General features: G+C 51.8%; 3 protein-coding genes across 39 annotated transcripts in view; all 3 read right to left on the bottom strand.

Annotated features, from left to right (window-relative positions):
• Positions 1 to 14,239, bottom strand: part of BCL7B (BAF chromatin remodeling complex subunit BCL7B) — a 24,451-nt gene extending 10,212 nt beyond the window's left edge. The window contains exons 1-2 of the mRNA XM_035280105.3: positions 14,045 to 14,239; positions 6,796 to 6,871 (exon numbers count right to left, since the gene is read on the bottom strand). Of these exons, the coding sequence (XP_035135996.1) occupies positions 6,796 to 6,871; positions 14,045 to 14,136 (168 nt within the window). The 5' untranslated portion in view covers positions 14,137 to 14,239. The remainder of the gene's footprint in view (positions 1 to 6,795; positions 6,872 to 14,044) is intronic.
• Positions 14,240 to 23,147: 8,908 nt separating this feature from the next.
• TBL2 (transducin beta like 2) lies at positions 23,148 to 32,946 on the bottom strand. Of its 10 annotated transcripts, XM_078355026.1 has the most exons (8): positions 32,790 to 32,946; positions 32,035 to 32,382; positions 29,311 to 29,441; positions 28,866 to 29,050; positions 28,254 to 28,405; positions 27,779 to 27,905; positions 27,112 to 27,264; positions 23,148 to 26,898 (listed from the first exon to the last, which is right to left on the bottom strand). In XM_078355026.1, exons 4-8 carry the CDS (start codon positions 29,024 to 29,026, stop codon positions 26,433 to 26,435), a joined length of 1,059 nt encoding a protein of 352 aa, XP_078211152.1. In that variant the 5' UTR covers positions 29,027 to 29,050; positions 29,311 to 29,441; positions 32,035 to 32,382; positions 32,790 to 32,946; the 3' UTR covers positions 23,148 to 26,432. The 10 variants fall into 10 exon arrangements, with proteins under 10 accessions (XP_078211152.1, XP_035135941.1, XP_054103512.1 ...); XM_035280050.3 differs by lacking the exon at positions 32,035 to 32,382; XM_054247537.2 differs by lacking the exon at positions 32,035 to 32,382 and having other exon boundaries at positions 28,254 to 28,479; positions 28,889 to 29,050.
• A 13,893-nt stretch (positions 32,947 to 46,839) lies between these two features.
• Positions 46,840 to 98,934, bottom strand: MLXIPL (MLX interacting protein like). Of its 28 annotated transcripts, none has more exons than XM_078354992.1 (17): positions 98,592 to 98,934; positions 70,464 to 70,570; positions 62,938 to 63,020; positions 62,670 to 62,759; positions 62,313 to 62,357; positions 61,208 to 61,409; positions 60,987 to 61,067; positions 53,291 to 53,460; positions 50,463 to 50,994; positions 50,142 to 50,209; positions 49,916 to 50,066; positions 49,616 to 49,731; positions 49,402 to 49,521; positions 49,091 to 49,218; positions 48,886 to 49,009; positions 47,876 to 48,005; positions 46,840 to 47,597 (listed from the first exon to the last, which is right to left on the bottom strand). In XM_078354992.1, exons 1-17 carry the CDS (start codon positions 98,855 to 98,857, stop codon positions 47,479 to 47,481), a joined length of 2,532 nt encoding a protein of 843 aa, XP_078211118.1. In that variant the 5' UTR covers positions 98,858 to 98,934; the 3' UTR covers positions 46,840 to 47,478. The 28 variants fall into 28 exon arrangements, with proteins under 28 accessions (XP_078211118.1, XP_078211119.1, XP_078211149.1 ...); XM_078354993.1 differs by having other exon boundaries at positions 49,916 to 50,063; XM_078355023.1 differs by having other exon boundaries at positions 50,463 to 50,997; positions 98,563 to 98,700.
• Between the last annotated feature and the right edge of the window lie 15,124 nt (positions 98,935 to 114,058).

The following is a 114,058-nucleotide window of genomic DNA, read 5'->3' as shown; positions in this document are numbered from 1 at the left end:
TGAACCCGGAGGCAGAGGTTGCAGTGAGCTGAGATCACACCACTGCACTCCAGCCTGAGCAACAGAGTGAGACTCTGTCTTGAAAAAACAAAACAAAGTAAAGAAAACACAACAACAACAAAAATTAGCTGGATGTGGTGGCAGGTGCCTGTAGTCCCAGCTACTCAGGAGACTGAAGTGGGAGGATCACTTGAGCCAAGGGGACGAAGGTTGCAGTGAATCGAGATTGCACCACTGCAATCCAGCCTGGGCGAAAGACTAAAACCCTGTCTTAAAAAATAATATTAAGAAAAAAGAAAAAAAAAAAAAGAAGCAGAGTCACAGATTGCCATGTGTAAACCAAAAAAAACCCCACAAAAACTGTAGGGAGTTGTTTAATGGATGCAGAGTTTTTGTTTTTCATAAAGCAAATCAGAGACTGGTTGGACAATAATGTGAATTGTGAATGTATTTAACTGTATACTTAATACATGGTTAGGATGGTATATTTTGTATGTATTTTACAATTAAAAATTTAAAAATGAGGCTGGACATGGTGGCTCATGCCTGTAATCCCAGCACTTTGGGAGGCTGAGGTGGGCAGATCACCTGAGGTCAGGAGTTTGAGACTGGCCTGACCAACATGAAGAAACCCCGTCTCTACTAAAAATACAAAAAATTAGCTGGGTGTGGTGGCACATGCCTGTAATCCCAGCTACTCACGAGGCTGAGGCAGGAGAATCGCTTGGACCCAGGAGGTGGAGGTTGCGGTGAGCTGAGATCGCGACACTGCACTCCAGCCTGGGTAAACAACAGTGAAACTCCGTCTCGAAAAAATAAAAAATAAAAAAATTTAAAAAATGAATATAGCCATTACTCTCTAAAAAGTTAAGAAAAGAAAAAAGGAGCAGAAAGGTAGAAGAAACATGGATTCCTAGAGACTGTCAGAGCTGAACCACCATACCACACCTGAATTTCCTCTAAGAAAAGGAATAAAATACATTACTTTCTTTTTTTTTTTTGAGGCGGAGTTTCGCTCGTTACCCAGGCTGGAGTGCAATGGCGCGATCTCAGCTCACAGCAACCTCTGCCTCCTGGGTTCAGGCAATTCTCCTGCCTCAGCCTCCCAAGTAGCTGGGACTACAGGACTTTCTTAAGCCATTGCTATTTTCAGTTTTCTGTCACCCACAGCTAAACCTAATCTTAACATACACAATAAGCAAAAAATGTGAAACAGAGCAAAACAGAATCAAAAGACACACCAGTCAAATTATAAATCAATGACCAGTCACGATGGCTCACACCTGTAATCCCAGCACTTTGGGAGGCTGAGATGGGCTGAGGTCAGGAGCTTGAGACCAGCCTGGCTAGCATGGTCAAACCACATCTCTACTACATATACAAAAATGAATCGGGCATGGTGGTGTGTGCCTGTAATCTCAGGAGGCTGAGGCAAGAAAATCACTTGAACCTAGAAGGTGAAGGTTGCAGTGAGCTGAGATTGCGCCACTGCACTCCAGCATGGGCGATAGAACAAGACTGTCTCATGGCCAGGTGCAGTGGCTCACGCCTGTAATCCCAGCAATTTGGGAGGCCAAGGAGGGTGGATCATGAGGTCAGGAGTTCAAGACCAACCTGGCCAACATGGTGAAACTCCGTCTCCGTTAAAAATAAAAAATTAGCTGGGCGTGATGGCAGGTGCCTGTTTGGCTACTCAGGAGGCTGAGACAGGAAAATCACTAGAACCCGGGAGGCAGATGTTGCAGTGAGCTGAGATTGTACCACTGCCCTTCAGCCTGGGGAACACAGTGAGACTCTGTCTCAAAAAAAAAAAAGGAAAAGAAAAAAACAATTCTCAACAGAAAGGTTAGAAATGGAAATATCAGCCAGGTGCAGTGGCTCACACCTGTAACTCCAACACTTTGGGAGGCTGAGGTGGCAGATCACCTGAGGTTGCGAGTTCGAGACCAGTCTGACCAATATGGAGAAACCCTATCTCTACTAAAAATACAAAATTAGCTGGGTGTGGTGGTGCATGCCTATAATCCCAGTAGGTTGGGAGTCTAAGGCAGGAGAATCACTTGAACCAAGAGGTAGAGGCTGCTGTGAGCCAAACTTGCGCCACTGCACTGCAGTCTGGGTGACACAACAAAACTCAGTCTTGAACAACAACAACAAAAATTAGCTAGGCATGGTGGTGGGCACCTGTAGTCCCAGTTACTTGGGAGGCTGAAACAGGAGAATCACTTGAAACAGGGAGGCGGAGGTTGCAGTGAGCTGAGATCACGCCATTGCACTCCAGCCCAGGCAACAAGAACAAAACTCTGTCTCAAAAAAAAAAAACAAAAAACAACGATAATCACAAAACAAAAACAAAAACAAAAGCAAGAAATGGAAATATCGAGGCATGCATGGTGGAGTGTATCTGCAGTCCCAGCTCCTGGAGGTGAGGGAGAGGCTGAGGCAGGAGGACCACCTGAGCACTGAGCTCATTGCAACCTGCCCACATCCACCTCCTGAGTGGCTGGGACAAATGTATACAAATCCACATAGAAAAAGGTGAAATTAGCTCCTACTTCACACATATACATAAACTCCAGTTGTGTTCTAAATGGGACTAGAAAAACAAGCTTGTAGAAAATCATACGGAAGAGTATTTTCGTGGTCTCAAAGAAGGAAGATATTTAAGACACTTAAAAGTACTAATTATAAAGAAAAGGTTGCTTTATTTACATTACAATCTTGGGGCTGGGTGCAATGGCTTATGCCTGTAATCCCCGTATTTTGGGAGACCAAAGCAGAAAGATCCTTTGAGCCCAAAAGTTCAAGATCATCCTGGGCAACATACCAAGACCCTGTGTCTACAAAACTAGAAAAAATTAGCCAGGCCAGGCTCAGTGGCTCACACCTGTAATCCCAGCAATTGGGAGGCTGAGGTGGGTGGATTACGAAGTCAAGAGTTCAAGATCAGCTTGGCTAATATGGTGAAATCCTGTCTCTACTAAAAATACAAAAATTTTCTTCATTCTTTATTCTGAGGACTGTGTTAAAAAAAAAAAATTAGCCGGCCACGGTGGTGCGCACCTGTAGTACTAGTTATCGGGAGGCTGAGGCAGGAGAATCACTTGAACCTGGGAGGCAGAAGTTGTGATGAGCCAAGATCCTGCCACTGCACTCCAGCCTGGAGCCAGAGCAAGACTACGTCTCAAAAAAAAAAAAACCAGCCAGGTGTGGTGGTGCACACCTGTGGTCCTGTGGTCCCAGCTACTTGGGAGGCTGAGGTGGGAGAATGTCTTGAGCACTGGAGGTCAAGGCTGCAGTGAGCCGTGATTACACCACTGCATTCCAGCCTGGCAACAGACTGACACCCCCTCAAAAGAAAGCAAAACAACTAACAACTTCTGGTATTCAGCACACCCTACAGAGAGTGCAAAGACAAGCCACAGATGAGAGAAGGTATGAATAGCATGCAAGAGAAAGGACTTATGTCCAGAACACAGAGAATTCCCGTTAAGTCACAATAAAAAGACCTTAACCAAATAGACAAATGGGCAAAAGACTGCAACAGGCACTTCCTAAAACAAGAAACCCAAAAGACTGATAAACACGGACTAGGTGCCCAATCTCATCAGTAATCACGTTAGTCATTAAATCACGGCCACACTGAGGTATCTTTACACATGTCTAACACTACCTGGTGCTGATGAGGATTCAGGGCAATGAAAACTCTTGTTTCTGGTGGGAATATAAACTGGTACAACTACAATTTCAGCAAGTAGGTTAGCATCAGCTAGTACAGGTCGAAACATACATAGCCTAAGACCCAGCCACAGCCCTTCCAAGGATATACCCTAGGAAAACTCAAGTACATGTCGACCTGGATTCTGAACAAGAATGTTCACAGAGGCATTGCTCCTATTAGTCCTAGCTGGGAACCACCTCGATGTCTATCTACAGGAGAACCAGAAAAATAAATCCCACTGTAGCCCTGTGATGACGATGCAGCAGAACACAGCACAGGGAGCAGTGAAGAGGAATGAGTAGCTCGGAGGGCAATACGCATGCATTTTGCAAACACAGTGTTGAGCAAGAGAAACAAGACACACGAAAACAGACACCTCATCATGCTGTTTACATAATGATAAAAATCTCACAGCCTGGTGCGGCAGCACATGCCTGTAAGGCCAGCTATTTGGGAGGCTGAGGCAAGACTGCTTGAGCCCAAAAGTTCTAATCCTGTCTGTGCAACAAGGCACCCCCATCTCTAAAAAACAAAAAAGGGTGGGCACAGTGGCTCATGCCTGTAATCCCATCACTTTGGGAGGCCGAGGTGGGAAGATCATTTGATCCCAGGAGTTTGAAACCTATCAGCTTAGGCTGATACAGCAAGCTCCAATATTTATCAAAAAAAGAAAAAGGAAAAAAAATTAGCCAGGCATGATGGCACGTGCCTGTGGTCACAGCTACTCAGAAGGCTGAGGTGGGAGGATTGCTTGAGCCTGGGAGGTCAAGATTCCAGTGAGCTGAGATCATACTACTGCACTCCAGCCTGGGTGACAGAGTGCGATTTTGTCTCTGGAAAAAAATCTCAAAAACAAAGCAGGAGAGTGATCATCTCTAGAGGGGCAGGAGGAAGACAATGGGAAGAGCTGCAGACAGGTCTGCTGGGGTCTTGGCAAAGCTCTATGTTTTGCACTAAGTGGTCTGACAATTCATACTCTATACATTTATGTTTTATATACTTCTCTGTTTTATATTTGAAATTTTAAAAAACAATTCGAAAAAAAAGCTAGAAACAATCTGGGTACTTATCACCCAGAACACTGGTAGATAAAGGTACTCACTTTTAAGAATATATAAGAAATAGAATAAGAAAATACAATGCATGAGTCAAAAGTAATAATTCTATTTATATTTACAGATACATGGAGGGTTCTCAAAACCAATGTTGGGCCAGGCGAGGTGGCTCACACCTGTCATCCCAGCACTTTGCGGGGCTGAGGCAGCGGGATCACTTGAGGTCAGGATTTCGAGATCAATCTGGCCAACATGGTGAAACCCTGTCTCCACTAAAAATATAAAAATTAGCCAGGCATGATGGTAGGTTCCTGTAATCCCAGCTCTACTCAGGAGGCTAAGGCAGGAGAATTGCTTGAACCCAGGAGGCAGAGGTCGCAGTGAGCTGAGATTGTGACACTGCACTCCAGCCTAGGCGACAGAGTGACAGCCTGTCTCAAAAAAAGAAAAAGAAAAAAAAAACCCAAAAAAAAAAACCAAGGTTGAATCAAACAGAATAGAAAGGGGGTCTGGCACAATGCTGTACATGTGTAAGTTTTGTTTAAAAACAAAAATACGCACCGGGCGCGGTGGCTCACGCCTGTAATCCCAGCACTTTGGGAGGCCGAGGCGGGTGGATCACGAGGTCAAGAGATTGAGACCATCCTGGTCAACATGGTGAAACCCCACCTCTACTAAAAATACAAAAAATTAGCTGGGCATGGTGGCGTGTGCCTGTAATCCCAGCTACTCAGGAGGCTGGGGCAGGAGAATTGCCTGAACCCAGGAAGCGGAGGTTGCGGTGAGCCGAGATTGCGCCATTGCACTCCAGCCTGGGTAACAAGAGCGAAACTCCGTCTCAGAAGAAAAAAAAATAAAATAAAAACAAAAATTCACATATGAAACGATGCTATGTATTTTTAAAGAATATGCAGGTATAGGCTGGGTACAGTGGCTCATGACTGTAATCTCAGCACTTTGGGAGGCCAAGGCGGGTGGATCATGAGGTCAGGAGTTCAAGACCAACCTGACCACAGTGGTGAAACCCTGTCTCTATAAAAAATACAAAAATTAGCCCAGCGTGGTGGTATGTGCCTGTAATCCTAGCTACTTAGGAGGCTGAGGCAGGAGAATTGCTTGAACCCTGGAGGCTGAGGTTGCAGTGAGCTGAGATTGCACCACTGCATTCCAGCCTGGGTGACAAGAGTGAGACTCCATCTCAAAAAAAAAAAAAAAAAAAAAAAATGCAGGTACCCAAATACAAAGGCCTACATCAGAATCAGACAGAAAGAGATACATACATATGGTACACACACTACAGTGAGGGGGCTAATTGCACAAGAGCAGATATTAGCAAACTTTTTCTTAAAGGGCCAGATCATAAATATTTTAGGTTTCATGGGCCTTATGACACTCAATCTGCCATTATAATTCAAAAGCAGCACAAACAATAAGAAAATCAGTGGGTATAGCTATGAGTCATGTTCTTTTTTTCTGAGATGGAGTCTTACACTGTTGCCCAGGCTGGGGTGCAGTGGCACAATCTCGGCTCACTGCAACCTCTGCCTCCCAGGTTCAAATGATTCCTCCTGCCTCAGCCTCCCAAGTAGCTGGACGCACCACCATGCCCAGCTAATTTTTTTGTATTTTTAATAGAGACAGGGTTTCACTATTTTGGCCAGGCTGCTCTTGAACTCCTGACCTCAAGTGATCTGCCCACCTCGGCCTCCCAAAGTGCTGAGATCGCAGGCATGAGCCATTGCACCTGACCAGTTATATTCTAACAGAACTACAGTGACAAACACAAGGAATACGCCAGGGCTGTAGTTTGTCAAGCCCTCGAAAAGAGGCTTGGGTTAAGGGAAAGGAATAAAGAAGGAAAATAATAAAGAGAGGCCTTGCATGGACCAGTAACAGGAGGGCCTTGCAGTATTTTCCGCTCAATTCTAGGGAAATAAATTCCTTTAATGAAGAGGCAATCAAATAAAGAAATAAAGAAAACGGTACCTTTTTGAGGTTGTAATTTTCTTCCACACTCACCTCCTTGCTGTCTGTCACAGGAACCCACTTAAATATCCTCAGGGAAGTGTCACCCACAGTCACCCACTTTTTCTCCCTAAAAGAAAGACACAATAAAGCAACGATTTTCTGTTTATCATTTGTGCTCTTCTACTTCTCAGCAGATCATTCCTTCAATCTGGAACCCTTCTGAACTTCCTCTTGGTGGGGTGTGGTAGCTCATGCCTGTAATCCCAGCACTTTGGGAGGCTGAGGCAGGAGGATCACTCAAGCTTAGGAGTTTGAAAACAGCCTGGGCAATTTAGCAAGACCTCATCTCTAAAAAAAATACAGGCCAGGTGCAGTGGCAACACCTGTAATCCCAGCACTTTGGGGGACCCAAGCAGGTGGATCGCTTGAGTCCAGGAGTTTGAGACCAGCCTGGCCAACATGGTGACAAGTAGTTGGGCGTGGTGATGTGTGCCTGTAATCCCAGCTACTCAGGAGGCTAAAGTGGGAGGATTCCTTGAGCCCAGGAGGCAGAGGTTGCAGTGAACTGAGATCGTGCCACTGCACTCCAGTCTGGGCAACAGAGTGTCTGTCTCAAAAAATAAAAAGATGTGGGACATAGGCTGGAAGGCAGCACACACACACACACACACACACACAGCACCATATTCCTTTTTACTTGCACGTGAGTTACTCTGTGTGCTTTTCTCTTTAGCAAATGTACGAGTTCAATTACATTACTATTTCTGTTTGTTTTTTTGAGATAGGATCTCATTCTGCCTCCCTGGCTGGACTGCAGTGGCACAATCATAATTCACTGCAGCCTCAACCTCCTGGGCTCAAGTAATCCTTCCACCTCAGCCTCTTGAGTAGCTGAGACTAGAGGTGCACATCACCACACCCAGCCAATGTTTTATTTTTTGTAGAGATGGAGGTCTCTCTTTGTTGCCCATGCTGGTCTTGAACTCTTGGCCTCAAGCAATCTACCCACCTTGGCCTCCCAAAATGCTTGGATTACAGGCATCAGTCACCACATCAGGCGACCTGCCTCCGTTTAAGGGTCCCTCCAAGGGAAAAACAATCCCAGGAGAGACAGACACCTGCTGCTGGGGGTAAGGTGTGGTGGGTGTGAAATGTTAGGACCCGTTCCCTTTCTGGGTTACTAAGACTGCATAAAGAAAGAGAAAATTAGTCTTAAGAAGTTTTTCAATTTCAATTTTGAAGTTCAAAGCTTTGTATAAATCCTTTTGTCTCTTGCTGTGTTCCAAAGGGGTAAAAATGGCAGAGTTTATCAGTCTGCTACACTCACAAAATAAGCAAAGGGATAAAAGATGTCCAAGTCTTGCCCAAGGTCACTCTCTAAATCACTAAGGCCCCCCAATTGTCTGCAGCAGATTCGAATGCCACTGTCCTCAGCTTGCCCACAGAGTGCCTTCAACGTGCTTCCAGGTCTGCACACGTGTGGGGGACAGAGAACAAAGGAGACTCTAGTTTTCTTTTCTTTTTATGTTTCTTAAATACGGGGTTTCACCATATTGGTCAGGCTGGTCTCGAACTTCTGACCTCGAGTGATCCGCCCGCCTCAGCCTCCCAAAGTGCTGGGATTACAGGTGTGAGCCACTGTGCCCGGCTTCTTCTTCTTCTTCTTTTTTTTTTTTTTTGAGATGGAGTTTCACTCTTTTTTCCCAGGCTGGAGTGCAATGGCGCGATCTCGGCTCACCACTACCTCCGCTTCCTGGGTTCAGGCAATTTTCCTGCCTCAGCCTCCCAAGTAGCTGGGATTATAGGCATGCACCACCATGCCCGGCTAATTTTGTATTTTTAGTAGAGATGGGGTTTCTTCATGTTGGCCAGGCTGGTCTCGAACTCCTGACCTCAGGTGATCCACCCAACCCGGCCTCCCAAAGTGCTGAGATTACAGATGTGAGCCACCGCCTGTTTTTTTTTTTTCTTTTTGAGATAAGGTCTCACTCTGTCATTCAGGCTGGAGCGCAGTGGTGTTATCACAGCTCACTATGGCCTCAAAATCCCAGGCTCAGGTGAATCTCCCATCTCAGCGTCCCAAGTAGCTGGGACTACAGGCATGTGCCACCATGCCTAGCTAATTTTTTGTATTTTTATTAAGGAAAGAGTTTCCCCATGCTGCCCAGGTTGGTCTTGCCTGGGCTCAAGTGATTCTCTTCCTAGGCCTCCCAAAGCGCTGGGATTACAGATGTGAGGCACCGCGCCCCGCCTCTCCTTCATTCCAAGAAGGCTATTTCCTAAGCATGCCAGGCGGAAAACAAATGTGCTTATTTGAAGGGCCACTGATGCCGTAAGAGGTGCTTGCTGTCAGTGGGAGCAAGGGCCAAATGCAGGGAGCTGCTTTATCCCAGATCTGAACAAGCTTCTCAGAGTCAATTCCAAATGTGAAGTCACAAAAAAGCCAAAAAAAAAGGAACTGTTGTTGCAGTTGTGCATGCTGTTCAGCAAATGATGCCATACAGGGGCCGGGCACAGCGGCTGGAGCCCACGATCCACGCACTTCGGGAGGCTGAGCTGGACGGGTCACTTGAGCCCAGGAGACCGAGACCAGACTGGGCAACACAGTGAAACCCTGTCCTCACTAAAAATACAAAGATTAGCCAGGTGTGGCGGCACATGCCTGTAGTCCCATCTACTTAGGAGGCAGAGGCAGAAGGAGGCTGAGGCTGCGGTGAGTCAGGATCGAGCCACTGTACTCCAGCCTGGGCCACAGACCAAGACTGGGTCTCAAAGAAACAACAAAAAAGGACATACTGGGAGTGTAAAGCGACTGTGATGTAACAGAAAGAATGAATTAAAGTCTTAGAAAATAACTAGGATTAATTCCTGAACGGACCACTCCATCTTCTCACTTAATCAAGCAGTTGGTACACGAGAGGCTGTGCGAGGCCCTGGCAATGCAGGGGACAAGCAGTTCCACCGTCACTGCCCTCACAGATCCTGTTATATATCTGGAAACAGACATGAATAGCTCACTTCAATATAGTCAAGCATTAGGTTTAACCATATCGAATTGCGATTTTTGTACGTTAATTAGTCAAATACAGGAGGCCAGGGGCAATAGCTCACAGTTGACACCCCAGCACTTTGGGAGGCTGAGACGGGAGGACCGCTTGAAGTCAGGAGCTCAAGACCAGCCTGGCCAACATGGTGAAATCCGGTATCTACAAAAATACAGAAATTAGCTGGGTGTGGTGGTGTACACTTGTAACCTCAGCTACTCAGGAAGTTGAGGGCGGGAGAATTGCTTGAGCCCAGAAGTGGAGGTTGCAATGAGCGGAGATCACAGCTCTGCACTCCAGCCTGGGTGACAGAGCAAGACTCAGTCTCAAAAAAAAAAAAAGTCAAATATAGGAAATCGCGTATGGATCCACCTAATACAACTGTGGAAAGTTCTATGAAGGGGACTTCATCAGACTGGGAATGTCAAGTGGTCAACCTAATGAAGCAACTTTTGAGCTGAGCTAGGAGTTAACTCGGCAAGGGGGAGGGGAGGAGAGAGGAAGAATGCCAGGCAGGAGGAAGAACAGAGTGACTTCACTGCAAAGAAAGTGGGCATCCTGGGAAAGAGCCAGACAGGTGACGCAGGAAGGAGGGCCTTTTTCAGTATTCATCCTAAAAGCAAGAAGGGACCACTGAAATCTTTCTAGGGGTACTACAATAAGATGTATATTATATATACATACATATATATATATGTGTGTGTGTGTGTGTGCGTGTGCGTGTGCGTGTGTGTGTATATATATATATTTTTTTTTTGAGACAGAGTCTTGCTCGTCGCCCAGACTGGAGTGCAGTGGCTTGATCTTGGCTCACTGTGACCTCTGCCTCCCAGGTTGAAACAATTCTCCTGTCTCAGCCTCCTAAGCAGCTGGGATTACAGGTGCATGCCACCATGCCCGGCTAATTTTTTTGTATTTTAGTAGAGACGGGGTTTCACTATGTTGGTCAGGATGGTTTCGATCTCCTGACCTCATGATCCCCCTCCCTCAGCCTCCCAAAGTACAAGGATTACAGGCATGAGCCACCGCACCTGGCCTGTATTTTTTACAGATGGAGTCTCACTCTGTCGCCCAGGCTGGAGTGCTGTGGCATGATCGCAGCTCACTGCAGCCTCAACTCCTGGCCTCTAGCGATCCTACCACCACAGCCTCCTAAATAAGGCTGTGCATTTAAAAAAGATCACTCTGCTACTTGGAAGAGAGAGTAATAAAATGACTCAGTACAAATTAATGAATTGGGAAATGAGCAAGAGCAGAAGCAGAGAGGTTACAGGGAGGCTGGCAGAGAGTTCCAGGCGACAGAGGATGGCCCTTCAGCCTAGCCTGCTAGGAGCGAGGGGTCAAAGATGGGGAGAAGAAAAGGGTGTGTCTGTTCTTAGGTCTCACCAAAACTTCGGAGGATTAAAGGTGGAGAAGAAAAACCATGAATAATTTAAACTAATATTTATACTGAAACCCATAATATATGAAACCCTCACACATAAAAAGAGAAGGAACTTCCCTTTTGTGGGGACGTGGACAGAGAAACACACGAATAAAGTCCAGGGTACCAATGACTTTTTTTTTTTGAGACGGAGTTTTTTTGTTTTTTTTTTTTTTTTGAGACAGAGTTTCGCTGTTGTTACCCAGACTGGAGTGCAATGGCACGATCTCCGCTTACTGCAACCTCTGCCTTCTGGGTTCAAGCAATTCTCCTGCCTCAGCCTCCCGAGTAGCTGGGACTATAGGCACGTACCACCATGCCCAGCTAATTTTTGTATTTTTAGTAGAGACGGGGTTTCACGTTGTTGACCAGGATGGTCTCGATCTCTTGACCTCGTGATCCACCCACCTTGGCCTCCCAAAGTGCTGGGATTATAGGCGTGAGCCACCGCACCCGGCCGGAGTTTCGCTCTTATTGCCCAGGCTGGAGTGCACTGGCGTGATCTCGGCTCACTGCAACCTCTGCTTCCCAGGTTCAAGTGATTCTCCTGCCTCAGGCTCCCGAGTAGCTGGGATTTCAGGCATGTGCCACCATGCCTGGCTAATTTTCTATTTTTAGTAGAGATGAGGTTTCTCCATGTTGGCCAGGCTGGTCTTGAACTCTGACCTCAGGTGATCTGCCCACCTCAGCCTCCCAAAGTGCTGGGATCACAGGTGTGAGCCACTGTGCCCAGTCCAAATGACCTTAAAGGGGATGAATGGTGAGGGGTGGGAGGGGTTAAAAAAGGCTTCCTGGTAGGAGGCAACATCTACTTGAACTTTTATTTTTTGTAGAGACGGGGGTCTCACTCTGTTGCCTAGGCTGGTCTCGAACTCCTGGCCTCAGGCAATCCACCCACCTCAGCCTCCCGGAGTGCTGGGATTACATGCTTCCCTCTTGCTACCCAGGCTGGAGTGCAATGGCGCGATCTTGGCTCACCTCAACCTCCGCCTCCTGGGTTCAGGCAATTCTCCTGCCTCAGCCTCCTGAGTAGCTGGGATTACAGGCACGCGCCACCATGCCCAGCTAATTTTTGTATTTTTAGTAGAGACGGGGTTTCGCCATGTTGACCAAGATGGTCTCGATCTCTTGACCTCATGATCCACCCGCCTCGGCCTCTCAAAGTGCTGGGATTACAGGCGTGAGACACCGCGCCCAGCCCTTAACTGGGTTTTTAAATTATTGGTAATACTTTGCTAGACAAAAGGGCTGACGAAGTTGGCTGTGAAAGTTGTTTATTTTTGAGATGGAGTCTTCCTCCGTCGCCCAGGCTGGAGTGCAGTGGTGTGATCTTGGCTCACTGCAACCTCCGCCTCCCAGGATCAAGCAATTCTCCTGCCTTAGCCTCCCTAGTAGCTGGGACTACAGGCACATGCCACCACATCCAGCTAATTTTTTATATTTTTAGTAGAGGCGGGGTTTTACCATGTTAGCCAAGATGGTCTCGATCTCCTGACCTTTCGATCCTCCCACCTCGGCCTCCCAAAGCTGTGAAAGTTTAATATGATGACTCTTATACACACCGATACACTGTGTGTATTGGAGTTCCGGATACAAAACGTGCTCAATCAGCGTCTTCCATGAACATTAGTCATGGGGTCTTACTCCGTCGCCCAGGCTGGAGTGCTGTGGCACAATCATAGCTTACTGCAGCCTCCAAATCCCGGGCTCCAGCAATCTTCCCACCACAGCCTCCCAAGTAAGAATGTGCACTTTATTTTATTTATTTATTTATTTCTCAATAGTAGATCCAAAAGGATGTGCACTTGAAAAGGACCACCCTGGCCCGGCGCGGTGGCGCATGCCTGTAGTCTCAGCTACTGGGGAGGCTGAAGTGGGAGGATAGCTTGAGCCCAGGAGTTCTGGGCTGTAGTGCGCTTTGCCCATCGGGTGTCCGCACTAAATTCAGCATCAGTGTGGTGACCTCCTGGGAGCAGGGGACCACTAGGTTGCCTAAGGAGGGGTGAACCGGCCGAGGTCGGACACGGAGCAGGTCAAAACTCCCGAGATCAGTAATGGGATCGTGCCTGTGAATAGCCACTGCACTCCGGCCTGGGCAACATAGCGAGACTCCGTCTCTAAAAAAATAAAAAAAAATAAATCTGAAAAAAAAAAGAGACCACTCTGCTACTTGGAAGTGGGAAAAATAACATCACTCAGTGCAAATGATGAAGGGACTGGGGAACGAGCAAGGGCTGTTGTAGGGAAATTAGAGGGAGGTTGGGACGTAGTTTGCAAAGGACTCTCCTGACAGCCGTCTGGGCAGCAGGAGAAAATGCCTACGAAGCTCGCGGCGCAGGAGCCGGACTGGGGGAAAGGGAGGGTTTCCCTCTGGATGACACGAGGCTTGCTCTCTTGACAGGTAGACTGACCCAGAAACTCAACTTCTGGCGGGCTGAAACAGCAAGGGCTACTCGCTGTTATCAAGGGGCATGTTGGAAACGCCGGCAGGGTCGCGGTCCAGGAAAAGAGGAGGGCGGGACCCCGGCTGGGCCGGGCGAGGGACCTAGGCCCCGCAGCTCCAGCCCGGGCCGGAAGCCGGCATCCCCTACCCTGCGGCGCGCGGCCGCAGCCGCAGCAGGTGGGCGGGCCCGCGAGCCGGGCGGCCCGCTGATTGGCCGCGGCCGGCGCGCCCTCTGACCTCACGCCGACGCTAGAGGCACCCCACTCCCGCCTTCTCCTGCGCACCCCCCAACCAGCGCCGGCCGGCCGGCTCCCACCTGGGCCGCCAGTCCCGCGCTCCTCAAAGCCTGTATCCGCGACCCCCTCCAGTCCCTAAGCTCGGGCCCCTCACCATTTTCGCACTTTCTCGATGGCCGCCATCACCTTCTTGATGTCGTCCTTTGCCCGGCTGCGGGTCTCCGCCCGGACCGACCGGCCCGACATGGCGGCGGCGGGGGCCGGGGCACTGCTCCCAAGACACCGGGGATCGCGCGCCTCACGCGCCACCGCCCGCCCGCCGCCGCCGCAGCGTCACCGCGCGGCCGTCGCCCCCTCCGTGCGCGCGTGCGCGAGGAAGCGCGCGCACCCGCCCGCCCCTTGGGGTTTGCGGCCTCAGCGCGCCTGCGCACCCCGCCCCAGGCGTCCCTCCCGAGCGCCCCGGGAGTTCCCTGGGACCCCTCCTGGACCGGGGTGTGAGGCGGGCCGGGCGCACGTGCTGTGGTCAGGGCGAGGTGCGAGGCGCTGCCGGTGGGCTCCCTGGTTCTTTCCCCTGGGAGTTTGGAGGTTGCCTCCTTCCTGCTCTGGCCAGCATGTTAGGGACCTGACCCTTTGGAATCGCACTCACCCTCCGGCTCTACCGCTGTTCTCCAACCACGCCTTTCTTCAGGATGCCTGCAGGCCTTTGCACACACCTGTTCCTCAGCTAGAATCCTCTCCTGTCTTCACCAGATGAACTGCTTTTCCAACGTTCAAGCCACATTCTTGCCTTTTCTTGGGTATATTGTAGTCCCAAGTATTTGGGAGGCTGAGGCAGGAGGATCAATTGAGCCCAGAAGCTATGGTGTGATCGCACCTGTGAATAGCCACTGCACTCCAGCCTGGGCAACATATGGAGACCCCGTCTCTAAAGTAAATACATAAAAAGATGCCTATTTTGTGCAAGACTCTACCAAAAGCTGAAGACATATGTGGTTTTGGTTTCAAAGAGCTTCCAGTTTGTTTGTTTATTTGAGACGGAGTCTCTCTCTCTCTCCCAAGCTAGAGTGTAGTGGCGCGATCTCGGCTCACCTCCCGGGTTCAAGCAATTCTCTGTCTCAGCCTTCTGAGTAGCTGGGATTATAGGCGCCCACCACAACATCCAGCTAATTTTTCTGTATTTTTAGTAAAGACGGGTTTTCACTATCTTGGTCAGGCTGGTCTTGAACTCCTGACCTTGTGATTCACCCGCCTTGGCCTCCCAAAGTGCTGGGATTACAGATGTGAGCCACTGCGCCCAGCCCAGTTCATTTATGTCGAGATGGGATCTCACTATGTTGTGCATACTGGCCTTGAACTTCTGGTCTCAAGGGATCCTCTCGAAGTGCTGAGATTACAGGCGTGAGCCACCGTGATTGGCTTAGCTTCCAGTTTAGTAGAACATTCAGACAAAAAAACCCAAAAACATTTATTTTTTACTTTTATTTATTTTTTGGTACAGGGCTTTGCTGAAGTGATCGTTCTGCCCCAGCCTTAGCCTCTTGTGTAGCTGAGACTACAGGTGAGTGCCACATTGCCTGGCTTTTTTTTTTTTTTTTCTTTTTTGTAGCAACAGGGTCTTCCTTTGCTACCCAGGCTGGTCTTGAAGTTCTGGACTCAACTGATTCTCCTGCCTTGGCCTCCCACAGTGCTGGGATTACAGATGTGAGTCACTGATCCAGCTTCCCAAAGCATATTTAAAATGCTATTTGATAAATGCTAGCCTAGACTGGGTGAGGTGGCTCACGCCTGTGATCCCAGCACTTTCGGAAGCCAAGGTGGGTGGATCATTTGAGGTCAGGAGTTCAAGACCAGCCTGGCCAACCTGGTGAAACCCTTGTCTTACTAAAAATACAAAATTAGCTACTCAGAAGGTTCAGGCAGGAGAATCGCTTGAACCCAGGCGGTAGAGGTTGCAGTGCGCCAAGATCATACCATTGCACTCCAGCCCGGGCAATAAGAACAGAGCGCTGTCTCAGAAAAATAAATAGGCCAGGCATGATGGCTCACACCTGTAATCCCAGCACTTTGGGAGGCTGAGGCAGGTGGATCACCTGAGGTCAGGAGTTCGAAACTAGCCTGACCAACAGGGAGAAAACCCGTCTCTATCAAAAATATAAAATTGGCCAGGCATGGGAGCACGAGCCTGTAATCCCAGCTACTTGGGAGGCTGAGGCAGGAGAATCTTTTGAACCTGGGAGGCAGAGGTTACGGTGACCCAAGATGGTGCCATTGCACTCCAGCCTGGGCAACAAGAGTGAAACTACATCTCAAAAATAAATAAATAAATACATAAATAAATAAAATGCTATTTAATAAATGCTTGCCTAAGTAGGGTGGGAGAGGGGGGTGTAACGAGCTATGGCTTTTATTCCTAGTCTTCGGTAAAGAAAAAAAAAAGGTGCTATGATAACCCTAATCTTGGAGCTGACCTCTAAAAACAGGGTAGGTCCTGTTAGTCCCAGGCCAGTGTTCACAGACGCTACAGATGCTCATTAAATATTAGTTTGCATGAATGTTGAATTTAGTGCAAGCTCCCTTTTTATTTGCCCCCATCCACTTGGAGGCAGGTATCATCCATGCTTACAGTATGCAGAGAGGGTCCTGTAGCAGCTGTTTCAGGACACAGCTTGGGACAGGAAGCAGGTTGGTAACGGCTGCTCTCACCTGTAGAGAAACTAATTTCCATGTGCCCCAGAGAAATGCCTAGTTAGCCCTGAGCTTGACACAGCCTCTGATTATGAGTCAGCCTTTCATGATCAACCAACATAGGGGGAGCATATGTCATCTTACTGTCGAGGGGGCTAGAAATAGCTTCTGCTTGACTGAGGAGTGCAAAAACGGAACCAGCATGTGGAGTGAAAAGATGATTCTAGAAATAATGGAATCAAAGGTGGCACATCTGTTGTTCAGACCCAGCCGATCCAAAATAACCAAAGACTGCCTGAACACCTGCTCTATGCCCTAGTACTGTGGACACTGCGGGTGATGTGAAGTTGAGTAGGGCACACTCCCTGCCCTTGAGGTGAAGATGAGGAAAGCAGAAGGGCAGAACACCTGTGCCAGCCCTTGAGACTTCTCCAGGTCTGCCCATAAGTCCCCCTGGTCAGGCACACAGCCCATCTGTCACACCCTTGTCCAAATCCTCCCACTTGAAGTTTCTTGTCAGTAGCTTCCCTCCCCTCCACAGCCCAGTGCTCCTCCCAGCTGCACAGGTCCCCTGCATCCATCTCTCCCCCAGCTCACCCAGCCAGTCGCCTTTCTGGGGCAAGGTCTCAGGGACTCCCCCAGTCTTGTTTCCTCCCTACATTTGTCCACCTGGCCCTACATTCCCCACCTCATCTCCCACTGGGGCTCGGTCTGTGTAAGAGAGTGATCAAAGTAGGCACCTCTTACGCTGCCCGAATGCCCTCTGTTGACTCCCTTCCCCGTTCCCCTTTCCCCCTTCCCCCTTCCCTTCCCTTCCTTTCCTTTGATGAAGTTTTGCTCTTGTCCCCCAGCCTGGAGTGTGCAGTGGTGTGATTTCAGCTCATTGCAACCTCTGCCTCCCAGGTGCAAGTGATTCTTCTGCTTCAGCCTCCGGAGTAGCTGGGACTATGGGTACCTGCTACCACGTCTGCCTGATTTTTTTTTTTTTTTGAGGTGGAATCTTGTTCTGTCACCCAGGCTTGAGTGCAGTGGTGTGATCTTGGCTCACTGCAACCTCTGCCTTTTGGGTTCAAGCGATTCTCTTGCCTCAGCCTCCCAAGTAGCTGGGATTATAGGCTAATTTTTTGTATTTTTAGTAGAGATGGAGTTTCACCATGTTGGCAGGCCAGTCTTGAAATTCTGACCTCAAGTGATCCACCCACTTTGGCCTCCCAAAGTGTTGGGATTAAAGGCAGGAGCCACTGCACCTGGCTTGACACCCTTTTGTTAAAAAAAAAATCATACCTTAGCTGGACGAAGAGGATGTGCCTGTATCCCAGCTACTTGAGAGGCAAGGTGGGAGGATTCCTTGAGCCCAGGAGTTTAAGGCTGCAGGAAGCTATAATCACACTACTGCACTTAGCCTAGGCAACACAGTAGGATACCATCTCCTAAAAAATCACATCCTGCCATTTTCTAGGTGAAAAGCTTGTGCTAGATGAGGTGCAGAGGTGGATACAGAGATCCCAGCCCAGATCTCTGCCTTGGGTGATGCATCCAAGGGCTTGGCTTCTTTTCTCACTTTGAGTACAAGCTACAGTGGCCTAGAAGGCCCCATCCATTCCCACACATCATCCTGTTATTTTCTGACCTCACCTCCTACAACTATACCCATGCTGTCTCTGCTCTAAATCCACTGGCCTTCTTGCTCATCTGAAAGCACAGTCCAGCTCCTGCCTCAGGCCTCTGCACTTCGGCCTCCCCTACTGTAGCACCCATGCACCATATATTTGCATGGCTCCCTCCCTTACCTCCTGAAGGTCTTTATTCAAATGTTATCTTCTCAGCCAGGTGTGGTGGCTCACGCCAGTAATCCCAGCACTTTGGGAGGCTGAGGTGGGTGGATCACTTGAGGTCAGGAGTTCGAGACTGGCCTGACCAACATGGTGAAACCCCATCTCACTAAAACTACTAATTAGCTGACAGTGGCCTCTCATGCCTGTAATCCCAGCTACTCGGGAGGCTGAGGCAGGAGAACTGCTTGAACTCGGGAGGTGGAGGTTGCAGTGAGCCAACCTCCTATTAGTTCTGTCCCTCTAGAGAACCCTGACTAATACAACCGCTTAATATCCTATTTTGTTTTTCTGGCCAGGTGCAGTGACCCACTGCAATCCCAGCATTTCGGGAGGCTGAGGGAGTGGATCATTTGAGGTTAGGAGTTCGAGACATGGAGAAACCCCGTCACTACTAAAAATACAAACATTAGCTAGGTGTGGTGGCATGTGCCTGTAATCCCAGCTACTAGGGAGGCTGAGGCAAGAGAATCACTTGAACCTGAGAGATGAAGGCTGCAGTGAGTAGAGACTGTGCCGCTGCACTCCAGCCTGGGAGACAGAGTGCGACTCTGTCTCAAAAAAAAAAAAAAAAAAAAGCCAGCTGATTAGCAACCTTAATTCCTGCTACTGTAATTCCCTGTTGGCATATAACCCAACAAATTCCTGAGTTCCAAGGATTAGGATGTGGATATCTTTGGGGAATCATTACTCTGTTCCCACATCATAGAATTCTTTCCACAGCAGTGGAAAAACAAAGCATATGGTATAGGTATACACAAATATAAATATATATGCGCGTGCGCACACACACACACACACACACACACATTTAAGAGACTGGGTCTTGCTTTCTTGCCCAGGTTGGAGTGCAGTGGCACATAGGTCACTACAGCCTTGAACTCCTGGGCTCAAGTCACCCACCAACTTCAGCCTTCTGAGTAGCCAGGACCATAGGCACATGCTACCATGCCTGGTAGAGATGGGGGGCCCACTATGTTACCCAGCCTGATCTTGAACTCTTGGCCTCGAGCATCCCTCCCACCTTGGCCTCCCAAAGTGCTAAGATTATAGGAGTCAGCCATCGATGGGATTACAGGCATGAACCACAACGCCCAGCCATTTAGTAGTTTTGATTACCCAGCAAACTGTACAGAATCCTCCGTTTCCAGCTGGCAGAAAAGAGTATGGAAAGCCCCAGGAGGGTTTTTGTCTGTTTTTTTTTTTTTGAGACGGAGTCTCGCTCTGCTACCCAAGCTGGAGTGTAGTGGCACGATGTTGGCTCACTGCAATCTCTGCCTCCCATGTTCTGGGTTAAAGGGATTCTGTTGCCTCAGCCTCCCAAGTAGCTGGGACTACAGGCATGAACCTCCACACCCAGGTAATTTTTGTATTTTTGTAGAGACGAGATTTCGCCCTGTTGGCCAGGCTGGTCTCAAACTCCTGACCTCAAGTGATCTGCCCACCTCAGCCTCTCAAAGTGCTGGGATTACAAGCGTGAACCACTGTGGGTTTTAGAGGCAGCCAGAGACTCAACAGATCACTTCTGCGCATATTCCATTAGCCTGAACTCAGCAAAGCGTCTTACCTAACTGCAGGGAAGCCTGGAACATGTAGTCTAGCCTTGTACCTGGGAAAACAAGAAGCAAAATTGGGGAACACTAGCAAGCTTTGCCACTGTGGGCAGGTCCCTCACAGTCCTGGCACTCTCAGTGAAACACACTGAGGTTTTCCTGTGAAAAACACAGGGTTGAGGAAATTGGGGTACAGCACATCAGGAAATTCACTTTTGGCCAGGCCCGGTAGCTCACGCTTGAAAATCCCAGCACTTTGGGAGGCCAAGGCAGGCAGATTGCCTGAGGTCTGAAGTTTGAGATTAGCCTGACCAACAGGATGAAACTCCGTCTCTCCTGAAAATACAAAAATTAGCCGGGCGTGGTGGCATGCCCCTGTAATCGCAGCTACTCGGAGGCTGAGGCAGGAGAATCGCTTGAACCCAGGAGGGAGAAGTCGAGCGAGCTGATATTGCACCATTGCACTCCAGCCTGGACAACAAGAGTGAGACTTCGTCTCAAAAAAAAAAAAAAAAAAAATTCACTTTTGCCCTGGGTTCTTTTGTTTGACTTCTTATTCTAGAGAGATGCCCTAGGTGCTAGATCACAAAAGGCTAACAGTATGCAGGACAGAGGCCATTATTAGGGTGAAATAGAGACCAACAGTCATTACCATCAGTCATCACCTTCAGTATCATCATCAGCTTTATCATTTTTGGGGTTGTTGTTTGGTTCATATTTTTCCTGCCTCGGGGCTCCAAAAGCAACTGAAACATACCTGGGTTGTCAAACCTCCTGGCTGGCTGGGTACGGTGGCTCATGCCTATAATCCCAGCACTTTGGGAAGCCAAGATGGGGTAGATGACTGCAATCTCAACCTCCCAGGCTCATGCGATCCTCACATCTCAGCCTCCTGAGTAGCTGTGCCAGCGTAGGACAGGCTAATTTTTGTATTTTTTGTAGCGATGGGGGTCTCCCTATGTTTCTCAGTCTGGTCTTGAACTCCTGGACTCAAGTGATCCTCCTACCTTACCTCCCAAACTGCTAGGATTACAGCTGTGAGCCACCATGCCAAGCTGGCACTCTTATTTGTATTTTTTAAAGAAATGGAGTATCACTCTGTTGCTTAGGCTGGAGTGCAGTGGCGTGATCATGGCTCACTGCAACCTCCAACTCCTGGACTCAAGTGACCCTCCTGCCTCAGTCTCTCCAGTAGCCCAGCAGCTGGGACTAATGCCCAGCTAATATTAAAATTTTTTGTACAGATGGGTCTCACCATGTTACTCAGGCTGGTTTCAAACTCCTCGTCTCAAGTGATCCTCTCACCTTGGCCTCCCGCAGCACTGGGATTATGAGCATGAGCCACCCTGCACAGCCCACTTTTGGAACTTCGATCATCTCCAGACCTTGGAACCGTTAGTCCCTGGGAGAATCATGCAGAAGCATGTGAATCACAAGATGCAGTGGCCTTGGAAAGTAACAGAATGATTTCTGCTGCCAATGCAACCACGTGGTGCATGCATAAGTGGTGGTCAAAGTGAGCTCATTTGCTGTTGGGCAATCAGTATACAGGTTCATCTTGTTAGCCAGCAAATTGAAGTAGTGGCTACTATGTGCTCACTTGCATGGGTGCAACAGAAAGAAGTACAAGACAGACTCCTAACACTATAAACTCCCTGCCTTCAGAAAGCTTATTTTCTGGCTGGCAAGGTCACAGGCTATAAGGGTGACACTAGGAACAAGCTCGAGCTCTGTCCTCAGACCCAGAGTTGAATCCCTGCTTGCCACTTAATCTCCGCAAACCTCGGTTTTTCCAACAGGGATTATAATTGCTGCTTCACAAGAGCTGTTACAAAGTGAAAGTGAGAGAGTATGTGTCATGGAGGCTATCTAATGCTTTCAATATATCATGTTACCGATTTTTTTTCCTGAGACAGGGTCTTGCTGTGTTGCCTAGGCTGCGATCAGAGCCCACTGCAGCTTTGAACTCCTGGGCTCAAGCAATCCTCCCACCACAGCCTCCAGAGAGGCTGGGTCTACAAGTGTCCATCATCGTGCCTGATTTTTTTTTTTTTTGGTAGAGACGGGGCCTTAGTATGTTGCTCAGGCTGGTCTTGAACTCCTGGCCTCAAGTAATCCCCCTGCCTCAGCCTCCCAAATTGTCAGGATTACTGGTGTGAGCTACCACTCCCATTACCTGTTAATTACCTTCTGGGGTACATGTGTAGGATGCGCATGTTTGTTCCATAGGTAAATGTGTGCCATGGTGGTTTGTTGCATCTATCAACCCGTTACCTAGGTATTAAGCCCAGCATGCATTAGCTATTACTCCTGATGCTCTTCTCCTCCCACCCCCACAAGCCTCAGTGTGTGTTGCCCCCTTCTCTGTGTCCATGTGTTCTCATTGTTCAGCTCCCACTGATGAGAACACGTGGTATTTGGTTGTCTATCCCTGTGTTAGTTTGCTGAGGATAATGGCCTCCAGCTCCATCCATGTCCCGGCAAAGAACATGATCTTGTTCATTTTTATGGCTGCATAATATTCCATGGTGTAATCTACCACATTTTCTTTATCCAGTCTATCACTGATGCACATTTGGGTTGATTCCATGTGTTTGCTATTCTGAATGGTGCTGCACTGAGCATTACATAGGAATTGCACATTCATTGTAGAAAACACAGAAACAAAACTTTTTGTGCCTTTCCCAAGATGTTAGTCTCTGAAACGTGGCTTTACTAGAATAGCTATAATTGTGAAAACATGCCTGTATACAAGGCATTATCCAGGGCTTCAAGTTATCACAGATAAGCAAATTAAAGAGCTGGTTTCTCCGATGCGCCCGTGTGTTGGATGCAGGTGGCAGAAGACCCACCTGCATCCAACCCCCAGGAAAGTAGCCAGGAGGGTGGATTGCGCTGAGGAAGAAAGAGCCCTTGGGAAGTGGCACTGTTGAGTTGGCACCACCATCTTAATCTGTGTATTGCATGTTTTAAATGACTGCAAGCCCCAGCCTGGGCAACATAGTGAGATCCCATTTCTAGAAAAAACAGAGGTGTGATGGCATGTGCCTGTGATCCTGGCTACTCGGGAGGCTGAGGTGAGAGGATCACTTGAGCCCAGGAGGTCAAGGCTGCACCCCAGTCTGGATGACGGAGTGAGACCTCATCTCTAAAACAAAGAAAACACCAACATGGGCTACACACCACATTTAAAATATTTCCCCAACTTTTTATTTTGAAAAATTTCATACCCACAGATGTTGAAATCTTAAGATATGAATACTGCCTTCACATGCAGGATTTTTGACTAAAAAAAAAAAAAAAAACCAATGGTGGCCTCTGTTCTATGTTAATATCCAGACACCTGCCCTGTGGTTTCCAGAGAAGCTTGAGTGAGGGCACTTTCTGTCCTCAGAAAGTCTGTGGAGTGACTTTTTGGTAGTGTTTTATCTCACTGGAAATGCAATGCGGTAAGGAGGGCAGGACAGGATTCATTCTCATCTTACAAAGGAGGAAACGAGCTCAGAGGGGCCGGGATGTACCTGCTCTCAGGCCACCGGATGAGCCGGCTGAACCTGCAACTGAAGACTTCGGTAACTCAGCGCTCTCCACCACTTCCCGTCCTGGGTGTACAACGGGGGTAAGGCCAGAGCTCCTTTTAAAAACAGGCGCAGAGGAAAGTGTTTCCGTCTCACCCTTCTGACAACTGCAGAGGAAATACTCCGCAGGCCTTACGTGCACAGTGGCAGCGGTCTGTCATTAGGATCATGCGAAACCACAACGGAGACTGGCAGTGGGAAGATACGTGGAGATCCTGGGAGGTCTGTGGCTTGCCCCTGGCTTAAGCTGAACATTTACTGAGTGCTTACACTGTCCCTGGTACTGTGCCTGGATCGCAGAGCTGACAGCAAGGCGGTCCAGGAGTCTGCCCTGGTGGTGCTCTCATTTCAGTGCACTCATCAGAGCCAGAAGCTGCAATGAGAGACTGGTGGACTGCAACGGGCCCACGCAGTGTTTTGTTTGGTCCAGATAGTGTTTGTTTTATTTAATTTTTTGTTTAAGTTGCTCACTTCTAGCTTCTGTGAAGCAGACAACTTCTGCCGGATTCCTGAATGAGTAGCAGCCTCCCCTACCTCACGGGCAGGACACAAGCCCTCCAGCTCACTTCCGTCCCCACTCTCTCCTGCCTCACACCCAGGTGACTGTGGCCCCACTCACGCATTTACGGTACCCAGCTGACGTCCATAGCATTTAGGCCAAAACCCCTGTAGCAAACAAATAGCCAAACAAGAGAATTTTAGAGAGCATTAATATAAAAAAAAGAAATTCAGCTAATGTGATGGATGTGATAGGATTGATGGAAAGGGCTACTTCAGAATGAGTGGTCAGGGAGCCTATCTCTGCACTGTAACTGGAACCAAGAACTGAATTCTGACAAGCATGGTAAGTCTGCCAACGGAATAAAGCACTTCCAAGGGGCTGGCCTAAGCACCAGCCCTACCTGAGGATGGAGTAACTCTGCTTGCTCAAGGAACAGCAAGGTTGGGACAGCAGTAAAAAGGTCTGGGAGTGGGGACGAAGGCAGGTTACACAGGACCTTGCAGGCTAAGGTAAGAATTTGGGATTAAAAACATGTTTTCAGTGGGACGTGATGGCTCATGCCTGTAATCCCAGAACTTTGGGAGGCCAAGGTGGGCAGATCTCTTGGGGTCAGGAGTTCAAGACCAGTCTGGCCAACATGGTGAAACCCCATCTCCACTAAAAATACAAAAATTAGCCAGGCATGGTAGCATATGTCTGTAATCCCAGCTACACTGGAAGCTGAGGCAGGAGAATTGCTTCAGCCTTGGAGGTGGAAGTTGCAGTGAGCTGAGACTGCACCACTGTACTCCAACCTGGGGAGCAGAGTGAGACTGTCTCAAATATATATATATATATTTTACTATTTTTGGTTAAAAAATCTTTTGGATTTTAAGTGTGATGGGAAGCCTTGGGGGTTTTAACTAGAGAATAATGTGATCTGATTTACATTTTCAAAAGATCACTCTGCTATATAGAAAAGTAATGAAGCAACAGAGGAAGCAGGAAGATCCATTAGGAAGCCATATTTTAGTGGCCCAGTAGGTGACAGTGGACAGGACCAGGATGGGAACAGGAAAGACAGAGAGAAGCAGCAGACTCGGGCCGTCACGTGGAGTGTAACCAAAAGAACGTTCTGGTGAACAGACAGAGGGGATAATGAATGGGGGTCATCAAGGATAACTCCAAGGTTGTGGCTTGTTCCACTGACAGGCTGGGGGCGACTGGGCAGGTCACAGTTTTCGTGAGCGATCAAGAGTTTGACCAGGGATGAATACATTTTCCCTACACTCAAGTCTTCCTGGATACCTCATTTCCCCTACCTGCCACCTCCAAGCAGTCTTCAAATTCAAAAAATTTAAACTTCTCAATATCGAATCTCTTATCAAATGTACCCCTTCAACTTCAGTGCCCATTGCCTCTGTCCTGCTCTGGTCCTCTCTTGCCGTGGCGTTTACAACAGCAGCTGAGTTAACTCACAGAAAGCACTCAGTGCATGTGTCTGTCTCTCTCCCACCAGCCATCTTAGGTGGCAGAAACCACGTCTTATTCACATTTAATCCCCAGGACATATTTATTTGGGCACAGAGTGGGCCCTCAAACATCTGATGGACTGAAAAGAGGTCTCCTGACAGGATATCATCTCCCAAAGAGATGAGCCCCAACCATACAAAATGCATGATCAAGTCCCAGGAAACTCTGCCTTCCCGAGGAGTGTGTGTCAAATTTGGTTTCAAAGCACACCGGTTCCCATTTTTGCCACGTTAATGACAGTGGACGTAGTATGACTCTTTCCCACTCTTCTAGACCTAGCGACTTTACACTCTCTAAACCCCAATCATCTTTGCAAGCAGGTCACAGACAGGATTATTCTCCATCTTACAGACAGAACTGAGGCCCGGAATGAAATCCCTTAGTGTCTTTTTGATGGAGTTAGGAGCCTTGACTCAGTGGAGATCAGCCTTCCCCGACCCCACAGCAGGTCTGTGACAGGAAGCTATCCCAGTCTCCCATCCTTGCAAAACTGCTGCTTAGTACTGGGTGTTCTCTGGGTTGTTCTGAAACATTTACAAACTTCTTTGGGGGTGAGGAAGTGCTGCCACAAAGCCAAAAATCATGTTCTCTCTCTCTCTCCTCTACCACTGTCCTCCGCACAGGGTGGGGATGGATTCTACCCACTGGGCCTGAGAGGAAGAAAAGCACCTTGGTCACTGGTTGGGGAGGAGTCAAAGCCAGCAAGAAAAGAGAGAAAGATCTAAGTAAGCAAGAGAAGTTTCAACAGGAAAAAGGCCACCAGTAGGAAAACCAGGAGACCCCTTCCAAAAGGCTTCCACCTGGGAAGAAAGGTGGCGGCATCGCTGGGAGCAGGCGGCCAGATCCCTCCTGCTCAATCCTCTGCACCAGGCCCTCCCCATCACTTCTTGAGGGCACCCAGGCTCTTCAGGGCCTCTTGGGCCTGGGTCAGCTGCTGCTGCAGCCTCTGGCGGGTGCTGTCATTGGAGGCCCGCTTCAGGAGGCCCTGCATCTCCTCCACCACGGCCCGGTGGCCAGGCGTGTTGTGAAAGAGCCGCACCGCCCGGTCCCCACAGGAGGCCAGAAAGCGGCCAGTGATGTCAAAGGCCAAGTCAGCGATACACTCGCCATGGGCCCGCTCAAAGCACTCCTCCTTCTCGCCCCGCCGGGTATTGTAGAGATGAATACTGCTGCCACTGGCCAAGGCCAAGACCTGGGCATCAGGGGAGAGGGCCAGGCGGCACAGTGCGGCGCCCGCCGCCTCTTCAAAGCGGCCTGTCCTCAGTAAGTAGGGGTCCTGCTGCTTCTTGTATTCCACATCTGTATCCCACAGTTTCCATGTACCATCCTTGGAGACAGAGGCCATCCTGCGGCACGGAAAACCACAGCTCAAGCCCCAACACACCCTGGCAGGGTGAGCACTGGCTCAACTAGAGTGGCTGCAGCTAGGAAGCTAAGTCTGCTTCCTGCTGAGGGCCAGGCACCCCGCCTGCTTCAGAGCCACGGCACAGACAGGCAGAAGGACCCTGGTTGTCAGGGGCCAAGAGCCACAGGTCAGACTTCAGAGCGGCCTTACTCACCTCCGCGAGTCGTTGGAGAAGGCAAACGAGTGCACAGCCGCGGAGTGGCCCTTTAGTTCAAAGGCTCGCACCACCTCCTGGAACTCCCCCTTCTTTCCAAAGCAGACTTCCCAGACCTTCACATCCGGAGTGAAGCCACACGAGGCCACAAATCTACCAAACAACCAGGAGGCCTTTAGGACTTCACTTTGGGAGCATCTTCTTCCTGTAAACCCCTGAATCTCTTTCCTGAGAAAGCTGGTATCTCATATCTGCATAATATAAACCTTTAAAAAGTTCTTTTATGTATGTGACCTCAGTTTATCCTCTAGCCTTATTCTAAGATATGTAATACCCCACCCTAACCTTTTAAAAACTATAGATGGCTTGGTGCAGTGGCTCATGCCTGTAATTCTAACACTTTGGGAGGCTGAAGCAAGAGGATCGCTTGAGGCCAGGAGTTCGGGACCAGCCTGGGCAACACAGTGAGACCCCATCTCGACAAAAAATACATTAGCCAGGTGTGTAGTGTGTGCCTGTGGTCCCAGCTACTTGGGAGGCTGAGGTGGGAGGATGGCCTGAGCCCAAGTGTGCTCTTCCCACATGATAAAGCTGGCTCTCTGTTCTGTGCCTGCTCCCAAGGCCCAGCCTCTTGTGGTCCCAGATGCCAATGCCCCTCCTTGCCCACCTGCCACAGGGGGATACAGCAGCATGTGTGTTGTTCATCTGGTTGGTGTTGATGGTAGATAGCACCTGACCCTTCAGGCTCCAGATGAGGACAGTGGTGTCACTGGAGGCAGTCATGATGAACTTCCCTGAGAGGGAGGGGAATGATGTGGGCCACGGGCAGTCACCCGACCAGCTGTCATTCTCCAAAGACACTTATGAGGCCTCTGTTGCCGAAGTATATGTGTCCCCTCCCAGGCCAATGGTCGCCACAGATGAGTACTCTGCTGAAGACTGTGGCCCTTCCCCACCTTCCCTAGGGACCTGGTGTGACCCAGGGACTCCAGGGGAGCACAGAGCCAGGTTTTTCAGAGCCAGGCCCCTTTTGTCCTGCCGCGGTTGAGCAGAACTCTCAGGAAGCATTAACTCATTGAGGAAATAGAACTGGATCTTTCCTTCATGTTGTGGGCAGGTGCCGCCCTCTGAATGCCTCTTACCTGTGTCAGCAATGCCAATGTCAATGACAGGTGCCTTGTGCTTTTTAGGGAAGTCCTCTGGGGTGGCTGTGAAGGTGTAGCCCCCATCTTCCCGCTTGGTCATCTTGAAGACACGGAGGGTGTCCCCGTTGGCCAGCCAGACAATGAAGGCTCTAGAGACAGGTAGCAGACAAGTCACTCTCTCACTGGACAAAGAGGCTCTGTGTTCCAGGTCCTGTGCTGGGTTCTGGGGGAAGTCAGTATCTCCCCTCAGGCCCCATAGTCTAGCCTTACAGCTTAAACCCCCAGTTCAAAATCTCATAAAACTACTCAAAGGGAAAGATTCCCATAGCTTTGACTCCTGTAGTTTCTCTCTAGGGTTTAGAAGCCAAGGCTCATCTGGAAGCCAGGCCACGGTATTTCCGGGTAGGAAGAGACCTCCCCATTTCCTTGCTGTGTAGCAGTACAGGGAGCCCCAGGTAGCACTCCAACTATGTGGATGCTCTTTCTGGTACCCCAGTGGAGCCCCTGGATCTGGGTTCCTCCTCCCTCGCTACCTCAAAGCAGATATGGGAGGGCCAAAGCCGGGGGCTGGGCCTCTGCAGGCAAACCTTAGGCTCCGCCCTGTCCCACCTGCAGTCAGGGCTGAAGCGCACCAGGGTGGCGTGGTCCAGCTCCACATTGGCTCTCATGCTGCGGTGCTCCCGCTGTAGGAAGTCCTTGGTGCTCCAGATGCGGACGGTGCGATCATCTGCACAGGTGGCCAGGTATTTGCCATTGCTGCTAAAGTCCATGCAAGATATGTTCCCGCTGTGGCTCTGGGGGAAGGGTGGCAGGAAGTGTGAATGGGAGCTCCTTGGGGAGATGGGGACTCCAAACCTGGAGCCGTGACTCTGGGGCCCTGTTGCCTGGATGAACAGTAAGCTGAAGTGGGGCTGCGGGGAGAGGGGACAGAATTGGGCATCCCCACCGATTCTGATCAGAGGCAGAGGGTTCTGTAACATGCATCGAACACAACAGAGGAAGAGCCTGTGGCGCTGAGTCTCGAGACGCATGCTGTGCTGGGCACCGCACGTACCTTCAGCGCTGCAGCCAGGAGGCGGTGGGTGAAGTTGTGTTGTTGAGGCTTCTCCTTGCGAATCCGCTGTTGCTGTTTCTGCTTTTTGGATCCTGAGGATTTGTCGGATGGAAATCCATTTGCTTTTTGGCCTATAAGGAAGGGCCATGTCATTCATACAGTCACTCACTGATAAGCACTTACTGCCCACCTGTGATTAGCCAAGCACTGAGCAGAACAGCAGATGAACCAGACATGGCCCTCGTCTTCAGAGAAGAGTGAGTGTGATATGGGCAAAAACAGAGGCTTTGGCTGGCCGGGTACGGTGGCTCATGCCTGTAATCCCAACACTTTGGGAGGCTGAGGCAGGAGGATCACGGAGCCCAGGAGTTTGAGGCTACAGTGAGCTATGATCACAACACTACTGCACTCCAGCCTGAATGACAGAACGAGACCCAGTCTCAAAAACAAACAGAAAACAGAAACGAAACAGAGGCTTTGGTATCAGACCTGGGTTTGGATCCTGTCTCCTCTACCACTGACTGACTGAGGAGGCTGTAAGTCCACAGAGCACCTCCATGTTAAGTGGAAAAGGCGCACTCTGAGTGGGGTGGTGCTGCTGAGGGGCACACAGCACGGCCAGTGGGGTGGTGCTGCTGAGGGGCATACAGCACAGCCAGTGGGGTGTGGATCCTTGGCCAGATATCCCTACATAGGGAGTAATGTGCACAATTGATCTGGGGGCCCTGCTTTGGGTCAGTGAATTGCTCTGGACTTTTTTTTTTTCCATTTCTTTCTTTCAGTCTTTTTTTTGGGGAGGAGACAGAGTCTTCTATGTCACCCAGGCTGGAGTGCCATGGGGTCATCTCCACTCACTGCAACCTCGGCCTCCTGGGTTCAATCAATTCTTGTGCCTCAGCCTCCCAAGGAGCTGGGATTACAGGTGTGTACCACCATGCCTGGCTAAATTTTTTATTTTTTGGGACGGGAGTCTTGCCCTGTCACCCAGGCTGGAGTGCAATGGCGTGATGTTGGCTCACTGCAACCTCCCCTTCTCAGGTTCAAACGATTCTCCTGCCTCAGCCTCCCGAGTAGCTGAGATTACAGGCATGCATCACCATGCCCGGCTAACTTTTTGTATTTTTAGTAGAGATGGGGTTTCACCATGTTGGTCAGGCTGATCTGGAACTCCTGACCTTGTGACCCACCTGTCTCAGTCTCCCAAAGTGCTGGATTATAGGCATGAGCCTGGCCGTTTTTTTTTTTTTTTTTTTTTTTTAAAGTAGAGATGTGGTTTCACCATGTTGGCCAGGCTGGTCTCCAACTCCTGACCTCAAGGGATCCACCCACCAAAGTGCTGGGATTATAGATATGAGCCACAGTGCCTAGCCTGACCTTGTTTTTCTTAAAGAAAGGTTGAGAACCAGGCATGGTGGCTCATGCCTGTGATCCCAGCACTTTGGGAGGCTGAGGAGGGAGGACTGCTTAAGCTCCGGAGTTCAAGACCAGCCTGGGTAATGTAGTGAAACCCTGTCTCTACAGAAAACTTTTTAAATTAGCTGGGCATGGAGGCATGGGCCTGTGGTCCCAGCTATTCGGGGGGCTGAGGAGGGAAAATTACTTGAGTCCAGGAGTTCGACTGCAGTGAGCTGTGATTGTGCCACTGCACTCGAGCCTGGGTGACAGAGCAAGATTCTGTCTCAAAAAAAAAAAAAAAAATAATAATAATAATAATAAGGGAGATTGAGTTGGATGAAATATCTACAAAGTGAAAAGCAAAAGTACCAAACACAAGCATTAAAGGCTCTACGGAGACCCGGTGCATTGGGTCCGATTGTAATCCCAGGAATCTGGGAGGCTGAGACAGGCGGATCATCTTCAGGTCAGGAGTTTGAGACCAGCCTGGCCAACATGGGGAAACTGTCTCTATTAAAAGTACAAAGATTAGCTGGGCGTGGTGGCAGGTACCTGTAATCCCAGCTACTTGGGAGGCTGAGGCGGGAGAATTGCTTGAATTCTCCACCAGGAGGTAGAGGCTGCAGTGAGCTGAGATCACACCACTATACTCCAGTACCTGAATCAGGAACTCAGGGATGAGAGGTCAACATGTGTTCAGCCCTGTGCTGGGGAGTGGAGCCAGCACTTTTGCACAAGATACTTAATGGAGTCACAAAGCTGCCATATGTTAAGTGACTGCAGATGCTCCCCAATTCCAACAGGAAAAAAGCTCATGAGCCCTGCACACAACCAGAGCCACACAGAGCCACAAACAGAACCACACAAACAGAGCCTCAAACAAACACACAGAGCCACACAGAGCCACACAAACAGAGCCACACAAACAGAGCCACACAAACAGAACCACACAGAGCCACACAAACAGAGCCACACAAACAGAGCCACACAAACAGAACCACACAGAGCCACACAAACAGAGCTACACAAACAGAGCCACAATCTGTCTTCTGCTTCCTTCTCTCCAGGTTTATCTAACAAGCCCCCTCCTTACACTTAAGTCATACCAAATGCTGTCTGGGGACTCCTTGCCTTCCTGGGTATTGCCATTGGCAGGAATGTCTTTTTTCCTTGGCTGTCTGGCAAATTCTTCTTCTAGAACCATCCTTTGAGACCCCACACTACCTCATGTATCCCTTCTCAGTAATGATTTCCCTAACCACCACCTCCCCCATCAAAGAGCAAGGCTGACCACTCTCCTCTCTGGTGTTTCCCGTTTCTAGTACTAACCTCTTCTATGAAACTTTTTTCAGAGACAGGCTCTCACTCTGTCACCCAGGCTGGAGTGCGGTGGCACGATCGATCACAGCTCACTCCAGCCCTGAACTCCTGGACTCACGCCCTCCTCCTGCCTCGGCCTCCTATGTAGCTGGGATCACACGCTGATAATTTTTCGTAGAGATGGGGTCTTGCTATGTTGCCCAGGCTGGTCTCAAGCTCCTGGCCTCCCAGAGTGCCGGGATTACAGGCACGTGCCACCGCGCCTTGCCTCAATGAAACGTATTTCACCGTGTTTTTCGCTTATATATTTGGGTGGTCATGGTCATAATCCAGATGTTCTTCTCCTTTACTGGACCCCTTGCAGAAAAAGAACCCAAAACCTATCACAGGGTTCCAGACGCCCAGCAAAAGCTGCTGCACATCGCAAAACGGGTGCTTTTTTCTGAGATCGCGGCCACGGAGCAGGATGAAGAGTTTACGGTGCTCTCCCGGCCACCCCGGGGACGGCCTGGCCTCGGCCACCAAGAAAGCCGAAGCGCGGAGCCCAGGTTCGAGCCAGTTTCGCCCCAGGGGGTGCACCCAGCCCGGCCTGGCGTGGCGAGCCCCCGTCCCTGGAAGCGAAGCTCATTTCGCCAGAGGAGAAACTGAGGCCCAGCGAGTCGCCGGGCCCCACCAGCCGCTGGCCCAAGCCGCAGGTCGGACCACGAGGAGGCCAGGAGCCGGGACCCCCACGGGCCACCCCCAACCGCCCCGGCCCCACTTACAGGCGGGCCGGCCGCTCCTCTCCTCCGCGCGCAGCCACCCCCGCGCTACCGCCGCAGTCGCCACCAGGGCCAGCAGCCCAAGCAACAGCGACAGCCCCAGGAATTCTGGCATCTGCGAGAACTCCATGTTGGCGGAGTCGCTGCCACCTCAACCAGTGACTACGCGGGCGCCCGCACGGCTCGGCGGGGCCGCGTACGCACGTGAGGGCGGGGCCTGGCCGTTGGGACGCCTCAAGCGGCGGCGCCTGGCAGAGCGCGGGGAAGCGGAGCCCGGTTGTTACAGCGCCTTGAGGGAGGGGCCAGGCCGCTAGAGCCTCTCAAGGGGCGGGACCCGGCTGTGACAGCTCCTCGAGGGGCGGGGCTTGGTGTTAGAGCGCCTTGAGGGGCGGAACCTGGGTGTTAGAGCGCCTTGAGGGCGGGCCCTGGCCGTTAGAACGTCTCCAGGGGCGGGGCCTAGAGTTAGAGCCTCTCGAGGGGCGGAGCCTGGTTATTAGAGCCCCTCGAGGGGCGGAGCCTGGTTATTAGAGCCCCTCGAGGGGCGGAGCCTGGTTATTAGAGCCCCTAGAGGGGCGGAGCCTGGTTATTAGAGCACCTCGAGGGGCGGGGCTGGGTGGTTAGGGAGCCTCGAGGGGCGGGGCTGGGTTGTTAGAGCGTCTTGAAAGGCAGAACCCGGCGGTAGAGCGCCTGGAGGGGCGGGTGGCTTGGCGGCTGGGATTGCGTCGCGGTGGAGGGAGGAGGAAGGTGGGATTCGCAGCCCTTGTTCACTCCTCCTCTTGAAGAGCTCACAGATAATGTTACTCAAAGGCGTTATTCCAGCGATCACCACACTGGATCCTTTCAAGGAAGAGGGGCAGGGATTATGATTCCCGTTGAACGGTTAGGAAGCATCAGCGGAAATTCAGATGGGCTTTTACTTTTCACTGCTGGTGGAGAAGGGGAAGAGTGGGCCGGGCGCGGGGTGTGGAACAGCCTCCGCAAAGACCTGAGCAGCTGGAATGTGGGAAGTGGCTAAAAGGTCTGCGGAAAGTTGAGCTCTGGCTCCACCCAACAAGCTGCTCGTTACAGGGCGGGGCGGGGCAAAAGCGGTGGCGGAGAATTCAGACCTTTGGATGGACCTTTGTGTGAAAAGACCAAAGACGGAAAACCAGCGGTGGCTGTAAGGACACGAGAGGGAGGTGACGAGGGCCTGGATTTGGGGATGGCCTGGCAAGTGGAAAAATTGAAAGCGAGAATTTTTAATTAAAAAAAAAAACTTCTCCTGTTTATTTATTTATTATTTACTTTTGAGACGGAGCCTCACTCTCTTGCCCAGGCTGGACTGCAGTGGCGCGTCCCGGCTCACCGCAATCTCCGCCTCTCGGGTATAAGTGATTCTCCTGCTTCAGCCTCCAGAGTAGCTGGGATTACAAACGTGCACCACCACACCCAGCTATTTTTTGTATTATTATTATTTTTTTTTTTGAGGCGGAGTTTCGCTCTTGTTACCCAGGCTGGAGTGCAATGGCGTGATCTCGGCTCACCGCAACCTCCGCCTCCTGGGTTCACGCAATTCTCCTGCCTCAGCCTCCCGAGTAGCTGGGATTACAGGCTCGCGCCACCATGCCCAGCTAATTTTTGTATTTTTAGTAGAGATGGGGTTTCACCATGTTGACCAGGATGGTCTCGACCTCTTGACCTCGTGATCCACCCGCCTCGGCCTCCCAAAGTGCTGGGATTACAGGCTTGAGCCACCGCGCCCGGCCTAGTTTTTGTATTTTTTATAGAGATGGAGTCTTGCCGTGTTTAGTCCAGGAGCTTCAGACCAGCCTGCTCAACATAGTGAAACGCTGTCTAATAATAAAACAAAAAGGCTGGGCTTAGTGGTTCACACCTGTAATCCCAGCACTTTGGGAAGCCAAGGTAGATGGATCACCTGAGGCCAGGAGTTCGAGACCAGCCGGGCCAACATGGTGAAACCCATCTGTACTGAAAGTACAAAAATTAGCCGGGCATGTTGGTGCATGACATGCTCTGTGGCGACAGAGTGAGATTCCATCTCAAGAAAAAGAAAAAAATACAAAAAATTAGCCAGACATGGTGACACATACCTATAGTCTCAGCTACCTGGCAGGCTGAGGTGGCCAAATCACCTGAGTCTAAGGCTGCAGTGAGCAGTGATCGTGCCATCGCACTCCAGCCTAAGCAACAAAGTGAGACCCTGTCTCAAAAACACAGTCGGGGCGTGGTGGCTCACATCTGTAATCCCAGCACTTTGGGAGGCCGAGGCAGGCAGATCATGAGGTCAGGAGATTGAGACCATCCTGGCCAACATGGTGAAACCCTGTATCTATCTAAATACAAAAAAAAATTGGCTGGGAGTGGTAGCATGTGCCTGTAGTCCCAGCTACTCAGGAGGTTAAGGGAAAAGAATCACTTCAACCTGGGAGGCAGAGATTACAGTGAACTGAGATTGAGCCACTGCACTCCAGCCTGGTGACACAGCAAGACTTCATCTAAAAAAAAAAAAAAATATATATATATATATATATATATATATATATATATATAGATCCACCGGGGTTTGAAAAAGTGAGCAAGGAGGTCCCATGGACTCTTCCTCTCAGATTCCCCCAATAGTAACATCTTGCATAACTACAGTGCAATATCAAAACCAGGAACTTGGCATTGATGCCATCTACAGAACTTATTCAGATTCCACCGACAAGGAGACACTCTGAAAGACTTATTGGTAGAATTTGGATTGAACAGGCATGCTCCACAGGTGTCCCATCCCGAAGCCCAGAGCGAATTGAAGTACGAGGGTTGGAGATTCCAGTTGCAAATGTTTCCATCCACAGCCGGGAGGCTGCCTTCCTGACAGTCCAGGCCCTCCAGCAATTAGAAGGACCCTCTGAGAAGAGCAGCTGCTGCAGAGGCTGGATGACAGACAGACACACCCGCAATCTTGGGGGAGGAAACAGATACAGTCGGAGAGCAAATGGAGCGGCCCCATTTCCTTCCCTTTTGTGCTTTGCGGGAAACTGGCATTGACTCAGCTGTGGGCAGTGGGGTAGGGAGGGGTGCAGGGGGTGTCTAGAGCATCCTGAGGCTTTTCCTCCCTATATTGCTACTTAGAATTGTGGGCCCAGCCATAAACCACTTTCTCTACCATCTAGAGACAAAACTACACTTTTAAAATTTATTTATTTATTTTGAGACAGAGTCTCACTGTGTCACCCATGCTGGAATGCAATGGCATGATCTCAGTTCACTGCAACTTCTACCTCCCGGGCTGATATGATCCTTTTGTCTCAATCATCCTACAGTCTCAGCATCCCAAGTTGCTGGGACTACAGGCTTGTCCCACCACACCCAGCTAATTGTGTGTGTGTGTGTGTATTTTATAGAGACAAGGTTTACAAGGATTCCATCATGTTGCTGAGGCTGGTCTCCAACTCTAATCTCAAATACTCCTCCCGCCTCGACCTCCCAAAGTGCTGGGATTGATTACAGGTGTGAGCCACGAAGCCTGGCCAAAGATGTACTTTTTCTTTTCTTTCTGAGATGGAGTCTTGCTCTGTCACCCACGCTGCAGTGCAGTGGTGCCATCTTGGCTTAACTGCATCCTTTGCCACCTGCGTTCAAGCGATTCTCCTGCCTCAACCTCCCTAGTAGCGGGGATTACAGGCACCTGCCACTGTGCCTGGCCATTATTTTTGTATTTTTAGTAGAGATGGGGTTTCACCATCTTGGTCAGGCTGCTCTTGAACTCCTGACTTCCTAATCCACCTGCCTCGGCCTCCCTAAGTGCTGGGATTACAGGTGTGAGCCATCATTCCCAGCCAAAGATGCACTTTTAAGAGGAATTTCATTTACCAAGCATTTTGCATGTGACATTTATTGATCCAGGAGCATTTTTTCTTTGAGACACAGTTTCACTCTTGTTGCCCAGGCTGGAGTGCAATGGCACAATCTCAGCTCACTGCAACCTCTGCCTCCCAGGTTCAAGTGTTTCTCCTCCCTCAGGCCCCTGAGTAGCTGGGACTACAGGCGTGCACCACCACGCCTGGCTAATTTCGTATTTTTAGTAGAGACAGTGTTTCTCCATGTTGGTCAGGCTGGTCTTGAACTCCCGACCTTAAATGATCTGCAGGCCTTGGCCTCCCAAAGTGCTGGGATGAGGATATTGTTGCTCTTGGAAGTTAAGTGACTTTCCCAAGGTCACACAGGTGGAGAGTGAGCCTGGGGACAAATACATGTCCTGTCTGGCCGCAATCTGTGGATGTGGGCAAGAAGAAGGGAGAGTAGCCTCTCTTTGTACAGCTCAGTTGAGGCTACCAAGTTCTTTCACATCCTTGAACTCAATTGGCCTTTAAGACAGGTCATGTTATAACTTTAATTTTTTTTTTTTAGACAGAGTCTCCCTCTGTTGCCCGGGACGGAGTGCAGTGGTGTGATCTCAACTTGCTGCAGCCTCCGCCTCCCAGGTTCAAGCAATTCTCTTGCCTCAGCCTCCCAAGTAGCTTGGACTACAGGCATGTGCCACCATGCCCGGCTAATTTTTCATATTTTTAGTAGAAATGGGGTTTCACCATGTTAGTCAGGATGGTCTTGATCTCCTGACCTTGTGATCTGCCTGCATCGGCCTCCCAAAGTGCTGACATTACAGGCATGAGCCACTGCACCCGACTTATAAACTTTTATTTTTAACCAGATGGAGAGAAACACCAGACTCACATAAAATAATTTGCCCAAGGTCAATAAGGAAGCAAGGGAAATAACCCAGAGTCAAAGCCAGGATCCATATTCAGGCGAGGCACTGTGACTCATGCCTATAATCCCAGCGCTTTGGGAGGCCAAGGCAGGAGAAACACTTGAGACCAGGAATTTGAGACCAGCCTGGGCAACAGTGAGACCTCATGTCTAAAAATAATAATTAAAAAAATTAGGTGTGGTGGTGCACACCCGTAGTCCCAGCTACTCAGGAGGCTGAGGTAGGAAGATTGCTTGAGCCCAGGAGTTTGAAGCTGCAGTGAGCCGTGATTGTGCCACTGCACTCCAGCCTGTGGCACAGAGCGAGACCCTGTATCAAATAAAGAAAAAAAAAATCCATGCTCCTCCCAGCAAGCCACTCTGGCTGTGCTGTGGCCTTGCTCTTACTCTTAGGTTTTATCTACCCCAGTTGGAAGGTAAGATGGATATATGGAAGGACAACTGACGACCCACAGTGGGACTCAGGAAAGCTGAGTGGATCAGGAAGCGGGAACTTGCCAATGGCTCTTGAGGGGCAGTGAGAGTGGCTGTAGCTTCAGGGGTGGGCATTTAGACAGGTGAAGCAGAGAGCACAAGGGGGTGCTAGATGGGAAGTGAGAACCAGCTAAGGTACAGAGGTAGAAGTACCTGATTCTGGCCAGGTACGGTGTATCAAAAAAGTACCTGTAACCCCAGCACTTTGGGAAGCCGAGCTGGGTGGATCATCTGAGGTCAGGAGTTCAAGACCAGCCTGATCAATATGGTGAAACCCCATCTCTACTAAAAATACAAAAATTAGCCAGGCGTGGTGGTGCGCACCTATAGTCCCAGGCAGGAGAATTGTTTCAACCTAGGAGGCAGAGGTTGCAATGAGCTGAGATCACGCCACCGCACTCCAGCCTGGGCAATAGAGTGAGATTCCATCTCAAAAAAAGTGGTAACTGATTCCTGAGCAGAACAGAGTGACTGACTAGGCCAGCCTGTGTGGGTGAATGTTGCCTGAGGAAAGGAGACAGGAGGCCAGGCACAGCAGCTAATGCCTATAATTGCAGCCTTTGGGAGGCTGAGGCAGGAGGATCACTTGGGGCCAGGAGTTCGAGACCAGCCTGGGCAACTGTTGGAAACAGATGCTCGGTGCCAAAAAGAAAAATCAGCACTGAGACAAAGGATCTCTCAGCAGGCAATTTTTACTTCCTGGACTGCAGGAAGGGCACCCTCACTAGCCATCTTGACGTAAGAGTACAATGAATAAAGGGAAAGCAGACATATTTATCCCGTACGCATTTGGGGTTGTCCTTACTGCTGTGTCTGATCTCTGTTGGCTGGAGCCAGACCTCACAGTCTAAACTACAACCCGATTGGCTAACAAAACTTTTTTAAACAGGTAAGGGGCATAGGCTGCGAGCTGGGACACGCCTGTGAGCACGTCCAGCACAGACATCTTGGTTAAAGCACAAGGACGTAGAATGTACCACGTGCCTGTAAGCATGGCGTGTCTCACAGCTACACAGGGTAGGGCTTCACAAGGAGTTATTAGCACGCGTATGATTTATTCTCTAACAGGAAACTTTGAAGAGGAACTTTTTACTTCTCACTGCAACATAGCAAGACTCCATTTCTATTAAAAAAAGAAATTAGCCAGGTGCGGTGGTGCACAGCTCTAGCCCCAGCTACTCAGGAGGCTAAAGCAGGAGGGGGATTGCTTGAGCCCAGGAGTTCAAGGCTGTGGTAAGCTGTGATCATGCCACTGCACTCCACCCAGGCAACAGAGCTGTCTCAAAAAGAAAAAAGAAAATTGAGAGTCCGAGGCAGGCGGGTCACCTAGATCAGGAGTTTGAGACCAGCCTGGCCAACACGGTGAAACCCCATCTCTACTAAAAATATAAAAATTAGCCAGGCGAGGTAGTGCACATCTGTAATTCCAGCTGCTCAGGAGGCTGAGGCAGGAGAGGCACTTGAACCCTGGAGACAGAGGTTGCAGTGAGTGACATCATTTCACTGCACTCCAGCCTGGGCGACAGAGTGAGACTCTTGTCTCAAAAAAAAAAAAAAAAGAGAAAAAAGCAAAAAGAAAAGAAAGGGAGACCAGAAACCCTAGGCTTAGCTCCCTCATGGGTTGATCACATCTTTTATTATTTATTTATTTATTTTTTAGACTCATGCTCTGTCGCCCAGGCTGGAGTGCTGGAGGCTGGAGTGCAGTGGCCCGATCTCACATCTGTAACCTCTGCCTCCCGGGTTCAAGTGATTCTCCTGCCTCAGCTCCCTGAGTAGCTGGGATTACAGGCACACACCACCATACCCAGCTATTTTTTTTTTTTTTTTTTTTGTATTTTTAGTAGAGACGAGGTTTTACCATGTTGGCTAGGATGGTCTTGATCTCTTGTGATCCATCCTCCTCAGCCTCCCAAAGTGCTGGGATTACAGGCACGAGCCACCAAGCCCGGCTGATCACACCTTTCAAGAGCAAAGCAAGATGAGTCCCAGGTACTGCTGGAGACTGAAGACTTTTGGGGATGTGAGGGGAGGGAGGCCATGAAAATGAGGCCAGAGGGACAGCAGGGTTTGATCATAAAGTGCCTTGAACATCTGCTCTGAAGCCTGGCCTTGTCAGAGGCAAACGGCAGCCAAAGAAACAGGCACAGGAGCTCCAACCTGCTTTGTCTGCAGTCTCCCCTACCTCTGGCCTCTCTACAGTAGACGAAATGGTAAATTTCCACCTTGTTTAAGCAGTGGTTCTCCAAGTGGGGTCCCTGGACCAGCAGCACTAGGAATGCAAATTCTTTTTTTGAGACAGGGTCTCATCCTGTGGCCCAGGCTGGAATGCAGTGGTGCAATCACAGCTCACTGCAGCCTTGAACTCCTGGGCTCAAGTGATCTTCCTGCCTTGGCCTCCTGAGTAGCTGGGACTACAGGAATGCAAATGATTAGACTCCATCCCAGCTCTGCTACTCGGTCAGAAATTCTGGAGATGGGGCCCAGCAAGCTGTATCTTTTTTAATTTTTTTGGAGACAGAGGCTTGCTCTGTTGCCCGGGCTGGAGTGTACTGGTGCAATCTTGGCTCACTCCAACCTCCGACTCCCAGGTTCAAGCAATGCTCCTGCCTCAGCCTCCTGAGTAGCTGGGACTACAGACATGCACCACCACACCTGGCTAATTTTTGTATTTGCTTTTTTTTTTTTTTTTGAGACAGAGTTTTGCTCTGTCGCCCAGGCTGGAGTGCAATGGCACTGTCTCGCTCACTGCAACCTCTCACTCCTGAGTTCGAGCGATTCTCCTGCCTCAGCCTCCTGAGTGCCTGAGATTACAGGCACCCGCCACCATGCCCGGCTAATTTTTGTATAGTTAGTAAAGATGGGGTTTCACCATGTTGACCAAGCTGGTCTTGAACTCCTGACCTCAGGTAATCCATCCACCTTGGCCTCCCAAAGTGCTGGGATTACAGGCGTGAGCCACTGTGCCCAGCCCCAATTTTTGTATTTTTAGTAGAGACAGGATTTCACCATGTTGTTCAGGTTGGTCTTGAACCCTTGACCTCAGGTGATCGACCTGCCGCAGCTTCCCAAAGTGCTGGGATTACAGGTGTGCGCCACCGTGCCCAGCCCTCTAACCGAACCTTAATAAGGCCTCTAGCTGATCCTTATGCAGGGTTCGGTTTGAGAAGCACTGATTTAAACGCATTTGAGCCCCCAGATGTCATTTGCAGCTTAAAGTCTCTATTTCAGTGGTTCTTGACCTTGGCTCCATATTGGAATCACTTTTAAAATGCTGATGTCTAAAAATACTGGCTGGGCATGGGGGCTCATGTCTGTAATCACAGTGCTTTGGGAGGCAGAGGTGGGAGGATCACTTGAGGCCAGGAGTTTGAGACCAGCCTGGGCAACATGGTAAAACCCTGTCTCCCCTAACGATACAAAGTTTCCCTTTCTCTCTATAAGGAAAGCAAAATAAAATAGAATCACACCCAAGGATTCTGATTTAAGTGGTCCAGATTGGACTGGCTCAAGATTTTAAAAACCATCCAAGGCCATATGCAGTGGCTCACACCTGTAATTCCAGCACCCTGGGAGGTGGAGGTGGGAGGATTACTTGAGGCCAGAAGTTCGAGAGCAGCCTGGGCAATACAGCAAGACAAAAAAAATAAAAAAGTCTATATAGTCCCTACAAAAAACTTAAAAACTAGCCAGGCCTGGTGGTGCATGCCTGTGGTCCCAGCTACTTGAGGGGCTGAAGTGGGAGGATCGCTTGACCCCGGGAGGTCAAGGCTGCAGTGAACTGTGATTGCACCACTGCACTCTGGTCTGGGTGACAGAATGAGACCCTGTCTCAAAAAGAAAGAGTACAGCCACCCGCTTTGTTAATAATTAATGCATGTTTAAGTTGGAGAAGCTGCTCACTGTAAGGTATACAGGAGGCTAATGCACATGTACGGAAAAAGTGATGTCCCATTGGACCAGGGCGGTGGCTATGAAGGTAGGTGCTCAATTGGCCAGGCTTCCGTCCTCAGTGACAGCTAGCACAGGGCAGCAGGACATGGGGAGGCGCTGGAGAGGATGGTTTCCAGCTTGCACAAGTGTCTGGGTGGTGGTGCCTGGCCAGGGGATGGGGCTCCCTGGGAGGACCAGGTTTGAGTGGGAAGATTGTGGAAGTGGAGTCCTGTGTTGGCTCTGTCAGTGTTCAGAGAGCTGCGGAGTCTTCAGAGGGAGAAGTCAGGGTGGCAGTAGGACACGTATAGCTCTCAGGAGACATCGAGGCAGATACAGAGTGGTGGTCCTCGGCAGGGAGGCTGAAGGGGATGAGATGGCCCGGGGCTTGCCAGAGAGCAAGAAGGGAATAGCCAAGGAAAGGATGGGCTTCGGAAGAGGCTCCCACAGCAGGACCAGCGAGGGCACTGGCAGGGAGGAGGAAGGAGAGCCTGGTAAGACCTCTGTTTCGTTTTTTGTATTTTTGAGACAGCGTCTTGCTCTGTCACCCAGGCTGGAGTGCAGTGGCACAATCATAGCTCACTGCAGCCTTGAGCTCCTGAGGTCAGCCTCCCGAGTAGCTGGAGGAACAGGCCCATGCCACCACACCCAGTTAATTTTTCTGTAGAGACAGTGTCTCACTATGTTGCTCAGGCTGGTCTCTAACTCCTGGCCTCAAGCAAGCCTCCCAAAGTGCTTGGACTTCAGGTGTGAGCCACTGAGCCTGGTTGAGAATTCTGGACTCCCAGAGAAAGAGTGGGTTAAGACAAAGAAAGGCCCGAGGGCTGGGGGAAAAACTAGAAGAGCACTGTGAAGTGGGCGCCGGATTTCGCAAGGAGCGGGTCAGTCAGAGGTGAGCTCATGACAGCAGAGTCAGCACAGGGGTGAGGCTGGGGTGTGTGGGCGTGTGGGGGCGCTGAGAGAGGAGGGGGAGGGAAAGAGGGAGAGTGAGCAAGTGTAGTTGACGCTTTCAAGGGAAGAAACCATCTGGAAGGGACACGGGGTCAAGGGGATGTTTGATAAGGAACTTGCGGCTGCGTGAGAGTGAAACAGCAGTGTCTACACAGCCGGGACCCTTTGCAGCGAGCCACGGCCAGCCTGTCTGCAGCAGCAAGGAGCATGCGTGCGAGGCTGCGTGCACCTGCCGAGGTCGCTGTGCAGAGCGGCCAACAGCAGACGCAGGCAGTCGGGTGGGCACCGCTGGGCTGCTCACCAGCCGAGCAAGCTTGAGGCAAAGAGCCAAACTTGTTTGTGTCTTAGTTTTTCGCCCGTAAAGTAGGGATGCTGATAATTATCACAACTCATTCTCACTCTTACATAGTGTTATGTATTTATAATACATATTATATATAATGCATATGATTATATAATATATGTAATGCCTTGTTGCTTCCACACCCTGGTCCCAGCTCTGCCTTCTTCCAACTCTGAATAATAATTATATATTTATAATATATGATTCTATATTATAATATTTATATATACAATTCTTTATAATATAGAATCATATATTATGAATATGTATTATACGTATTTATATAACAATATATATTATATATTTATACATTATATATTATAAACAATTTATTTGTTAAAGTATTATAAATATAAATGTATATTTAATTTATAGTTTATATATAATCTTTATATATTACAATATATATTTTGTATATTTATACTTATAATATATAGTCATATATTTCCATAAATATGTGACTATATATATTGTAAATATAAAATACATGTATTATTACATATAAAGATTATAGCGATTATAATATATAAATTAATATAATTAATATATATTCTCTATATAAAGATTATATAGAATCTTTATATATAGAATATTAATCTTCATATTCATAATAAAGATCGTATATAAAATATAAATTATCATGTATGGTATATATTAAATATATAAACATATATTTATATATTATGTGTAATATATATTATATAAATATATAAGTATATACTATATGAAATTTATATGATACATAAAATATGTATACTTACATGTTTATATATATTTATGTATTTTTTATAATATATATTTATATTATATGTATTTTATGTATCATATATAAATTTTATATAGTATATATTTACATATTATATGTAAATATTTATATTGATATATAAATATAAAAATGTATGTTTATATTTTATATATAATATATTTAATAATATATAAAGATTATATATTAAATATAAAGATTATATTTACATCTAGAATATATACAATTATCCCTATTTTACAGATTTAGAAATATATATATAAATCTGTAAATCTCTATATGTGTATATTTACCCTTTTAGGTCCTCACAGCAAGCCTATGAGGTAGGTGTTATGGGGATTGAGTTGACATATATAAAGTGGCCAGGTGTAATGGTTCATGCCTGTAATCCCAGCACGTTGGGAGGCCAAAGCGGGAGGATCCCTTGAGCTCAGGAGTTCAAGACCAGCCTGGGCAAGTTAGTGAGCCTTTGTCTCTACTAAAAATAAGAATAACAGAGGCTGGGCATGGTGGCTCAAGCCTGTAATCCCAGCACTTTGGGAGGCCGAGGCGGGTGGATCACGAGGTGAAGAGATTGAGACCATCCTGGTCAACATGGTGAAACCCCGTCTCTACTAAAAATACAAAAAATTAGCTGGGCACGGTGGCGCGTGCCTGTAATCCCAGCTACTCAGGAGGCTGAGGCAGGAGAATTGCCTGAACCCAGGAGGTGGAGGTTGTGGTGAGCGGAGATCGCGCCATTGCACTCCAGCCTGGGTAAAAAGAGTAAAACTCGGTCTCAAAAAAAAAAAAAAAAAAGAATAACAAAAAGAATCTGAAGTGCTTATAAGAGTGCTCAGCACATTGTCCACACTAGTTCTATGTGCAACGAGTCTCCTTCTGCATCAACGAGGGAAACTAAAAACCCATGGAAGATTCTTTCGGCTGTCTCAATCCTGCCAATGGGCCAGGCACGGTGGCTCCCACCTATAATCCCAGCACTTCAGGAAGCTAAGGCCAAAGTGGGAGGATCGCTTGAGGCCGGGAGTTTGAGAGCAGCCTGGGCAACATAGCAAGACCCTGTCTCTACGAAAAATAAACATAAGCAATCAATCCCGCAAATGTCTCCAGAAGGTCTGAAATGTGAGGGGCTTCGACTTGCCCTTCTGGAATGTCAGCTCCATGAAGAGAGAGCGACTATAGTGCACAGCATCTGGAGAGCCCAGACCGCGGTCGGCATGGCCTGGCTTGTAGCAGGCCCTCAGTATTTGTTGGGTGGATAAACAGAAGGATGGGTGCATTATTGGGGCCTCTGACGCCTTCTACTCCAGCCCCATCTGAAGGATCCGGTTTTTTAATTGTTCCTTTTTTTTCTTTTGAGACGAAGTCTTGCTCTGTCACCCGGGCTGGAGTGTAGTATCAAGGTCTCAGCTCCTCCGCTGAATCTGCAACCTCCGCTTCCCAGATTCAAGGGATTCTCCTGCCTCAGCCTCCCCAGTAGCTGGAATTACAGGCACCTGCCACCATGCCTGGCTAATTTTTTTGTATTTTTAGTAGAGATTGGGTTCACCATATTGGTCAGGCTGGTCTCAAACTCCTGACCTCAGGTAATCCACCCGCCTTGGCCTCCAAAAGCCTCCCAAAGTGTTGGGATTACAGGTGTGAGCCACTGCACCAGCCAGTATCAGTTTTTTTCTAACACATCCCAACTAAGCGGCCATCCACTCTCTGCTTGCATACCTCTCATGATGGGGAGGTCACTACCCTTCCCACCTGCCCCACCAAGGGGGCATATTCTCCTTCTGGGTGGTTCCAGTGGATGCCCTGTCCAGTGGCCCTCCTTGGTCCCAGCTCTGCCTTATTCCAGTTCTGAAGGTGGCGAGCCTCTCCAAACCGTCTCCTGTGTACTCTCAACTCAGCACCTAGAGGGTTCCTAGAAAAAAGTTACATCTGGCCAGACACCGTGGCTTATGCCTGTAATCTCAGCACTTTGGGAGGCCAAGGCAGGAGCATTGCCTGAACCCAAAAGTTCAAGAGCAGCCTGGGCAACATTGCAAGACCCCGACTCTATTCTTTTATTCTTTTTTTTTTTTTTTTTTTTGAGATGGAGTCTTGCTCTGTCACCCAGGCTGAAGTGCAGTGGCATGATCTCGGCTCACTGCAACCCCCAATTCCCGGGTTCAAGTGATTCTCCTGCCTCAGCCTCCCAGTAGCTGGGATTATGGGCATGCGCCAATATGCCCAGCTAATTTTTGTCTTTTTAGTAGAGACGGGGTTTCACTCTGTTAGCTAGGCTGGTCTTGAATACCTCACCTCCGCCTGCGTCAGCCTCCCAAAGTTCTGGGATTACAGGTGTGAGCCACTGCACCCAGCCATTGACTCTATTCTTGTAAAAAAAAAAATTTTTTTTAAAGTTACATCTGATCTTTTATTTATTTTTCTCTTCTGTATTCCTGAGACAAGGTCTAAGATCCTCCTACCTTGGCCTCCCAGGGTGCTGGGACTACAGGTGTGAGCCACCGTGCCCAGACTTTTTTTTTGTTATTTGAGACAGGGTCTCACTCTGTTTCCCCGTCTAGAGTGCAGTGGTGTGATCACAGCTCCCTGCAGCCTCAAACTCCTGGGCTCAAGTGATCCTCCCGCCTCAGCCTCCCAAGTAGCTGGGACTACAGGCGCTTGCCACCCTATATCTGATCTTGTCCCACCTCTACTCAAAGCCTTCCAGCTGCTGCCAGCTCAGAGTAAACCTCCAGGCCCTTTCCTGGCCCGCAGGGCCATCTGGAAAGCTACCTCTCACTGCCAGCAGGCTCTCTCTCCATCCCAGTGTGAGTTGAGACACATTGACCATCACACCGACATGCCCGCAGTTTTTGCTTTTATTGGTCAAGAATTCTTTACAAAACCCACACTCACACACCCACACACACACGATGCCTGCCCTGCTGTGGTCACTCCGGCCCTGGTCTCTCCTGGGATCAGACCCTCCTGGCCTCTTCCAGGGGGAGCCGTCCTGCAGCCTCTCCGGGTCAGCAGTGAAGGAGCAGAGAGAGGGAACCTCCTTTTCTGCTTCTCTGCTCATGAATAGAGGTCCGTGCCCCCCCATGGGGGAGCAGGTGGAGGGGACAGAGAAACAGCCTCCTCTTCCCACCGTTGAGCCCCCGGAGTTGCCACCCTAGGCCCCCAGTGTCACAGCTGCCAAGGCCTGGAGCTCATCTGCTGATTGAACCTTCCCCACCCCCATTTTGTAGATTGAAACAAAGAGGTCCAAAGACAGGGGACGAGTCTCCCAAGGTCATGGTGCTGGAGCACAGCGGCAGAGCAGAGATGGGGCTCGGCTCTTCTTGGCCTCCAGGAGGTGGGAAGCATGAAACCTGGACCCTGCTCGACCCCCAAGGGAAGGGTAGAGCCAGGGCCTGGGGCAGGGAGGGAGTGCCCAGAGATTATCCCTGGAGCCCATGCCCCAGGGCAGCTGAGTGAACAGCAGGGTGTGGCCAGGACTATAAGGGTTTGCCAAGGGTGCCCTCTGTGACTGCACGCGTGGCTTGTTCAGGGATGCGCCCCGGGTCAGTCAGGATACTGGTAGATGTGCCCAGCTGGCGTAGAGAGTTCAGGACAGCTAGGAGGGAGACAGAGAGAGAGACACCTCCTGCGGTCAGGGCCCTCCCCTTGGACACTGGAACCAAAGGGATGGGGGAGGTCCCCGTTGGCAAGACTGTCCCCTCCTAGAACCTCTGTGCAGGCATCTGATGCATGGAGGGGCATCTGGGGTATAGGAGGTGGCTACAACCCCAGGCTGTGTTGAAGGCAAGCTGGATGTGGGGTCTAAGCAGGGCGGAACACCACCCCACCCCTGAGGCTGGGACCCTCTAGCAGGCAGGGAGATGGCTCACGTACTTGGCCGGAGAGCAGGCAGAGAGCAGTACTGGTCCAGCCAGGCCAGCGAGGTCTGGCGGAGGGTGTGCACGCTTGCTGTGGACACCATCCCGTTGAAGGACTCGAACAGAGGCCGGATGAGGATGCTGAACTGGGCCCAGGTCAAGGAGCTGCCTGTGGTCTAGCTGGTACCCCACCCCACGTGGAGCCCTAAGGCCCAGTTCAAACCCGGGGAAGAAAGGACCTGAACACCGTCTAACCTTGAACCCCAGGGACTCTTGCTGCAGCCCCTACTTCTTCTTTCTTTCTTTTTTTTGAGACAGAGTTTCGCTCTTGTTGCCCAGGCTGGAGTGCAGTGGCACAATCTCAGCTTACTGCAACCTCTGCCTCCCGGGTTCAAGTGATTCTCCTGCCTCAGCCTCCCAAGTAGCTGGGATTACAGGCATGAGCTACCATGACTGGCTAATTTTGTATTTTTAGTAGAGACAAGATTTCTCCATGTTGGTCAGGCTGGTCTGGAACTCCTGACCTCAGGTGATCCACCCGCCTCAGCCTCCTAAAATGCTAGGATTACCCCAGCTTTCTGGCTCTCAGTCCCCTCCTCGTGGCCCCTCCTCAGCCCCTCCTCTGGGCTGAACCATCCCCCATCCCTGAGCTCCCTTCCCTGGTTCAGTCAAGAACTTGGCCCCTCAGTCAGGTCAGGGAGTGGATTCCAAGTCTTCTCTAGGTCTCACTCTAGAGTTCAGGTTCCCCCAAACTGCCCTCGGGACTCCTGAGGTCAGGGCCGTTGCTCCCCTTACCCAAAGAGTCCTTCCTCAGTTTCCCTCTCTGCTCCCAGCTTTCCATCCCTGGGCAATTCTGCAGCCCAAGATGGCCAGGGCATGGAAGCAGGGGGCAGAACCAGAGCCCGTCCCCTGGGAGCAGCTCTGAGCCTGCCTGGCCTGGAGAGCTAGGCCTACATCCCTGAACAGCCTCATCTCGTCCCGCTACAGCCCCTACAGCCCCCAAGCCATGGGCTCGAGGGAGGATACCACCCAGAACTTCCAGTTGTGCAGCGTACGGGTTCGGACGTAGTCATCAAACATATCTCGCATCTGGTCAAAACGCTGGTGGGTGATGGGTACCCCTGTGGCGGGCAGCTGCTGCTGGCATAGGCTGGGGGCAGGGCAGGGGTCAGGGTCTGGGGGTCAGGCGGCATGCCCCTCTGGTCCCAGCACCCGCCTGGACCCTGCCTACTTAATGGCGGCGTTGAGCTCCTCGATCTCGTCCCGCAGCTGCTGGGCCTCCTCCTGCAAGCTCGCGCGCTCCTGCTGTAGCATGAGGATGTACTCGGCGGTCTTCTGCAGCGTGGTAGCTTTGCTCACCTGCAGACGCCACCAGGGGGGCTCAGGCAGGTGCTGGAGGCTGCACCCTGGGACCCACTGAGGCACTAGGGTGGGAGGAGGCAGGAGTGTCTGGATCGCTCCCCTGTGATTGGGTCTTAGGTGGGGGGGATCCAGAAGGGGGCCCTGTGGTTTTGGGGGTGCCAGCCTGGGTCTGGGGCTCACCTTGAGGCTGGGCTGCGCACTGAGTGTGCTCACAAGTCCATGAAGAGTGTCAAACCCCAGCTTGATGTTAAAGCGCCGCTTCTGCTCCGCAGAGATGTGTGTGATGCGCCGGTTCTCCGTCTCGGGGAGGAGAGAGGGTGGGGCTGAGCCTGGGAAGGAGCCTGAGAGGGACTGGGGGAGGCAAACCGATCTTGGGGTTGGGGGTGGTGCCCACCTTGTTGCTGTCTGGACGGCCCCGGCTGAGGGTGGCTTGTGGGGGAGAGACGCGGACGCTCAGAGTCCCAGGGCCGGGCATGGAGCTGAGGTCCCCTGACAGCCGCCGCTCGCTGCCTGTGGGAGGGACAGACAGATCCAGAGAAAGACCGAACCCTAACCCTAACCCTAACCCTAACCCAGGGGAAAGGTCCCCATCACCTCCTTCCTCTCATCCCGGCCCCAGACCCAGTCCCCTTCCTCTTCCTCCTCTTCCCCCAATCCCCTAGACTCCCCCAATCCCTGCAACCCCTCTCTTTACCGCTGTGCGCTGGGGGTGAGAGCCGCTCTACTTTGGGGACAAGCAGGGGCCTGGAAGGGGCCAGCGTGGCCGGGCCTGGAGGTGGCCGGGGCGGTGTAGGGGCCGGGGTCGGGGGAAGGAATGTGCAGGGGAATTCAGGGACCTTCTCCTGCTGGGGTGGAGAAGGGTGGAGAGTCGTGGTGAAGCCCGCGGTCAGTGGCCCACCGCCCGGTGCCCGAGATCTTACCGGGGATCCTGGGGACCGGAGGACGGTGCTGGCCACAGGAGGTGGCTCCAGGGGTTGCTCTGGCTTGGCTGTGCAGGGTAGGACCATAAGGCTGCTTGGGCAGGTCCACCCGAGGCCTCTCTCAAGACCCCAGCCTGCCCCTCCCAAAAGCCCACACCCCTTTTAGGTACGGGACCCACGTCCCTCATTCCTCAACGCTCTGTCCCTCAAACTGAACCTGCCCCTTCACCTTCAGCTTCTGCTCCCATAAACCCCGTCCTCCCCACCCGCGACCTCCCTCCCTGGACTTGCCTCTCCCCGTTGCTGGCCCTCCCATCTCACCTGCAGTGAGCAGCTGTGTGAGGCAGGGGTTGCAGCTCCCTGCCATGCTGGGGGGGCTGGCAGTGGCAGGGGCCAAGGTAGGGGGGCTGGCTTTCTGTCCCCTAGGGGATGGGGTGGGGGGCTTGCCTCTGGGGATGGAGAAGCAAGGCCCATAGGCAGGCTCTGGATACCCCGAGGGTAGAAGCTCTATGGGGAAGGGGGTGGGGGCTGGGCTGGGCACAGGCTGTGGGGTGGATGGGAAGGCTGCAGGAGCAGGCAGCAGGGACACTCCCGGGGCAGGAGGGACGGTGGGGAAGGGAAACCTGGGAGAGAAGAGAGGCTCTTCCTGCAGCAAAGCAGCGGGTGGTGTCATGGGATGGAAGGGAGGTGGGGGGCAGGGCTCAAGGCCTGGCACCTTGGCAGGGTGAGGGTAATGCATCAGAGGTGGGGGTGCAGGAAGGGGTGGGAGCCTGGGCTTGGGGTCTTCAGGAAGGAGGAAATCAGAACTCGGGAAGGTGCTGGAGTCCAAGGGGCCAGGGCAGCTGTTCCGAGCCTGCTTGTGGGGACAGACAGACACTTAGAGGGCAGGGGAGAGAGCCAACCCTGGCAGCCATCCAGGCTTCCCCTGCCCTGCCTTGGCTGAGCTCTGGACTGGGCACTGGGGAGAGACAGGAGAAATAAGTCCCACCTTCCAACACATGCAGGAGTACGTACACACACAGAGAACAGGGGAATTATGAGAGGAGGGAGTAGAATATGTTTACGCATAACGCAGGCACAGCAGAGCGTCAGTCTTCCTGCCCATCCATTTGTCTCCTGAATAACTTACCCATCCATTCACTAACTTGTTCACCAATCTATCCACCAACCCACCCATCCATTCATCATCCACCCATCCACTAACTTGTCCACCAATCCATCCACTAACCGACCCACCCATCCATTCATCATCCACCCATCCACTAACTTGTCCACCAATCCATCCACTAACCAACCCACCCATCCATTCATCATCCACCCATCCACTAACTTGTCCACCAATCCATCCACTAACCAACCCACCCATCCATTCATCATCCACCCATCCACTAACTTGTCACCAATCCATCCACCAACCACCCCTCCTATCCAGTCATCATCCATCCACTAATTTATCCACCGATCCATCTACTAACCCACCCACCCATCCAGTCATTATCCATCCATTCACTAACTTGCCCACCAATCCATCCACCAACTCATCCACCCATCTTTTAATCATCCATTCATCCACTAACTGTCCACCAATCCATCCACTAACCAATCCACCCATCTTTTCATCATCCATCCATCCACTAACTTGTCCACCAATCCATCCACCAACCATCCCTCCCATCCAGTCATCATCCATCCACTGATTTATCCACCGATCCACCCAACAACCAACCCACCCATCCATTCATCATCTATTCATCCACTAACTGGTCCACCAATCCATCCACCAACCAACCTTCCCATCCAGTCATCAATTGTCCATCTACTAATTCATCCGCCAGTCTCTCTATCCACCCATCTTCCATTTATTCACCTATTTATCAATCTATGAACTAGCTCATCTAGCACTCTCTCCACCATCCCACCAGATATTAACGCATTAACTAATCCATCCAACCATCTATGCTTCCTTCATTCATCCACCAACCCATCCATAATCCATCCATCCACCATCTATATATTTACAAGCCACTCAACCACCCACCAGCCCATTCACTGATTCATTGAAGTACTCATCTGTGTATCCATCCACCAGACCATCCATCCAACCAACCACTCACCCACCCATATATCCACCAACCCACATGTGCCTCCACCACCGTCTAAGACGCATCTATCAGTTCACCAACACACCCATTCAGATGCACACTTGCTCATTCGTTCAGTCACTGACTCACTCACTGGACATCCATTCACCGAGTGCTGTTGTGTGCCTGCGCTGCATTAGGTATAGAAAATGCAGTGGTGAGCAAACACAGCCCTTCCAGTAAGGAGCTCACTGTCTGCTGAAGGAGACACCCCTCAACAACCAGCTACAATGAGCACTTGAAAAGTCTGATGATGGAGGGGAAGGCCTATAACCAAGCAGCAGGAAGCAACATCTGAATTGCACCTGGGGACCAGGCGTGATGGCTCGTGCCTGTAATCCCAGCGCTTTGGGAGGCCAAGGTGTTCGGACTCCTGAGGTCAAGAGTTCGAGACCAGCCTGGCCAACATGGTGAAACCCCATCTCTACTAAAAACACAAAAATAAGCTGGAAATAGCTTGAACACAGGAGATGGAGGTTGCAGTGAGCAGAGATTGTGCCACTGCACTCAATCCTGGGTGACAGAGTGAGACTCTGTCTCAAATAATAATAATAATTAATAATAATAATAATAATACTTGCACTGGGAATTCATGAACCAAAATGGTAGATTCACGGTTTCCTAAACATCTGTGCTCGGCTTTCTTCCCAATGCTTTTGTTCCTGCTATTCTCCCATTTGGCTTGCCCTCGGCCAGTCTCTTCTGTACAAAGCTGACCTATTCTCTAAGGCCCAGAAACCCCCCTCCTCCAGGAAGTCTTCTAGAAGCAATGGGCCTTGGCGGAGCTTACACTGTGGTCCCCATGCCCTTAGCTTTTTCCCACAACCGCTTTGTCCAGTTCTGCTTCACAGTGTCCCTCCCAGAGGATGGAGATGGGGCCTTTCTTCCCCTCTAGTCTCCAAGCAGAAGACCACACACCCAGGGAGTCCAGCACCTCCTGGACATAAGCAGGGCAGGACCGGCTCTGAAGTGAGCTAGACAGGGCTGGATGGGCTGGGGTGAACTTACCTGCAGACGGCTGTGTCCAGAGAGGTGGGTCATGCCTGTGGAAGTGGGGGGCACCTCGGGGCCCAGGGTCCCACTGCTGAAGAGGGAGTCAGCCACGGGGCTGAAGCTGGAGGGCTCTGGGAAGTTTGAAGTCATGGGCGTCTGTGGGGGGCGGGAGTTGGTAAAGAAATCTGTAATTCAGACACACAGAGCAATAACAGTTAGGGCCAGGGCTATGGCTGGGAAACAGCTGGGAGGAGAGTGGCCTGTCCCCAGCCTTGGCGGGTGGGGACCTGGGGGCCAGCGGGTGGGAGGTGGGGGTCCCTTCCACAGGAGATTGTGAAACTGGAAGGGTTTCTGTCTCAAGGGAAGCAGCAACCGTCTTGGGTGGATTGAGCGGCGTGGGAATAGCAGGGGATTGTGGGTGTGAACAGGGACCCCAGGAACAGCCCCTCCCTCCCCAGCCCCAGGTTTAGCTCAGGGAGTCCCCTCCCTATCCCCTGGTGGCTCCCCTTCCCTGATCTGCTGGAGGTACAGAAAGGGGGTGCCCAAAGACAGTTCCCCGGGTGGAAAAGGGGTGCGGTTGGTACAAGGCGGGGGGAGGTCTGGGATGGGATGGGCCCCAGGGTGGCAGAAGTTCAAGGGGTGAGTTGGAGATGAGAGGGGACACGAGGTCATTGGTTCTGGCACAAGTTTGGTTTGTTGGAAGGTCAATAGGTGAAGCCTAGGAGTGGGGTGAAGAGTGTAATGGGGCTAGAGGGCCTAAGGGTGGGCTCCGAGTGGGGTGGGGGAGAGGGGGATTAAGGGTGGGCTCCGAGTGGGGTGGGGGAGAGGGGGACTAAGGGTGGGCTCCGATTGGGGTGGGGGAGAGGGGGGCCTAAGGGTGGGCTCCGAGTGGGGTGGGGGAGAGGGGGGTCTAAGGGTGGGCTCCGAGTGGGGTGGGCTCCGAGTGGGGTGGGGGAGGTGGGGCCTAAGGGTGAGCTCCAAGTGGGGTGGGGGAGAGGGGGGCCTAAGGGTGGGCTCCGAGTGGGGTGGGGGAGAGGGGGGTCTAAGGGTGGGCTCCGAGTGGGGTGGGCTCCGAGTGGGGTGGGGGAGGTGGGGCCTAAGGGTGAGCTCCAAGTGGGGTGGGGGAGAGGGGGGCCTAAGGGTGGGCTCCGAGTGGGGTGGGGGAGAGGGGGACTAAGGGTGGGCTCCGAGTGGGGTGGGGGAGAGGGGGACTAAGGGTGGGCTCCGAGTGGGGTGGGGGAGAGGGGGGCCTAAGGGTGGGCTCCGAGTGGGGTGGGGGAGAGGGGGGTCTAAGGGTGGGCTCCGAGTGGGGTGGGCTCCGAGTGGGGTGGGGGAGGTGGGGCCTAAGGGTGGGCTCCGAGTGGGGTGGGGGAGAGGGGGGCCTAAGGGTGGGCTCCGAGTGGGGTGGGGGAGAGGGGGGCTGGGAAGCCTGTAACAGCTGGGGGAGGCAGCAGGCGGATTGTTTGGGGTGCGGGTTGTGTAAGTCCTGGGCTATTCTGGTTTTGGGAAGCAGCTACCCACGGCCTGACCACATCCCCGGCCTGGGCGCCTCCCGCCCACCCGCTCCCTTCCGGGCACCTTTCTCTGACCCTGACCAGCCTGTGGTCCGTGCCAGCTCCCGAGGCCTCCCGGTCTGGGCAGATCTGACCCCGCTGTGACAGCTCCCTACAGGCCTGGGTTGGCCCCAGCTCCCCGCTTTTTCCCTCCAGCACCCCTGCCAGGAGAGCTGCTCAGGAGCTCCTAGGAGCCACCTCCACGGAGACCAGGATAAAGTCACCAAGGAATTGCTAGATAAGGTCACCCAAACCCAGAACCCACTAGGGGGTCAAGTGTGTGTGTGTGTTTGTGTGCTCCCCCCCAACCCCAACCCCAATCCCCAGAAACAGAGTTGTGCCATGTTGCCTAGGCTGGTCTCAAACTCCTGAGCTCAAGCCATCCTCCTGCCTCAGCCTCCCAAAGTGTTGGGATTATAATGAGCCTGAGTGGGAGATGGCAGGGGACTCTGGATGTGAACAGGGACCCCTGCCCAGTCCCAGGCTTAGCTCAGAAGTCCCCCTCCCTATCCGCTGGTGACTCCCATTTCCTGATCTGGTGGTATAGAAAGGGGTGCCCAGACAGAGTGTTGGGGTGGGAAAGGGGTGCAGGACCAGCAGAGGGGGTCAGCCACTGTGCCCTGCTGTCGCCCAGGCTGGAGTGCAGTGGCGCCATCTCAGCTCACTGCAGCCTCTGCCTCCTGGGTTCAACGGATTCTCATGCCTTGGCCTCCTGAGTAGCTGGGACTACAGGCATTCATCACCACACTAAGTCATTTTTTGTATTTTTTTTAGCAAAAACGGGTTTTGCCATGTTGCCCAGGCTGATCTCAAACTCCTGAGCTCAAGCCATCCTCCCACCTTAGCCTCCCAAAGTGCTGGGATGACAGGTGTGAGCCTTCACGTGTGGCCCTATATGTCACAAGTGGCTCTGCTTTTTGGGAGTGTGCAGGGCCTGTGGGTGCAGTGGCTGAATCCTGGAGTCTCAGCGTGGGGTCTGCACATCTGTCTGCCCCCTGGGTATCTGCCGCTCCGTCTGAGGCTACGTGAACCTGTCCTGCCGTGACGACATGGAGCACGCGCGTCTGCTCTGCGCCTGTCCATGTGTCTAACCCCATGGTGAGAAGGTTGCTTTCCCGCGGCCTTTTCTTTCCTTTTCAAGACAGAGTCTCGCTCTGTTGCCCGGACTGCAGTGCGGTGGTGTGATCTATGCTCCCTGCAACCTCTGCAGTGAGCAGAACCCCTCCTGGGTTCAAGCGACCTTCCTGCCTCGGCCCCTGAGAAGCTGGGACTACCTGTGCCCCTGCTGCCTTTCTTTAAAAGGGATACCAGGCTGGGTGGGGTGGCTCATGCCTGTAATCCCAGCATTTTGGGAGGTCCATGTGGGCACATTAGGAGGTCAGGAGTTCGAGACCAGCCTGGACAATGTGGGGAAACCCTGTCTTTACTAAAAATACAAAAAATTAGCCAGGCACAGTGGCGAGCACCTGTAATCCCAGCTACTTGGGGAGCTGAGGCAGGAGAAACGCTAGAACCCAGGAGCAGAGATTGTGCCATTGCACTCCAGCCTAGGCGATAGAGCAAGACTCATTCTCAAGAACAAAAAAAGAGAAAATAAAATAAACATAAATAAATAAATGCAAAAATTATCCAGGTGTGGTGATGGGTACCTGTAATCCCAGCTACTCGGGAGGCTGACACAGGAGAATCACTTGAACCCGGGAGGTAGAGATTGCAGTGAGCCGAGATCGTGCCACTGCACTCAGCCTGGGCAACAGAGCAAGACTCTGTCTCAAAAAAAAAGGGGGGGACCACTAGGTGACAGATGGAGAGTGGTCACTGCTGCTCCTCACCTTCCAGGGTCCATAGGGCCTGTCACTAGGCCCCTGAGGCCCTGGCTCTGCTGGGCCAGGCTCCAGGCCGCCGAGGGCCAAGGGCCCCTCCCTGCTCACGGCTATGGCCCACTCCCTGGGGCCTGGGGAAGGGTTATGGGGCAGCAAGCCCCTCTCATCCCTGAGTCGCCAGCCACCCCCTTACCATTGTTGTCCCCACGCTGCCTTGAGAGAAGTTGCTTCCCAGCCTGAACTGCTCACCAGGCCCCAAGTCCCTCCCTAGCCTCTGTCCCCTCCACGAATGTGACCGGCCATCCTCTCCCTGAGCTTCTCTGCCTCTGGCTGCCTCCCTGACCACCCCCTCCCCCCACCACCAGGCCCGCTGCCTCCATAGAGTTTTGGTCCCCTCCCTGGGTTTCCAGCCGGACTTCCCCATGGGGGGCTCTTGGGGACAATGAGAGCTGCTGTGCGCTCTGCCCTTTGGATGCAGGTAGTGTTTGATATGGGAGGGCCAGACAAGCCACCTCTTCTGTGTGGGCCACACTTGTCCCCCCACACCCCAGCAGCCACCTGCGCTTGCCAGACCTTGCCTTCTAGCCCCAGTCCCTTCTGGTCTTGCCCAGACCCCAGGCTGGGGTGGCTGGGCTCCTACCTGTGGTGGGGGGCGGTGCGCCCAGATAGGGCCGCTGCCCTCCCAGGCTGGGCTGCTCCCAGGGCACTGCCATGCACACTTCTGCCCCGGGGCAGCCCCTACACCCGCCCAGGGCTGGAGCAGGGCTGGGGGTGGTTCCTCATTCCCTAGTCCCCGCCCCATAGGCCACCACCTCTTGACTGACAGGCCCAGGACCCTGCGGGGAAGGAGTTAGGAGGTCACCAAACCTTTTTTCTTTTTTTTTTTTTTTTGAGACAGGGTCTTGAACTCTCGCCCAGTCTGGAGTGCAATGGCATGATCTGAGCTCACTGCAAACTCCACCTCCCAGGTTCAAGCGATTCTCCTGCCTCAGCCTCCCCACTAGCTGGGATTACAGGCGCATACCACCATACCTAGATAATTTTTTTGTATTTTTAGTAGGGATGGGGTTTCGTCATGTTGGCCAGGCTGGTCTCAAACTCCTGATCTCAAGTGATCCAGTGGCCTCGGCCTCCCAAAGTGCTGGGTTTATAGGCGTGAGCCACTGCGCCCAGCAGGAGGTCACTAGGACTAAGCCTTAATCCCAGGGACCCTCTTTCTGTCTCCGGGGGGCTTGGATGATACAGGCTGAGCCCAGATATCTACCTGGCCCGCACATGGCTCTGGGAGCCCCTAAATATGTGGCTATTGGGAATAGTCTGCAAGACCTATGGTGAAATGAAGGCCAGCTGGGAGATCCACTGTGAAAACAGAGGCATTTGTCCACATGTGCTTTTACCGACAGGAGCACCTCTGGCAGGACCATGAGGAGTCAGGAACTTGGTGGCTCTGGGGTCAGGAGAGGGAGGTAGGGACATTCACTACTTACAAAAAAAATGCTTTAGGCCAGGCGTGGTGGCTCATGCCCATAATCCCAGCATTTTGGGAGGCCCTGGTAGGTGAATCACTTGAGGTCAGGAGTTCGAGACCAGCCTGGCCAACATGGTAAGATCCCATCTCTACTAAAAATACAAAAATTAGCCGGGTGTGGTGGCACAGGCCTGTAATCCCAGCGACTCGGGAGGCTGAGGCAGGAGACTCGCTTGACCAAGAAGGCGGAGGCTGCAGTGAGCTAAGATCAAGCCACTGCACTCCAGCCTGGGCAACAGAGCGAGACTCTATCTCAAAAAGAAAAAATGCCTTACAAGATATAATGGCTGGAATTTTCTTTAAAATAATAGACTGGGCATGGTGGCACACACCCAGCACTTTGGAAGGTTGAGGTGGGAGGATCTCTTGAGACCAGGAGTTGTAGACCAGCCTGGGCAATATAGGGAGGCCCTGTCTCTTCAAAAAAAAAAAAAAAAAAAAAAAAAAATTAGCCGGGCATAGTGGTACGTGCCCGTGGTCCCAGCTACTTGGGAGGCTGAGGTGGGAGGATCACTTGAGCCTGAGAGGTTGAGGCTGCAGTGAGCTGTGACTGTGCCACTGTACTCCAGCCTGGGCAACATAGTCAGATCCTGTCTCAAAAAATAAAATAAAATATAAGAGAAGAGAAGGAATGTGGTCTAGATTAAGGAAGACTGGCCCAGAGTGGTAAGTCAACCAGTGACAGTGACTTGGGAGTTTGCTGAACTGTGCTTTCTCTACTAGTGTGTGCGAGCTTGAAATGTTCTCTAGTAAATAGTTTAATTTTTAATTTTTATTTTTTGAGACGGAGTCTTTCTCTGTCACCCAGGCTGGAATGCAGCGGCACAATCTCAGCTCACTGCAACCTCTGCCTCCTGGGTTCAAGTGATTCTCCCACCTCAGCCTCCCGAGTAGCTGTGTGCCACCACGCCTGGCTAATTTTTGTATTTTTAGTAGAGATGGGGCTTCCCCATGTTGGCCAGGCTGGTCTCGAACTCCTGACCTCAGGTGACCTGCCCAACTTGGCCCCACCAGAAGTACTGGGATTACAGGCATGAGCCACCCTGCCCAGCCTAGTAAATAGTTTTAAAATGCGTTGTGTGAATAATAAATAAACCTAAATAAATCAAAGTTCCTCTCTCCCCTGAGAGAGTCCCAGCATTCACTGCTTTCCTGGGAGCCCCTGGTTCCCTGTCCAGGTAATCTCTCTGCTCCTGCCTTCATTGGAGGCCACATCAACTAGACAAAAGGAGACCAGGAAGATCCCTCAGAAACCATCCAGACCTGCCAGGCACGGTGATTCACGCCTGTAATCCCAGCAGTTTGCGGGACCAAGGCGGGAGGATCGTTGGAGCTCAGGAGTTTGAGACTAGCCTGGGCAACATGGTGAAACCCCGTCTCTACCAAAAATACACACACAAAAAGCCGGGCATGGTGGCTCACGCCTGTAATCTCAGCACTTTGGGAGGCCTAGGTGGGCAGATCACCTGAGGTCAGGAGTTCAAGACCAGCCTGGCCAATATTGTGAAACCCTGTCTTAAAAAAAAAAAAAAAAATTAGCTGGGTGTGGTGGTGCCTGCCTGTATTCCCAGCTGCTTGGGAAGCTGAGGTGGGAGGACCACTTAAGCCTGGGGAAGCAGAGGTTGCTGTGAGCCAAGATGGCACCACTGCACTCCAAGCTGAGAGAGTAAGACCCTGTCTCAAAAAGAAGAAGAAGAAGAAGAAGGAGGAGGAGGAGGAGGAGGAGGAGGAGGAGGGAGGAGGGAGGAGGGAGGAGGGAGGAGGGAGGAGGGAGGAGGGAGGAGGGAGGAGGGAGGAGGGAGGAGGAGGAGGGAGGAGGGAGGAGGGAGGAGGGGGAAGAAGGAAGAAGAAGGAAGAAGGAAGAAGAAGGAAGAAGGAAGAAGAAAGAAGAAGAAGAAGAAGGAGGAGGAGGAGGAGGGAGGAGGGAGGAGGGGAGGGAGGAGGGAGGAGGGAGGAGGGAGGAGGGGGAAGAAGAAGGAAGAAGAAAGAAGAAGAAGAAGGAGGAGGAGGAGGAGGAGGGAGGAGGGAGGAGGGAGGAGGGAGGAGGGAGGAGGGAGGAGGGAGGAGGGAGGAGGGAGGAGGGAGGAGGGAGGAGGGAGGAGGGAGGAGGGGGAAGAAGGAAGAAGAAGGAAGAAGGAAGAAGAAGGAAGAAGGAAGAAGAAAGAAGAAGAAGAAGAAGGAGGAGGAGGAGGGAGGAGGGAGGAGGGAGGAGGGAGGAGGGGGAAGAAGAAGGAAGAAGAAAGAAGAAGAAGAAGGAGGAGGAGGAGGAGGAGGGAGGAGGGAGGAGGGAGGAGGAAGGAGGAGGAAGAAGAAGGAAGAAGAAAAGAAGAAGGAGGAGGAGGAGGAGGAGGGAGGAGGAGGAAGAAGAAGGAAGAAGAAAGAAGAAGAAGAAGGAGGAGGGAGGAGGGAGGAGGGAGGAGGGAGGAGGAGGAAGAAGAAGGAAGAAGAAAGAAGAAGAAGAAGAAGGAGGAGGAGGAGGAGGGAGGAGGGAGGAGGGAGGAGGGAGGGAGGAGGAGGAAGAGAAGGAAGAAGAAAGAAGAAGAAGAAGGAGGAGGAGGAGGAGGAAGGAGGGAGGAGGGAGGAGGAAGGAGGAAGAAGGAGAAAGAAGAAGGAAGAAGAAGGAAGAAGAAGAAAAAGAAAGAAAAAGTAAGAAAGAAAGAAAGAAAGAAAGAAAGAAAGAAAGAAAGAAAGAAAGAAAATAAACCACCCAGACCATCAGCTCCCCCAGAGGGGCCTTCGATGGGCTCATCGGCCTTCCTGACATGGACCCTGCCTGTTCACCCAAGGCCGGGAGGGGCTCACCCCACCTGAGACGTCCATGAAGTCATCCAGGCTTGGCTGCAGTGGCGTCAGGTCCGGCTGGATCATGTCAGCATTGCCGACGTAGGCTGCAGGCAGCAGTGACGACATCAGCAGCAGCAGGCAGAGGGGAACGGGGTCCCCGCCCCAACCCGCAGCCATTCCTCCCTTGGCCTCCTGGAATCTCACAGGCCTTCACCCCCTCCCCTGCCCCTTCCCAGATCCTCACCATCCTCAGGCGGCAGCTGCAGGGGTGAAGGGCCGGGCTGAGTCATGGTGAAGAGCGTGTCCGAGATGTCGGACAAAAAGCAGTCGAGGTCCAGGAGCTGCCGCCCACCCGGCTCCTGCTCGGGGTCCCCCAGCAGCACGGGGACCACACTGGAGAAGAGCTGTCTGCACCATTGCTCCGGTGGCGGCCACTCGCCTTCCGACTAGGGAGACAGAGCCGTCAGCAGCCACTGAAGGACTCCCCCTGCCCCGACCGGGGTAAAATGGTCAGCAGCACGGAAGGGCTCCCTGCGCACACCTCTCACCTTCCCTCCGTGGACCTGGCTGGCTGCTTGTAAGACCAGATCACTCCACTGGCCTCTAAGAACTTCCCCAGGAGATAGACCAGGATGCAGATACAGGGGTCCCCTTCCTGCCCACGACCCCAGTTCTTTGGTCCCTCTTTTTAAAAAATGGAATCTCACACTGTTGCCCAGGCTGGAGGGCAGTGGTGCAATCTTGGCTCACTGCAAACTTCACCTCCCAGGTTCCAGCGATTCTCCTGCCTCAGCCTCCTGAGTAAACAGGCACGTGCCACCACACCCAGCTAATTTTTGTGTTTTTAGTAGAGATGGGGTTTCACCATGTTGGCCAGGCTGGTCTTAAACATCTGACCTCGTGATCCACTGGCCTCAGCTTCCCAAAGTGCTGGCATTACAGGTGTGAGCCACCGTGCCTGTCCCGATTTTTGTATTTTTAGTAGAGACGGGTTTTCAGAATGTTGCCCAGGCTGGTCTTGAACGCCTGACCTCAAGTGATCCACCTGCCTCTGCCTCCCAAAGTGCTGGGATTATAGGCGTGAGCCACCAAGGCTGACCTGGTCCCTCTGTTCTCCCATGCCTCCCACCACTTGCCCAGTGACCTGGGGTCTTCTCACCACTGCACTACTACACCTCAAGAAGAGAAGATCTTGACAGATCAACCACAGGATGGCAGTCACGTCCCACGTCCCACCCTCACGCCCAGCCACTGTCCTGCCCACACGGGAGGAAGCTGTCAGCTCTCTACCTCCCACCTACTTGTGGGGGAGGAGATGCCCTTCCCTGCTGGACTTACAGAACACCTACCTGCTTAGGGGCCAGGAGGTCCTCTTCCCTGCTGGACTTACGGAGCTGCAGGGACACAGAGTTGGATACTGGACCCCTTGCCACGTCCTTCATCACTTCCCCCCAAAAATCTCCCCTCTTCACAAGCAATGAGATCCCCTATTTCCCATCAGGAGCTCCCCCCACCTCCAAGTAAGGAGGCTGCTAGAAGGTCATGTGGCCACACGGTGGCGCTGTCGGCCTGGGACTGAATGGAGGGCCCAAAGGGGACACAGGCTTGGTGGGGATCAGGATCCCCTTCCCAGGGATCTTCCGACGCAGGAGGTGGCCGGCAGCCGCAGGGGAAAGCTCTGGGGCCTCCCCGGGCGCCCCACTGACCCGCTTCTTGTAGTAGATGCGCCACTTGTGGTATTCCCGCATCACCACCTCGATGCGCCGCTTCCAGTAGTTCCCCTCCAGGACCACGGCCTGGTGGGGGGTCCGGGGGGAGGGCGATCAGTAGGGAGGGGAGCGCCGCACACCCGTCTCCCACCCCTCACCCCATCCCTGTCTGCCCAGCGCAAGGCTAAAGGAGGCAGGGGCCGGTCTTGGTGGGCGGGCAGGTGGACAGGTGGGCAGATGGGCAGGCGGTCCAGAACCCGGCTACCTCTGGCTTCCGGTGCGCATCTGCCTCAGGCCCCTGCAGGGGGGTCACGAAGCCACACACGGGGCTCTTCCTCCGCTCCACATCTGAGAGAAGGGGGCCAGGTCAGGAGCACCCACCTTCCTCATCCCCCACCTCATCCCAGGGGACTGGGACTCAAGTGACACCCTAAGAAATCCTTCTTGGACTCTAACGTTCAGATTAAGTGCCCATGCTGTCTCCTCCAGGGAGCTTTCCTGGATGCTTTAGCCTCCTAAATCTTGTTTCTTTGTTTTTTCTTTTGCTCTTGTCACCCACCTTGGAGTGCAATGGCTCCATCTCGGCTCACTGCAACCTCCACCTCCCTGGTTAAGCCATTCTCTGGCCTCAGCCTCCTGAGTAGCTGAGATTACAGGCACCAGCCACCACGCCAGGCTAAGTTTTTTGTATTTTTAGTAGAGATGGGATTTCACCATGTTAGTCAAGCTGGTCTCGAACTCCTGACCTTGTGATCCGCCCACCTCATCCTTCCAAAGCGCTTGGATTACAAGTGTAAGCCATTGTGCCCAGTCTTTTTTTTTTTTCTGAGACGAACTTTCATTTGTATTGCCCAGGCTGGAGTGCAATGGCTCGACCTTGGCGCTCTGTAACCTCTGCTTCCGAGGTTCAAGCAATTCTCCGAGCAGCTGGGATTACAGGCGTCCGCCACCACGCCTGACCAATTTTTTGTATTTTTAGTAGAGACGAGGTTTCACCATGTTGGCCAGGCTGGTCTCAAACTTCTGACCTCAGGTGATCCACCCGCCTTAGCCTCCCAAAGTTCTGGGACCACAGGCGTGAGCCACTGCGCCCTCCTGATCTTCCTCTTCTGCGGGACACTGAATCCAACCTCCCACACCTTCTCTGGGTCCCTCCGGAGCCTAGCGGGTTCCCCGGCAAAGACTGCTGAATGGATTGTGGGGCCGTGGGAGTGAGCTGCCTCCAGAAAGTCCTGCTTAGACCAGCAGGCCAGGAGCGGAGAGCCTTGGGTCCCCTGCCTCAGGAGCCCTGGCTCTACCCGCTTTCTTTGCAGAGAGCCACCGTTGGTCCACTTCTGGGCAACCTGCGGCCTCCTCCAGGCCTCTGCCTCCCCTGACCTCTCCTAGGCTCTTCCCCTTGACCCCAGCACACAGTCCAGGCTTTTTTGTTTTTGTTGTGTTTTTGAAACAGGGCCTTGCTCTGCTGCCCCGGCCGGAGTGCAGTGGCGCAATCTTGGCTCACTGTAGGCGTGACCTCCTGGACGCAAGCGATCCTCCCGCCTCAGCCTCTGGCGTACGCCACCATGTCTGGCTAATTTTTAAAGTTTTTGGAGAAACAGGGTCTCCCTGTGTTGCCCAGGCTGGTCTTGAACTCCTGAGCTCGGGGAAACCTCCTGCCTTGGCCTCCCAAGGCGTTGGGATTACAGGCATGGGCCTCTCTGCCTAATCTCTTCTTTTTAATTATTATTATTTTAAGGTTTTTGGTAGAGACAGGATCCCACCATGTTGCCCGGACTGGCCTCGAACTCCTGGGCTCCCCAGGCTGTTCTCTATCTCCTAGCTTCCCTGGTCACTTTGTGTGTTTTCTCTCTTGTTCCCCAGGCTGGAGTGCAGTGGCGTGACCTCGGCTCACTGCAACCTCCGCCTCCCAGGTTCAAGCGATTCTCCTTCCTCAGCCTCCCGAGTAGCCGGGACTACAGGCACCAACCACCACGCCCGGCTAATTTTTGTATTTTCAGTAGAGACGGGGTTTCACCATGTTGGTCAGGCTGGTCTTGAACTCCTGACCTCATGGTCCACCCACTTCAGACTCCCAATGTGCTGGGATCACAGGTGTGAGCCGCCACGCCCAGCCCTGGCCGTTTTGTTTTGTTTCTGTGCTTGTGTGTGTTTTTTTTTGAGATAAGGACTGAATCTGTCGCTGGGGCTGGAGCGCAGTGGCAGCCATCTTGGCTCGCTTCAATCTCCACCTTTCGGGCTCGGGTGATCCTCCCACCTCAGCCTCCAGAGTAGCTGGGAGTACAAGTGTATGCTACCGCCCCCAGCTAATTTTTGAATTCTTTCAAAATTCAACACGGTTTTACCATGTTGCCTAAGCTGTCCTGAAACTCCTGGCCTCAGCCTCCCAACGTGCTGGCACAGCGGGCACGAGCCACCACGCCCAGCCCCTGACTCCTTTGCAGTCAGTGCCCACCTGGCTGCCTCTCTCACTCTGGCCCTTTCGTGCTCTAGCCTCATATCCAGCTGCCTGGGGACACTCCCGAGGATGCCCCAAAACTTGCCACAGAGACCCCCCGAGTCCCAGCATTCCAGGTCTGATTCTTATATTCCAGATCTAATTGAGACAAAAACCCTCAATCTCATAGTGTCTGTGGCATTCTTCCACTGTCCCCTCCCATCTATCCTCTGCCTCACTGTGTCACCCTCTGGTCTGGTGTCATTTCTTACACGGACCTCCCTGACTCCAGCTTGACTCTCTAAGCTCATCTCCCAGTTGCTGCCAGGTCAATTCTTCCTAAAGTGCATTCAGGTCTGGAAGCCTCCATGGCTCCCTGCTAACCTCTGGGACAAAGTCCACACTTCTTGGCTTGGCTTCCAAGCCGATCCCCCTCCTCATGATTGGGCCACCACTTGCTTCTCTCAGCTCCCTGTCTCCATTTTTTTTTTGAGACAGGTCTCACTCTTGTCACCCAAGTTGGAGAGCAGTGGTACAGTGTTGTGGCCTTGGCTCACTGGAGCCTCCACCTCCCAGGCTCAAGTGCTCCTCCCGCCTCAGCCCCCCAGGTAGCTGGGACTACAGGCATGTGCTACCACGCCAGGCCTCCCTGTCTCCTTATACACCCCACCTCAAAACCACACAGTCCACCTTCTGGTCTCATTCTACAGGGAAGCCCCTCTTACCTTCCCTCCTCTGCCCACAATTCAGGATGGTGCCTCCTCCAGGAAGCCTTCCTGCCTCCCGAAACCCACAGCGCTGCCCACCTCCCCTCCATCCTGCCTTGCCAGGTCTTACCTGCTCAGCTTGCTATGGGAGTAAAAGCAGCTCCTGCCTTGGGCACAGAGCCTGACACACAGCAGGTCTACTTAGAGGCAACGTGAGACTCTTCCTGGCTGCTCTGAGGAAGAGGACAACCGCTGACCCTTCCTGCCCCAGCCAACTTCCTCTGGGACGAACGAGGACACAGGAAGGGGAACCATCACAACATGAAATTTACCAGGGCTTTTAAGCACCATTTACAAAGTTCTGTCCTAAAGTACATTCTCCAAAATCTGCTGCGTGCAGTGGCTCACACCTGTAATCCCAGCACTTTGAGGGGGCTAAGGAAGGCAGATCACTTGAGTCCAGGAGTTTGAGATCAGCCTGGGGAACATAGTGAGACCCCGTCTCTGCTAAAAATGCAAAAATTAGCCAGGCGTGGTGGCGCATGCCTGTAATCCCAGCTACTCAGGGGGCTGACCCATGAGAATTGCTTGAACCCAGGAGGCGGCGGTTGCAGTGAGCCGAGATTGGGCCACTGCACTCCAGCCTGGGTGACAGAGCAAGACTGTCTCAATATATATATATACGTGTGTGTGTGTATGTGACTGTGTATGTGTGTGTGTCTGTGTATGTGTGTGTATGTGTGTCTGTGTCTGTGTGTGTGTGTGTGTGTGTGTGTGTGTACTCTCCGTAAGATTGAAGATGGGCTTTGTCCTGGTTTCTGAGTCCAGCTTGGTCAGAAAACAAAGGCTGGGCCCTTGGATGTGTGGCCTCCCCGGGGACTAGATAAGCAAGGAGGGTCTCAAAGCATGTCTGCCCCTGGCTTTCCAGATGAGGAAATGAACAGCAGCAAAGATTAAGTTTGTCCTGGTATGGCATGGTCGGGAGTTTGAGACCAGCCTGACCAACATGGAGAAACCACGTCTCTATTAAAAATACAATATTAGCTGGGCTTGGTGGCGCGTGCCTATAGTCCCAGCTATTCAGGAGGCTGAGGCAGGAGAATCGCTTGAACCCAGGAGGCGGAGACTGTGGGGTAAGCCGAGATCGCACCACTGCACTCCAGCCTGGGTAACAAGAGCGAAACTCCGTCTCAGAAAAAAAAATTAATAATAATAATAATAATAATAATATAGTACAGTTTGTCCAGGGCTCCTAGAGAGTCAGGGCTGAGTGGCTCTCTCCTCCCCAGCCCAGAGATCCCGCGCTCTGAACTGTTTCCCATGGAAAGGCTGTAGTAACAGTGTGGCTCCTGGGGGCTGGGCAGGCTTTGTCAACACTGATAAGCTCACCCCTTCATTCAGCCGCCTAACCCTTTGCACCTAGGCTGGGACAGATACTGGGAGGGGACACGTGGCTGAATCAGGCAGGGAGCCCACAGCTTCGGGAGAGATAAGGCAAGTAAACAAACAACAGAGACCATGCAAGGTGGAAAGTCCTTGCCCGGGAGCTCCCAGGAAACCAAGACCTTTTCAGAGTGTGGGAGGATGGCTGGCCATCAGGAAAGGAGGGATCTTAGAGACCAGGACCCCGCAGTGGGTGGCAGAGCCCTTTCTGCTCGAGCCTAAGATGGGACGTTAGGGGCCTCCAGCCAAGCAGCCCCTCTCCTCCCCGCTTCTGTGAAGCCCACCTTGGTGTTTTTTTTTTTTTCACCATTTTGGCCAGGTTGGTCTCGAACTCCTGACCTCAAGTGATCCACCCAACTTGGCCTCCCAAAGTGCTGGGATTACAGGCGTGAGCTGTCAAGCCCAGCCTAAAGCCCACCTTCAAATCTTTGGTGTTTAGGGAGGAAAAGGGGTCTTGACATTTGTTACATGTGTCTCACGTGCTGCTCTGAGTACGACTGATATACAAACGATCTCACTGAAAACTCAGGGAACCTCAGAAATAGGAGCTACTGGCCGGGCGCGGTGGGTGGCTCACGCCTGTAATCCCAGCACTTTGGGAGGCTGAGGCGGGCGGATCACGAGGTTAGGAGTTCGAGACCAGCCTGGCCAACATGGTGAAACCCCATCTCTACTAAAAATATTTTAAAAATCAGCTGGGTATGGTGGTGTGTGCCTGTAATCCCAGCTGCTTGGGAGGCTGAGGCAGGAGAATTGCCTGAACCCAGGAAGCAGAGGTTGTGGTGAGCCGAGATCACGCCATTGTACTCCAGCCTGGGTGACAGAGTGAGATTCTGTCCCAAAAAAGATTAAAATGATAATAATAATAATGTCATTCTCCAAAATAAAAAAAAATAAAAAATAAACTGAAAAGAAAGAAAAGAAAACCAAGAAAAAAAAAAATCCACCCCATTTTCACAAACAGCAAGCCCAGCCTAAAGCCCACCCGGCCTAAAGCTCCAGGAGGCTAGAGACTTTCCCAAGCCCACACAGTTAGAGCATGCCGGGGCTTCACTGAGAGCTCGCTGTGTCTCATTCAGAACCTGGGGTCCTTCCAGCAACCTGTGCAGTCACTGGAGACCAGTGTGCCTGGGTGAGGACCCCAGGCGACATCATGCCTCAGCTCTCATCAGAAATTGCTTCTGCAAGCCGGGTGCGGTGGCTCATGCCTGTAATCGCAGCACTTGGGGAGGCCGAGGTGGGCAGATCACCTGAGGTCAGGAGGGTGAGGCCACACCGGCCAACATGGTGAAACTCTGGCCCTACTAAAAATACAAGATGTGGTGGGTGCCTGTAACCCCAGCTACTTGGGAGGCTGAGGCAGGAGACTCTCTTAAACCTGGGAGGCGGAGGTTGCAGTGAGCCGAGATTACTCCACTGCACCCACCTATCAAAAAAACAAAACCACAATTTGGAGTTGAGGGACTGTGGATTTCCAGCCAGGCCAGCTCTGCTTCTTTTACGCTCTGTGAACCTGAACAAGTCACTTTCCTTCTGAGCCTCGGCTGCTCATCCATAAAACGGCGGTCATAAAACCTATCTCCCCGGGTTGCTAGAAAGCCTTAAATAAGGTGATTTGTGAAAGCGCCTGGCATGTAGATACATAAAAACCAGAAAACACACCCTCTCCCGCTTGGATGAAATCCAGTGGGGCCAGGACAGACAATACCACGTGTGGTCTCTCCCAGGCTTCTCGTTCCCAGCTCAGAGCAGCCTTTGATCCTATAGCAGAACCTGAGCTGGATGAGGTTCAGGACTGACCAATCCAAGTCCTCTCTGCCTCTGCTGCTCGGCCATGGGGTGTCCCCAAAATGAAAGTGACCTCCTTAAGGGTACATCAGGTATTGGACACCAGGTCACTGCCAACATCCTGAATACCTGTTGTCCCCATACCAACCATGAAAAGTAGGACTACTGGCCTCTTTTCTTTTCTTTCTTTCTTTCTTTTTTTTTTTTTTGAGACGAGTCTTGCTCTGTCAGTGGACTGGAGTGCAGTGGTGTGAACTCGGCTCACCGCCACCTCTGCCTCCTGGGTTCAAGCGATTCTCCTGCCTCAGCCTCCCCAGTAGCTGGGACTACAGGCGCCCACCACCATGCCTGGCTAATTTTTTGTATTTTTAGTAGAGATGGGGTTTCACTATGTTGGTCAGGCTGGTTTTGAACACCTGACCTCATGATCCACCTGCCTTGGCCTCCCAAAGTGCTGGGATTACAGGTGTGAGTCACCGTGCCCAGCCTGTTGGCCTCATTTTTATAGATAAGGAAGCAGGTTCAGAGAGGCTAGGCAAATAGCCTGAAGTCACACAGCCAGCAAGGGGCAGAGATGGGGTGGAGGAACCAGCTCTGGGCCACTCTAAGTCCAGAATTGCTTCCGTTATAAGGCATGGCCTCTCTGGGTTCCCTCTGCCCAATTCACGTGGGCACCCACTGGGTGTTCAGGAAGGACTTCAATGAAACGCTGGTGGAGACCCATGCAGGAGCCTCAGTTTCTCCATTCCCAAAGTGAGGCAGTTGGCCTAGCTAGTGTCTAATGACCCTTTTTACCCTGGCATTTAAGGCACCGGACTACCTTAATGGGATGCAAGATGGGCTTTGAACTATACCCTAAATTTCAGCCTACCCTAGTGCTTCTGAGGAGTGACCTCTGCTCTGCCCAGCTTCACAGTGGAAAGTACCCTTTGGGACACATTTCCTAAGACCCCCTGGAGCCTGGTCTCCCCTTAAAAGGCCATCAGGGCCAGGTGTGATGGCTCATGCCTGTAATCCCAGCACTTTGGGAGGCCAAGGTGAGCGGATCACTTGAGGTCAGGAGTTCGAGACCAACCTGGCCAAAATGGAGAAACTCCATCTCTACTGAAAATACAAAAAATAGCAGAGTGTGGTGGTGAGTGCCTATAGTCCCAGCTACTTGGGAGGCTGAGGCAGGAGAATCGCTTGAACCGGAGAGGCGGAGGTTGCAGTGAGCCGAGATGGCACCATTGCACTCCAGCCTGGGTGACAGAGCAAGGCTCTGTCTCAAAAAAAAAAGAGGCTGGCAGAACCCTGCTAGTGCTGGCTGTGAGGGTCCCAGGGTTTTTCCCGGGCAGCCCCCGTGCAGAACTGTCTGGCAGGAGGGTTAGAGGGGGAGGTCCCTCCTGGCTGGGGAGCCCGGTGGTACCCACCACTCACACTGGATATACCAGGCCCTCCAGATGGCGTTGTTCAGGCGGATCTTGTCCCTGCAGAGCAGCTTGAGGCCTTTGAAATTCTTCCACTTGGGAGATACCAGCTTGCCACTGTCAAAGGGGAGAGGAGCGGATTAGGGAGACCCAGTGCCGCCGCGGGGGCTGCTCCCTATATTCCCCATCACGAGGCATCCACCTACAGCTGCCATTCGAGGGACCCTCCACATCCGCTTCCCCCCAACCCAACCTGCTTGAAATTCCAACTCAGAGAGTCAGACACTCAAAAATCCCCCCCGAGACTCCCACCAGCGGCCCGTTTGTTCCCGGGGTAGACCTGTTTGTCAATCTACTACAGAGAAAAGCCGCTGAAACCTGTTGACCAGCTTGGCCCTGGATACAACAATGTCCTGGCAGGCCTTGGAAGCTGGTTGGGGAGACTGTTCAGGCCCATTTCTTACTGATGACCATCCTGGGCTGGGGGCAGTAGCCTGTAGTCCCAGAAATTTGGGAGGCCGAGGAAGGTGGATCACCTGAGGTCAGGAGATTGAGACCAGCCTAATCCAACATAGTGAAACCCCGTCTCTAGTAAAAATACAGAATTAGCCGGGCATGGTGGTACCTACCTATAATCCCAGCTACTCAGGAGGCTGAGACAGGAGAATCACTTGAGCCTGGGAGGAGGAGGAGGTGGGTGGATCTCCTGAGGTCAGGAGTTTGAGACCAGCCTGACCAACAAGGAGAAACCCCATCTCTACTAAAAATACAAAATTAGCTGGACATGGTGGCGCATGCCTGTAATCCCAGCTACTCGGGAGGTTGAGGCAGAATTGCTTGAACCCAGGAGGAGGCAGTTGCAGTGAGCCGAGATTGTGCCATTGCACTCCAGCCTGGGCAATAAGAATGAAACTCTGTCTCAAAAAAAAAAAAAGAGTGAAACTCCATCTAAAAAAAAATGACCTTCCTGAGGGTCAGGGAGGAAAAGGGGCAGGTCCAAGGTCATATGGCGGGGACTCCCGCAGGCCTCCTTAGGCCCAGGAAGGGCAAAGGAGATGGCCATGTGACCATTGTCTATCTGGTAGAGAGGGAAACTCTGTCTGTATTTTTCTTTCTTCTTCTTTTTTTTTTTTTTGCGATAGAGTCTTGCTCTGTCGCCCAGCCTGGATAGCAGTGGTGCAATTTTGGCTCACTGTAACCTCCATCTCCCAGATTCAAACAATTCTCCTGCCTCAGCCTCCTGAGTAGCCAGGATTACAGGTGCATGCCACCATGCTCGGCTGAATATTTTTGTATTTTTAGTAAGACGGGGTTTCACCATTCTGGCCAGGCTGGTCTCAAACTCCTGACCTCAAGCGATCTGGCCACCTCGGCCTCCCAAAGTGCTGGGATTACAGTCATGAGCCACCATGCTGGGACAAGGGACCCCCTTTACAAACAGTGGCAGTTACTGCCTTCATCACACAGCCCTTTCGGTGTCTGCCATGCCCCGAATCCCAGGATGGCAGCCTGGACTTAGAGAGAAAGTGTTTCCCTTCTCAGGGGTCTGCAGAAGGCAACGAACCATCAGAGCCCAAAGGAAGGCAGCTAGGCTAGGGGAATGGTATTCATGGAGACAGAGCACCCTCACTCTAACCCTAGCCGTCTATCAAATCCATAGGATGGGCTGAGCATGGTGGCTCATGCCTGTAATCCCAACACTTTGGAAGGCCAAGGTGGGAGGATCGCCTGAGCCCAGGAATTTGAGACAAGCCTGGGCAGCCCACAGCAAGACCCCATCTCGACAACAATTTTTAAAAATTAGCCAGATATGGTGCCATGCAGCTGTAGTCCTAGCTACTAGGGAGGCAGAGGTGGGAGGATCTCTTTAGCCTGGGAGTTTGAGGCTGCAGTGAGCTATGACCACACCAGTGCACTCCAGCCTGGGCGACAGAGCAAGATCCTGTCTTGAAAAACAAACAAAGAAACATTGGATGGAAGAGCTCTACACTGGTGAGGGGCTTGGCTCTCAGGGTCCTGCTACGCACAGGCCAAGCCTGCTGCCTCCAGGAAGCTGACCCAGGAAGCCAAGACATTCAGGGTGTTAGACCCCCGACAGTCTCCCCAGCCCTCTCTCCTCTCCATCCACAAGCCAGTCCCTCTGGCCCACCTTCTCCGTCCCTTACTCGGATGGGAAGGCTGAGGCCCCAAGTCTTAGCCATTTTTTTTTTTCTTTGAGATGGAGCCTCATTCTGCTGCCCAGATTGGAGGACAGCAGCAGGATCTTGGCAATCTCCACCTCTCAGGTTCAAGCGATTCTCCTGCCTCAGCCCGCAGCTGGGATCACAGCTGACTCACAGCTAATTTTGTTTTTTCTTTTTTTGAGACGGAATCTCGCTCAGTCGCCCAGGCTGGAGTGCAATGGCACAATCTCGGCTCACTGCAACCTCTGCCTCCCGGGTTCAAGTGATTCTCCTGCCTCAGCCTCCCAAGTAGCTGGGTTTACAGGAGCCCGTCCACCACACCCAGCTAATTTTTGTATTTTCAGTAGAGATGGGGTTTCTCCATGTTGGCTAGGCTGGTCTCGAACTCCTGACCTCCAGTGATCTGCCCACTTTGGCCTCCCAAAGTTCTGGGATTACAGGCGCGAGCCACCGTGCCTGGCTCCCAAGGCTTAGTCTTTCAGAAAACCATGCCTGCTTCTTTTGGGGTCTTCCCTGCATTCTGGGGGTGAAACATGGGTGGGTGCTGATCTGACTCCGCAGCCTCTTTCCTCATAGCAGCCCCTTGAGTGCCTTGATCATTGAGTCTCCTCTCTTCCTTGGTCTCCAAGCTCCTGTGTTTGCTTTGGGGTGGGGGTGGGGGACTGCCTCCCCCAACCGGAGACAACAGGCCTCATTACCCAAATAAGATACACAGCCCAGCGCCCTGGCCCACTGGCTGGTCCCCTCCCTCCAGGAGCTAGATAAACACCATCTGTTTGGGAGGGAGACATAGGGGTGGGGTGGGGGTGGGGTGGAGACTCTGCTACCTCCTGGGTCAGCTACTTCTGTGGCACCTGGTGGGCAACTCCTGAGTCTGTTGTCCCTGCCTGTATCCCAGCAACCTCCCAGCCCATTCTGATCACCCTGCGTCCCACTTTTGACCTGCCTGCCTTCCCTCCCGCTTCCATGCTAAGGCTATGATCTTCAGAACCCAGGCAGGGTTGGGGGACATGTGACAGTGACAATTTCCAAACCCAGGAGGAAGCAAAGGATTTGAGGCTGTCAGGGAAGGGACCCAGTCTGGAGCAAGAGCCTAACACCATGGCTCGAGAACTTTTTATGACTGGCTGGGCATGGCTCACACCTGTAATCCCAGCACTTTGGAAGACCGAGGCAGAAGGATTGTTGGAGGCCAGGAGTTTGAGATCAGCCTGGCCAATGTGGTGAAACCTCATTTCTATTAAAAATACAAATATCAGGCCAGGCACTCTGGCTCACGCCTGTGATCCCAGCACTTTGGGAGGCAGAAGTGGGTGGATCAGGAGGTCAGGAGTTTGAGACCACCCTGCAATATGGTGAAACCCCGTCTCTACTAAAAATATAAGAATTAGCTGGGCATGGTGGTGCGTGCCTGTCTTCCCAGCTACTTGGGAGGCTGAGGCAGGAGAATCGCTTGAATCTGGGAAATGGAGGTTGCAGTGAGCCAAGATAGCGCCACTGCACCCCAGCCTGGGTGACAGAGTGAGACTTTGTCTCAAAAAAAAAAAAAAAAAAAGTTAGCAGGTGTGGTGGCAGGCACTTGTAATCCTAGCTACTCAGGGGCTGAGGCAGAGAGAATTGCTTGAACCCAGGAGGTGGAGGTTGCAGTGAGCCAAGATGGCGCCATTGCACTCCAGCCTGGGCGACAGAGCGAGACACTGTCTCAAAAAAAAAAAAAAAAAAAAAAGGTTAGCTGGGCATGGTGGTGCACACTTGCAATCCTAGCTACTCAGGAGGCTACAGTGGGCAGATCGTTTGAACCCAGGAGTTCAAGGGTGAAGTGAGCTGTGATCACGCCAGTGTACTCCAGCCTGGGTAACAGTGAGAACCTGACTCAAAACAAAAAAACCATTTCTTATGACCAAGAGAAAAATCTGATGGGGCGCAGTGGCTCAGACCTGTAATCCCAGCACTTTGGGAAGCTGACGTCAGAGGATCGCCTGAACCCAGGAGTTCAAGACCAGCTGGGCAGCACAGTGAAACCTCACCTCTATTTAAAACTATTAAAAGGGCGGAGTGTGGTGGCTCATGCCTGTAATCCCAGCACTTTGGAGGCTGAGGCAGGTGGATGACCCCAGGTCAGGAGTTCAAGACCAGCCTGGCCAACATGGTGAAATCCCGTCTCTACTGAAAATACAAAAATTAGCTGGGCATGGTGGTGCAAGACTGTAACCTCGGCTACTCTGGAGGCTGAGGCAGGAGAATCCCTTGAACTCGGGGATAGAGGTTGCAGTGGACGGAGATCATGCCACTGCACTCCAGCCTGGGCGACTGTCTCAAATAAAAGGAGGAGGAGGAGGAGGAAGGGGGGAGGAGGAGGGAGAAAGGGGAGGAAGAGGGGGAGGGGGGAGGGGCAGGAGAAGAGACAACTCTGAGACTCAGAGAGGGGTGGAGAAAACCTTGGAACTCCAAGTTCAGCTGTCCACCTCTCACCTTGCAGGAATTCCCTTTAGACTGACCCCTAGTCAGGTCCTGTTTGCTCCCCTGCACCCTCGAGGCCACTCTTCCTAAAGCTAGCCAGCTCTGACCATGAACAAGTGCATCCTTGAAGCTTCCAGAAACTGCCTCCCTGGGGCTTCCACCCACAGAGCCACGGAACACGGCCTCCTTGATCCTCCCTCTGCCCACCCTGCCCTGCGGAGGGTGAAACCCTGCCAGGCCTCTGCAGGCTGGCCCCTGGGTCAAGCCGGCCATTCTTCCCACCACCTTCTGGACTCTCCGCCCTACTGTCCCTTCCCATACAGTCACTCCCCTGGGACACTCAGCAATCTGCTCCCCTGCAAGGAACCCCTGGAACTGGGGTCTCTGAGGACTAAAACACTGTCCACAGTTCAAGTCTCAGGGCTTTTCCTTCACCAAATGGGGAAATCTAGAAGCTCTCCTGGTACTGTGCCAACCCCCCATGTCTTTTCTTTTTCTCCTCCCTTTCCTTCCCCTTCCTCCCTCCCTCCTTCCCTTCCCTCCCTTTCTTTCCTTCCTTCCTTTCTTCCCTCCTTTCTCTCTCATTCCCTCCCTCCCTTCCCTCCTTTCTTTGTCTCTCTCGTTCCCTCCCTCCCTCCCTTCCTCCCTCCCTCCCTTTCTTCCTTCCTTCCTTCCCTCCTTTCTCTCTCTCATTCCCTCACTTCCTCACTCCTTCCCTTCCTTCCTTCCAAGGGTCTCACTCTGTTACCCAGGGTGGAGTGCAGTGGCGAGATCATGTCTCACTGGAGCCTCAACCTCCTGGGCTGAAGCAATCCTCCTACCTCAGCCTCCTGAGTAGCTGAGACTAGGAATGGGCCATCATGCCTGGCTAATAAAAAATCTTTTTGGCCAGGCAAGGTGGCTCACACCTGTAATCCCAGCACTTTGGGAGGCTAAGGTAGGCAGATCACCTGAAGTCAGGAGTTCAAGAGCAGTGTGGCCAACATGGTGAAACCCGTCTTTACTAAAAATACAAAAAAATTAGCTGGACATGGTGGCCGATGCCTCTAATCCCAGCTACTCAGGAGGCTGAGGCAGGAGAATTGCTTGAACCCGGGAGGTGGAGGTTGCAGTGAGCCCAGATTGTGCCATTGCACTCCAGCCTGGGCAATGAGTGAAACTCTGTCTCAAAAAAAAAAAATTTTTTTTTTTTTTTTGGTAGAGATGGGCCCTCACTATGTTGCCCAGGCTGGTCTCCAACTCCTGGGCTCAAGCAGTCCTCCCATCTTGACCTCCTCAAGTGCTGGGCTTACAGGCATGAGCCCCTGTCACCGGCCAGAGAGACTTACTATTAATATTTGAGGATTGGGGAGAAAACACAGTCCTCTCTACCCCAGCTGTCTCGGACTGGGGTTACATCAGCCTTGAGTCAGCAGCCTTTTAGTGGGGGGCAGTTTTGGGGTGTGCTCTGTCCCCTACTTTGCCAGCTCCCCAGAACCTCTCCTCTTTGGTCACCTCTCCCATGGTCAGGGTGGGGGTTGGAAGTGAGGACCCCCAAGTGGAATGATGGGTAGTACATAACTAGAAGCCAAAGTTGGGGGTGGGTGGGAAATGGGAGATCTTAGGAGGAGTGCCGGCATCGAGTGTACCAGGACCTTAGATGCCCCGTCCCAGGCAGTCGCGTGACATTTGGGGAGGGAGGGAGAAGGGACGGGAATTTGAACTTTCCACACGGGTCTGACGCCCCGGCCGATCGGGTTGCAACAGGACCTGGGCCCGGGGCCAGAGCTTGTGGGCCAAGGTTACTCTGCCTCCAGCCAATGGGGTCGCAGCTGGGCAGCAGCGGTTGGGGACAGGCAACACTCCCCCCTCCCACCCAGTCCCCACCCCAGCTCCCGATCCCCTGCAGGGCGGCAGGTGCCAGAGTGTAGCCATCGGTTCTCAGAACAGGAGGAGGCGCCGCAGAGGAAAGATCAAGGCCGGCCGATCCCCCTTTCTCCCCTACGGGTTTTCGGTTGATAATTTATCCTGGCCCCTCCGCTCCGGGGAACTTTGCTCCAGGGCACTGGGCCAGGCCTCGGGTTCGCGCCCTCCTCTGGGACGTGGGGCGTGGAGAGGAAGCCGGGCGCGGCCGGTGCGCTCTAGGAGGCTCTGAGCTGGGGTCCCAGGCAGCGACAGGCGCTCAGCCTAGGGCGGTGACGCGGGTAGGCGAGCCCAGGCTTCCCTCCCGGGCACCGGCGTAACCTCTGCAAGCTGCGCCTCTTAGACATTTCTGGGACACCCTCCTTTCTCCCGCCACCCTTGACGCAGCACATCAAGAAGAGGTGTCTCAGCAATTGCGGGGAGGTGGATGAGAGACTAGGCCAGTTTGAGTCCACTTTGGTTATGTATTGGGACAGCCAGGGGAGCGGCGAGTATCTCAGGGCGCAGGAACTGGGCGGGCCTGGGCCGGGGCTGCTTGGGGGAGGGCCGAGGCCTGCAGGGGGTCGGGTGGAGTGGCTTCAGAGTGGACAGTGGGGATGCGCGTGGGTGGCCTAGGGACCTGGGACGCCTGGCACTTTGGAGGGACGGAGGAGCCGGGACCAGAGAGGGGCCCCGGAGGTCCAGGTGGAGGTGGGGCGCAGGCGGTCTGCGCCCTGGGGAGAAGGAGATGGGGGAAGAACGGGAATCAGAACTGCGCAGGTCCGCTGGGGGCCAGCGGGCTGGGCCGCGGTCAGAGGACCCCGGTGCTGGGGGAAAGGGGTTGTCCAGGGCGTGATCAGAGCCTCTAGGAGCTGCCGGGCCGGGCTCGGGTGGGGTGCTGAGGACCCCAGCGCGCAGTCCTGTCCCGGACCCCCCCTCCCCACCCTCCTCGACCCTCGATGGCCGGGCCCGTCGACGCCCAAAGCCGCCCTCACCTGTAGGCCAGGCTCAAGCACTCGAAGAGGCGAGTGAGTGTGGGGTCAATGCTGCGCGGCCCGAAGTCGGAGAGCCCCACGGAGCCCTCCTGGTCGCGCCGCCGAGGCAGCGAGTCGCTGTGTGGGGACGACACCATGAAGTGACCGCTGTGGATCACCTGCGAGCGGAGCAAGCCGCCCGCGCCGCGCCGGAGGCTTGGGTCCTCCGAGTCCGTGTCCGAGTCCGAGTCTGGGCTCGGCACGACCCGCGGGACCTGCAAGCCCGCGGCCAGGCCTGCCAGCGCCCCGGCCATGACTGTCGCCGCCGCCGCCACCGCCTGGTCCCGGCTCCGCGGGGAACTGCTCGTGGGCAGACTGGCCTCATTAACATAGCCCCGCCCCTGCCTCGTAGGCTGATTGGGTGGGCGGGGCATGGGGCGGGGCGGGGCTTTATTAGCATAATCTGTGCGCCAGGTGAGAACCCGCGGCCCTGGCGCTCCCCCGAGTTGGGCTTATCTCCCCTGTCCTGGGAGTCCCTGATAGAACAGCCCCTACTTTGGTCCAAAGGGATCTTAAGGGTCAGGCCTGGCGCCAGGAGCTCATGCCTGTAATCCTAGCACTTTAGGAGGCCAACGCGGGAGGATGGCTTAAGGCCAGAAGTTCAAGACTAGACTCAGCGATATGGCAAGACCCTCCCCCATCTCTACAAAAAGAAAATGCAAAAATTAGCTGCGCGCAGTGGAGAGAAGCTGTAATCCCAGCTACTGGGGAGGCTGAGGTGGGAGGATCCCTTGAGCCCAGGTGTTCGACAACGTGGCAAAACCCTGTCTCTACAACACATACAAAAATTATCCGGGCATGGCGGCGTGCACCTGTAGTCCCACGAACTCGGAAAGCTGAAGTGGGAGGATCGCTTGAGAGTGAGCGGAGATCTGCACTCCAGCCTGGATGACAAAGTGATACCCAGTCTTAACAACAACAAGAGGGTCCCCTGTCACACCTGAGCCTGAAGGCCCCTCAGGACCTGGGGTTTGTGCTTTCAGGGACACCCTCTTGTGAGTCCAGAGGTCACCACCTCCCCTCACCTAACTCCTGTGTTCCACCTACCCCCCATATTAGCGCTGGGTCCTCCACACAGCTGGAAACCCTCACCTCTCAGGGGCCTTGTGTGGTGGGTGCGAAGCAACGCCCCTGAAGGGCCTGGCCCGCAGGAGGTTATTAATACCTCTAGTTAACATGGTGGCCGGGTGCAGTGGGTCACACCTGCAATCCAAGCACTTTGGGAGGCCAACGCAGGAGGATCGCTTGAGGCCAGGAATTCGAGACCAGCCTGGCCAACATGGCAAAACCCCATCTCTACTAAAAATACAAAAATTAGCCAGGTGTGGTGGTGCGTGCTTGTTATCCCAGCTACTCGGGAGGCTGAGGTGGGAGAATCACAAGTCTGGAAGGCGGAGGTTGCAGTGAGCTGAGATCTTGCACTGTGCGCACTCCAGCCTGGGCCACAGAGTGAGACCCTGTCACAAACAATAAAATAAAATACTTAAGAAAACATATCTATTTAAAAAAATTGCGACCATTACTTCACCTGCACGGAGAGGCCCGAGGGGATTACCTGAGCCTATTGGGATCATTACCAGTGGGGCAGGTGGCTCACTGGAAGGTGGGCATCCCCCAGGCAGGCATCTACCCAGGAACTCTGTGCTCCTTCTCTCACTGACACTGAGGTCCAGTTTTTGTTCCTGCTTATTTATTTATTTATTTATTTATTTTGAGACAGAGGCTCACTCTGTCGCCCAGGCTGGCCCACCGCACCCAGCCTATTTATATATTTTTAGACACAGGGTCTCGCTCTGTCACTCCGGCTGGAGTGTAGTGGCACGGTCATAGCTCACTGCAGCCTCAAACTCCTGGGCCAAAGCAATCCTCCCACCTCAGCCTCCCCCGTAGCTGGGACTACAAGCTCATGCCACCATACCTGACTAATTTTTTTTTTTTTTTTTGTAGAGATGAAATCTGTTGCTTAACCTGGTCTCGAACTCTCAGCTTCAAGTGATCCTCCCACTTCAGCCTCCCAAAGTGTTGGGACTGTAAGTGTTAGCCACCGCGTATGGCCTGTTTCTGCTTCTGAAGGCCCTTTTCTTCCCTTGAGGACAGAAACCAGACTGAGGCATTCACACCTCACTAGAGCCTTTAACTAACAGCTTCAAAGATGTGTTCAGAAGCACAGGAGAGCAAAAACACACCCAAGCATCTCTGAGGGGCAGCAGCAAAGCCTGCTCTAGTAAATTTCCAGACTTCCCTGAAAGGATGTCCCTAGTGGGTGGGGACAGGACAGAGTTGTAAGCAGATGCTAAGCTCCCCTGGCTTTTCAGCAAGTACCCTACGTGTGGTAACACTAGGGAAAGGGGAGGAGGTGGTCACCCATGTATTGCAGCCTTGGAAAAGGTTGACCTTTTTTTTTTTTTTTTTGAGATGGAGTCTCACTCTGTCACCCAGGTTGGAGTGCAGTGGTGCAATCTCAGCTCACTGCAACCTCTGCCCCCCAGGGTTGAAGGGATTCTCCTGCCTCAGCCTCCTGAGTAGCTGGGATTACAGACATGTGCCACCACACCCAGATTATTTTTGTATTTTTAGTAGAGACAGGGTTTCACCATGTTGGTCAGGCTGGACTCAATCTCCTGACCTCATGATCTGCCTGCCTCGGCCTCCCAAAGTGCTGGGATTACAGGCGTGAGCCACAGCGCCAGCCGCTCACACAGCACCCAGGATCACAAGGGCAGTGCCCCGTGGGCCCCAGCCACTGGCCGAGGGAGGAAAGCAATTACTGGAGACTGCCCACTGGCCAGCCCTTCCACCCACCTCCCTTGGCTGGGTGTGTCTTCTGTCTCTGCCAGACAGCCACACCACATTCCCAGGAGCCCCAGCTGTTCCGCTCCCTCCTCCCTGCTGCCCTCTGTAGGACGTGCATTCTCTCTGCCAATCCCTGCCAGGTTGGGAAGGAGGGTTCTGATGCTCACGCTAGTCTCCCTCTTTTGGAGGTGCTCTGCCCTGCTTCAGAGAGCCATATCCAACCCAAGTGCCCCTACCCCACCCCAACTTTTTTAGCCAGTCTCGCTCTGTTGCCCAGCCTGGAGTGCAATGGTGCGATCTTGGCTCACTGCAACCTCCACCTCCTGGGTTTAAACGATTTTCCTGCCTCAGCCTCCAGAGTAGCTGGGACTACAGGTGTGCACCACCACACCCAGCTAGTTTTTGTATTTTTAGTAGAGACAAAGTTTTGCCATGTTGGCCAGGCTGGTCTCGAACTCCTGACCTCAAGTGATCCACTTGCCTTAGCCTCCCAATGTGCTGGTATTACAGGCGTGAGCCACCATGCCTGGCTGTCAGGTGGCTGTTAACCATCTTTTGAGACCCTTGGAACAGAGGCTGACAGGATCATTACTTATCCCAATGTTCTTGTCTGACTGCTGCCCCCACTCCCTCACTGAGGCAAGACTGCGTCCTAGCATCTCTGAACCCCCACACTGGGTCCCCGGAGACTTGGGGGATACTTGAAGAACGAGGCATGAGGCTAAGAGGAGCTGGTGGGCTGCTGTGGGGGTGTTGGATAGGAAGTGTCAGCTTCGCCCTCTCCTCTCTCTTGGGACCTCCTGGCTCCGGGACCCTGGCTCAGGTGAAACCCGGACTGATCTTTGCTCTGCTGCTAATCCCATGAATGACCCTGGGCAAATCTGTCTTACTGGGGATCTACCTCACTAGCTGTAAAGTGGGGAGGCTGAACTCAGTGTTTTCTTTGTTTCTTCCTGTCTTCGCTGTTGTAAAGATGGGATCTCACTATATTGCCCAGGTTGGTCTTGAACACCTGGGCTCAAGAGATCCACCCGCCTTGGCCTCCCAAAGTGCTGAGACCACAGGCGTGAGCCGCCACGCCTGACCTGAATTCAACGATTTGTTGGGGGTCCTGCAATCTTGGTTCCAAGTCTCTGCTGGCTGTGTCTCCAGATCACCCCATCATGCTCTCCCCATGCTCTGAAAACATCAAGAGTTGTCTCCCGCGGTTTCAGAGACGTTCCTCTGAGCTGGATCTGAGTGGTGTGGGAGTATTAGGAGTGAATTCTCTCCTTCCCCCAACATCCCTCCTTCCCAGCCATGAATTGCCCCTCAGCAGGCATCTGCCTCTCACTTCTGCCCTCCCCCAGGGGCCAATAGCACCTCTAGAAGCCCGACTGCTGAAAAGACAAATCCTACCTGTGTTATGCAAAACGACCAAGCACTACAGTATCCAATAAATGCAAGGACGTCCACAAAGTCTCATTTCTCCCGTGTTTAGAGGGAGGGTCTTGCTCTGTCACCCAGGCTGGAGTGCAGTGACACGATCGTGGCTCACTGCAGCCTTAAACCCCTGGGCCACAGCGATCCTCCCACTGCAGCCTCCCAAAGTGCTGGGATTAGAAGTGTGAGTCACTTGTAATGGGACCACAGCTAACACCCCCTGTTCAGGGCACCCTTGCCCAGATGATAGCACAGCCATGGTGTAAGCTGGTCTGCTCACCTTCTTGCTGTCTCTCCTGGCCGCTGTACTATCACCGGGGGTTTATAGCCTCTGTACAAACAAATCTTGTTCACGCTCCATGGAGGTGCAAGGCAAAGTCCTAACCGGTGTGAATACCTGGCTGCCCCCAGCGGTCACACCAGACATCGTGTCCTCCCTGCCTCCCAGTCTTGGTCCTCCAGACTCTTCACCTAGACTGCCCTTCCTGGTTGGGAACGCCCACCTGACCTTGCAGCCCCACCTCTGACATCTTCCCCAAGTTCTTCAGGTTGGTACTTCCAAGTCCCCACCGCGCTTGTTCTAATATAACTCTAACTTCATCGTCTGCGTTCACAGTGAGTGATGCACATGCTTTTCCTCCCCACTAGATGGCAAATTCCTTGAGAGCAAAACTCACTGCTGGGTGTGGTGGCTCACCACCTGTAACCCCAATACTTTGGGAGGTCAGGGCAAGAGGATCACTGGAGCCCAGGTTGAAACCAGCCTGGGTAACATGACGAAAACCTGTCTCCACAAAAAATGTCAAAAATTAGCCACCATGCCAGGCCAATTTTTATTTTCTTTCTTTTTTTTTTTTGCTATGTTGTAAAGATCCTGCGGACCTGCTCCATAAACGTTAGCTTCTTTTCTTTTTCCTGTTTTTTTTGTTTGTTTGTTTTGAGATGGAGTCTCGCTCTGTCGGCCAGGCTGGAGTGCAGTGGCGCAATCTCAGCTCACTGAAACCTCCGCCTCCTAAGTTTGAGCCATTCTCCTGCCTCAGCCTCCCAAGTAGCTGGCATTACAGGCACGTGCCACCACGCCCAGCAATTTTTGTATTTTTAGTAGAAACAGGGTTTCACCATGTTGGCCAGGATGGTCTCAATCTCTTGACCTTGTGATCCACCTGCATGGGCTTCCCAAAGTGCTGGGATTCCAGGTGTAAGCCATGGTTCCTGGATGACAGTCTGGGATTTGATGGTGCCCTAAACAGCCTGAGCACCTTAAAGTCGGGAACATGCCTCTGCCTCTTTCACCGACCCCTCAGCTCCTCTTACCAGGCTAGATACTCAGGAAGCCGCTGCCATGGCTAGGGGTGGATTGGCATCTAGGTGCGGGGAGGAGAGAGATGATGCATCAGGTCTATGGGAGGACATGGCAAGGGGAAAGCTAACTGAGTGCGAAGAGGATGGAGAAGCAGACAAGGGCGAGAGAGACGAGTCTCTGTGTCTTTAACTGGTGGCAAGTTAGGAAGTCACTTCCCCTGTCTGGACCTCAGTTTCTGTGTCTGTAAAATGGGTGAATAAACCATGAAGGAAAATTGGATAAATATGACTACACCAAAGTGAAGAAGTTGGACCAGATTCATTTTCATATCAGAAGTACCCCAGTTGTTCTACGGAAAGTTGTGAGTTTGCTGGGAGCAGTGGCTCATGCCTGTAATCCAAAGTACTTTGAGAGGCTGAGACGGGAGGATCTCTTGAGATCAGGAGTTCAAGACCAGCCTGGGTGACAGAGCGAGACCTCTTCTCAAAAATTATTTGTTTGTTTATTTATTTATTTATTTGAGACAGAGGCTTGCTCTGTCACCCAGGCTGGCGTGCTGTGGCTTGATCTCGGCTCACTGCAACCACCACCTTCCAGGTTCAAGTGATTCTCCTGTCTCAGCCTCCCGTGTAGCTGAGATTACAGGCATGTGCCACCATGCTTAGCTAAATTTTATATTTTTAGTAGAGATGGGGTTTCACTGTGTTGACAAGCCTGGTGTCGAACTCCTGACCTCAGATGATCTGCCTGCCTTGGGCTCCCAAAGTGCTGGGATTACAGGTGTGAGCCACCATATCCGGCCTATATTTATGTTTAATGATAATATAAATAGCAGTCATATTGCTCATATATTTCTAAATTATGCAAATACCAAATCCTGTGTGGGACAAAAAGTCCTGTGCAGATTACCTCTGGTCCCAACTAAGAATCACTGATCTTTGTGTTCTGAGGCTGTGAGTGGAGGAGGTAGAGGAACAGGAGAAGAAGATGAAGAAGGACAGCAAGGTAGAGATCAATCGAATATCTAGTCATCTGTCCATTCAGTTCTTTACCTATTAATTCATCTATACCCTAATAGTCAATCTACCCACCCATCTGTCTGTTCCTCTATGTGTCTACTCATTTATAATCTGTCCATTCACCTTACTATTCACCCATCTCTTATTTATCCATCTAACTCTTCTTCCATCCATCTACCTATCCATCCATCCATCCATTCATCCATCCATCCCTCCATCCACCCATCCATCCTCCCACCCATCCACCCATCTCTCCATCCATCCATCCATTCATCATTCACCCATCTCTCCATCCATCTATCCATCCATTCATCATCCATCCCTCCATCCACCCATCTCTCCATCCATCCATCCACCCATCTCTCCATCCATCCATTCATCATCCATCCATCTCTCCATCCATCCATCTATCCATTCATCATCTACCCATCTCTCTATCCATCCATCCACCCATCTCTCCATCCATCCATCCACCCATCTCTCCATCCATCCATTCATCATCCATCCATCTCTCCATCCATCCATCTATCCATTCATCATCTACCCATCTCTCTATCCATCCATCCATCCATCTCTCCATCTATCCATCTCTCTATCCACCCATCTCTCCATCCATCCATTCATCATCCATCCATCTCTCCATCCATCCATCTCTCCATCCACCTATCTCTCCATCCATCCATCTCTCCATCCACCCATCTCTCCATCTATCTGTCCATTCATCCATCCATCTCTCCATCCACCCATTTCTATCCATGCATCCATTCATCAACCATCCATCTCTCCATCCATCCCTCTATCTACCCATCTCTCCATCCATCCATCCATCCATCCATCCATTCATCATCCACCCATCTCTCCATACATTAATCCATCCATCTCTCCATCTACCCATCTCTTCATCCATCCATCCATTCATCCAACCATCTCTCCATCTACCCATGTCTCCCATCTATCCATTCATCCATTCATCATCCATCCATTTCTCCATCCACCCATCTCTCTATCCATCCATCCACCCATCTCTCCATCCACCCGTCTCTCCATCCATCCATCCATTCATCATCCACCCATCTCTCCAACCATCCATCGATCCATCCATTAATCTATCCATCTCTCCATCCACCCATCTCTCTATTCACCCATCTCTCCATCCATCGATCCATCCATTAATCTATCCATCTCTCCATCCACCCATCTCTCTATTCACCCATCTCTCCATCCATCCATTCATTCATCATCCACCCATCTCTCCATCCATCCACCCATCCATCCATCTCTCCATCCACCCATCTCTCCATCCCTCCCTCCCTCCATCCGTTCATCATCCATCCATCTCTTCATCCACCCATCCGTCCATCCATCCACCTCTCTTATCTATCCATTTCTTCTTCAATCAATCCATTCATCTACCAGTCTACTACCAGAAAATCTATCTGTTCATCCATCATTCCATGTATATACCTACCTAAATTTCTATCTGCTCATCCAACCACCCACTCAAATACCCACTCTGCCCACACAGTATATATATTAACTGCCGGTTGATATCAAGCCCTCTGTTAAGGCAGGAGTGCGGGGATGTTCAGATGCTTGTAACATGGCTCCAGCCTTCACGCAGCTCAGCATGCAGTGAGGTATGCCATCCAGCCACTAGAGGGGCCAGAAATAGTTCCCGGGACTGGAAATTGCGTTAAGGAAGGCCTGACTTGCAGCCCCAAGGGTCAGTAAAGGCTCCCTACAAGAAACTGTGCTTGAGGTGGACCTCAAAAGACAAAGTGGGGGCCAGACGTTGTGGCTCACACTTGTAATCTCAACACTTTGGGAGGCTGAGGTGGGTGGATCACTAGAGGCCAGGAGTTCAAGACCAGCCTCACCAATATGGCAAAACCCAGTCTCTACTAAAAATAGAAAAATTAGCCAGGTGTGGTGGTGGGGGCACCTTTAGTCCTAGGTACTCGGGAGGCTGAGGCATGAGAATTGCTTGAACCTGGGAGGTAGAGGTTTCCGTGAGCCGGGATTGAGCCACTGCACTTTAGGCTGGGTGACAGACTGAGATTCTGTCTCAAAAAAAAAAAAAAAAAAAGACAAAGTGGGAATTAGTCACATAGGGAGGGCAGAAGGTGTTTTGGGATGGAACAGCTGGGGAAACAAAGGCGGGGGCTGGAGAACCAGAATGATGAGTCATTCAACTGGCTGGGGTGCCAGCAGAGTGCCAGCAGCCTACATAGCTGCCATGTCCCCAGCTCCCTTGGAGCACAGGCAGCCACCCTATGACCCCACTGCTAGGCTTGGCTCCAGTGGGCACCAAAGTATCTGTGCTTCTCAGTGAGTAGTTCATGGACCACTGCCAGGCTGGGGATTCTGCTACGAGTTTGCAACAAGATAAACACAAAAATTCAGTGTTGCCGGGCGTGGTGGCGCGTGCCTGTAGTCCCAGCTACTCAGGAGGCTGAGGTGGGAGGATCGCTTGAGCCCAGGAGTTCTGGGCTGTAGTGCGCTATGCCGATCGGGTGTCTGCACTAAGGTCGGCATCAATATGGTGACCTCCCGGGAGTGGGGGACCACCAGGTTGCCTAAGAAGGGGTGAACTGGCCCAGGTCAGACACGGAGCAGGTCAAAACTCCCATACTGATCAGTAGTGGGATCACGGCTGTGAATAGCCACTGCACTCCAGCCTGGGCAACATAGCAAGACCCCGTCTCTTAAAAAAAAAAATACAGGGTGTCTAGAAGAACTTACATCAATTAAAATAAAATTGCCGAGTGCGGTGGCTCACACCTGTAATGCCAGCACTTTGGGAGGCCAAAGCAGGCTGATCGTGAGGTCAAGAATTCAAGACCACCCTGACTAACATGATGAAACCTTCTCTCTACTAAAAACACAGAAATTAGCCGGGCGTGATGGTGCATGCCTGTAATTGCAGCTAGGGAGGCTGAGGCAGGAGAATCACTTGAACCCAGAAGGTGGAGGTTGCAGTGAGCTGAGATCGAGGCACTGTACACCAGCCTGGGCAACAGAACAAGACTCTGTCTAAATAAATAAATAAATAAATAAATAATGTTGTAGGCTGGGCGTGGTGGCTGAGGCCTGTAATCCCAGCACTTTGGGAGGCGGAGGCAGATGGATCACCTGAGGTCAGGAGTTCTAGACCAGCCTGGCCAACATGGCGAAACCCCATCTCTACTAAAAATTTAAAAATTAGCCAGGCATGGTGGCACATGCCTGTGATCCTAGCAACTTAGAAAGCTGAGGCAGGAGAATCAATAGAACCAGGAGCCAGAGGTTGCAGTGAGCTGAGATTGTGTTACTGCCGACCAGCCTGGGTGACAAAGCAAGACCTTATCTCAAAAAAAAAAAAAAAAAAAATTGTAGAGATGAGGTCTTGCTATGTTGCCCGGGCTGGTCTTGAACTCCTGAGCTCAAGTGATCCTCTCACCTCGGTCTCCGAAAGTGCTGGGATTACAGGTGTGAGCCACCATACCCAGCCACCTACATCAATTTAATAGAGTAATTTTCTGAATTTTATTATATATATTTTTATTTTTTATATTTATTTTATTTTATTTTATTTTTAGTAGAGAAAGGGTTTCACCATGTTGGGAAGGCTGGTCTCAAACTCCTGACCTATGGTGATCCATGCCTCAGTCTCCCAAAGTGCTGGGACTACAGGTGTGAGCCACCATGTCTGGCCAATAGAGTAATTTTCTATCTGTTGAATATAAGAATAACAAAGTGGGATTATAATTTATATATTTCCTTCACTTTAATTTTTCTAGCAATTCATTTTCTGTTGTATTTTACATACCCATAGGTCCATGTAGATTGAAAAGAAAAAAGGGGCCAGGCGCAGTGGCTCACGCCTGTAATCCCAGCACTTTGCGAGGCCAAGGTGAGAGGATCACTTGAGGTCAGGAGATCAAGACCAGCCTGGCCAACGTGGTGAAACCCCATCTCTATTAAATACAAAAATTAGCTGGGCATAGTGGGGCATGCCTGTAATCCCAGCTACTCGGGAGGCTGAGGCTGGAGAACTGCTTGAACTTGGGAGGTGGAGGTTGCAGAGAGCTGAGATCATACCATTGCACTCCAGCCTGAGCAACAGAGTGAGACTCCGTCTCAGGAGGAAAAAAAAAAGCAAAAATGGGCCTTTTAATCAGTCTGAGGAGCGCTGATGTACAGGACAGCTTACGCTCATATGTCCTTTGCCAATGTAGCTTCATGGCCATTATCTCATTATGAGCCAGGCAGGGCAAGGACCACAGTTTCTATTGCCTCATTGTATAGGATACCTGGCCCAAGGTTCTTGCTGATGGTGGATGGCAGGGCTGAGATTTGAACCCACAGCTGTTCCCCATCAGACAGCAGCTTCCTGTGAGCTCATGTTCCAGGCTAGGCTGAGCTGGAGCATGGGGCAGGGAGGACACAGGAGAAGTAGTTGGAAAAAGAATGGCAGACAGGGTGGGAGGTTGGGTCCAGGGCCTGCCCTTTATGCTAAGGCACTGAGGGAGGTCAATGTGGGTTTCCCAAGATTGCCCTAGAAGGACCAGGCAAGTCCCCTGGGCTCTCTGTGGGGGCACACTCGGTGGGACCACTGCCAGGCTCAGCCCATCTCAGTCCTTCTCTATGTTCTTCCCTCCTCTCTTCCTTCAGCCTCCCCACTAACCAGCCCCCTGAGCTCCCCATGGACTGGGGCTCATCCTATCCATCTGGATACCGAAAGCCAGCCCAACCTTCAGCCAACAAAACCACCAGTCTCTGCCTGGCCCCTGGCAGGAACCACAGCACCCTCGGACACCATTTTCTCCTCCTGTCCCTGGGGAAGACTAGAGGAACCGGGGTTTTGACCACTCCACGTCACTGATGAGGGAACAGGCTCAGAGAAATTGAGTCACTTGCTTGAGATACAAGAACAAGTCATCTAAGGCTTTACATTTATTTTTTTTTAGGTGGAGTCTCACTCTGTCACCCAGGCTGGTATGCAGTGGTGCAATCTCGGCTGACTGTAACCTCTACCTCCCGGGTTCAAGCAATCTTCCTGCCTCAGCCTCCCGTGTAGCTAGGATTACAGGCATGTGCCACCACGCCCAGCAAATTTTTGCATTTTTAGTGGAGACAGGGTTTTGCCACTTTGGCCAGGCTGGTCTCGAACTCCTGATGTCATGTGATCCACACAACTTGGCCTCCCAATATGCTAGGATTACAGGCCTGAACTAAGGCTTTAATTCCCAACCCAGTGCTTTTTTTGTTTGTCTTTTTGAGAGTCTCACTATGTTGCCCAGGCTGGAGGGCAGTGGCGCAATCTCAGCTCACTGAAACCTCAGCCTCCTAGGTTCAAGTGATTGTCCTGCCTCAGCCTCCCTAGAAACTAGGATTACAGGCATTTGCCACCATGCCCAGCTAATTTTTGTAGTGTTAGTAGAGACAGGATTTCACCATATTGGCCAGGCTGGTCTCGAACTTCTGACCTCAAGTGATCTGCCCACCTTGACCTCCTAAAGCGCTGGGATTACAGGTGTGAGCCACCACACCTGGCCTCATCTAAGGCTTTAATTTCCAACCCAGCATTTTTTTGAGGGGAGAGGAGGACAGAATGTCACTCTTGTTGCCCAGGCTGGAGTACAATGGCACGATCTCAGTTCACTGCAACAGCTGCCTCCTGGGTCAAGCAATTCTCCTGCCTCATCCCTCCATGCCTGGGATTACAGTCACGTGCCACCACACCAGCTGATTTTGTATTTTTAGTAGAGACGGGGTTTTTCCATGTTTGTCAGGTTGGTGTCAAACTCAGGGGATCCACCCGCCTTGGCCTCCCAACGTGCTTGGATTACAGGCGTGAGCTACTGTGCCCGGTGCACTTTTTGACTAGGAAGGTTACATAGTAAAGAGGAGAAAATAAAAATCGGGGAGGAGAGGGAAGCCCTTCCCTTAGTGCCCTGGGCTGCAGCCTGTGGGAAGGCTGAGGGTGAGGGGAAGCGGGGAGGAGGAACACAGTGGCACAATGTTATTTGCCAAGAAACTTCCCCTTCTGAACCACTTTGCTGCTTCCCGGGGAGACTTAAAACCCCACCCCAGGCCAGGAAGAAGCAGGAATGTCAGGGGAGGCCAACAGGCCTTTCCCCTCATCTGTCGTTGATAGGTAACACGGGACTACATTTTGGAAAAATCTATTAAACCAAAAATGTTGGTACTCTTTGGCCCATCAAACTCACTTCTAGGAATCTGTGCTATAAAATATTTCTGGCTGGGCACAGTGGCTCACTCCTGTGATCCCAACACTTTGGGAGGCTGAGGCAGCTAGATCACAAGGTCAGGAGATTGAGACCATGCTGGCCAAGATGGTGAAACCCTGTCTCTACAAAACTACAAAAATTGGCCAGGTGTGGTGGCAGGTGCCTGTAATTCCAGTTACTTGGGAGGCCGAGGCAGGAGAATTGCTTGAACCCGGGAGGCAGAGATTGCAGTGAGCTGAGATTGCGTCACTGCACTCCAGCCTGGTGACAGAGTGAGACTCTGTCTCAAAAAAAAAAAAAAAAAAGTAATTTCCAGAAGTGTGCAAAGATGAACAAAGATATTCCTCACAACACTGTTTATAATAGTGAAAAACAGCACATTGGATACATTTTGATAAGTTCCTACAGGGAAATACTATGCGGGTGTTAACAGAACCTCATCAGTGAAATGGAGATAGCCAGATGTGGTGGCTTGAGCCAGCAATCCCAGCTACTCAGGAGGCTGAGGCAGGAGGATCATTTGAGCTCAGGAGTTCAAAACCAGCCTGGGGCAACATAGTGAGACCCTAGCTCAAAAAAAAAATGGAGATACTAATCTCATCATTTTTATGAGGATGAAGTGAATTAATATCTGCAAAGTGCTTAGATGGTAAACGTTCGCTCTCATGATCATTATGCGTGTGGAAGTGGGGAAAGATGGTTAACAAGTAATGCTAATTGAAAAAGAAAGTCGTGGGCTGGGCGCGGTGGCTCACGCCTGGAATCCCAGCACTTTGGGAGGTGGAGGCAGGAGGATCACCTGAGTTCAAGAGTTCCAGACCAGCCTAGGCAACATGGCAAAACCATGTCTCTAAAAAAAATTTATAAAATTAGCTGGGCGTGGTGGCGGGCACCTGTAGTCCCAGTTACTTAGGGTGCTGGGTGGGACGATCACTTGAGCCCTGGAGGTGGAGTCTACAGCGAGCCAAGTTTACGCTATTGAACTCCAGCCTGGGTGACAGAGCAAGGCCTTGTCCCCCCCAAAAAAAGTTATGGGCGGCCGGGCGCGGTGGCTCAAGCCTGTCATCCCAGCACTTTGGGAGGCCGAGGAGGGTGGATCATGAGGTCAAGAGATCGAGACCATCCTGGTCAACGTGGTGAAACCCCATCTCTACTAAAAATACAAAAAATTAGCTGGGCACAGTGGCGCGTGCCTGTAATCCCAGCTACTCGGGAGGCTAAGGCTGGAGAATTGCCTGAACCCAGGAGGCAGAGGTTGCGGTGAGCGGAGATCGTGCCATTGCACTCCAGCCTGGGTAACAAGAGCAAAACTCCGTCTCAAACAAACAAACAAACAAACAAAAAGTTATGGGCAATATATGAAGTGTGGTGCCATTTAAGTAAAAATTAATAATAATAAATACTCATATGTGAACAGAGAAGGAAAGTCTGGACTTACAGTTACCAAACTATGACGCCGCTGTTCTTTGTGTGTGGGGAGGGAGTGGGATAACAGACACTCACTTTTTACATTTCTATGATGTTATATAATACCTGTGTATTACTTTTGAAATGGGGGAACCCTAGAAAAAAATAAAGAAAACCAGAAGAGGCAGAATAGATGATGGCAGCCAGGCACAGTGGCTCACGCCTGTAATCCTAGCACTTTGGGAGGCCAAGGTGTGCGGATTACTTGAGGTCAGGAGTTCAAGACCAGCCCGGCCAACATGATGAAACCCTGTCTCTATTAAACATATAAAAATTAGCCAGGTGTGGCACTGCACACCTGTAATCCCAGCTACTCAGGAGGCTGAGGCAGGAGAATCGCTTGAACCCAGAAGGCAGAGGTTGCAGTGAGCCAAGACTGTGCCACCGCACTCCAGCCTGGGCGACAGAGTGAGGCTCTATCTCTAAATAAATAAATAAATAAATAAATAAATAAATAAACAGATGATGGCATGGGAACCCTCTTCTTCTTGTTGAGGACCCCAAAGTCCAGAGATTAATGTTCTTCGAGCAATAGAAAAAGGCTCCCTTTTTGGTTGAGCAAACCAGAATCTATCCCTGAGCAGACACTGAAAAGACAGAGGCACAGATTCCCACTCACAGTCTCATTCGGAGAGGCCTAAAGATCTAGAAGGGGCTGGGCACAGTGACTCATGCCTGTATCCTGGCACTTCGGGAGGCTGAGGCAGGAGAATCGCTTGAGCCCAGGAGTTCCAGACCAGCCTGGGCAACATGGCAAAATCCTGTCTCTACCAAAAATCAGCCAGGTGTAGTGGTGAGTGCCTGTCGTCCAGATAGTAGGGAGGCTGAGACAGGAGGATTGCTTGAGCTGGGAGGGAGTGAGGCTGCGGTGAGCCTTGGTTAAAGAAAAAAAAAAAGGACCCTACAAGGGATTTTCTTCTTTCCTCAGGAGGCTGGCTCACTGGGGGCCCATGGTTCACCTCAGCAAGACGTTTGTCCTCTCTGGGCCTCGCTTGCCCTTCCTGTAACATGGGAGGAAGCACCCTAGCCTCTCAGGTATGTTGTGGAGAGCCAGGGGAGGACCATGTGCTACCAGCATCATAGCAGTGCAGGGCACAAAGGGGAACCTGGAGGTGGTGTTTCACCAAGATGAGCCACTTTGCCAACGGTCTGTCAGTCTGCAAAAATTCCAACAGCCGGCTGGGAGCGGTGGCTCAAGCCTGTAATCCCAGCACTTTGGGAGGCTGAGGCGGGTGGATCACGAGGTCAACAGATCAAGACCATCCTGGTCAAAATGGTGAAACCCCGTCTCTACTAAAAAATACAAAAAATTAGCTGGGCATGGTGGTGTGTGCCTGTGATCCCAGCTACTCAGGAGGCTGAGGCAGGAGAATTGCCTGAACCCAGGAGGCAGAGGTTGCGGTGAGCCGAGATCGTGCCATTGCACTCCAGCCTGGGTAACAAGAGTGAAACTCCATCTCCAAAAAAAAAAAAAAAAAAGATCTGGACAATCCTGGCCAACATGGTGAAACCCTGCCTCTACTACAAATACAAAAATTAGCCCGGCATGGTGGTGCATGCCTGCAGTCCTAGCTACTCGGGAGGCTAAGGCAGAAGAATCACTTGAGCCAGTGAGGCGGAAGCTGCAGTGAAGTGAGATTGCACCACTGTACTCCAGCCTGGCAACAGAGCAAGAGTCTGTCTCAAAAAAAAAAAAAAAAAAAAAAAAAAAAAAAAAAATCCAGTAGCCACTCTATACCAGCAAATGGTGTTAACTCACACTTCTGACACCATTTCTCTAATTCTCTGACGCTGTAATTCCATTTAGTTCTGACACTTTACCTGGAGTTAGCATATCAGTTTACAACTTATGGGCTTATTTCCACAAGCCTGCTCTTACTTCAGATGGCAGTCCTAGGTTACCACTTGAACTTCTGATTAACCATCTAGAAATCAGAGGTTCCCATGACCTTCTCCTCAATGTCAATAATTTGCTAGAAGGACTCACGGAACTCAGTAAACCATTTTATTTATATTTAGCAGTTTGTTTTCAGTGATACAACTCAGGAACAGCCAAATGGAAGAGCTGCATGGGCTCGAGGATGGAGTGGAGCAGGGACGTTCCATGCCCTCTCTGGGAGCACCACCCCCCTAGCTGAGTTTGTGCTCACAAACTCAGAAGCTCCATGAAACCCAACATTTAGGGGTTTTTATGGACATTTCTTATTTATGTATTTATATATATAGTGTGACAGAGTCTCACTCTCTCACCCAGGCTGGAGTACAGTGGCATAATCTCGGCACACTGCAACTCCCACGTTCAAGAGATTCTCCTGCCTCAACCTCCTGAGTAGCTGGGACTACAGGCTTGTGCCACCACACCCGGCTAATTTATTTTTGTAATTTTAGTAGAGATGGGGTTTCACCACCTTGGCCAGGCTGGTCTCAAACTTCTGATCTCAGATGATCCAACCACCTCAGCCTCCCAAAGTGCTGGGATTACAGGTGTGAGCCACCATACCCAGTCTTTTTCTTTCTTTCTTTTTTTTTTTTTAATAACACAGGGTCTTGCCATGTTGACCAGGCTGGTTTCGAACTTCTGGGTTGAAGCATTTCTTCCACCTTAGTCTCCCAAAATCTTGGAATTACAGGCGTGAGCCACCTCTCGTGGCCACTGGAAGTTTCATTACGTAGACGTGATTGATTACATCACTGACCATTGCTGATTAACACAACCTTCACACTCTCTCCTCCCCAAAGTTCGGGGGTGGGGCAGGGAGCTGAAAGCTCCAATCTTCTAATCATGCTTTGGTCTTTCTAGTGAGCAGCCCCCATCCTGAAACTCTCTAGGGGCCTCCAGCCACCTTAATAGCTTACAAAAGACACTCTTAGCATTCTGGAGATTCCAAGGGTTGTAGGAGCTGTGTGCCAGGAGCCAGAGTCAAAGACCACAAATATATTTCCCCTTGCACCACAGCCAGGCGTTCCAGTGGGCTGCCTGATTCTGTATACTTGCTACTGAGTCTAATCAATCTGCCCAAGCAGCCTGTTGCTCTGGGCTGAGGGTCCCTACTGTACACAGCACATCAAGGTTCAGAGACTGAAGATGCGGTGACAACCTCCTCCAGGGGACTCAGGGATGGAAAAAGCTTCTCAGACGGTTACAGCAGGTGACGGTCATCTTCTGCTCCACCCAGAATCTCCTGGCCTCTCCCCTGCTGCATAACTGGCCCCACACCAGCCCCATCAGGGCATCGGGGCCCTGGACTGAGAGGGAAAGGGGATTCTAGGAAGCATATCTCTCACCCAGAGTTACACTGCTGATGGGGCTGACTGTGGGACAAGATCTTCTGTGACTACCAGAGCCAGCTAGCAGGGGGAGGAGGCCTGGGAGTCTGGGCAGAGCAGTTTTTTTTTTTTTTTTTTTTTGAGAGAGTGGAGTCTCTCTATGTTGCCCAGGCTGGAGTGCAGTGGTGCCATTACAGCTCACTGTAGCCTCAAACTCCTGGGCTCACGTGATCGTCCTGCATCAGCCAGCTGAGTGCCTACCAGTATATGCGTGTGCCACCACACCTGGCTAATTGTTTTTTTTTTTGTTTGTAACAGAGTCTCACTCTGCTGCCAGGCTGGAGTGCAGTGGCTCAATCTCGGCTCACTGCAACTTCCGCCTCCTGGGTTCAAGCCATTCTCCTGCCTCAGCCTCCTGAGAAGCTGGGACTACAGGTGCGCGCCACCACGCCCAGCTAATCTTTGTATTTTTTAGCAGAGACGGGGTTTCACCATGTTGGTCCGGATGATCTCAACCTCTTGACCTCGTGATCCACCGGCCTCGGCCTCCCAAAGTGCTGGGATTACAGGCATGAGCCACTGTGCCTGGCAATTTTTTTAATTTTTGCAGAGACCCAGGTCTTTCTATGCTGTCCAGGCTGGTCTTGAACGCCTGGCCTCAAGCAATCCTCCCGCTTCAGCTTCCCAAAGTGCTGAGATTCCAGGTGTGAGCCACTGCCTCTGTCCTAGGGCAGTAGTCACCTGTCCTACTTATCAGTGCCAGGACCTACCCTGGGAATATTCTGTTCACTCTTCCCTTGTTGGGGCTCCTTTCTCCAAGGTCAGCTTAGCCAACTAACTTCAAAGAGGAAAGACAGATAGAGTCCCCTTGCCCCTGAGTTTCAGGAGCAGGAAAGATGGGTGGGGAGGGGGATGAGGTGGGCGAGGTGGACACAAGACACGTGGACACCCGTGAGCTGACCTGGGGGGTTTGGGGGCAGCCAACATAACCCTCTTTTGGGTGCTTCCTCCTGAATGCAGAGAACGCATCAGCCATGGTTGCTTCCCGACCTCCTCCCAGCCCTTCCCAACAGTCCAGGCAAGCCCATTTAACCCCAGGTTACAAGCGTGGAGACTGAAGCCCAGAGGAGGCCACAGCTTGCCAAGGTCCCTGACAATCGTGGGAACAGAAACCAGGGCTTTGGAGCCAAGTTGCTTGGGTTTGAATATCATCAGCCTTGCCACCCCCAGGCTGTGTGACCTTGAGCCAGAGCCTTGACCTCTCTGAGCCTCTGTTTCCTCATCTGTAAAATGGAGATCCTTTCCTTCTCTGGTTATCAGGAAGAAGGAAACAGTGCCAGAAAAGCTTGTGCAGTGCCTGGCTTGCAGTAAATGCTTGGCAAATGCCAGTTCCTCTTCCTCCTCCCCTATCTGAACAGCAATCCTAAGCCTGCACCTTCCCTCTCTCCTCCCTCCTCAGCCCCACATCTGGAGCCAAAACCCTTTCTTTGGCCCTCACCAGGGAGTGAGGACTGCACTCATGATGGCCTCTCCCAGACCTAACACATGTGTAAGCTTGCATTTACCCACACAGGGCTGGCAGCACAGCCAAAGACAGCCCCAGGGAGGGGACCCAGGGAGGGGGCTGCCTGAAGGCATTGGAGACTCTGAGCAGGCGTGGCTGCAGGGGCCTCGAAGACATGATCCACGCTTCCAGGCCGCTCTTCCATCCCACTTGGCACCCTGCAGAAGCTCATATTCCTGTCCTCCATTCGGCTGGCAAAGATCACCTCCACCAGAGCTACCCCCATATTGGCCAGATGATTTCAATCACAGGATTCCAAGACCCCAGGCGGATGGGTCCTGGACCCTGGCTCTGAGCTGCCCTCCCACGTGGTCCCCAGGCTAAGTCCCAATACCAGCCTGAGCCCCATCCCGATTCTAAACCCGAGAGCGCTGGCCTGGCTCAGCCAGTAGGCTGTGTCCTCAGAGGGGAATCAGGGAGAAGTGAGTTGGGTCATCTTCTCAAGACGGGGAGTTCCTGGCTACTACAGCTCAGACCTCTTATGGTATTACAGAGTCTTCCTCCTCTTCCAGAAGCTAACAGAGGCTAAGGAGCTGAGCTTCCCTGGGGTGGACCTGAGATTCCCAGACCCATGTTCTGAGGCTTTCCGTGTATCTGAGCACCCGGGCAGGACATGGGGCAGGGCTGTTGCTGACAGTAAGAGAAGTTCTTGGGCAAAGTGGAGTGCAGCTCAGATCACATAGGCTCCTGATCCACCCGACTCCCTGACCCAGCTGACCCTGTGACACCATCCCCCTTGTGAAGGACCAGAGGGACTTGGTTGGAGTGGGCCCCCCTGTCCCCCAGATCAACCTGGTGTCCCATTTTATTCTGTCCCTATCTCCACACGAGTGGCCCAGGAACGATAAATCTTCTCATTTTCCCGGTGGGAGATCCAGGCTCAGAGACAGAAAGTCAGGCGCCCAAAGTCACACAGCCAGATGCAGAGAAGAACCCAAAGCTCCCAAACCCAGCCCAGAGGTCAGGGCAGGGTGGCTGAAAGCGGGGAAGAAGCCCGGCCTTCTCGGGGACAGAGCAGTGGGAGTGCCGGCCACTGCGTCTCTAGCCCCAAACTCCACCTTGCCATTTGCTTCTTCCTGCCCCAGCCAGGGGCAGCTTTGATACCCCTGATTCCAGGGCCCACCTGGGCAGGGTTTCTCCACTGGCTTGTCACCTGTCCAGGGCAGGGAGATCCAGAGGGAGGAAGGCCCTCCCTCCTGCCTCCCCGCGCCCCGTCTCAGCTCCTGGGAGAACCTCCCAGACCACGAGGGAAACCCAGCCCAGCGCAGCCGCGGGCACCTCACTCTCCAGCAGGATGGACTCCTGGATTCCTGATCCGGAGTCCTCCCTGGGGCACGAGTTTGCCTCCTTCCTCCTGGCAGCTGAGGCTGAGCGGGGAGGCCACCCCGCTGAGCCGGAGACGCGCGACTCTACGAGCCGAGGGGAAACTGAGGCCGGGCCCGGGGAGACGCCAGTTCCCCTCGGGCGAGGCCCCTGCACCCACCTGAAGACGCGGGGGCTCCACGCGCTCACCTGGAATCCGCTGGACCTGCAGGGGGCGCGGCGCGGCCAGGCCGGGGGTCCCGCGGGGCGGGGCGGGGATGCTCGGGGCGCCTTCCCCGCGCGGGCGGCAGAGGGCTCCGTGCGCTGCGCCGCGGCCGGGCTTTTGGCCGCGGGTGTGGCCGCGGGCGCCCCCGCCCCGCGCCGAGGCGTCCTTTGCCCCTTGATCCGGAGCCGCCTTCTCTGCTAGCACGTGGGCTGCAGCCGCTCGGCGGCTCGGAGGCCTGTGGGGCGGCCATGGCCCGGGCCCTGCGCTCCGGCGCCTGCCAATCCCCGGCGACCGCCCGCTCGTGCCCGCTCACCTTTAACCCCTCTCCCCGCCGGGGGCTGCGCGGGGAGGGAGGAGCCGCGGGTGGGGGCCACCCCCGTGGGCAGAGGAACAGGCTGGGACCGCCCCGCGCCGGCCTCGAACCTCCTCCAAGTCCGGAGTCCCCCGCCCCAGCTCTCTCTCTCGCTTCTCTCTCCTCCCTCTTCCCCTCTTCCCCTGGCTCTCCTCTTCACCTTTCTCCCCCCTGGCTCTTTCACTGTCCCCCAATCTTTCCCCCGTTCTCTCCTCCCTGCCTCTCACTCTGTCTCTCTCCCCTCTCTCACTTTCTCTCATTCTCTCTCTGTCCCCCTCTCCTCTCTCTTTCTCTCTCATTCTCCCCCCTCCTCTTTCTTTCTCTCCCTCTCTCACGCCCTTTCCTTCTCCCTCTGTCTTCTCTCTTTCCCTCTCTCCCCTCTCCCTCTATCCCTCCCTCCCTCCTCTCTCTCCCCGCTTCTCTCTTTGCCTCTCTCATTCTCCCCCCTCCTCTTTCTTTTTCTCTCTCTCTCCCTCTGTCAGGGTCTCTCTCCCCCTCTGTCTCCTTTCCTCTTTCTCTTTCCCTCTCTTCCCTCTCCCTCTCTCTCCCACCCCCCTCTGTCGCCCCTTCACTTTCTCTCCACCCCCTCCTCTCTTTCTCTCTCCCCTCCTCTTTCTCTCTCTCCCTCTCTCAGGGTCTCTTTCCCCTTATCTCTCTCCATTTTCTCGTTCCCCTCTCCCTCTCCTCTCCCACCCTTCTTCTCTCTCCCTCACTTTCCCTCTACTCCCTCCTCTCTCTCCCTCCCTCTCTCCAACTTTCTGTCTCCCCCCCTCCTCTCTCTTTCTCCTTCATTCTTTCCTCTTTCCCTCTCTCTCTCCTCTTTCTGTCTCTCACTCTCTCTCTCCTCTCTTCTCTCTCATTCTCCCCCTCCTCTCTCTTTCCCCCTCTATCTCCCTCTCACTTTCTCTCTCTACCCTCTCCTCTTTCTCCCCCTTCTCTCTCATTCTCTCCCCTTTCCCTCTCTCCTCTCTCTCTCATTCTCCCCTTTGTCTTACTTTCTCTCTCCTTCTCTCCTTCTTTCTCTTCTCTCTTTCCCTCTCTCTCTGTCTCTCCCCCTTCTTTCCCTCTCTTTCTCTCCCTCTCCTTTCTTTCCCTCTGTCTCTGTCTCACTGTCTCTCTCTCATCTGGCTCACTGAGCCCCATTCATTCCCTCCTTGCCCAGCTTCATCCTGTGTTCCCTCCGAGTCCCCCCTCAAGCCTCCTCCCTCTCCCTGCCCCTAACATCACATCCCCTCCCTAAACCCCATTCCCCTTCCCCGAGCTCCCATTCCTTACCCTTCCCTGAGGCCCCTCCTGCCTCCCGGAGCCCACTGACTTCCACTCTCTTGCTCTTAGTGCTGCGTCCTCTCCATCCAAAGCCATGGGTGAGCCAGGCGCAGTGGCTCACGCCTGTAATCCTAGCACTTTGGGAGGCTGAGGTGGTTGGACCGCCTGAGGTCAGGAGTTTGAGACCAGCCTGGCCAACATAATGAAACCCCATCTCTACTAAAAATACAAAAAATTAGCCGGGTATGGTGGCAGGTGCCTGTAATCCCAGCTACTTGGGAGACTGAGGCAGGAGAATTACTACAACCTGGGAGGTGGAGGTTGCAGTGAGCCGAGATATCACACTACTGCACTCCAGCCTGGGCGACAAGAGTGAAACTGGGTGACAAGAGTGAAACTCCGTCTCAAAAAAAAAAAAAAAAAAAAGAAGAAAGAAAGAAAGAAAGAAGGAAAAGTGATGGCTTCTTACTACGTTGCCCAGGTTGGTTTCTATCTCCTGGTCTCAAGCAATCCTCCCACCTTGACCTCCCAAAATGCTGGATCACAGGTGCAAGCCACCTCACCTGAGAGGACTCTTTTTTTTTTTTTTTTAGATGAAGTCTTGCTCTGTCACCAGGCTGGAGTGCAGTGGTGGGATCTCAGCTCACTGCAACCTCCGCCTCCCAGGTTCTCCTGCCTCTGCCTCCCAAGTAGCTGGAACTACAGGTGCCCACCACCACTCCTGGCTAATTTTCGTATTTTTATTTATTTACTTATTTATTTTTTGAGATGGAGTTTTGCTCTTGTTGCCCAGGCTGGAGTGCAATGGCATGATCTCAGCTCACCGCAATCTCCATCTCCCGGGTTCAAGTGATTCTCCTGCCTCAGCCTCCGGAGTAAAACTCTCTCCTGGCATGGTGGTGTGGACTGAGATTACAGGCACACACACCACCATGCCCTGCTAATTTTGTATTTTTACTATAGGGTTTCTCCGTGTTGGTCAGGCTGGTCTTGAACTTCCGACCTCAGGTGATCTGCCCGCCTCGGCCTCCCAAAGTGCTGGGATTACAGGCATGGCCCATCGTGCCTGGATAATTTTTGTATTTTTAGTAGAGACAGGGTTTCACCGTGTCGGCCAGGATGGTCTCTATCCCTTGACCTCAGGTGATCCACCTGCCTCAGCCTCCCAAAGTGCTGGGATTATAGGCATGAGCCACTGCACCTGGCCCGGCCTCTTTCATTCACTCCCCAGGCATCCTGAAGCACCCTCAGGGTAGCAGCCCAGCGAGAGGATGGGATAGGCCAGCGGTGATATCAGACTCAAAGTCCATGATGGAGGCCTCCAAGTCCTCAGAGGCCCTGTGGAGTAGGCGCCATCCGGGAGGGGGGCATTCAGGGCCCCACCTTGCCTGCCGGCTTCAAGGGGCCGTGTGGGGTAGAGGGAAGGACCCCCATCCTGGCCACCACTTGGCCAGGAGCGGGCAGTGTGGGATGGACATAAAAAAGGGCTTTCACAACTGGGCACGGTAGCTCATGCCTGTAATCCCAGCACTGTGGGAGGCCAAGGCAGGTGGATCACAAGGTCAGGAGTTCGAGACCAGCCTGGTCAACACGGTGAAACCCCATCTCTACTAAAAATACAACAAATTAGTTGGGCGTGCCTGTAATCCCAGCTACCGGGGAGGCTGAGGCAGGAGAGTGATTTGAACCCGGAAGGTGGAGGATGCAGTGAGCCGAGATCGCGCCACTGCACTCCAGCCTGGGTGACAGAGCGAGACTCTGTCTTGGGGCGGGGAGGGCTTTCACAGCAGCACTACCCAGCAATAAGGCAGCTTGCTCTCGGCCCATGGGCTTCCTTCCTTCCTTTTACGGCTAACAGTGGGCAGCAGAGGCAGAAGGGATCCTGCCAACGACGCCCGCCCCCCAAGTCCCTGATGAGGGCAGGAGGTGGAGGGGAGGGGGAAGTGCTGGAGGATGAGACAGCCCAGAAGAGGCCCTGAGTGGATCGGATTCTGCCCACACACCATTTGTTTGTTTGTTTGTTTTGAGACAAGGTCTCCCTCTGTCTCCCAGGCTGGAGTGCAATGTTGAGATATTGGCTCACTGCAACCTCCACCTCCCGGGAGCAAGCGATTCTCCTGCCTCAGCCTCCCGAGTAGTTGAGACTGCAGGTGGGTGACACCAAGCCTGGCTAATTTTTTTGTATTTTTATTAAAGATGGGGTTTTGCCATGTTGGCCAAGCTGGTCTTGAACTCCTGGCCTCAAGTGATCTGCCTGCCTTAGCCTCCCAACGTGCTGGAATTACAGGGGTGAGCCACTGCGCCCAGCCCCACACCCCATTTGGAATTCACTCTGCTGGTGGGGGGGGCCGGGGGGGGCGGGGCGGGGTGATGAGGTGGGTGTGCATCTTGAGAAGGAAGCAGATGAAGACACCTCCTGCTTCTTCCACTCCCCTCACACATCCTGGTGGGTCGGCTTGGCTTTCTCTGCCCACTTCTTCCTGTCCTGCACGAGTTTCATGTCATGTGGTATCCTACGGGTAGGTTTGAGTCTGCTACCTTGAACAGACACCTGTTCATGCCAGAGCCAGGACCCAGAGTAAGCGTGTGTGTGTGTGTGTGTGTGTGTGTGTGTGTGTGTGTGTGTACTGGAAGTGAGGCTTGAGCCACCATCACATTGACTGGCTCTGCAACTGGGCTTGATACTGATACTCCAGCTCCCAGGGCCTCAGTTTCCCCATATGTGGGGTTGATTTCACAAATAAAAATCCAGGATGCCCATTAAATTTGAATTTCAGATACACAATGCTTTTTTTAGTATAAGTATGTCTCATGCCATATCTGCGGCGTACTTCTACTAAGAGGCTATTGAGAATGCTTATCTAAAACTCAGATTTAACTGGGCATCCTGCGTGGACCCTGCCCATGTGTAAAACAGGAGAGGCTGGGAGGTGTGAGTACCATGGTCTCAGCTGGACGTGGTGGTTCATGCCTCTGACTCCAGCACTTTGGGATGCTGAGGGGGGAGGATCACTTGAGGCCAGGAGTTCGAGACCAACCTGGCCAATAATATAGTGAGGCCCTATCTCTAAAAAATAAAAATAAGAAAGATGTTCTCTCTCATTAACCCACTTATCTCCAGCTGCACCCTGTGAAAAACCTCAGCTCTACCTGCAAGTGTTGCAGAGGTGTTTGTCTGCATTCCTTGCAGAGGAAGAGGAGAGCAGGGGAGAGGTGGGAAGTAGGCTGCAGGACTCAGCTGTGGTCACACGGCATCAGAGAGAAGAGGCAGAAGGAAGAAGTTCCTGGAGGCAGTGTAATCCTGGAGGGCTTTCTGAAGGAGGAAGATTTTCCTGGTTACTTTGGTGTTGGGATTAGGGGGCCTCTGGTGGAGTGCTCCCTCCCCTTAATGGAGCTGGAGAGGCATGGAGGGTCTCCTCTTTATTTTTTTTATTTTTATTTTTATTTTTTGAGACGGAGTTTTGCTCTTGTTACCCAGGCTGGAGTGCAATGGTGTGATCTCGGCTCACCGCAACCTCCGCCTCCTGGGCTCAGGCGATTCTCCTGCCTCAGCCTCCTGAGTAGCTGGGATTACAGGCACGCACCACCATGCCCAGCTAATTTTTTGCATTTTTAGTAGAGACAGGGGTTTCACCACGTTGACCAGGATGGTCTCGATCTTTTGACCTTGTGATCCACCCGCCTCGGCCTCCCAAAGTGCTGGGATTACAGGCGTGAGCCCCCGTGCCCTGCTCCTCTTTATTTTTGAGAGAGAGAGTTTTCCTTCATGGTCTGGGCTGGAGCTAAGTGGCTTCATCATGGCTCGCTGCAGCCTTGAACTCCTGGCTTCAAGTGGTCCTTCTGTTTTAGCCTCTTGAGTAGCTGGGACCACTAGCAGGCACCAACACGTCCGGCTAATTTGTGTTTTTGTAGAGACAGGGTATCACCATGTTGTCCAGGCTGGCCTTGAATCCCTGGGTTCAAGCAATCCTCCTGGCTGGGTCTCCCAAAGTGCTTGGATTACAGGTGTGAGCCACTGTGCCTGTCTGAAGATCAGTATAAAGTATCTTCCCCGTCATATGAAGAGTCTCTATACCTAGGGCAGGGTCTCTCCTCACCCCAATGAGTTACTATCACTTTTTCTTTTTTTGAGACAGAGTTTTGCTCTTGTTGCCCAGGATAGAGTGCAGTGATCTCTGCTCACTGCAACCTCCGCCTGCCGGGTTCAAGCAATTCTCCTGCCTCAGTTCCTGAGTAGCTGGGACTATAGGCGCCCACCACCATGCCCAGCTATTTTTTGTATTTTTAGTAGAGACAGGGTTTCACCATATTGGCCAGGTTGATCTTCAACGCTTGACTTCTGGTGATCCACCTGCCTCGGCCTCCCTAAGTTATATGTGTGAGCCACTGCGCCCAGCCCGGTATCACTTCTAACGTTTATCAAACTCTTACTACTTGCTGGGGTCCCACCCACACCTGCCAAGTCATTTATATGGGTTAATCATTTAATCCAGATGAAGTGAGTGTGCTCTCCCCATTTTACAGATGCAGAGACAGAGGCAGAGAGGTTGGGTCATTTGTCTGAGGTTCACACTGGCGCTAAGTGGCGGAGCTGGAATTTGAGCCCCAGTGTCCTGGCTCTCTATTCCAGCTGTGTGATAGATCCTGGGCTGGAGACTGGAACTGGAGAAATAAATGCCATCCCTGCTCTTTAGCTAAGGCAGAAAGGTGTGGAAATGCAGCATGTGACTGGGGAGTGGGCTGAGCACAGCGGCTCATGCCTGTAATCCCAGCACTTTGGGAGGCTGACATGGGAGGATCGCTTGCGCCCAGGAGTTCAAGACCAGCCTGGGCAACATAGTGGGATTATACCTCTATAAAAAATAAAAATAAATAAACTAGCCAGGCATGGTGGTGCACGCCAGTAGTCTCAGCTACATGGGAGGCTGAGGCGGGAGGATGGCTTGAGCCCAGTAGGTCGAGGATGCAGTGAGTTGTGATTTTGCCACTGCACTCCTGCCTTGGTGACAGAGTGTGACCCTAGCTTGAAATGATAATAATAATAATAATTCTGAGTAAAAAAGCCCCCCACAGAAAACTATATACTACATGATTCATTTACATATAAGTCCAGAAAATGTAGGGTAACCTGTAGTGACACAAAGCAGTATAGAAGTGATCTGGGGCCGAGTGTGGTGGCTCATGAGTGCTGGTGGTAATCCTAGCACTTTGGGAGGTCAAGGCAGGCAGATCACTCGAGGTCAGGGGTTTGAGAGCAGCCTGGGCAGCATAGCAAAATCCCGTCTCTACTAAAAATACAAAAAAAAATTCTCCGAGCATGTGGTGCATACCCGTGGTTTCAGCTACACAGGAGGCTGAGGTATGAGGATTGCTTGAACTCTGGAGCTAGAAGTTGCACTGAGCCACTGCACTCCAGCTTGGGTGACAGAGCAAGACTCCATCTTTTTTTTTTTTTTTTGAGGCGGAGTTTTGCTCTTGTTACCCAGACTGGAGTGCAATGGCGCGATCTCGGCTCACCGCAACCTCCGCCTCCTGGGTTCAGGCGATTCTCCTGCCTCAGCCTCCTGAGTAGCTGGGATTCCAGGCACGCGCCACTGTGCCCACCTAATTTTTTTTTTTTGTATTTTTAGTAGAGACGGGGTTTCATCATATTGACCAGGATGGTCTCGATCTCTTGACCTCGTGATCCAGCCGCCTCGACCTCCCAAAGTGCTGGGATTACAGGCTTGAGCCACCGCGCCCGTCCAAGACTCCGTCTTAAAAGAAAAAGTTATCTGGGGATGGATTAAGGTATGAGGGGAGAGGCTGGAGGAAGGGACTACAAAGGGGTTTAAAAGATTTTGGGGGTAAAATGTGAGGAAATTATTGTCTTGATGTTGGTGATGGCTTCACAGGAATGTAGGTACGCCAACACTCACCAAACTCTACACTCTAAATATGTGTCATGCATTGTGTGTCAATTATGCTTCAATACAGATGTTTTTTATTTTAATTTTGAGATAGGCCTTAATCTGTCACCCAGGCTGGAGTGTGGTGGTGCCATCTCGGCTCACTATAGACTTTCCTGGCTCAAGCGATCTTCCTACTTCAGCCTCCCAGGTAGCTGGGACTAGAGCAGAGCATCGTGCACTGCTAACGCTTTGTATTTTTATAGAGATATGGTCTCACCATGTTGCCCAGGCTGACCTTGAACTCCTTGGCTCAAGCAATCCTCCTGCCTTGGTCTCCCAAAGTTCTGGGTTACATGAGCCACCACTGGCCTACGGGCATTTTTTAAGTGCAAGAGAATGATAAACTCCAAACTCAGGAGTGTGGCTACCTCGGGTTGGGGGCTGGCAAGGGCACAAGCTTGGGCAGGAGCACCCGGGTAGATGTAAATTATTGTGTCAACAAAAATCTACAGTTCTAGTTCAATTTACTTCTATTCCAGTTCTGAAATTGGGTGGTGGATTCACTGATGCTCATTATAAAGAAATAAACACACAAATAAACAAAATAAAAGCACAAATATTCAGACCCAAGATGAGAGTGTATTAAAAAGCACACTCATGAATTGGGATTAATCTGCTTCTGTGTACCTGAGATCCAGATTTTAAAAGAGGGCTTGTGCTGGGACAAGGGGATACCCACATGCAAAAGTATGAGGGTGGATCCCTACCTCACATCACATACAAACATTAGCTCAAAATGGATTGTTGTTGATGCTAAATGTAAGAGCTAAAACTATAAATGTCTTCGGAGAAAATATAGAAGTAAATCTTTGTGGGCCAGGTGCGGTGGCTCCCACCTGTAATCCCAGCTCTTTGGGAGGCCAAGGTGCATGGATGACATGAGGTCAGGAGTTCATGTCCAGCCTGGCCGACATGGTGAAATCCCATCTCTACTAAAAATACAAAAAAATTAGCCAGGCATGGTTGCAGGCACATGTAATCCCAGCTACTTGGGAGGCTGAGGCAGGAGAATTGCTTGAACCCGGAATGCAGAGGTTGCCGTGAGCCAAGATAGCACCATTGCACTCCAGCCTGGGAGACAGAGGGAGATCCTGTCTCAAAAAAAAAAAAAAAAAAAGTCCGGGCACAGTGGCTCATAATTGTAATCCCAGCACTTTGGGAGGCTGAGGTGGGCAGATCACAAGGTCAAGAGATCAAGACTATCCTGGCCAACATGGTGAAACCCCGTCTCTACTAAAAATACAAAAATTAGCCGGGCGTGGTGGCACATGCCTGTAGGCCCAGCTACTCGGGAGGCTGAGGCAGGAGAATCGCTTGAACCCAGCGGGTGGAGGTTGCAGTGAGCCAAGATCATGCCGCTACACTCTAGCATGGTGACAGAGCAAGAATCCATCTCAAAAAAAAAAGAGTAAATCTTTGTGGGCCAGGTGCAGTGGCTTACACCTACAGGTCTCCCAGAACTTTGGGAGGCTGAAGTGGGTGGATTACCTGAGGTCAGGAGTTTGAGACCAGCCTGGACCTATCTCTACTAAAAATACAAAAATTAGCCAGGCATGGTGGCAGACACCTGTTATCCCAGCTACTTGGGAGGCTGAGGCAGGAGAATCACTTGAACCCAGGAGGTGGAGGTCGCAGTGAGCCGAGATCTCACTACTACACTCCGGCCTGGGTGACAGAGCAAGACTGTCTCAAAAGAAAAAAAAAGAGTAAATCTTTGTGACTTTGATTTAGGAAATGGTTTTTTATACAGAACACTAAAGTATAACCAAGAAAAGGAAAAATAGATTTCACCAAATAAAATAAAAAACTTCTGTGCTTCAAAAACATCATCAAGAGAATGAAGACAACCTACAGGGGGAAGATGTTGCATATGTCTGATAAAGGGCTAGTTTCCCAAAAATATAAAGAATACCATAGAAACGTAGCCCAATCAAAACACGGGCAAATCGTGTGATCACTGCAGTGCTGTTTACAATAACAAAAGCGTGGCGTCAATGCAGGGCCCATCAGCGGTGGATTGGTTAAGTACATGGCCGGGCAGGGTGGTTCAAGCCTGTAATCCCAGCACTTTGGGAGGCCAAGGCGGGTGGATCACGAGGTCAAGAGATCGAGACCATCCTGGTCAACATGGTGAAACCCCGTCTCTACTAAAAATACAAAAAATTAGCTGGGCATGGTGGCGCATGCCTGTAATCCCAGCTACTCAGGAGGCTGAGGCAGGAGAATTGCCTGAACCCAGGAGGCGGAGATTGTGGTGAGCCGAGATCGCGCCATTGCACTCCAGCCTGGGTAAGGAGGGAAACTCCGTCTCAAAAAAAAAAAAAAAAAAAAAAGAAAGAAAACGTGGTACATATGGAATACTACAAAGCCATGAAAAGGAAGAGAAATCGTGTCCTTTGCTGCAGCATGAATGCAGTTGGAAGCCAGGATCCTAAGCAAACTAATACAGAAACAGAAAATCAAATACTGCGTCTCCTCACTTATAAGTGGGAGCTAAACACTGGGTATCTATGAACACAAACCTGGTGTGTCCATTTTCACGCTGCTGGTAAGATGTACCCGAGACTGAGTAATTTATCCAGGAAAAAGGGTTTAATGGACTTACACTTCCAGGTGGCTGGTGAGGCCTCACAATCATGGAGGAAGGCAAGGCGGAGCAAGTCACATCTTATGTGGATGGCAGCAGGCAAAGAGAACTTGTTCAGGGAAACTGCTATTTTTTTTTTTCCCCTGAGACAGAGCCTTGCTTTGCCAGCAGGCGCCAGGCTGGAGTGCAGTGGCACAATCTCAGCTCACTGCAACCTCTGTGCCCCGGGTTTCAAGCAATTCTCCTGCCTCAGCCTCCCGAGTAGCTGGGATTACAGGTGCGTGCCACCACACCCAGCTAATTTTTGCATTTTTAAGTAGAGACGGGGTTTCACCATGTTGGCCAGGATGGTCTCAATCTCTTGACCTTGTGATTCACCTGCCTCGGCCTCCCAAAGTGCTGGGATTACAGGCGTGAGCCACTACGCCCAGCCTGGAAACTGCTATTTTAAAAACCATCAGATCTCATGAGACTTACTGTCACAAGAACAGCAGGGGAAAGACCTGCCCCCATGATTCAATCACCTCCCACAGGTCCCTCCCATACAGGTGGGCATTCAAGATGAGATTTGGGTGGGGACACAGCCAAAACATATCAGATGGTAACAATAGACACCGGGGCCATAAAGAGAAGACAGAGGGAGACAAGAGCAGAAACACTACCTACTGGGTACTATGCTTGGTACCTGAGTTTAGTCATACTTCAAACCTCAGCACCATGCAAGGTATCTTGTAACAAACCTGTACATGTACCTTCTGATTCTAAAAGAAAGGCTGGGTGGAGTGGCTCATGCCTGTAATCCCAGTACTTTGGGGTGCCGAGGTGGGTGGATCACTCGAGGTTAGGAGTTCGAGACCAGCCTGACCAACATGGTGAAACCCTGTCTGTACTAAACACACAAAAATTAGCTGGGCCTGATGGTGGGCCCCTGTAATCCCAGCTACTTGGGAGGCTGAGGTGGGAGAATCGCTTGAACCTGGGAGTTGGAGGTTTCAGTGAGCCGAGATGGCTGCACTCCAGCCTGGGTGACAGAGCCAGACTCCATCACAAAAAAAAAAAAAAAAAAAAGAAAGGAAGAAAAAGAAAAAAAAGAAAGTCGGAAAAGGAAAAAAAAAAACAGAGGCAAAGGATCTTAACACACATTTTTACAGAGAAGATCTACAAATGTCCAATAAGAATAGTACATGAAGAGCCGGGCGTGGTGGCTCATGCCTGTAATCCTAGCACTTTGGGAGGCTGAGGTGGGTGGATCACCTGAGGTCAGGAGTTCAAGACCAGTCTGACCATCATGGTGAAACCCCATCTTTTAAGAATTTTTCTTTTTTTTAGTTTTTAAAACGAAAAAATAAATAGTACATGAAAAGATGCTGGACACCATTAGTCATCAGAGGAATGCAAACTGAATTATCAGATCCACCTCACACCCACTAGGGTGGCTATAATTAAAAAACAGGCAGCAAGGGTTGGCAAAGAAATTGGAAGCCTTGGCTGGGCATGGTGGCTCAACCTGTAATCCCAGTCCTTTGGGAGGCTGATGTGGGAGGATCGCTTGAGGCCAGGAGTTTGAGCCTAGCCTGGGCAACATAGTAAGACCCCATATCAAAAAAAAAATTAGTCAGGTGTGATGGTATGAAGAAGGCTGAGGTGGGAGGATCAGTTGAGCCCAGAATATTGAAACTGCAGTGAGCCACAATCACGCCACTGCACTCCAGCCTGGGGGACAGAGAGAGATCCTGTCTCAAAAATGAAATGAAATGAAATAAAGAAATTAGAGGCCGGGCGCAGTGGCTCAAGCCTGTAATCCCAGCACTTTGGGAGGCCGAGGCGGGTGGATCACGAGGTCAAGAGATTGAGACCATCCTGGTCAACATGGTGAAACCCCATCTCTACTAAAAATACAAAAAATTAGCTGGGCATGGTGGCGTGTGCCTGTAATCCCGGCTATTCAGGAGGCTGAGGCAGAAGAATTGCCTGAACCCAGGAGGCGGAGGTTGCGGTGAGCCGAGATCGTGCCATTGCACTCCAGCCTGGGTAACAAGAGTGAAACTCTGTCTCAAAAAAAAAAAAAAAAGAAAAGAAAAAGAAATTAGAAGCTTTGTGCATTGCTAGTGTAAATGTAAAATGGTACAGCTGCTTTGGAAAGCAGTCTGGCCTTTCCTCAAAAAGCTAAACATAGAGTTATCCTATATTCAGTTTTCAGTATATACCCAAGAGAAATAAAAACATATGTCACACAAAGATTTATAAGTGAATGTTCACAGCATTATGTATAATAGCCCCGAAGTGGAAAAAACCTCAATGTTCACCAACTGATGAGTGGGTAAACCACTTATGCCACATTCGATAGTGGAATATTATTCAGCTGTAAAAAGGAATGAAGTTGGCTCAGGCCTGTCATCCCAGCACTTTGGGAGGTCGAGGCAGGTGGATCACTTCAGGTCAGGAGTCGGAGACCAGCCTGGCCAACATGGTGAAACCCCGGTCTCTACCAAAGATATAAAAATTAGCTGGGCATAGTGGTGCATGCCTGTAATCCTGGCTACTTGGGAGGCGGAGGCTGGAGAATTGCTTGAACCCGGGAGGAGATTGCAGTGAGCCAAGATCTCGCCACTGCACTCCAGCCTGGGTGACAAAGCAATGCTGTGTCTCAAAATATAAAACTAATAAAATAAAATAAATTAGCCAGGCATGGTAGCATATCTGTGGTCCCAGCGACTGGGGAAGCTGAGGCAGGAAGATTGCTTGAGCCCGGGAGTTTGAGGCTGCAGTGAGCTATGACTGTGACACTGTACTCCAGCCTGGGTGACAGAGCAAGATCCTGTCTCAGAAAAAAAAAACACATGGATACAGGGAGGGAAATATCACACACCGGGGCCTGTTGGGGGTTGGGGGGCTAGGGGAAGGATAACAGGGGGTGGGGGGATTGGGGAGGGATAACATTAGGAGAAATGCCTAATGTGGGTGACGGGGGGATGGAGGCAGCAAACCTCACATGGCATGTGTGTACCTATGTAACAGTCCTGCACGATCTGCACGTGCACCGCAGAGCTTAAAGTAAAAAAAGAAAGAGGCCGGGCTCAGTGGCTCATTCCTGTAATCCCAGCACTTTGGGAGGCCGAGGCGGGTGGATCACAAGGTCAGGAGTTTGAGACCAGCCTGACCAACATGGTGAAACCCCGTCCCTACTAAAAATACAAAAATTAGCCAGGCGTGGTGGCATGTACCTGTGGTCCCAGCTACTCAGGAGGCTGAGGCGGAAAAACTGCTTGAATCCAGGAGGCGGAGGTTGCAGTGAGCCGAGATTGCACCACTGCGCTCCAGCCTGGCGATAGAGCAAGACTCTGTCTCAGAAAAAGAAAAACAATACAAAAATTAGCTGGGCATGGCAGCACATGAGAGTCGCCGGGAGGCAGATATTGCAGTGAGCTGAGATCACGCCACTGCACTCCAGCCTGGGTGACAGAGCAAGACTCCGTCTCAAGGGGGAAAGAAACCCCGAAAGGAATGAGGTTGTGATGCTGTAGTTCATGGATGAACCTTGAAAACATTGTACTGAATGCAATAATCCAGTCGGAAGAGGACACGTACTATATGAGTCCATTAATACGAGGTATCTGCAGTCATCGAATTCAGAGAGACAGGAAGCAGAATGGCGGGCGGCGGGCGGCGGGGAAGAGGCCTGAGGAGGGAGTGTTTCATGGGGATGGAGTTTCAGTTTGGGAAGGGGAGGAGAAAGTTCTGGAAGTGGATGATAGCGATGGTTGCAGAACAACGTGAATATACTTAATGCCACTAAGCTGCACATTAAGTGGTGCAAATGATAAATTTCATGTTACATGTATTTTACCACAATAAAAAAAATCAAAAGGAATTAGGTGCTCATAAATGCTGCAACGTGAATAATCTTGAAAACCTTATGCAGAATAAAAGAAGTCAGTCACATTGGCCGGGCGCGGTGGCTCACGCCTGTAATCCCAGCACTTTGGGAGGCCGAGGCGGGTGGATCACGAGGTCAAGAGATCGAGACCATCCTGGTCAACAAGGTGAAACCCCGTCTCTACTAAAAAATACAAAAAATTAGCTGGGCATGGTGGCGCGTGCCTGTAATCCCAGCTACTCGGGAGGCTGAGGCAGAATTGCCTGAACCCAGGGGGCAGAGGTTGCGGTGAGCCGAGATGGCGCCATTGCACTCCAGCCTGGGTAACAAGAGCGGAACTCCGTCTCAAAAAAAAAAAAAAAATCAGTCACAAAAGATCATATACTACATTATTCCAGTTATGGGAAATGTCCAGGATAGGCCAGTATATAGAGAAAGAAAGATTTGTGGTTGCCAGGGGCTGGGTGGGCAGGCTTGGGGACAAATGCGCAGTCACTGTTGAGATCTTGGCTCACCGCAACTTCCGCCTCCGGGTTCAAGCAATTCTCCTGCCTCAGCCTTCAGCGTAGCTGGGAGTACAGGCACGCACCACCATGCCAGGCTAATTTTGTATTTTTAGCAGAGACGGGGTTTTACCAAGTTGGCCAGGCTGGTTTCAAACTCCTGACCTCAGGTGATCCGTCCATCTTGGCCTCTCAAAGCACTGAGATTACAGGTGTGAGCTTCCATTGCTTTTGAGGGAGCTGAAAATGTTTTACCACTGATGGTGCCAACTGAGCGCCGTGGCTCATGCCTGTAATCCCAGAACTTGAGGAGGCTGAGTGGGGAGGACCACTTGAGCCTCGGAGTTCGAGACCAGGCTGGCCAACATAGTGAGACCCTGTCACTAAGAAGAAAGAACTCAAACCATCAATGCCACTAACGTTTCCAGAGTGTCTCTGCCAACTCCAAAGCCCTTCTGTGAGACAGCTACACTCCTGAATTTCATGTTTATTGTTTCCAAACTTTCACTCCATATGTATCTCCAAGCAGTAGAGTTTTGCCCCTTTCCATTCCTTCTCCTTCCTTTTCTTTTCTGACTGATCTCCAAGTAATAGAAAATATAGTTTTGCCCCTCCCCTCCCCTCCCCTTCCCTGACCTCCCCTCCCTTCCCATCCCCTCCTGTCCCCTGCCCTCCCCTGCCCTCCTCTCCCCTCCCGTTCCCTGCCCTCCCCTCCCCTGTCCTTTCCTCCCTCCCCTCCCCTGCCCTCCTTTTCTTTTCTTCTCCTTTCCTTTCCTTTTCTTTTTTCTTTTCCTTTCTTTTCTGACAGGGTCTCGCTCTGTCACCCAGGCTGGAGTGCAGTGGCAGGATCATAGCTCACTGCAGCCTCCACCTCTTTGGTTTGAGTAATCCTCCTGCCTCAGCCTCCCAAAGTGT

Source organism: Callithrix jacchus, chromosome 2 (genome assembly GCF_049354715.1).
Source record: "Callithrix jacchus isolate 240 chromosome 2, calJac240_pri, whole genome shotgun sequence".
Taxonomy (NCBI): domain Eukaryota; kingdom Metazoa; phylum Chordata; class Mammalia; order Primates; family Cebidae; genus Callithrix; species Callithrix jacchus.
Note: the sequence above shows the minus strand (reverse complement) of the source record. Positions and strands in the feature narration are given on the sequence as shown.

Excerpts from the sequence above, each read along its gene's own strand:
- TBL2 (XM_054247537.2), bottom strand. The coding sequence starts at position 32,916 with ATGGAGTTCTCGCAGATGCCAGAATTCCTGGGGCTGTCGCTGTTGCTT. Across the intron at positions 27,906-28,253 it reads CATTGGCATTGCTGACACAG|GGAAGTTCATCATGACTGCC; the intron begins GTAAGAGGCATT and ends CCTCCCTCTCAG. Across the intron at positions 27,265-27,778 it reads GCTGTATCCCCCTGTGGCAG|ATTTGTGGCCTCGTGTGGCT; the intron begins GTGGGCAAGGAG and ends GTTGTTTGGTAG.
- MLXIPL (XM_035279987.3), bottom strand. The coding sequence starts at position 78,265 with ATGGCCGGGGCGCTGGCAGGCCTGGCCGCGGGCTTGCAGGTCCCGCGG. Across the intron at positions 62,760-62,937 it reads ATGCGCACCGGAAGCCAGAG|GCCGTGGTCCTGGAGGGGAA; the intron begins GTAGCCGGGTTC and ends ACCCCCCACCAG. Across the intron at positions 48,006-48,885 it reads ACAACTGGAAGTTCTGGGTG|TTCAGCATCCTCATCCGGCC; the intron begins GTATCCTCCCTC and ends ACCTGGGCCCAG.